General features: G+C 44.5%; 2 protein-coding genes and 9 non-coding genes across 16 annotated transcripts in view; 7 read left to right on the forward strand and 4 right to left on the reverse strand.

Annotated features, from left to right (window-relative positions):
• LOC142101911 (protocadherin-20-like) overlaps window positions 1-2637 on the forward strand; it is a 15098-nt gene extending 12461 nt beyond the window's left edge. For both annotated transcript variants that reach the window (XM_075186348.1, XM_075186347.1), the window contains exon 2: window positions 1-2637. This exon is cut by the window's left edge and continues 1414 nt beyond it. In XM_075186348.1, coding sequence (XP_075042449.1) covers window positions 1-1187 — 1187 coding nt within the window. In that variant the 3' untranslated portion in view covers window positions 1188-2637.
• A 26677-nt stretch (window positions 2638-29314) lies between these two features.
• TRNAN-GUU (transfer RNA asparagine (anticodon GUU)) lies at window positions 29315-29388 on the reverse strand. Its single transcript has one exon. It is a non-coding gene; the product is annotated as a tRNA-Asn (tRNA).
• A 2511-nt stretch (window positions 29389-31899) lies between these two features.
• TRNAA-AGC (transfer RNA alanine (anticodon AGC)) lies at window positions 31900-31972 on the forward strand. Its single transcript has one exon. It is a non-coding gene; the product is annotated as a tRNA-Ala (tRNA).
• Window positions 31973-33476: 1504 nt separating this feature from the next.
• Window positions 33477-33550, reverse strand: TRNAN-GUU (transfer RNA asparagine (anticodon GUU)). The gene has a single exon. It is a non-coding gene; the product is annotated as a tRNA-Asn (tRNA).
• Window positions 33551-35512: 1962 nt separating this feature from the next.
• TRNAA-AGC (transfer RNA alanine (anticodon AGC)) lies at window positions 35513-35585 on the forward strand. The gene has a single exon. It is a non-coding gene; the product is annotated as a tRNA-Ala (tRNA).
• A 1077-nt stretch (window positions 35586-36662) lies between these two features.
• On the reverse strand, window positions 36663-36736 carry TRNAN-GUU (transfer RNA asparagine (anticodon GUU)). Its single transcript has one exon. It is a non-coding gene; the product is annotated as a tRNA-Asn (tRNA).
• A 1087-nt stretch (window positions 36737-37823) lies between these two features.
• TRNAA-AGC (transfer RNA alanine (anticodon AGC)) lies at window positions 37824-37896 on the forward strand. Its single transcript has one exon. It is a non-coding gene; the product is annotated as a tRNA-Ala (tRNA).
• Window positions 37897-48109: 10213 nt separating this feature from the next.
• On the reverse strand, window positions 48110-106573 carry BCORL1 (BCL6 corepressor like 1). 5 transcript variants are annotated; one of them, XM_075186352.1, is made up of 15 exons: window positions 106499-106573; window positions 93803-93913; window positions 69975-70145; window positions 69684-69774; window positions 65113-67752; window positions 60000-60144; window positions 57228-57308; window positions 56100-56486; window positions 55455-55645; window positions 53896-54123; window positions 52776-52942; window positions 51372-51517; window positions 50867-50944; window positions 50473-50629; window positions 48110-49721 (listed from the first exon to the last, which is right to left on the reverse strand). In XM_075186352.1, the coding sequence occupies exons 3-15, from the start codon at window positions 70058-70060 to the stop codon at window positions 49451-49453; spliced, it is 4668 nt and encodes a 1555-aa protein (XP_075042453.1). In that variant the 5' UTR covers window positions 70061-70145; window positions 93803-93913; window positions 106499-106573; the 3' UTR covers window positions 48110-49450. The 5 variants fall into 5 exon arrangements, with proteins under 5 accessions (XP_075042453.1, XP_075042454.1, XP_075042451.1 ...); XM_075186353.1 differs by lacking the exon at window positions 106499-106573 and adding an exon at window positions 99247-99278; XM_075186350.1 differs by lacking the exons at window positions 93803-93913; window positions 106499-106573 and adding an exon at window positions 80399-80726 and having other exon boundaries at window positions 69975-70142.
• Window positions 106574-140813: 34240 nt separating this feature from the next.
• TRNAA-AGC (transfer RNA alanine (anticodon AGC)) lies at window positions 140814-140886 on the forward strand. The gene has a single exon. It is a non-coding gene; the product is annotated as a tRNA-Ala (tRNA).
• A 481-nt stretch (window positions 140887-141367) lies between these two features.
• TRNAA-AGC (transfer RNA alanine (anticodon AGC)) lies at window positions 141368-141440 on the forward strand. The gene has a single exon. It is a non-coding gene; the product is annotated as a tRNA-Ala (tRNA).
• A 2080-nt stretch (window positions 141441-143520) lies between these two features.
• TRNAV-UAC (transfer RNA valine (anticodon UAC)) lies at window positions 143521-143593 on the forward strand. The gene has a single exon. It is a non-coding gene; the product is annotated as a tRNA-Val (tRNA).
• The last annotated feature ends 586 nt before the right edge of the window (window positions 143594-144179 follow it).

The raw sequence follows: 144179 nt of genomic DNA on the forward strand, positions 1-144179 counted from the left end.
ACAGTGGATCTAATGGAGATATAAGCTACTACTTGGGAGATGGGTATCCCGAAGGGTTTTCGGTGGACAGATCCAGTGGGGTTCTCACAGCAACCGTGCCTTTCGACAGGGAAAAAGAAGACTCTTATTCTGTGTGGATTGTAGCAAGTGACAATGGTTCACCATCAAAAAATGAGTCTTGCCTAGTTGTTATAAAGATCTTAGATCAAAATGACAACATACCAACATTTGCTTCTAAGGAGTTTACATTTTTTATCCCTGAAAATCTTCTCCAACGAAGAGAGGTTGGAATCATAAATGTGACCGATGCAGATATTGGGTTTAATGGTGACTTTTCTGTGTTCCTGTTAAACGCCACCACAATGTTCTCAATTGACCAAGATTCCATACTAAGGTCTGAGGGCCCCTTCGATTATGAAAGAGAATTCATGTACGAACTTTGGGTGGAAGCTAGAGACAAGGGAAGTCCACCCTTGTTCTCTAGAGCCAAAGTTTTTGTCTTTATCTTGGATGTGAATGACAATGCTCCTTTGATAGTTCTACCAGAGTCAAACTTTTCTTATGTGTTAGTGCCACCGGATTCCTCAAAGGGTTCTTCGGTTACTAAAGTCCATGCAGTTGATTACGATGCAGGCATGAATGGAGTCATAACATACAGTGAATTTGGTGAAGTGAGTCCTACTGCTGATCTCTTTATGATTGACACCTACACCGGTAATATTACATTGAAAGAAAGTACCAGTGGTCATCACTGTGGACTTTATCAACTCTTAGTAAAAGCTAGTGACCAAGGGTATCCTGAAGCTCTTTCTACTATTGTAAGGGTTAATATCCTTCTCAATCACAGCATAAGCAACAGGAGTTACCTGGAATCCTTGATCATGAGCAAGACAACCATGACCCAGGAGAACCAAGTCATCATGTTGGATCCATGCCCGGAGTACCAGCAAAAAATGGCCACATTTTCCTGGTCTCTGACGGCCCCATTTACTCTCGCCGTAGTGTCAGTTTCTGCATTGTGCTGCATGTCGGGGACCTTCTTATTTTTGTGTGCAAGGAGAAGAAACTCCAAAAAGAAGAAGAGTCCAGATGTACAAATTCCATTACAGCAAGTTGATGATCACTGTGAAAAAGACTGGGATGAGGTGAAGTACTGTAAATCTCCCGAAAGTCCCTTGACCCATTAAGGAACCCCAGGAAAGGATATTGCTGTATTCGAATGCTAGCAATGGATTATTTCTTTAAAAAGCTGATTTGTTGTAAAAATCACATCATTATTTGCCCTATTTAAGGGTCTCTTCTTTGTTTCTGTATAAAGATTCCTTCTCCTATTTATGGACTTTCCTAATGTGTTTTCATGTTTTTTTTCATATTTTATGGGCATAAAGTGTAGCAAAGTAAAGTAATTGCTTTTCCAAACTGAATTGGTTGCTACGGCTTGCTGGCCATAGCAACCAACATTCACCGTTACAAGTAGATGACCTACCCCGTTCAGAGGGCATGACCAGTATTCATGGGGTCGTGTCTATAATTTTAGACAGTGCTGGGCTGCTCTCCAACTCTTTCTATCCCCATCATATACACAGGACAAGCCACCTCAAGCATACAGTTCCCCAGGCTGAGAGGGGGGGGGGGGTTTCCAGGCACCAGTAAACCCCCTTGATTGTTATGATTTTGTCAATGCACGTTTCACGGAATACATGATAAGAAGTTACCCATACTAAGGTGATATGTAAAGTGTGGTCAATGCTACCTATTGTTGTTACTACCTAAATGCACAGACTGGTTATATATATATATATATATATATATATATAAATATATGAATGTTGGCTAAAGCGCTGGTCTGGCACTACCACCGCAAGCACCGCTCTGTACAATACTTATAAGACTGCTTTTAATTTAAAATATAAAGCCACATGGTTTAATGCTTCAATAATTTTCTATTATGTCATTTTTAATTAATTCAAATAAGTTCCGTCAATATTAACTGACCTTTACCACTGAAAAGAGGAGCAACAGAGGTGCTATACGCACTTCCTGCGCAGCGCTCAATGGGCCTGATGCAGAGATGGGCGCAATACGGGCGTCAGTTAAGGTGCACACAAAAATAGTGTATCACCCCTCAAATGCAGATCTGTACACATCTCGAGATGCAGTGTATGTGCGTGGTTTAAACCAAGTCATCATCATCATGTTTTTGCACCTATCCTATAGCAGGTGTAAAATATACGCCTCTTCTTAACATGCGTATACGCCTATTTCTGCAGGTCTGTATGATCCGCATTTGCGTGCACTGTACTCGGCCTGCATTTGCACTCCCCTTACCCTCCCCAGTTCCATTCATCCAGTCGCTAGGAGACTGCATTGCTGCATATGGCTGCATTGACGTTGCGCGCATGCACTATTTGTACAATTAACACTACACAAACTGGTGTACATTCAACTCTGCATCAGACCCAATGTATGTAAATATATATAACAACTTATTGCTGTTAAAACTGAAATAATATGTAAAAAAAACAATGCAATTATGGTAGAGAACAGAAAGCTTTAATTTGTTGACCATGATATTAAGCATAACCTTTAAAATATATAAAATGTTTTGATATCCAATTATTATTATTATTATTATTATTATTATTATTATTATTAAAAACAACACAATAAAAATGACTGAGCCATTAAACTTGTGTTTTTAAGTCAATATTCTTATTTATTGCAATGTAGGTGAAATGGTTCCAGGGAGGGGCATCTGTTGAAGTTCACCCAAGCGGGAGGCTTTCTTATGGGGGAAAGTCCATATTGAGTTTATCCAAGTAACAGTATGGAGGCCTTTGAGAAATTCAGGGGCCCAAATAGCGAGTTTGGATGATGATTGCAGACATGGTCACGTCGTTCATTGTTCATCTGCATTCTCAGCAATTCACAATTCGCTTCTCATTTGCCCTTCTGCTCCACGGGAGGTTTCTGTCCTCCCTGAGCTCGCATGAGATGTTGATTATGGCTAGAGGTCATGTGGGCCAACAAACGAGGCAAATTCAGCTATTTTGGTCTAAAATGGCCATTGTAAGTTCAGGGCCGTTCCTGGTCCTTACGCCACCTAAGATATCCCTTTCTTTCTCTCTTTTTTGCTGAAAAATCTATCCCCCTCTCTCCGCATGAGTTATTCCCGATCACTATTGTGATTCTCAATACACAGAGTCCTTGTGCGTCTCTTCCTGAATCAGCATTGTCAGCAGCGTATCATGACGAATGTGAGGTCCAGCTGACTTTCCCAGCAAAAACATTCCTCTTATCTAGTACCTTGCACTAACAAGGGCGCACTCCTCAATAAATTAATGCAGGAGAAGGAACACAGTAATCACTTCTCTTGGTGAACAATCGAGGTTCCTTTCCTTCTACAGGATAATTTACATCAGTTATACATTGGTTTGTGTCAGGGTGTCTCCAAGGGTCAGTGTGTTGAAACCACACTGGGATACCCTCAGCTGAACTCAGCTGTGCTTGTATTACATTAATTAATGCTGTAAGCTGAAACATTATCGAAGCTAAGTAAATATTTTTCTTAAAACACTTAACATGGGACCAGCCCGGAGGACGATTGCCACCCTGCCATGGGCAGGGCAGCAATCTCCCTCTGGGCTGGTCCCATGATGGGCTACCTTGAGCTGGGTCACTGGCCCACCTGCATTTTTTTTTCCTTTAAAATGTTCCTAATATGCTGCTGAGTCAAGTCTTGCCCCTATGGCTAAAATTTGCCAGTCCTCCCAGAGCCCTGCATCCAACCAAATTTTCACGGGACAACCCTCATTTGCAGGGGCCAGTGTTGGCTGTCTGAGGATCTATTTTTGGCAAATATGTGCTTGGCAGGGGTGGATCAGGGATAGGTTGAGTCAGGGATAGGTTGATCGCTATTACAGGATTCAGAAATGTATTACTTTGATTATTCAGAATTTGTAGTTATGGTAGGAACCAAATGAAAACACAAATACATTAAGTTTTCTAAGAAAAATATTTACTTAGCTTCGATAATGTTTCAGCTTACAGCATTAATTAATGTAATACAAGCACAGCTGAGTTCAGCTGAGGGTATCCTAGTGTGGTTTCAACACACGGACCCTTGGAGACAACCTGACACAAACCAATGTACAAGAAGATCTAATAAGGTGTAAGTACGGATTTTAGAGAAATAATTTCTTACTGCAAAATTACTTGTATCCTATCAACCTAAAAGGTGGGACAATGACATCCTACTTATTGTTACCTCATTAAGACAAATATGACAAAATAATCAGGTCAATGCAGCCTCCTCCTACAGGTGGATTATGGGCATCGTGGGGCAAATCATGGACATGTCAACATTCTCATGATTCTTATTTACTTGCAAAGTTAATATAAATAATATTATTATTATTATTATTAATAATAATAATATTAATAATGATAATGTTATACGTTATAAATTTGACTGTTTTCTGTTTTCTTCTTTTAATAAAACACGTAGGGGGTATATTTACTAAACTGCAGGTTTTAAAAAGTGGAGATGCTGCCTATAGCAAATAGTCAGATTCTAGCTGTCATTTTCTAGAGTGTACTAAGTAAATGATAACTAGAATCTGATTGGTTGCTATAGGCAACACCTCCAGTTTTTCAAATCCGCAGTTTAGTAAATATACCCCCATAGGGTTTCATGTGGAAGCATATCAAAGTAAATAATTTTTTTATATGTACATTATACCAGAATTTTTTTTAGCAAATATAAGAAATAATCCACTCTTTAATTAATATTACCAAGTTACCTCAATAATTAATCAGCTCCTAATTATAATGATTAAAATAGTCTCTGTAAAGCAATGCATAATATGTAAGAGCTTTATGATAAAACTGTTTATAAATAAGTATTTAAGTTGACACTTGTCCTGTAGATTACAGGTGACGGCTGCTGGGTGTTGCAGGTCGCTGCCTGCTCCTGCTCCTGCTCCTGCTCCTGCTCCTGCTCTCGGTCCTGCCTGGGTTTTGCAGAGATCATCCTGATAGGAATCTGAATGGTTGCCGTAGTGACCGAAGCGTCTGACAAACACTAGAATGTCTGACAAGGTGTTACATGCTCCACTACCTGCAGCCATGTACAGATTACTGCGCAGAGAGGCTGGGAGCCCATTGACCTCGAGAAACATCATTTACTGATATGTTGCAACATGCTGGGGCTGCAGCCGAAATAATTACACCCATCACATTACTTGGAGTGTTATGAACACCTGTCTGCAGGTTATACTAAGTGCTGGTTCTTGGATCCGCTGTTTGCTTTGATAAACAAAAGAAATTCATCAACATTATTATTATTGTTGTATGACCAAAAATAGAAGAATATATATATATATATATATATATATATATATATATATATATATATATATTTATTTAAAAGCTTAAAGACCTTCTTTTGAAGGATACATGATGTCAAATGAAGCTACTACTGTTTATAAGTATTATGTTCTTTGTAACATACATTTTTATGTATTGTATTAAGGTGTAGCTCACATGGAGCCTGATTCATTAAGCAAAATTAACGCAATGTACATTTTATTAAAAATTAACTTATTGCCACCTGTTAATAATATAGGTATTAATGATAAAAACATTTAAAAAAAGGTTTTTTTTTCTTTTTTTCCCCTGAAACAATTGCCTATTGTACATAAAATGCAATTTTACAGAAGCACCTGATTACAAACACATGTTCTAGCACGGCATGCTATCACTCGGCACTTACAGCCGACCAGTAGCTGGTGCAAGTGATACAACAGAAAATGACGTACCTTAGAGTTGCCCAAAGCACATTGACTACGTGCACACGTCCATTACCCACCCTGCTCATCACATAAAATGTTAGGCTGTCGGAAGTGTCCTTTGTGTTCGCATATGAGTTGGATGTCCTTGCTTGCGGTGGCGCAGCACAATTTTACGCAAAGTGCGGCATTTACGTTCCTTAATGAAGCAGGCTCCTGGTGCAGTTATCTTCATCCTACCACCATCCCTAAAGTTGGGGATGTCTTTCCCGAGACCCTGCTTTTCCTCCTTTTCAGAATTTGGGTCTTTATTACGCACATGGTTTACACGGCTCGTCCACTGCAGGTCAGCGCAGACCAGGTCATTATCAGGTCCTAAAATCTGGGGTTGATCTCAGATCTGAACAGGAGATGGTGGATATAAGTGTGCGAGGCAGCCCTACGTGTGTTATCATTTACAGTTCAAGTTATTAGTGGAAAATGTACATTTACAAGTGAAAATCTGAGGTCATTGATCATTTGATTATGCTCCACTTGACCTCCACCCCCGACTGCTATATAAAGTGTGCCCCCGGGGTCTATGGCCATAAAGCACGGAGGCGTGGAGAGAGATTGATGGGGTTTTTTAACTAAAACATAAAAAAAGTTTTTCATTTTTGTTTTGTTTTTTAAACCAGCCCTTGGACACATTTTGTTCTCCCCTATTTCACAGATTCAGATTCAGTGACACGGACACAAATTCCTAAATTTGGCCTTTCCTACCTGTCATTGCGAGCAGGACAAGAATCACAGATTAATTTAACAAAGTTCCAATGGAAGCCTTAGGTAGTATGATAGCTCTGTGTTTACCTGTGGGCAGTGACAGCTGTACATTAGTACATACTAGTACATTACCTGTGATAGATCATGTGTAGAGGTCCTAATATATCACGCACCGTTTCTTGCCTTCTATAATGAACCTATATTGTCTGTTTTTTTCTAACCTGATAATATTGTCGGCTCATCTTCATTTTCCATGATTACTGTTTTCTTCCTGTTTAATTTCAATTCAGAAATGACTGCCTATGTCAATACCTACCAATGTCACCACTTATTCACCTAATACAAGGCATGCGTTATGATTATTATTATTATTATCATACTTTATAACATATTCAGCGGCACTAAACACGTGATAGGAACGTGGAATACTTAATAACAGGCGGATGTGAACAGACAGAATCGCTAAGTATTGCTGGCTCTGATCCCACAAAGCTTGCAATCTATCGGGAGGGGAATTACATACACAGAGTATGGGAACATGTAATGACTATTAGGACCTGTAAGATGCCATAGTGAGTAATCTGCTCGTAGCCACCACCTTGTACCCTTCGGTGGGGCTCCCCAGTACTCGGGGTCTCACCTGATGGGATACGCAATGGCTATAATAGGGAAACTATTATCATCATCATTTATTTATATAGCGCCAACATATTCCATAGCGCTTTACAGTTGGGGACAAATCCAGTAAGAAACAAACTGGGTAAAACAGACAAAGAGGTGAGAAGGCCCTGCTTGCAAGCTTACAATCTATGGGACAATGGGAGTTTGATACATGAGGTTAAGTCTACATTTCGCATTCCGGTCCAGGCAGACTGCAAAGGTAAAAGTGATTCGTAAGCTAAATGATCCTGACACACAACAATGTTGGTCAGGGGGAAGTTGTCTTGTGTGAAATTGTGTAACGGGTGGTAATAGAATAATCTAGTGAGGTTAAGAGGGTGGTTGAGGAATATTATAAGCTTGTCTGAAGAGGAGAGTCTTATTGTGCGAGGGAGTGAATTCCATAGAGTGGGTGCAGCCCAAAAAAGTCCTGTAACCGGGAATGTGAGGATGTAATGAGGGTGGATGAGAGACACAGATCTTGTGCAGAACGGAGTTGCCGAGTTGGGAGATATTTTGAGGCAAGAGAGGAGATGTATGTTGGTGCAGCTTTGTTGATGGCCTTGTAGGTTAGTAAAAGTATTTTATATTGGATTCGGTAGAAAACAGGCAGCCAGTGTAGAAACATACAAAATGATTCAGTAGAGGAATAACGATATGCATGGAAAATCAATCTTGCCGTTGTGTGCAAAATATATTGTAGGGGTTTTGGGGAAGACCAGTAAGGAGGGAATTGCAATAGTCAATATGATAAGTGCATGAATTAAGGTTTTTGCAGGGTCTTATGTGAGGTATGTGCGTATTCTGCAAATATTTTTTAGATGTACGTAACATGATTTTGATAAGAGTCGATGTCAGAAACAAAGGATAGTTCTGAGTCAAAGATCACACCTAGGCAGCCAGCTTGGGTTTATGGTCATATTATCAACAGAGATAGAAATGTCAGGTATGCTCTTGTTGGTGGGTGGGAATATTATTAACTCTGTTTTAGAAAGATTGAGTTTGAGTTGGCAAGAGGACATCCAAGATGAAATGGCAGAAAGACAGTCAGTACTATGGTTGTAGGCAATATTGGAGTTAAGTTGGCAGGGTCAATGACAAACAAGTAAAATATTTGGGTGGAATTCGGTCCCGTTGGTATAATTCGATATATAGAGTACGCTCGGGTGGTTTGAAATTAACTCCTAATACAAGTCCTTAAAGAAATAGTTTGCTTAGTGGTTCGCTGGGATAACTATCCCTATGTGCAGTCTAATCTGCCTTACTCTGTCTTTATATTTTTGCAAATTGAGTGGAGGTAATTGTTTTGTACTATTTGGCTGTACTTACCATTTTATGCCTTTTTTGGAATAAGAAGTTAGTTTAATTTGTGATTTTTATATGTTTTATGTTCTAAAAGAAACAATAAAAAAAAGTACACAATTCAAATAAAAATCTTTGGCTGGACTATAATGAGACAGAAGAAACACATATAATGTAACACACCTTATTACACTTGTGGAGACTTTCGGATTTATAACCTGAAGCTCACATGGTGTTTGAATGCTGTATCTCCCAAACTTGCATTGAAATTGTATAGCGCATATTATGCGGACAGTCATTGTACCATTCATTGTGCTTTGTATTTCTATTGACTTGCTTTGTTTGCATTGGTAGTCATCAAAACCTCCACAAATACACTTCGAACAAGTATTATTATTACTGGACTTTAAAGAGAAGCCTTTGAAAAGATTCAACGATTCTCTCTGCCTTCTCAATGGAAAACTCAAATACAATAATTGTCTCACTTTAGTTTCAGTTATTTTATCGATTTCAAAGACTATTCTAAGATACAGTATTTATTTAATTAGGCAATACATGTGAATACTTTCTAAGTGTGTAGGGATTAAGTACAGCTGAGAGGTAATAATATCTCTTCCAATCTGTGTGCTATCAGTTATTAAGTCTACTCCTTGCCTCGTCCCATGTTTAGAATCACTGCATAGAGGGAAAGCAAAACAATCAATTAGTGAAACAATGGATTGTAGCTGGTGACTGCGCCATGTAAAACTAACAGTTATACAGTTTTTCTTTCCTGTTGGTTTTTATATGTAAAGAAAAAAATTCTGGGTTTCCTGATGATAGTTGCCAAAGCACAAACTAACTATCTGTATCTTTTAATTCGTTTTTTTTTTTACCTACCTGTCATTTAAATAGCATTCTTTCTTCTCAAGGTTTGTTTTGAATGCCTAAAATGAAAGGGATTCTAGTTTTATCTTTTCAAAAATCTTCTTTTTAAAGTCTATTTATTATAGGCACCGATAATCCAAAAACGCATTACAAAGGAAGAAAGTGCGTCACAATTTTCTCATTTGAAATGAAACAATAGATGACAAAAGGCAGGAATGTGGAACAAACATTACATAATATTATTCCAGGAGAATCTTGGGAACCAGAAAATGTTGCAATAAAAACGTGATATCAGAAAACATGAAACCAATAAGCGAAAACAAGATAATCAGTTACACAAAGTTTAAATATTTAAATATTGTGGATAATGGGGGGGGGGGGTAACGAGGAGAGATATATGGTGGAAAGAATGATAGAGAAAGCACTGGGGCATCATGAAAGTACCATAACCCTTGGGGTGGGGGGATACAAATCAGAAGGTGGGCATTGTGTCATTATAGAAGGATGTCCAGGGGTCTCACATTCTGTAAAAGTAGTACATCACAATATTTGTCACTTACTCCATGTGTTAAGTTTTGTAACAAAAGGAGGCATTTAGCTGGCAATATGCAGAGAAAGCAGGGAAGTAGAGTAAAACATTGGCACAGTTATGTACCTAGGTGGAGATTAAACCAGGTAAAAGCATATGTGTAGTAAAAGTTGGTTTACTTACAAGATTTAAAAAGCTGCTTCCACTCAGCAAACAGACAGGGTGTATCTGAAAGTCTAAACAGAGCCAGGGATGGGCGTGTCCTTTTTAAAGAGAAGGTGGGTGTGTCACCTGTCCATCAAGCTAGGCCTGTGGGAGGAGTGTCAGGTATAAAACCCTGCTTGTTTCATTGTTCAGGGAGATCAACGCTGGGCTAGCTGGCTGATCTGGACAGAGAGCTGGACTATGTATAGTAAGCGTTGAGGGTCTCCATAATTGCTGTGCAATTATACGGTGTCAAACAATTATTACCATCCTGACAATAAAGAACCATAAAAAGGAAGAAGTTGTACGCGTGTGCTTCACCAGTAGCGGGCTCTTGCCACAGTTTCCAAAACATTTTGATAACCGATTAAAGGTATGGGGGGGATTGTGTTTTTACCGCGCTGCAGCAATCTGAGAATTGAGGATGTGGCAGATGGGTCGTTGATGTTGTTTAGAGATTTTGGACAATGAAAATAAAATGTATTTGGATCAGATGGGACTAAGAGAGTCAAAATCAAGGTTCTGATCTTCGACCACAGGGGTTGAAGATTGGAGCAGCCCCACCACGCATGCAAAAAAGACCCCTCCTGTCCACAGTTCCTCCAACAGAAATCCAAACAGTCCAGAAACTTGCTGTGTAGCTTGGTTGGGACATAATTCCATCTAAAAAGTAGTTTGTAAGAGTTTTCCTCTGATTCATAAATTATTGGGGGATTTTTCAACCCCCCCCCCCCCATCCTCCTCCGAGATATCAGCCCAATACTCTAGCACACCTCCAGGGGCAAACACAGGATTTGTAGAGGGGCGTTTCTACACCACGCCACCAGTGGGCATGTCCAGCATGCAAGGGGCCGTGGCTATAATTTTAGACAGTGCTTGGCTGCTCTCCAACTCTTCCTGTCCCCATAATGTACATGGGCAATGCTGCGTGCACTACTGTTAGGTGCACGCAGCTCTTCCTTTTCAAGCAGAGCCGTGTGAAACGGTAGCAGGGTTCAGCCACCTCAATTATACAGTGGAGGGGGGTTTCCATGCACTAGTAAACCCCCCCCCCCTCGATTTGCCTATGACCTCCCCAAGCTCTGTATTTCATTTAAGTTCACCACTCACATAGATAGTAGTGGAATCAGTAGTGTAGTAGCCTTGTGGCCCAGAGATGAGAGGGGCCCGGCCATGTCGTCTGTCTGCTCCTGAAAATCACACACTTGTCTGCTGAAAGGATCTGAAAACTCCCCAAACTCTCAGACCCATTGTGGACCTCAGCGATGCAACAAATGATTAACGGATGATTAATTTTGGGTGGCATTACCCCTTCAGCAAATTCAGCAGGTTTGCATGAGAATATTCCGGGCTCATGAAAGTTCCTGTCATATTCTCCATCTCACCCTATTGTCCTCCAACCTACAGGAGCTGTTCAAATTATGTATGGAATGCAAGTCTAATTATATATTGATACAGTAACAATACCATACCAACAATGATTTATTACGCTTCATACAAAAGTCACCACAAGCAGCTAAAATAAATATTATCTCTGCATCTTCATTGCTCACACATCCTTTCCAAACTTTAGTTTAAATGTCACAGACCAACTTATCACCATGTATAATCCCCAGACAGGACTTCCATATGTCAATCTTCGCAAGAAATCACTCACTAATATTTACCAACGCCTCACGCCAACTCGTTTCCTGATCAAACTGAAATATGTACCCTCAAACGAAATACATCAGGCCTTGAATAATCCCAGGAATTACACAATTAAAGTGCTGTTTGCCTCAATAAATACTTAAAGCAAATTGTCATTTTATTTATAATGATTTGATGATTTTTTTTAAAGTAAATATGAACTGAAAGAATCAAGTACAAAAGAGGATTAGTGCGTATTATAACAAGCATTAGAGACACAGGATAACTTAATGTAGGGAGGATTATACAATTGCAATCTTTGCTTGGGGGTGAGTTATGCGCTAGACCAGAACTGGAGTTGTTTGTGAATTCCGCACCCTTTGAAAGTAGGGATGAAAGACATATCCAAGTGTTGGTAGATCGTAGATGCCAAACAAACTTGCCATTTGCTAGTTATATTTCATATTAGTTACTGTGTGACCCCCAAACACACTATGATTAACAAGCTGTAGGTACTTTCGGCTGCTGTTGAAGGATGCAGCCTATTGCGTAATTAAGGTCATCTCTTCTTTTTCTATGCAACAAAAAAAAAAATCCTACATGCCTAGTTGTGATTAAAGGCTCGCAGACAATGTTTAATATGCGAGCACACAGTGTTTAACTATAATTACAGTGCTTTATTTTTAAACATGTGCTATTAAAAGTTCCTTCGATGGAGCGACCCGCTGCGTTCCATCCGAGCTTCTGTTGGGGTCCTGCATTGATTCCTGAGCTAGTCAAGAAATTATTGCTTAATTGTTGCTTGCTGCTGTGAGTCTGTTCATCAAAAAACTGTGTATAATTGTACAGTCTTGCAGCAAAGTGCATCTCAAGGCTATAATTAACTAGAACAGTGGAAGTACATGGGAATTTGGATTTCAGTGGGGCTCGGATGAAATGTAGTACTGATAAAGGCAAATATGGTGGATAGTTGGTAGCAATTAAGCCCACGAGAACACATTCAAATGATTCATTTTGTAAGACTAAAAACTGGAACTTATAGACTTGAGGGTAAAAAGTTCAGAGGTAATACGAGGAAGGACTGCAATGCAATTTGATGCGAGTGAGGATTGGGATGCTACCATATTTCTACGAAGGTGAGACGAAGACTGATTGCTGAGTTCAGTAGAGTGCCATTCTTTCTGTCTCTACCTCATACAGTAATCCATTTATCTCATCCTATAGAAGTCATTTCAGTCCTTTTAATGTGTAATAGAGTTCTATCATCTTAGAATATAACAGCGTTAGATGTGGTCTTGTAGGGAGGAACGAGTATGACATAACTGAGTGTGGCCAAGGTCCCATGGCCCGAATATATGACACAACTCCCTTCAATCGCTTAGGGGCACATTCATCAATATTCACATAAAGTGAAAAGTAGTTTTCAATCCTTATCGCAATGATAAGGATTGAACTACTTCTCACATTTATGTACAGCCCTGCACAGAAACAGCAGTTCCGAAAAACTGCTGTTTCAGTGATAAAAAAAATCATACTTACCCCCCTCTTCGGAAGCGCTGTCTTCGGGTCTTCTCTTCACTCTTCAATTGCGCATGTCCAGTTCCAAGAACTGGACATGCGCACACAGATCCCCTCTCTGTCTCTGCAACGATAGTTGCAGAGAGAGAGCGCTGAGTGACAGGGAGGGATCATGTGATCCCTCCACACATGCGCTGTCCAGCTCTGCTCTCCGGAGCAGAGATGACAGCATTAGATTTCCTCAAATCGGATGATGTACGCCAGCTTAACAAGTGACAAGTTCCCGAAAAAAATGTTTTTTCGGGACTTGTTAGATTGCGGCCAGGAGCAGTCACCATTCTGTTGAATGGTGACTGCTCCCAAAAACGAAGAGGAATGCAAAGCAGCAGATATCCATGATATCTGCTGTGATGCCCCCTTAATAAATTTGCGGAGGGCACTGTGGGACCTTAATGACCCGTTAAAAGCACTATCGTGCTTTATTAAATATGCCCCTAAGTCTGCACAGAGGGAGAGCATACAACTCTACATGCCATATCCATGACGTACACCAGGCACATATATGTAAAGGAAATCTCCAAGGAAAGGGAGCTTTAAATAATGGATGCAGTTCAATATCTAAACGAGAAAAAAAAAATTTGCAAACGTTAGGGAAGCACCATTCCGATGTGTTGATGCAGGATTGACCCTCAAAGTTTAACAAAATTTACCCCCCCCAAAGCTTCCATAAAACACTATTGAATGGGTGTAGATGGACTGGATTGGCTTCAGGTAATGGGGGGAGTGGGCTCTAAGGGGTAACCAACTGTTTGCACATTAGCTCAAGGTCTTTCCCTATATAACATGATTCGTACCTATTGTACATCATGCCTATAGGCTTTTCAAATTCACCATAAATGCAGATGATACTAATAATAAATATATATGTACAGACAATAAAGAAAAGCAGCGTTAACCCTTTCATCAAGATGCAAAATAATTGACTCGAGAAATAAATATAAAATAAACACATAGGTTATAATCAGTGGAGGAAAGTGACATCCCAGCAATGCAACGGTATGTTTTGGATTTTGTTTTTCCGGTACAGTTTTACTAGAGCAGATAAATCACAGTGTGAACAAATAATGCAGGAGATTATAATGATAATAAGGCATAATTGAGGCAGCTTCTGTTACCGTCTATGGGTAAAAAGTATACAATACATTCATGGGTTTTTTTTTTTAAAAAAAAAAAATGCTTGTTTCAGATTAGCTTTTCTGCACCATTTTTCTTCTTGAAAAGAATTGTGTGATGTTAAAAGCCAGGATCAGTCTAGAAATTTGTGACGAGCGGTTTAATTCAATGGCGAGGAGCACGGCATCTGTTTGGCGTGACCCCACCGGTCAAGTAGCGCTCTCAGGTGGGGTCGAAAATCGCTGTGTGAGGTTGGGGAGGGCGGGGCTATAAGTGACAGGACCAATCAGAATCAGAAGCTGAAACCATAGTGATTGTGGCTTCTGATTCAATATCCTTTGCACACTCCCACTCTGCAGCCATTTTGTTGAACTTAAAAGGTTTTCCAGATCAGTTTGTCGCTTCTTCTGATACAAACATCTTATTAAATAAAATGTGAGGAAATGTATCTTTAAATGATTTCCATCTGTGTCTAGTGACAGAAGTAGTTTATCAGTCTCTATCTATTTATGAGAGTAATTGAGAATCCATAATATTTGCAGATAAACTGACCATGTCTAAGCTCACACGTAGGTTGGACATTCAGGGATTGGCTGTGAGGATCTCCATAGGCAAACCGAGGGGGGAAGGGGTCCTAGTACCTGGAAACCCCCCTCCAAGCCTGGGGCACTGTATAATTGAGGTGGCTGGACCCTGCTCCCGCTTCACCCAGCACTGCATGAAAAGGGAGAGCTGCGTGCACCTAACAGTAGTGCATGTAGCATTGCCCATGTATATTATGGTGATAGGAAGAGTTGGAGAGCAGCCAAGCACTGTCTAAAATTATAGCTATGCCTCCATGCATGCTGGTCATGCCCACTAGTGGCGTGGTGTGAAAACCCCCCTCTACAAATCCTGCGTTTGCCCCTGATCTCTATATGGGTCATGGGGGTGTGCCATTATGCGTACTGGCAGAATGCAGGTTTGCCATCTGATCTATGATTGAAGAATTGGAGCTGAGTGGAGATTTGACGACCGACAGGCTTCACAGCTTTCTATTCAACAGAACCACCCCGCCCAAGGAATGCATTTCTACCACAGCAAAGTCACATTGATAGTTACTATTTAACACACAATGAAGTTCCTCTCCTGTCTGTGTTAGTAAAGATAAAATTAATGAGACATTGAGGGCAGGTACACAGTGGTGAATCTAATGTGCCCGCTGCTCAGCAGCGTTTATTGGGATGTGAGGATCTGCCACGGTTCAGCGCATAGTAATATAACTATAATCAGCCAATGGGTTCTTATTCCACAAAACAGGTTTAAACAGAAAATTGCTTCACACATATTTAAAAGGTTCCTCTGTTCAGTTTTGTATTTAGGTTGTTCCTCGATACGTTAATATGTATACGTTAATATGTATTTTAAACAAAAAGATTTAACAAGTTCACATTTTCAATAATTCGCCCCATGAACCAACATTCTGCTATCTGTTTTGCAAGTTTATCGGGGGCCTCAGAAATTAACAAAACCTGTTGAATTTGGAACTATTCAAACTTGTTGTGCTCATGTTTATTCACTGGTAAACTTACCTATGAGAGACTCCCTCGTTTGCATGTTGCTGCAGTCCACATCTACTGTGTGGAAACACAAATAGACAATTTTCTTAAAGCAGTAATACCATGGAAAAAATCAGGTGTTGGTTTTTTTTTAACATAAATTAAACTTGGCAAGTTGGCCTCCTGGAGCTCCAGGGGGTAGAATGGGCTTGGCTCAGTGAAGTGTGTCAAATGGCCCCGCCCCTAAACAATTTCTAGCCTATTACAGCAGGGGGCAGGGCCACAATGACGTGTGCATCACGTACTAGGCCCCACCCCCGCCAATTAACTACTGCAGTGACCAGGAACCGGGAGGGTGCCCTGCTCTTAGAAATTCGGGAGTCTCTCAGACATTCCGGGAGAGTAGGAAACTGACATAAATCACTGTGGTAGGCTATAAGAAGTTGATATCTACCAATTTCTCCCTTCTGCTGATATTAATGATATATGATTCTGAACTACCATGGCAACCACAGTCACATGACACACATCACATGACATGGTCCTCACACTCACCTACAAGGCCCTCGCCAACTCCACTGTGCCCTACATCTCCACCCTCCTCTCTATTCATGCTCCAACCCGCCCTCTCCGTTCTGCCTCTGACCGTCGCCTCTCTTCCCCCCTTATAACTCCTCCCACGCGCGTATCCAAGACTTCGCCCTGCGCTGGAACAAGCTCCCTCCCTCCATCAGAACTTCCCCTAATCTGTCCAGTTTCAAACGGGCCCTAAAAACCCACCTTTTTCTTAAAGCCTTTCTGTCTCCCACTTAACTTCCTACCTTATCTTCTACCTCCGTCCCCCTACTCTCCCTCTCTCCCCTGCGTCTCTCTGTCTGTCCACCCCTCCCCTTAGATTGTACGCTCCTCTGAGCAGGGCCATCTCTCCTCCTGTTTCCACACTTCTAACTCTGCTCTCCAGCTACTTAGCCCTCCTCCTCGAGGGTCCTCCACCCCCTGTCCCCTCTCGCTCCCTCCTCCCCCCCTCTGGGGGTCTCTCTGTCTTCTGCGCTCTCCTTCTTGGGCCCCGTCATTTGCGGATCCTCCCTCCCCCTTCCCCACCCTCTCTAGCTGTGCATTGAGCTTACTGAGTTACTGTGCTTACTGTTTACTGTACTGTGCTGTCTCCCATTGTATTGTAATTTGTTTGTCCCTGTACGGTGCTACGGACACCTTGTGGCGCCTTATAAATAAAAATTAATAATAATAATGGTGTGAGCCTGTGTCTGTGGAGCAGACTGACTGTCATTTTTGTTTACAAACCAGAGAGCTTTTAAAAATGATCCAGTGAGTTAAAAGAGAATGACTGTCATATGCATGCTTGAAATGTACTTATCTAGCTATTTAAAAAGAAAAATACATCTTCTATGTTGGATTGCTGCTTTAACCGTATCTCATTGCGTTTACAATGAACCACCGCGAAGATGAAAGTTAGTTTTCAGCTGTGTCGACTCTCAGAGTTGGAACACAAAGCGTTAAGAAAATCACACACAAGCAATGCAAGTTAGTCGCGTGTTAAAATACAAATGAGCTGATCGCAGGAATGATTGATCTATATGGGAATCACAACGTCTGCACCACGCTGGCTGGACATAAATAGTACAACTGGCGTAGCTGAATGGAGAACTGTAATGGATGCATACCCTAAGTCTAACATGGGGACCGAATTGAGACCTACGAGAATGAATGAAAGGTGAAACGTCTGGAAACACTGAAGCATCTGTCAGCTAAAGTCTGAAACTGACTCACAGGATAGAACCTGCACCCAGAACATGTCAATCAGGACGGAATCACGGATCTGAGCCAATCTTTCATCTGGGAACAACTGCATCGTGCAAGGAGAGGATTAAGTCTGATCACCTCTACCTGCTAAACTCACAGAAGAATTACCTTAATGATTATTCCCCAAGAAAGAAGCAGTTTCGCTAAATGTAATCACATAAAAAAAACCTGTATCCATCACCCCATTAAGCTTCCTTGCTTCCCCCTGTGTCGCAGAATGTCTTTATTTGGCTAAAATTTCCACTTGGCTTTTTTCTGATGGTAGTTTATAAAAGAGAGATGCAAATGGGTTGAAAAATGATAATAGGAAAGGTCATCAATTGTAACAACTGTGATGTATTCTAAGTGCCCAGCACATTGCTGTCTGCAGCCGAGCGGCGCTGAGCTCCTCGCACGGCGAATAGAGCATTAACTGTGCTAATTATCAGGCTCATTAATCCCTATAATAAAACTGACCGTCCGCGCACAAGGAAATTGGAATAAAATGGAGGACAAAGCATCAAGAGAAAATAATTGTACATACTGGGGCTCAATTATAATTATAAGTACGTATTTTTTTAATGTAAGATCCACACTTCCGTATTATGTCCGTATAGAAATGTTTGCATATCTTTGACTTGAGGTTCTCTACAACTGGAGCAGAGGAACGGGGGCGCGAGCGAAGGCGGGCAAGATAGGTGGAGTACAGCAATTGCTCATACAATTGCGACACAATTAGACGTAGTCACAAGCGCATCCGGTGCAAGTGCTGGAGAGCAGCTATAACGGGACCTAATGAGGATCGTGAGGATTCGCATCACCAGCTGGTTGCTTCAGACAGCTGATCGCATCTAAATCTCTCTAGCCAATCAATTGATCATAAGTATATAAGTATGGCGGCTGTGGTATAATATGAAGTCTCGCCGTCTAATCCAGGGGTCAGGGAACTTTTTTACCTTTTACCCCAAAATGTATTTAGATACGCCGACGTTACCCCCTTGATTTGAAAGGAAGGAAATCATATATTATTAATTACTGGAATTCAAAATTTTATTGAATCTATTCAAAATTTCTTTCAAAGCTTCAACTTCAAAACTTCAGGTTTTGGAGAAATGATGTTGCTTCATTTTTTATATGAGAGCATCAATATTGGGGCATTTTGATGTCAGAGTAATTTGGATACAGTCTTCAGTGTCCAATCGATTTTTCTGCTTTGTTTTTATGTTTGTTAGAGTGGAAAATCCTTGTTTGCAAAGGTAGATTGTTTCAAAAGGCAGCAGCTTTCGACTGCCTCCTCATGTGCAATTTTGATGCCTTTGCAGCTGTTGACATCCAAAAATATGACAGATCTGCTTTGTTTTCAAATGCAATACGTGCTTCATTATTGCATCGAAGCTCAAGAAGTGCCTCTGCCAACCCTTGAGGCTCTTCTGGTACAACAGCAAATTCACATTTAAAGGGGTCTACAATCCAACTGACAGCATGTGAATCGGCAGCATTACCCCCAAGAATTTTATTTTTACCCCATTTGGGGTAATCTACCCCTGTTCCCTGACAACTGGTCTAATCGCATTAATTAATTGACATTTCCATTTGGATTACTGCAGGGAAGAAGATTCAAATCTGATTATTTTAAAGGAAAGGGGAAACAACAGATGTTATTTAATTTAACTTAATTTTAAATTAGTGTATTTTTTTTTGATTACATTTTATATTGAAAATGTGACTTTCACATTGAATAATAACTCAATAAACAAGACATATTCTCTCTTCTGTATATGACACTTTATTACATTATTTTATTGTGTACAAATAGGGTACTGTGACTTAAGCATTTGCTATTAATAATATCAAGCAGCATCTCTAAGCTTTCTCTGCACTATGGTGACATTTGAGCTGGAGATAACTTCAGAAGTGTCCGACTGAACGTATATATGGAAGTGTTTGCACGCGTAGTTTTCCAGCGCATATTCTAAGCGCACATGCATCCATCTTTAAATGAGTCTCACAGTGTCCATTGTCTCTTACACTTGGGCAATGGGCACTTATATGTCAAATCTGTATTTTTAATGGTGCCAGCCAGACAGCAAAATTGCACTGTAAAAGATTCAAAAAAAGGAGAAAGGGCCAGTGCATATCTGTATAGGTCTGCCAGAATTAAAAATCAGGTATTGGTTTCGTATTTTGTCCAAAACATGCAAGCCCCCAACCTAACGTCAAGATTCAGCATTTATTACCAATCACAGTTCATCTAACGTTCCTCTATCCATGCGCTGAATGAGTGTCGCTCAGACACAGGCAATAATGACTGAGCGGTCTATTTATACCCACAGCAAAATTGGCACGTAAATTATCATTGGGATCAATTTATCAAAGTCACGCAGGGCAGCCCATCCAATAAGAGACTGTACGAGCGATGACTTAATTTTACTTACAACTCTGGGTTCTTTACAGAGTTAGTTCCGTTATATAACAGAGGGGGACGAGCACGAAGTCTGCTGGAGAGGGATCTGAAGATCCTCCTACCGCGATGCTCTCCACATAGGATAGATTAGCTAATACCATCATCAGATCGCGTTAAGCTATTGGGGGGGGGGGGGGGAGGTCTGAAAAGCTAAGCTTTCCAGAGCTTGATAAATTGGCCCATACCGCTGTCCCCCATTGAGAATAATGGGGATTACAGTATTGTGCGGTAGTTTGCCTAATACAGGAGAAATCTCTGCTATCTCCTGGGTTAGGCTAATGTTAAATAGCCCCACACTCTAATTTTGCCTAACCCATACAGAAACTGACCTTTACACATGATTTTAGGCTTCACAAATACCCTGGTGTGTTAAAACCCTACATCTGTTGAAAATTGCATTTGAGTTGCATGGATTTCCTTAGGGAACAGGAAATGTCCCAGCAGGGAATGCTGGTACCTGTAGTCCCATACCAGCTGAAAAACTGTATATCGCTTATCTTTTGGCTATGAAGCATTGCAACGTGTTATAGATAAAGAAAAATAATATCATTACATTATCGATTATCTACAAATATAGATCTAACAGACAGCATCCATCCACAGAAGACAAGTACAAAGCATCGTCACACTGCAGGACCGAAAGACAGAGCTTTTCCAGTATATAAATTCCTTTTAAATAATGAGAAAATCTAATTTCCAGTGGCATAATGTAAAGTCAATTCTGTTGATTGGCGACAGTAGAGATTACACTTGGCATTGATGAATACAGATTGGAGTTTTTACACACTGACAAATCAATGAATAAATATTAACTGTGAAATAAATGAATGTTAATTTTAAATAATGTGATGTCTGGTAGACAGATCGATCAAGAGGAATGTGGGAGAGATAAAATGGGATATGACACGAGGCGGCTGATTGAAAATTCCAACTAAGAAACTAGCTGGGAGTAATTTAGTTTGTGACATCACAGGTTGTGTCATTTATTATAAGAAATGTTTTCCCCATATCAATACGGCCTGCCGCTACACAGTACGCCGTTATTTCTATAGCGGGACATTCTGACCACGGGCCTGATTCATGTTTGGATGCAACCTGCACGCAAGTTGCGTTTTAAAAACAAACGCGGAACCTGAGCACAATTTCAACTGTATTCAAATCAAAGTGGATGTCAAGATACATTTCCATTTGAATCTGGGGAGGTAAATGTATCAAGCTGCGAGTTTCTGGCAGGTTTAAAAAGTGGAGATGTTGCCTATAGCAACCAATCAGATTCTAGCTGTCATTTTGTAGAATGTACTAAATAAATGATCACTAGACTTTGATTGGTTGCTAGAGGCAACATCTACACTTTTCAAACCCCTGGGTGTAAATACCCCCTGACTAAATGTTATTTGCTGTCTATAAACAGACAGAACAGACTGCAGGATAGACACAAGCAGAAGTGTAATAAAAGGTCACATCAGTAAAAATGAAAAATATATATTTTGTAATAATTTTTTCCCAATTAAATACATGTGAAAATGCATTTAATGCGTGCTGTAAATACACTGAGTTTTTATTAGAGATGTTCGGGCTCGGTTTTCTGAAAACCGAGCCCACCCGAAGTTAGGGAACGAGCCTGTATTTTTGAGCGTCCTCGGATCTGAATCAAGGCACAATGTCAATGTTGCGTTGTTGGATCTCGAGGGTTTTGGATTCCATAAGTACCTCCCTCCCCAGGAGATCCAGCGCCATTGCTCACACAGAAACAGGGGTAGCAGTGTTCTTGTCACTCTCCAGTCTCCAGTGACATTGCTCAGTGCCATTGCTCACACAGAAACAGGGGTAGCAGTGTTCTTGTCACTCTCCAGTCTCCAGTGACATTGCTCAGAGCCATTGCACACACAGAAACAGGGAAAGCAGTGTTCTTGACACTCTCCAGAGATATTGCTCAGTGCCATTGCTCACACAGAAACAGAAGGGGTAGCAGTGTTCTTGTCACTCTCCAGTCTCCAGTGACATTGCTCAGAGCCATTGCTCACAAACAGGGGAAGCAGTGTTCTTGTCACTCTCCAGTCTCCAGTGACATTGCTCAGAGCCATTGCTCACAAACAGGGGAAGCAGTGTTCTTGACACTCTCCAGAGATATTGCTCAGTGCCATTGCTCACACAGAAACAGGAGGGGTAGCAGTGTTCTTGTCACTCTCCAGTCTCGAGTGACATTGCTCACACAGAAACAAGAGGGGTAGCAGTGTTCTTGTCACTTGACAATTATTGACTGGAAATTAATGTTATTGTGGTTAATAATAATGTAGGAACAAAAAAGAGCCAAATTATGTGATTTTAGAAAAAAATGGGGACCCAAAAAAAAACATGCGAGGGCGGTTTTGCCAAAACCAAAACACGAAGTTAATCCAGATCCAAAGCCAAAACCAAAACACGGGGATCAGTGAACATCTCTAGTTTTTACATTCAATCTTACTTGCTTGCACATGTTCTGTGTAAGCTATGTGTAGTTTTTAAAACAAAGACAATGCCGTTTCAGTCGGCACTGACACCTGCCCTGTAGCTGGTGTAAGTGATACGGCTGAAAACAAACGTACTTACGAGAAACACAGGATCTGAATCGACATTACTGCACATGGCCTATGTGGATCCGCGCCCTTCCCACCCTCGTTCCACCGCTCAACTCGTAGGCACTCGTGTCATTTGCGTTTAGACATGAATTGTCTGCAATTGTATTCGTTGGTGTAAGGTCCATTTCTGACACGTGTGGAACTATTTCACACAAGATACGATACTGTATGTGTGTTATATATCCCCTGAATGTGCACGAAGCAGCCACCAAACAGTGGTATTAACTTCTGAGCCTCAGTCAGGGTCCTCCTGTTGGTTACGTAGTGAATCTGGCCCGTAGGCGAGGGGGTCCCAGTATTGTTGGTTACCCTCCTCACAGGGTCCAAAAGAGCACAGCGGAGCCTTCTGCTATGGATGTGCAGACACCCCTTAACTCTGAGAGCAGGACGGGGGTCCAGAAGGATAGGGCAGCAATTTTGTCCAGATTTTCTATGGAGCCACGCCCTGTCCCGCCCCTGAAGAGCGGTATGTTGGCACTTCACAGTATTGGGCTTTTGAGTTTCAATCTAAACAGGGAGCTGTATGTTCTCCTCGTGTTCACATAAGTTTCCTCCAGAAAATCCCAAAACATCCCATTTAATAATTGGCTTCAGTATAAATTGGCCCCAGGGTGTGGTTGCATAGCTGTGGTAAGGAAATTAGATTGTAAGCTCCACTGGGGTAGAGACTGATGTGAAGGAATAAACATTCTCTGATTGTACAGCAATGCATAATACATTGATACGTAATTATAAGATAATAATAATAGAGGCTGGAACTCTCACCTAGCTCAACAACATCTGTATAAAAAGTGAGTTATGATGTCATCACCTATAATCAGAGAGTTCTGATGTCATTACCTATAATCAGGGAGTTCTGATGTCATCACCTATAATCGGAGTGTTCTGATGTCATCACCTATAATCAGAGAGTTCTGATGTAATCCCCTATAATCAGAGAGTTCTGATGTCATTACTTATAATCGGAGTGTTCTTATGTCATCACCTATAGCCAGAGTTCTGATGTCATCACCTATAAGCAGAGTTCTGATGTCATCACCTATAATCAGAGTGCTCTGATGTCATCATCTATAATCAAAGAGTTCTGATCTCATCACTTATAATCGGAGTATTCTGATATTAGACTGGCAGACTAAAGACTCAAGTAGATCCTATATGGGACCTATGCACATTTGTATATGTCATGGGTATTAATGCAAGTTGATGACTTTGCTTATCCAGATGATTTGAAACTATTCTGGATGACATAGTGGAGGACTCGAGGACCCCAGGTTTCTCCTTCCATGTTCCTGGTCTCTGTCAAAAACGACCAAACAGCAGCTACAGGGACACCAGGTAAATGACAACATCCCCTATATAAGATGCTTCCAAATCTCAGCAGAGTAGCTGAACCTTACGTACCTCAAAGCCGGAGAACCAGATACCTGTACTCCGTACCGCCGTATCTAAGGCCAGCTGTCTTTTCAAAGACATTAACTTAAGATTTGCACCGTGGCTGTGTGAGATGAACCCTGTGTGATCTTCCAGAGATTTAATCTGCAGCCACTTTACAGATCTCTACCCCACAGTCTGCACATCAGAAGCTTTTTGAGTAGATCATTTCCTTGCCATCCACGTCTTTTTTCTGTAAATTTATTTCTGGATATTGCGGGCCTACTGCATACAGTTAGAGCAAAAATATTTTAAGCCCTTAAAGCAACAGCGACATATTTTCATCCCTTTGTTAATCGTACGCTTGACCCTTATAATCTCTCTCTATAGAAAAAGTCAAACCAGTTCCCCAAGTCTGTGAGCCTAAGGAGGCTTACAGGTGATTTGCTTTGAACCTGGACAATGGCTCCACAGGAAACAAAGACAAAGAGGGCACTTTATAAATAGACTCCACAATCACGGATATTGTGCGTTACAGAATAGGATGATTTTAACAGTTATCTCCGTCTTCAAGTATTGTCATGTGAATAGGTCTCCAAACTACGGACTTAAGTTCCCATGATGAGGATGAGACCATAGAAAAAATACATTTAACTCTAATTTTCAAGCACTTCATTGTAAGAATTTGTAGCTGGTGTAATTCAATCTGTAAACCATTAGACACCAGTGACCAAGCAGGATTTAATGCTGGGTGCACTTGTGTAATTACATGGGACAGCCTGTAGAGGGAGTAAGTCAATGGTTTTACATGCACCTGGGCATCGCCATTTCTTTCCCTTGTGCATTTCTATGAGAGACTGGGTGGTGTGGTCCTGGGAGCTATAACAGAGGTGGGTTGGCAGCAGAATGGGGCCACACAAAGCACAGTTCATCCTATGACCCCTGACAAATATTTATATTAATGCAATAAGGAATATATTGACATGACTCCCGGTGCTGAATGAATCCCTGACAGATTTGTAAAACTGCCCATACTGTAGCAGACCAGCACTGGTTGAGCCAAACTAAATGTAATAATAGGAACCAACAGAAGCTGAATTAGCGCTCTAGTGTAGACTGAATTTAAACGAAGCAGAAACAAGTATTATGCATTAAAGGTTTTTTTTGGTGGGGAAAATAAGGACTGCTCTGGAAAAAGCGGGACATGTGGTAGCCCTGGTTAAGGCCAACACTGAGCACAACCCTGCTCAGTCTGTGCAGCCTATGGGGTATATTTACTAAATGGCGGGTTTGAAAAGTGGAGATGTTGCCTATAGCAACCAATCAGATTCTAGTTATCATTTATTTAGTACATTCTACAAAATGACAGCTAGAATCCGATTGGTTGCTATAGGCAAATGAGCCACCCTAAGTAATGTCTCTCAGTTAAACATTAGGTTACACATGAGCATTACTTAAGATGACAAGCAAAGCAGCGCCGTTACATAACCTCATGTACAGAACTGAAGCCGTCTCCTTTCTAGCGAGCGCTGTGGGAGGAGGGATGTGATGTCCAGGTTACTGCAGAGAACTTAGCTCTCTACTGTGCCCACTGACGTCACGTGGTATTCCAACGTCCCAGAATGCCTTGTCCCAGCAACAGTTCCAGTGTTAGCTCTGCCGCTCCTAGTCTGCTGCGCTGGGGAGAGACACACCACAAGGCAGAAAGCCCAGATTAATGATTTCAGTTGAATTTTTAAACAACAAAATATAAACATATAACTGCGTCGCAAATTCTATATATTATATATAACGTTGTTTTTAAAAAATAAAAAAACATATACAGTCAAGTCCATAAATATTGGGACATCGACACAATTCTTATATGTTGGGCTCTATACACCACCACAATGAATTTGAAATGAAATAAACAAGATGTGCTTTAACTGCAGATTTCCAGCTTTTATTTCAGGGTATTTACATCCAAATCAGGTGAACAGTGTAGGAATTACAACGGTTTCTATATGTGCCTCCCACTTTTTAAGGGACCAAAAGTAATGGGACAAACTAAACAATCCTACATCAAACTTTCACTTTTTAATACTTTGTTGCAAATCCTTTGCAGTCAATTTCAGCCTGAGGTCTGGAAGGCATAGACATCACCAGACGCTGGGTTTCATCCCTGGTGATGCTCTGCCAGGCCTCTACTGCAAATGTCTTCAGTTCCTGCTTGTTCTTGGGGCATTTTTCCTTCAGTTTTGTCTTTATCAAGTGAAATGCATGCTCATTCGGATTCAGGTCACGTTTTTGGCCATTGCATAACATTCCACTTGTTAGCCTTAAAAAACTCTTTGGTTGCTCTTCATTGGCAGCCATACATGCCCACGCCATGGCACTACCACCACCATGCTTCACTGATGAGGTGGTATGTTTTGGATCATGAGCAGTTCCTTTCCTTCTCCATAATCTTCTCTTCCCATCACTCTGGTACAAGTTGATCTTTGTCTCATCTGTCCATAGGATGTTGTTCTGTCATCCACCACAGTTGTTTTCCGTGGTCTTACGGGTCTTTTGGTGTTGCTGAGCTCTCCGGAGCATTCTTTCTTTTTAAGAATGTTCCAAACAGTTGATTTGGCCACACTTAATGTTTTTGCCATCTCTCTGATCCTAATGATGGCTTGCTTCACTGATAGTGACCGCTCTTTGGATCTCAAATTGAGAGTCGACAACAACAGATTCCAAATGCAAATGTCACACCTAGAATCAACTCCAGAACTTTTACCTGCTTAATTGATGATGAAATAACGAGGGAATAGCCCACACATGTCCATGAAATAGCTTTTGAGTCGATTGTCCCATTACTTTTGGTCCCTTAAAAAAGTGGGAGGCACATATAGAAACCTTTGTAATTCCTACACCGTTCACCTGATATGGAATTAAAGCTGAAAGTCTGCAGTTAAAGCACATATTGTTTGTTTCATTTCAAATCCATTGTCGTGGTTTATAGAGGCCAAAATATGAGAATTGTGTCGATGTCCCAATATTTATGGACTTTACTGTATATATACTGTCCATCCAGACACAAACACATACATATAAATACATACACACATATTTTATACCTCTTTTACTAAAAGATTTATGAATTGATTTATTAAAGACATAACCGGTTGCCAGAGATTGCGAGAATCGGCGGGTTGTTGGAACCGCCGCTTAGTATATATACCCCCTTGAGTATAAATCACGGATGTCTGTTCATGTCTTATGCTAAAGCATACAATTAAATTATGCAGCAACCTTCACTATCTCATGCCAAATATATTTAAATATCATTCACTACTAGGTGACATTTGTTAACAAAGGAAAAATGTATTTTACCACTTTTTTTGATAGAAATGTTAAACGTTGGAAGAAAATGGAAAGTGAACTTGTTGCTCTTTGCTGCCCTCTAGTGTACATGAATCACTACAGCAAAAAGTAAAACAATAAAATGATATGTGCAGTTAAACGCAGATTCTACAGCCGTGGAAATATATTAAGGGGTCTACTAATTATCCTGGCTACCACAGGACTTCATGCAATTTATGAGAGGGTTAACCTATTTACCGAAGCTTACCGCCGTCCTTACACTTCTATGGGGATGACGGGATTAGGCAATTTATCTAGCGTCGAAAAGCAAAGATTTTCTCCGCAAGTAACGCCTCCCCAAGATGTCCTGTTAAGACTCATTTCATTATTTTAGCCTCTCAGACTCCTCATAACTTCCTTGTCTCGACTGTCTCCCCCAATCGATACCACCCTATTTGTGTCTCCCCCTTTGCTTTAAGGTGTAAGCTCTCAGGAGCAGGACCCTCTTTCCATGTGTTCTCCTTATACTATTCCATCACCCTCTGTACCTCTAGGCTGCTACCCTAACCCTGTTTTCTTCAGCCCAGACCTACGTCCCATTACCATTACTCTCATCCACTGTCCCATAAATAACCGGATCTGCATTACCGACTTGTCTGTGTGTAATGTGTACATGTCTGGTCTTTGCATAAATTTGCCTTTTATGCATTACTGCGATATGGACCGCTGCTGTCTGTGTATTGTATAATACTGTATATGTCATGTACCGCTTGTGACACGTAATAAATTAAAAATAATAAAAGTAATATTTTTGATGGAAGCGACAGTTGTTATAAGGGAAACTGTTGTAATAAATAGACACAGCTCCAAACAGAGGAGAATTAAACAGCAGGTAAAGCTAAGAGACTAAATACACCATATAATAAGAAGTATCTCGCTAGCTTACAATCTAGATTGCAATGGGGAAAAAGTGATTACTGGGGATCCAGTCACGCAGCAATATAGGTTTGTGGGGTCAGAGGGTTGTTCTATTATAGGAAGAGATTAAGGGATGGATTTACTAAAGCTGAAGGTGTTGCCCACAGCAACCAATCATAGTCTAGCTATCATTTTATAGAATGTAGTAGATAACTGATAGGTAGAATGTGATTGGTTGCTATGGGCAACATCTCCACTTTTCCTTTAAGAAGATTTAGTAAATCTACCACTAAATGTAAGTTGAACAGGAACTGGTTGGAAATCGTACAGAGTAGCCTAAGGGGGGAAAGAGCGCAGATTGGAAATTCATAACTCTTGACCAAAGGGTTGAGTTTTCCAGAAGTGCACAAAAGGTTTAGAACCTGTTGTATGCAGGGCTGCCAAGAGGAATTCAGGGCCCCGGTACAACAAATTCATGCCCCCCCCCCCCCTTATAGTTGAGCATGCTAAAAAAAATTGCGCCGCCTTACGGAAAGAAAGAAAAAAAAAGTTTTAGAAAAAAAAAAAAATCGGCAGCGCAAGGGCCCGGGCCGGACCCCCTGACATGCCCGGGCCCAGGTAATTAGTACCCGCTCCCCCCCCTCTCTCGGCGGCCCTGGTTGTATGAGGGGGGGAAATCGACAGAATGGATGCAGTCGGAATAAAATGGAAATCGGAGCAAGTAATGGGAACGGGAGATATACCAATACTTCTGTTATTTTCAAAGCTTTTAGTCATGACTGTACTATACATGATGATGTTTGTTACTGGACAATCCTGTAGCCAGAGAAGGAAAAAATCTTCAACGTCCCTGGGTGGGCTTGAACCACCAACCTTTCGGTTAACAGCCGAACGCGCTAACCGATTGCGCCACAGAGACACAATATCCAGTAGAAGGATTACATCTTTAGATAGGAAAGTTCTATGAGGAAAACGCAGCTGTATTTTGGGGTGGAAGACCAGGGGGCATACTATTTACCAGGGGCAATAATTATATTTTTATGATGTAGCAACACTTAATATTTCCAGATGGCGCCACCATTTAAAGTACATAGTTGTAGTAATTTACTGTTTCACAGCATTGGCTAAAGGAAGGGGAATTAGCTCAAATGGTAGAGCGCTTGCTTAGCATGCAAGAGGTAGCGCAATCGATGCCCACATTCTCCAAGAAGCTTCTTGGAAACAATGTTTCTTTCAAATCTACTACAGCACATTGCTGAGGCACATAAGCCTGACCTCATTATTTATTAATGGCTTTCATTCTTCTTTCTATGATGCTAAATTGCTCCTTATTTTTCAAAATAATTTGCCAGCATCCAAAATTAATCCAGAGAGTCCCTGAATCTGTCCTTGATATATTCTTCTGGTAGAATTGTCAGCTGCATTTTATACGCTCTCAGGTTTTACATTTTAAAAGCTCTTTCTAGCAGTATCTGAAACTATTTGCAAACCATTGGACCAGCCCATAGGCATCTTGCTTTGCACAAAAAGGGCTTCACAGGCAAGGATATTGCTGCTAGTAAGATTGCACCTAAATCCACCATTTATCAGATCATCAAGAACTTCAAGAAGAGAGGTTCAATAGATGTGAAGAAGGCTTCAGGGCGCCCAAGAATGTCAAGGAAACGCCAGGATGTCTCCTAAAAAGTTGATGCAGCTGCAGGATCGGGGCACCACCAGTGCAGAGCTTGCTAAGGAATGGCAGCAGGCAGGTGTGAGTGCATCTGCACGCAAAGTGAGGCAAAGACTTTTGGAGGATGACCTGGTGTCAAGAAGGCCAGCAAAGTAGCCACTTCTCTCCAGGAAAAACATCAGGGACAGACTGATATTCTGCAAAGGTACAGGGATTGGACTGCTGAGGACTGGGGTTAAGTCATTTTCTCTGATGAATCCCCTTTCAGGTTGTTTGGGGCATCCGTAAAAACGCTTGTCCGGAGAAGGAAAGGTGAGCGCTACCATCAGTCCTGTGTCACGCCAACAGTAAAACAGTAAAACAACCTGAGACCATTCATGTGTGGGGTTGTTTCTCAGCCAAGGGAGTGGGCTCAATCGCAATTTTGCCTAAGAACACAGCCATGAATAAAGAATGGTACCAAGACATCCTCTAAGAGCAACTTCTCCCAAACATCCAAGAACAGTTTGGTGATGAACAATGCCTTTTCCAGCATGATGGAGCACCTTGCCATAAGGCAAAAGTAATAACTAAGTGGCTCAGGGATCAAAACATCGAAATATTGGGTCCATGGCCAGGAATCTTCCCAGATCTTAATCCCATTGAGAACTTGTGGTCAATCCACAAGAGACGGGTGGACAAACTAAAACCCACAAATTCTGACAAACTCCAAGCATTGATTAGACAAGAATGGGCGACCATCAGTCAGTATGTGGCCCAGAAGTTGATTGACACAATGCCAGGGCGAATTGCAGAGGTCTTCAAAAAGAAGGGTCATCACTGCAAATATTGACTCTTTGCATAAACTTAATGTAATTGTCAATAAAAGCCTTTGACACTTATGAAATGCTGGTAATGTTACCTCAGTATAACATAGCAACATCTGACAAAAAGGTCTAAAAACACTGAAGCAGCAAACATTGTGAAAACCAATACTTGTGTCATTGTCAAAAATTTTAGCCTTGACTGTACTATAGATGATGCTGTAAGTTACTGGACAATCGTGTAGCTGGAGGAGGAAAATGTATTAAACGTCCTGGGGTGCGCTTGAACCACCAACCTTTCGGTTAATAGCCGAATGCGCTAACCGATTGCGCCACAGAGACACAAGGTGAGGTGAAGGATTATATCTTTAGAAAGGAAACTTCAAAGTTCTATAAGAAAAACGCAGCTGTATTTTGGGGTGGAAAACCTAGGGGCATACTATTTACCAGTGTGGCAGTAATTATATTTTTATAACACAAGGGCCACAATACAGGAAAGATATCACTGCCATCCAGGGGCGGATCTAGAAAACTGTTGTACCCGGGGCGATTTAGGGGGGGTGATTTAGGCCCAGCCCCCTTTCTAACATCTTAGGCTGCCGACGGCTACACACTATGTGCAGGTCCGTCCAGCCGTGACAGGCAGGGACAGTGTGCTGCCCGGCTGCTCTGATTGTGTTTTAAACACAATCAGAGCAGCCGGGCAGCACACTGTCCCTGCCTGTCACGGCTGAACGGACCTGCACATACTGTGCAGCCGTCGGCAGCAAGTGTCTGCTAGGGGGAATAATTGCCCCGACTGCCCCCCCCTGGATCCGCCACTGCTGCCATCAATTTTTGAGGTATCACAATTAGGAGTATACAAATTTGCATGCTACACAGTGCCTAATACATAAGTATATCTGGACTCAAAGCTCTTTTCTGTTTCATATCGTCAGCGTATCACCTTAAGGAAGGGGAATTAGCTCAAATGGTAGAGCGCTCGCTTAGCATGCGAGAGGTAGCGGGATCGATGCCCGCATTCTCCAAGAAACTTTTTGGAAACAATATTTCTTTCAAATCCACTACAATATATCGCTGAGGCACATAAGCCTGACCCAGTGCCGTAACTAGACATTTTGGTGCCCTGGGCGAGACAGGGCACCGGCGCCCCCCATCTAAGTGGGAGTGGCATTTGACAAGTGGGTGTGGCCAACCTGTGTGGGTGTGGCTAGCTTTTTACAGAGAGAGAGAGACACAACATTCACCTCTCTTTAACTAGTGCTTTTGGCATCAAACCAAATGTTAGCTTTAGTTTAGTAAGTTAGACATTCAGGCAGCCTAAAACCTCTCCATGTGGTACTAGCCGAGCAAAGAACTAACATGTACACAATGAGCAGATTGACTTTTATGTGATTATGGGGGAAATCAAGCTAATTTTGGGGTCACACACATGACTATATCAGGGCATATTGCAGTTATTGCTGCTATTTTAACCAACCAACCTAAGCTACGTGACCATCTCCATCTATAAACTGAGACCAATTGCCATTTTGTTAAAAGTAACTATGCCATCAAAAAGATACTGAAATAATCCTGTAGGTGTCATATAAAAAATTTGCCAATCGTCAGTAATTTAATTCTACTATAATGTATTTAAAGGGATTAATTAAATAATTTAAAGCGGGTCATTATGTCTCAGACAATGAGGCTCCTGTATCTCTGGACCGCAGTGAAGTATAACTATCTCTGGGGTAGGAGAGATACAAAGGAGGGCTAAATACAACTGTGATACATATTATATTCTCCAGAGGGGGGGGGGGTCATCACACAGGGGGGGTGCTACGTGTTTATTTGGGCACAAGACATGGCACAAGTCATTATATTAACAGATGTTACTGACAATCGATTCCTCAATACCTGGAATAGCTTCGTGCTTCTGCCCTCAGTGGAACAAGCAGGAAGTTCGGGATTCAAATGCCGGACTTCCTGTCAGTGGAATGCATGTGCGTTCCACTGACAGGAAGTCCGGCATTTGAATGCCGAACTTCCTGCTTTCGGTGCGTTCCACTGCAGGCAGAAGCGCCAAGCTATTCCAGGTATTGAGGAATCGATTGTTGCTTGGGTATCGGGCGGCTGCGCCCACTTGGGCTTGCGCCCGGGGAGGTCGCACCGCCCGCACCACCGTCGTTACGGCTCTGGCCTGACCACATTATTTAATAGGCTTTAGGTTTCCTTCTATAATAGTAAATTGCTTATTGTTTTTTAAAATAATGTGCGAGCATCCAGAATGTCCCTGAATCTGTCCTTGATATATTCTTCCGGTAGATTTGTCAGCTGCATTTTATACACAGCCTTTTCTAGCAGTATCTGAAACTATTTGCAAACCATTGGATCAGCACGTAGGTATGTTGTATGTTCATGTATTATGTTGTAAGTTTGTGCATTGAGGAAATGTGAAGAAAGCAGTCTGGTAAATGTACACATATATACTATACATGATGCTGTATGTTACTGGACAATCCTGTAGCCGGAGGAGGAAAAAATCTTAAACGTCCCTGGGTGGGCTTGAACCACCAACCTTTCGGTTAACAGCCGAACGCGCTAACCGATTGCGCCACAGAGACACAAGGATGAATTGAAGGATTATATCTTTAGAAAGGAAAGTTCAAAGTTCTATGAGGAAAACGCAACTGTAGTTTGGGGGTGAAGACCTAGTGGTATACCATTTACCAGTGGAGTAATAAATATAATTTTATGATGTGGCAACACTTAATTTTGCTAGATGGCAACACCATTTAAAGTACATAGTTGTGGCACTAACAAACCGCATAGCTTCACAATACAAGATGAAGGTAGAGAAGATTCCATTGATGGCAAGGAACATACTTAGTCCACCTAACTCTGCCCAAATACAGAGTTGGCGCCAAGGATGCACTAACGTTTTGTTTTATATGGCTATAAAGTGGTAGGAGGGTGGACTAGGAATGTCCTAGACGGATTACATGAACAAGACAGTAAATGCAATTTAATGTTGTGGTTTCTCCAGTGACCTGAGATCTATTTAATCCAACACTTGTGGGATGACACAAACCCATTCCCTGCCCATAAAGACAAATACATATATACATACAGTGTCGGTCTGGGGCATGAAGGGCCCAACAGGGAAAACAATTACTGGGGCACACCTAATACCATGTAGCGCTGCAAAGCGGGTGCTGGGGGAGCTGGTGCAATTAAGACAGGGGGTTATCATTTTAGACAAATTTTAGACAAATACACAGGCACTACTGTTAGGTGCACACAGCTCTGCCTTCACAAGCAGTACGTTGAAGAGGGACATACCTCCCAACTGTCCTTGTAGTCAGACCAAATCCTGACTAAGCAAGAGTCACCCAAATTCGGGAATGCCCCACCAGATTCAGGACAGTTGGCAGAATGTCCTGGTCTCTCCTACCTGTTCTTGTCATTTTCACCACCTGTGGCTGCTGGTGTCTTTAGCTCAGTTCCTTCTTGTCTGGATCCTGGAATATTGGATGCTCTATTTTGAAAAAAAATGGGTACATGAAATTTTGAAAACTCCAACCCTCATCGGCATTAATAGCGCCCACATTTAATAATTAGGCCTCCCTCCAGCACCAACATTAAAGTAATAGTACTCACATATAAGAAAATAGATCTATTTCCCTCCAACCAACCCCAACATTAAATTAATAGTATTCCCATTTAATAAATAAACCTATTACCCCCTCTAAGCAGCCCCAGCAATAAATTAATAATAATTTACGTTTAATATAAGCATTTTCCACGACCATCCTCCCAAACTCAGCCTCACATTCAATAATAGACCCAATCCACCCTCAGCATTAAATTAAAGGTCTTTCACCCCATCTTAATTTAATAGGCCCCACCAATAAAATAAAAATGCCCCACTATCACCCCACAAATAAAATAGCATCCATTAAATAATTAGCCCCCATCTAAACTCCACCAATAAATTAATAGCCTAACTTCCACCCATGTACTATTAAGACACCACCCCCCATTCCCTCACACATTATAGCCTCCTTATAGTTTAGCATATGCAGCCCCCCCTATAATTTATTATAGGCAGCACCCTACCCCCCTCCCTATTAGTTTGTTAATAACATACTATAGTATCAGTATAATTACCTATTCATGGTTAGATTACTAGTTGAGTCTGAGCCCCATGTAAATTCATGTTAACTAGGAACTGAGACCTGATGATTGTTATTTACACAAGGGTCACAATACAGGAAAGATATCACTGCCATCATTTTTTGAGGTATCACAATTAGGAGTATACAAATTTGCATGCTACACACTGCCTAATACATAAGTATAGCTGGACTCAAAGCTCTTTTCTGTTTCATATCATCCCCCCTTCCCACGGGGGGAAGGGGGGATGATGGAAGTTAACTGACTTCACTATTATAATTAGATACATGTTGCTGTATGTTACTGGACAATCCTGTAGCCAGAGAAGGAAAAAATGTTAAACGTCCCTCGGTGGGCTTGAACCACCAACCTTTCGGTTAACAGCCGAACACGCTAATTGCCTCAAGGAAGGGGAATTAGCTCAAATGGTAGAGCGCTCGCTTAGCATGCGAGAGGTAGCGGGATCGATGCCCGCATTCTCCAAGAAACTTTTTGGAAACAATTTTTCTTTCAAATCCACTACAATATATATCGCTGAGGCACATAAGCCTGACCACATTATTTAATAGGCTTTAGGTTTCCTTCTATAATAGTAAATTGCTTATTGTTTTTGAAAATAATGTGCGAGCATCCAGAATTAATCCAGAGAGTTCCTGAATCTGTCCTTGATATATTCTTCAGGTAGATTTGTCAGCTGCATTTTATACGCTGTCAGATTTTCAATTTTAAAAGCCTTTTCTAGCAGTATCTAAAACTATTTGCAAACCTTTGGGTCAGCACGTAGGTATGTTGTATGTTCATGTATTATGTTGTAAGTTTGTGCATTGAGGAAATGTGAAGAAAGCAGTCTGGTAAATGTACACATATATACTACAAGTTAACCCGTGCATGATACTCATGCATTCTAGTCAAATCAAGCTACCTAAGGTGTTAAAAAGGTTCTTGTCATGCATTTGGGGCTAGCCCAGGCCTCCTCAGGGGAAGAGCGTTACTTCCCGACGTAAGCGCCCTTTTTTAACGTGGTTTTGTCCACATGTCACCACCTCATCATTCTTCTCCATCACCTCATCCTTCATCTTCATCGCCACATCCTTAACCTCCATCGTCTTACTGTTCTAAAACCTCTCGATACACAACGTTTCTGCTAAACACCTTATCGCTGTGCTCAATCAGTCTTCCTTGAAGGGCAGTATTCATAACCTGCACTTTCACATCACTGCTTCTCCGTACTCGTGAAAATGTGACATACAATTGTCCATGACCAAACACAGGCTCTGATAAATACCCACACGGTCAAGAGTTTGAGCCCTCAACTGGTAAATTTAGCCTTTACTACCCCTCCCACGGGGGGAAGGGGGGATGATGGAAGTTAACTGACTTCACTATTATAATTTTTTTGTCAAATAATGTCAGTATACCAAATTTCAGGTCAATTGGATGAGCCCTTTCTGAGAAAATAGTTTTTTCCACAAACACACACCGCTAGGCTTATATATATTAGATACATGTTGCTGTATGTTACTGGACAATCCTGTAGCCAGAGAAGGAAAAAATGTTAAACGTCCCTGGGTGGGCTTGAACCACCAACCTTTCGGTTAACAGCCGAACGCGCTAACCGATTGCGCCACAGAGACACATGGATGAATTGAAGGAGTATATCTTTAGAAAGGAAAGTTCAAAGTTCTATGAGGAAAACGCAACTGTAGTTTGGGGATGAAGCAGCACCCTACCCCCCTCCCTATTAATTTGGTAATAACATACCATAGTATCAGTATAATTACCTATTCATGGTTAGATTAGAAGTGGAGTCTGTACCCCATGTAAATTCATGTTAACTAGGAACTGAGACCTGATGATTGTTATTTACACAAGGGTCACAATACAGGAAAGATATCACTGCCATCATTTTTTGAGGTATCACAATTAGGAGTATACAAATTTGCATGCTACACACTGCCTAATACATAAGTATAGCTGGACTCAAAGCTCTTTTCTGTTTCATATCATCATAGCATTTCCTTAAGGAAGGGGAATTAGCTCAAATGGTAGAGCGCTCGCTTAGTGTTTGGATTTCCTCTACCCATGGCTTTAACAAGTTGACACGATAGACTTGCTCTTTTCACCCTCTACCAAGCTGCCGCACTCAGTAATTTACTTGCCCTATGGGATCTATTACCTCATAAGGGCCTTGCCAATGTGCATACAGCTTGCTTTCCTGAGTTGGTACTAGGACGAGCACCCTGTAACCTGCGTTAAAGGTGCATAGGGTGGCTCGGGTATCATAACCCTTCTTTTGCCGTCCCTGCGCTTTCGTCAGGTATTGTTTTACCAATGGGCCGATCTGTTGTAGTCAATCGTATTACTGGGCCACAAATTATACTATATTTGGTTCTTTGGGACCCTGCTGGTCCCACTCTTCTTTGAGGATATCCAGAACTCTGTGGGGTTGTCTCCCAAACAGGAGCTCAAAGGGACTAAACCCCATTGATGCTTGTGGCACCTCCCTTATCTCAAACATGATATAGGGTAACAGGGTGTCCGAATCTCTTTTATCCTGAGTCACAGCTCGTCTGATTGCTTTAGGGTCCTATTAAACCGCTCAACCAACCCGTCGGTTTGCGTATGATAAACCGAGGTCTGCAGTCTTTGCACCCCTAGCAAGTATATCTGGACTCAAAGCTCTTTTCTGTTTCATATCGTCAAGAGTATCACCTTAAGGAAGGGGAATTAGCTCAAATGGTAGAGCGCTCGCTTAGCATGCGAGAGGTAGCGGGATCAATGCCCGCATTCTCCAAGAAACTTTTTGGAAACAATATTTCTTTCAAATCCACTACAATATATCATCGAGGTCTGCAGTCTTTGCACCCCTAGCAATTTGCATAACTCCTTCATCAAACCTGACATGAAGGGGGTTCCCTGATCCATTAGGATCTCTTTCGGGATTCTCAGTCAAATGTACATTAACAGCAGCTCTTTGGCAATAGTGCTTGATTTAATATTCCTTAGTGGAATTGCCTCACGGTATTGTGTAGCGTAATCAAGGACTACTAATACATACTGAAGCCCTTGGGCAGACTTCTCCAAGGGACCCACTAAGTCCATAGCAATTCGCTCAAATGGAACTGGAATTATAGGAAGAGGTACCAGGGTAGCTCGATAGTCTGGTTTAGGGGCCGTCCGCTGGCACACTGGACAGGTTAACATTATCTCTTGACTGCCATACGGATCCCCAGCCAGTAAAACCTCAGGACCACTCGATTTAGAGTCTTCTTCTCTTCCAGATGCCCCCCCCAAAAGGTGTGTATGGGCTGTTGTTAGTACCAAAGGAACGTGTACCTGTGGCACCACAATAGTTGATAACTGTTTTCTCCTGTACCACTGCCATCCTATACAACAGATCCCCTTTAATTATAAAATAAGGTTCTCCCCTGGCTGGTCTCTCAGCCTTCCACACTCCATTCACTTCCACCACATATTTATAAGTATTTTTCAAAGCACTATCATTAAGTTGGTCTCTTGCAAAGTCCTGGAGTGACACAGTCCTGGATATTGGGGACCAATCTTCACCCTCTGGCAGGGCTTCTGTTCCCTCCTGACTTTCTCCAGCTAGGACTTTTCTCTCCCGTGTTCTAAAACATGACGGCAGCCTAGTTGCAGCCAAAGCCTGGCATTCAGGTTCCAAGTATTGCGGCTTCTTGGCCTTTATCTCTAGTTCCAGGTCTTGAAAGACAGGATCAAGTAAGGTCGGAGGTTCGGCTAGTGACTCAGTTGCCGGCATGTCCTGACCGATTTGGTCTGCTATAATTTCCCAGAACAGGGGAAAGTCTCACCCCAGAATAAGAGGCTATGGCAACCCTGGGGCTATTGTTGCTACCACATGCACTGTTCGCCCCATTACAGTAATGGGAAGATTGACGCAGTCATATTCCTCGGTGACCCCGTGAATGCACAGGACTTTCGCTGACGGTAGCCGGTTTCGACAGGCCTTCTGGAACCACAGTGCCGGATACCAAGGTGATTTCACTACCCAAGTCCACCAACGCTAACACCGCTTGTTGCCGTATCAGGACGGTCACTCGGAATAGCAGTGGATTCCCTGTGGACGAGGACATGGTGAAACAAGCAGGAAACCTGGGGTCTAGTTGAACCACCAAATAATTCATCGGTTCTGAACAATATCTCCAAACTCAAAACACTTCGCTGGGGTCACTTTGCGGTCTTCTCCCACCTCTGGTATTGGTTTTGGCCTAGTCTGGCTTGACAAATTTCTCAGCTGTCCGGGCCATATTTTCCACAGTGTAATACCGGTCAATAGCTGTCGCAAGCTCCTCAAACGCCTGAGGGGCGTCTGTAGCTCCAGACTCAGATTTCCTCAAAATGGTCAATAACCAGGATTTCTAACATTCTGACCAGTTTATTGCGGTCGGTCTCCAACCGTTTGTTAACTTTGCCAGGTCTGCCAGTTGGGCACGCGTTGCAGATCCCAATCTAAACTGCCAGGCATGGAATCGTTGTGCCTTCTTGGGCCTTGTCACCCCTATCCATGCCAAAATGGCGGCTTTTAGATTCTTAAAGTCTGCTGCCTGATCCTCGGACATATCCATATAGGCCTGCTGGGCTTCATCCGACAAGTAAGGAGCCAGTTTCTCTACTCATTCACCTGTTGGCCACTTAAGACGTGTCGTCGTCCTTTCAAACAATAACAAAAACGCCTCAACGTCGTCAGAGGAGGTTATCTTTTGTAACACAGCGGGTCCATGCTCCCACCACAGTCTGTTACTTTCCACCTGAGCCTCGGTGACGACTAGCATTTGGCCCTCCTGGGGCTACCGTGTGGCTGTCACATTAGTTAACGCTCGGAGGATTTCCTCCATCTTGCTACTTGATCTGGCGGGATAGTGAAACTGCGCTTCCCTTAACATACACTGACAAGCAAATGGGAAAAGCAACAACAAAAGAAAAAACCACTGTAAGGAAACAGTGAAAACAAACATACAAAACTTTTTTTTTCTGTAAATCAAACTTACCTTTTGTCGTCTGGATGGCTGGGTGGACAGCTGTGTTTTTGACTGCTCTTTTAAGATCCCACGATGACACCACTTTGCAGAAATGACCAAATAAGAGACTCCTCAGTCCAAGCTTCCTAAGCAGTAGCTGTTTTATTTCAGCAAAAAAACAGCATAAACAGAATAACAAACATAAAGAATCCATGGCTTCCTAACAAGCTAACTATGTCCACAGACCCTCACTATCGTCCGGCTGCTTGTCAGCATCGGAAGCCTCGTCCACCAGTTCCCACAATCCTTTTATACACACATACATCACACCAGTGTCGTGCACCTGTGTATGTGCTCCTTTCTCCACGTACCAGCAGGATCCTTAACCCTGGCTGTACTTTTCCCTGCTGGATAGGGACTATTGTGGTTGCCTTTTCCACCATATATACACGCACCCATACATATATATATATATCACATACATATATATACCATGCTGTTGTGGCCCCAGTCAGCCCCTATCTTGCTCTATAATAAAAAAGCACCAAATTTCTGCCCCTGAGTTCATCCTGCCCCACAAATACAGAATAACCCTTAACACATTAAGAAAATCAATGGGCAATCCGTTACCTTGTGCTATCCTTCACTCCACTGTATAAAAATAGAACGCAAAATGTGCAGATGGTGATTTGGGGGATACGAACTCATTTCAACTCCTTTCCTGTGATTTTCTATACAGTTCTAGGATAATACTATTCTTTCCTTTATATTATACCACTATTTATAGGGTCGGTGCTAATAGTACCAACAATGGCAACGCAAGGATAAAAAGGGTTAATCCAGTAAGAGCCGACGTGCTTCTATGAGAACAGCTTAACGTATTTAGCATAGACGTAATGCAGTAGAAATTAGAAACTTGTTTTAGATTTGATGGAGAACACCTGAGACAGAGCAAATGCATTTAAAATGGTCATATATCGCCACCTTGTGGACAAGCCAATATTATAAAAGAATATCATACAGCGGCGGTTTCCAAAGTGTGCGCCGCGGCTCCCAGGGGTGCCGCAGCGCTGTCACTGGGGTGCCGCGGGCCAGCCATAAAAAAAAAGAAGGAACACAGAAACTTACCAATCCGCCGGGCGCCGGGACCCAGCAGACTCCTCTCTCCCGCAGCTGTCACTGAATATCGACGTCAGTGACAAGCTGCTGCGGGAGAGAGGAGTCTGCTGGGTCCCGGCGCCCGGCGGATTGGTAAGTTTCTGTGTTCCTTCTTTTTTTTATGGCTAACGCCTGGCGTGGGGCAGAGTGAGGGGGACAGATGGCAGAGGAGAAGGACAGATGGCAGAGAACGGGGCAGAGGAGGACAACAGAGGGCACAGGAAGGGGACAGAGGAGGGGGGCAGAGGACACAGGAGGGGGGCAGAGGAGGACGACAGAGGGCAGAGGAGGGGGACAGCGTGACAGAGGGCAGAGGAGGACGACAGAGGGCAGAGGAGGGGGACAGCGTGACAGAGGGCAGAGGAGGGGGACAGAGGGCAGAGGGAGCAACGTGAGAGAGGGCAGTGTGCATGGATACAGAGGGGGCAGTGTGCCTGGATGCAGAGGGGGCAGAGTGTCTGGATGCAGAGGGGGCAGTGTGCCTGGATGCAGAGGGGGCAGTGTGCCTGGTTGCAGAGGGGGCAGAGTGTCTGGATGCAGAGGGGCATTTTTGCACACAACTAAATAAGTATTTCTGTCGTGACCTAAATACTTATTACAATTTTTTGACCCAACTAGTTCTAAAACAGGACTGCTCTGTAATTATTTTGGAGGGGTGCCTTGAAAAAAATTGGGAGACTCTAAGGGTGCCGCGAACTGCAAAAGTTTGGGAACCACTGTCATACAGCATATATCACCACCTTGTGGATAAATCCAGAATATAAAAGATCATCATGCAACATACAATCGCCACCTTGTGCACAAGCCCAGAATATAAGCTCATACTGCAGTGGTTCCCAAACTGTGCGCCTGGGCTCCCTGGGGTGCCTTGGAGATCTCAAAGGGGTGCCTCGCCCAGGGCCAGTGGTAAGCAAGGCGGGGGACTACTTGGTAATTATTTTGGCTTAGGGGTGCCTTGAAAAAAATTTGGAGACCCTAAGGGTGCCTTGAACTGAAAAAGTTTGGAATCCACTGTCATACAGCATCTATCGCCACCTTGTGGAAAGCATTACACAGGGTAACAGACGGGATAAAATCACAGCCCACAGACGACACACTCTCCATAATATCAGACATAACCAAATGTTGTCCTGTAGCCCAATTCACTCTACAGAAAATTAATGTTCAATTGAAAGTTAATAATTTTGAGTGTATCCAACCAAAAATACCCCTGAAAATCTTCTATAGTAGCACTGTTTTAAATAGTTGAATACTAAAGAGGATATCTGCACAATATATTGTGTTAGTTTGGTGACAGCAGTGTTATTACTCATTTTATTAGATCATTACTGTGATATTTTTTATGTTGGGACTATATTTTCATTAACCCTTTTTTTCCCCAACATGTGGGCATATTAGGTTTTATGTTAAATGAACAATAAACCTAATCTAGATTTATTAATTACATTCATAAAGGGCCTGATTCACGGTTGGACGCAAGTCCGTCTGCATGCCGCATCTTGCGTGAAACATCACTGCGCAGAAACAAACATTACGCCACTGAACGTAGTCTTTGTATTAAAAACTACACGTATGCGTTCCACAGAACATGTGTATATAAGGAAGATTGACTATATAAAACTGATTGTATGTACAGTACGCAATTAAAAACCTCTTGATTTATATATTTAATGTTAAAAAATTAAAAAAAAAAATAATCCATATTTTATTATGATTACATTGTTAAGAGTTGTTCATTTACTTTATAAAAAAAATAAATCTGTTCTGATGTGACCTTTTAGTGAACAGACACTTGTGCGTATACTGCTGTCTGTTCTATCGGTCTACATACAGCAAGTAACATCATCATCATTTATTTATATAGCGCCACCAATTCCGCAGCGCTGTACAGAGAACTCATTCACATCAGTCCCTGCCCCATTGGGGCTTTACAGTCTAAATTCCCTAATACACACACAGACAGACACAGACTAGGGTCAATTTGTTAGCAGCCAATTAACCTACCAGTATGTTTTTGGAGTGTGGGAGGAAACCGGAACACCCAGAGGACATACAAACTCCTTACAGATAAGGCCATGTTTGGAATTGAACTCATGACCCCAGTGCTGTAAGGCAGAGGTGCTAACCACTACACCACCATGCTGCCGCAGTAACACTTAGGCAGACCGTATGTGGACCCAGATTCAAACGGAAACGTATTTTGAGGCCATTTGGATTTGAACAGTCGGAACAACGTACAAGTTGCGCGCTCTTTTTTAGTACGCAAGTAGCGTCCTGACATGAATCAGGCCCACGGGTATGCTCTCATGCTTTGTTTGCCATTATACACTATATGGACAAAAGTATTGGGACGCTTGACCATTACACCAACAAGGGCTGTAATGACACTGTATTCAGATACCTATACTTTAATATGGAGTTGGTCCCCCTTTTGCAGTGATAACAGCTTCCACTCTTCTTGGAAGGCTTTCCACAATATGTTGGAGTGTTTCTGTGGGAATTTGTGCCCATTCATTCTGTAGAGTATTTATGAGGTCAGGCACTGATGTTGGACGAGAAGGCCTGGCTCACAATCTCCTTTCCAGTTCATCCCAAAGGTGTTCAATGGAATTGAGGTCAGAGCTCTGTGCGGACCAGTCAAGTTCTTCCACACCAAACTCATCAAACCATGTCTTTGTAGTCCTTGCTTTGTGCACTGGGCACAGTCATGTTGGAATAAATAAGGGCCTTCCCCAAACTGTTGTCACAAAGTTGGAAGCATAGCATTGTCCAAAATGACTTGGTATGCTGAAGTATTAAGATTGCCCTTCACTGGAGATAAGGGGCCTAGCCCAAACCCTGAAAAACAGCCCCATACCATTATCCCTCCTCCACCAAACTTCACAGTTGGCATAATGCAGTCAGGCAGGTAACGTTCTCCCAGCATCCGCCAAACCCAGACCCGCCCATCTGACTGCCAAACAGAGAAACGTGATTCATCACTTCACAGAACACATTTCCACTGCTCCACAGTCCAGTGTCGGTGTGCATTACACCACTCCATCCGACGCTTGGCATTGGTCTTGGTGATGTGAGGCTGTATGCAGCTGCTCGGCCATGGAAACCCATCCATTAAGCACCCGCCGCACAGTTTTTGTGCTTATATTAATGCCAGTGGACGTTCGGAACTCTTCAGCTATGGAATCAGCAGTGTTGGCGACTTTTACACATCATGCGCTTTAGAAGTCGATGACCCCGATCTGTGATTTTACGTTGTCTTCTGCTTCGTGACCGAGTTTCTGTTGTTCCTAAACGCTTCCACTTTCTAATAAAATCACTTACAGTTGACCGTGGAATATCCAGCAGGGTTGGAACTTCACAATCCATCTTATTGCATAGGTGGCATCCTATCACAGTACCACGCTTGAAGTCACTGAGCTCTTCAGAACAATCCATTTTTTTATCACAAATGTTTTCAAGTGGAGACTGCATGGCTAGGTGCTTGATTTTATACATTTCTGGCAACGGGTTGGATAGAAACACTTCAATTGAATAATTAACAGGTGTGGCCAAATACTTTTATCCATATAGTGTATTGACATTTCCTGAGCACTTAAATGAAAACTAATGTTCCAAGTAGCAGTCATTGACTGCAAAAGTTGGCTTAAAAAAAAATAGCTGGAGAGTCCTTCAACGGGATTCCGAACAGGAAATTTATTTTAGATACTTTTAGTTCTGATAAACATCTGGAACTTTTACCTATATGTTTGTGAAATGTTATTAGCAGCTCTTTAAATTCCAGTTTGATGGATTTACTCAAAGGATATTATTAACTGTCTTAATTAGACCAATTAAAAAAACCTTTGAACTCACAAGATAGTGTTGTCCAGAGAATTGAAAACGCAGTTACCCATCCACTATTCTGCTCATTGGGGGGGAAGGATTTAACTGGGGAAAACATGAATTAACCTTTAGTTAATAGTTCCCCTTGTGATATCACTTTTCGAGAAGGGATTTTATCACGGCTACTCTACAGATGGTAATATTGTTTGTTTGATAACTCTGCACTTTTCTGAGCAACAAGCTCATTGGGACGTCAGTTACCGCGCAGTGATCGCTCGTCGCCATCGTTACACCCGAAATGTTTTACATGTGAAGTCAGTTCGTTTAGAAATAGTTAGTAAAAATAAAAAAAATCCAAATTACATCTGTCAGTAAGCAAAATAAGTAAGAGGATAGCAAAAAGGGTGCAAATCCTTATTTAGAAGCCATGGGCTTCAGTCTTTAATTCTACTCCTCTTCTGGATATAGTTTGACATTGTATAATAATGCACCAGTAATAAAAATTACAAACTGTCAGAAAATGTTCGTAAAAAAACTCGGTCAGACGTTTGCAGTCCAATATCTGCCAGGGTAATACAACATCAGCTAATAGTATAGAAAAATGTGAAATGGGTACATAATTAGTAGCCTCTGGGCGGCTAATGCCCAAACTGAACTTTCTTTGAACCACCCAGAAAGTGGAATTTGGGTCAGGGGGGTAGGAGCAGAGATCAGGAAACAGCCAGAGAATTCTCTACATTCTGCAATGCTCCATTAGAAACCCCGACTCAGCCACAGAGGATAACAGGGCGGGAGCAAACACGGACAAGCGACCTCACTGGCTGCTGTCAAAATCCGAAGCTTTATTGTAACATGAACACAGACCCACAGGGAAAATCCTGAAACGTACGCTGGTAACAGCGATATACAACGGTGTGGGGTTCTCTCACCTAAAAGGAGCAAACAAGGGGGAGATCTGCTGCTCCTCTTCGTTTGTTGTAAAGAATAAAAATAAATTAAAAAGGGTGAAATAAGACCTACATCCCTAATAGGTCTGGTTTGCCTACATATAACTTTTACCGCATGTGCGTCAATCCTTATATCTCTATACTGTGTCTTTCCGTGTCTCTTACCCCCGAATCCACCTCTCCCAGGTGTTTGTCTGGCTCCCTTAGTTGTCCTGCTCGAATATATCCATTTAGCTGATATTTTCCAAAATTCCCTTCCACAATCTAACTTTTCTTATGTCAGTCTACAATACTCCTGCCATTCCCAAAGTTTATACTCAGCATGTTATTTTCTCTTCAGTATAAAATTGAGGTCTTCTGCTCCCTGCCCTGGTCCTCCTCTGCACAAAGCCCTGGGCTTCTGCTGCCCTGGGCCTCCCCCGCACCCTGCCCTGGTCCTCCTCTGCACCCAGCCCTGGGCCTCCCCCGCACCCTGCCCTGGTCCTCCTCTGCACCCAGCCCATGGCTTCTGCTGCCCTGGGCCTCCCCCGCACCCTGCCCTGGTCCTCCTCTGCACCCAGTCCTGGGCTTCTGCTGCCCTGGGCCCTCTCTTCTCCCTGCCCTGGGCCCTCCGCTCCCTGCCCTGGGCCCTCTCCGCTCCCCGCCCTGGGCCCTCTCCGCTCCCCGCCCTGGGCCCTCTCCGCTCCCTGCCCTGGGATTCTGCTGCTATGGGCCCTCTCTGCACCCAGTCCTGGGCCTCCCCCTGCACCATGCCCTGAGCTTCTGCTGCCATGGGCCTCCTCCGCTCCCTGCCCTCCTCTGCTCCCTGCCCTTCTGCTGCCCTATTCCTCTTTTGACACCTTCTTCTAGTTTTCTCATTCTTATTTTGTCTTCTCTGTCTCAGTAACTGGTGTTCACACTAGTTTGTCCCATCCGTTCCCCCCGATCCCGACCCCTCTCTCTGCCCCGACACTCCCATTTTCCCTGCGAGGCCGGCTCCCTACTTTACATCTCCACCTCCTTCAGTATCTGTTCCACCCTCTTACAGTTGTACTTTGCTCTCCCTTCCGTAAAGTCCAACTTACCTCATTCTCCCCCATCCCTTAGCTGCGGCTCCTGCTCAGACCTTCATCTCGTCCTCCCATTTTCTCATTCCTCCCTCTCCCTACTCTGACTCAATCAAAACTAAAACTCCCCTGCGTCATGCCCTAGCGCTTAGTCCACGGGTGGACGCAGCCCGAAGTCGCCACAATGAGAATGTTGGGACAGGCTGCAGGCGAGTTTTATTTTTACTGGGTTACTATAAAGGCGGCCCTGAAGAGTAATGGTGGAGTCTGAATGAAGGTTTGGGCTGAACTAGACTTGCAAATCCAACGGAGGGAGGGGTCGCCCCTTTAAGTAATTGACCAAGTTATGCATATTAAAAAACGGCATCATTACCAAAAAGGGGAGGAGTCAAATAATTAACTCTTCAGTGCTCAATGCCTCCCCCGAAGCTGGGCAACAGAACTATATTCTTTCCAAAGTCGTTTTTTAGCCAGAGGTTGGCAGGGAATGCTGGAAGTTGTAGTTCTTAGCCATCTATAGAGCTACACGTTGCCTAAGCTTGATGTAGTGAAATAAAGTTATCTCTGAACAAAACAATTATGGCAATTTATGCTGAACTTTTATTTCACAACAAAACAAACAAAAATAACACAAAAAAGAAAAGAAGAGAATATAAAAAAACACTATATAATAATATATATAATATATATAGAGAGATATTTATAATATATTATAAATATCCATTTTCATGTTAAGAACATTTGCAGAAATCACCCTTCACCCTCCTGGTCTATTCTGTAATAACCGTGTTACCCAGGTAATCACATGTAGATGGCAAAGAAGTGTTTTTCGGCTGTGTGTAAGCAGGTTAATGCCAGCAGCCCACTGCTTCCTGCATAAATTCTGCCCACGCCATTCACTGGACGTAATGCTGAAAACGTATAAAAAAAGCTTCAGTTCACCTAATACCACATCCATCAAAAATAGTCATTTATTACCCTAGCAAATTCCACAATAAATATATACCCTGAAATAATGGATTGTCCAAGCCGTCAAATGAATATTTTTTGTTGTATTTTTTTTTAGCACCCGTACAATAAAACTGTACCATTTACAATAAAAAGAAAAAATTCTCAGTTCACAAGAAGTTAAAGTGCCGTGCGGGTCTCGTGTAGCGGCGCACGACTGTCCCCGCACAGGAAGGGGTGGGGGTGGGGGGGGGGGGGGCTCTGTGATTTCATCGTGTCTCGTTTTCTCCGTTCCTTACAGGAAGCAGTCAAGCGCTTCTCCTTTCACTCCAAATTGCTTTAAAATTAGCATTTACTATAAAAAGTAAGAAGCATTGGATTAGTGGGAAGAAGACCCCTGAGCACATTCACACACATCTCCTCCTCCCCAGTCTATAGCCATGCTGTCTATGAATTTGCAGTGCCCACTGAAGACAGAGGGGCTAAAGCATCCTAGTGGTGTAGGCCAGGCCGCCTTGGCGCACTTATTCCAGAGCCTGCCTGTTCTTAGCTTGCTGCCGCGGGCCGTTACACCGTCCGTGGAAACCCCATACCATGTCTCGTTTGCGTGTTATCAGTAGACGAGCACATACAACGGCTTGGGCTTCTACATGTGGAGCGAGTCGAAGACCACACTTCTACAGGTTAGGTAGCTCCGTTTACTCCTGCCAGCCTGGTGGTCGGTCCTCCTCATCGTCACCGGTCTGCACGTATTCATTTAGAAAGCATCTTCTGAGTTTTTGAGGATGGACAGAAAAAAAAAGAAATCGAAAATTAAAATCGTTTACAGCGTCTAAATTCTGTCGACTCCTTGGCTGTGGTTGGCTTCGATCCCAAGCTTCTTCCGACAAACGAACCATGATTGTCTATCCTAGTTTTGGGCGCCGAGAGAGGGGTCAGTTGATCCTTACTGTCTTGTGGGCGAACCAGTGCATTATTTGAGCTTTTTCTCCAAAACACCATCTGGACACAAATTAATCAAACCCTCATGAAACAAAAAAAATAAAATAAAACCCAACAAAAAAACGTCCAACGGATGAGTCACGAAGACAATCGATAATTTGACGTGACGTAGAAAGGACATAGATGGTGGATGGATGAAGATAGTAAGTGATTCTGACAAGGAACGTGGGAACAGTCCGGTGGGGTTAACCACTGCCCTCCACAACGGTGTGCTGCCAATCTCATAACCATGGCGGTTGTGGAAAATACATAAGCGATGTAAGTTTGTATATAAAAGCCAGTCGGCACAGGAAGAATGGGAATGAAATGACACAAACCAAGACATCCATTCACCGGTTCTGACATTGCTAAGGCCGCCTCCACGCCCTGATCTGGGTTATTGCCTCCGTTGCGGCTGAAGGTACTTGCAGACGACTTCTGCTCGGCCGTCAGCTGTTGACGCTCTGGGATTCCACAGATGACCCCAAGAGCCGTAGCAGCTCCGGTTCATATTTTATCAATTCTACAGTTTCCCCGCTGTCCTGAGGCCACAGGTCCGTCCCCTCGGCCGGCGTGAGGATCTGGCTAGTGAACACCTGCCTGGTGAACTCTTTCTTCTGCACGCTGGCGATTTCAAAGTTCGGGAAGCGAGCTTGGAATATGCGGGAGGATAACTTCAGCTTCTTCAGGACGTCGGAGATGAGGAACCAGTTACTGGGTCTGGAAGGAAATGACAGAAATTAAATCGAGGATGGACGATGGTCATGATACAACATTAATAGTTCTTTGCTCTTTTGTTGTAACCACAGAGTGTAACATACAAAACAAACCTCAAGACATAACACACATTATAACACCCCGGATCCCTGCAAAGCATTTTTGCCTTGTCCCGCTCTTTCCAGTGCTCTATGGATTAAGAGAAGTTTCGCCAGACCTCATGTGACGGAAGGCGTCCAGCTAAATGCTGGAGATTATCAAAGGAAAGGACCTCACCAAAGCACTAAGGGGCTAGATTTACTAAGCTGCGGGTTTGAATAAGTGGGGATGTTGCCTATAGCAACCAATCAGATTCTAGCTGTTATTTTGTAGAAAGTGCTAAATAAATGAAAGATAGAATCTGATTGGTTGCTATAGGCAACATCCCCACTTTTTCAAACCCGCAGCTTAGTAAATCTAGCCCTAATAGTGAGAAATGATGTACTCTAGAGTACACAAGTAAGATGGAAGAGAAGAAAAAAATAATATTAAAAAAAAACTAACCAACACCTGCCTTAACTCGTATATCTTAACAAGCTCCAGAAACTTTATTACAAGTTCGTCTATAAAGGAATAAAAAAAAAAAAAAAAAAAAAAAAAAAAAAAAGTGCAATTCTGCCACTGGCCACAAGAGGGCAGTGTTACCCACAACTTGGTAAAGCTCTCGACACACGAGATATTGCATTAGACAGTCCCGTAGGAAGCAGCCACTCACCCGCTAGTTAGAGAGACGTGCAGGTTGTAACAGGAAATGAGTGGTGCATCCGAGAACTCAAACGTGAAGTGGTCTTCCTGGTCCTTCTCCCCTTCCTCCTCCTCAGGAGCCTCCGCAGGACCCAAGAGAATGTCATGGCCAATTTCATCCTTGGCACCTGCGGAAAGACGAACGTATCACATTGAGGGCAGGGACTACGGTGTAGGGACTGTTCTATAGAATTATTCCACCTGTCAATGTGTGGTCCCCTACACTCAGACCAACACGTCAAAAGGGAGCCGTACATACTGGTGCAGTTACACCGAGTCTCCAGTAGAGGTCCTCATCTTAAATGAGGACCTTACGAATGGTAAGACGATAAACATACAAAGTACGTAATTCGTAATACACTCACCTAACACGGAGCTACTGTAGAAGTCCCAGGATGCACGTGGGTCGCCGTCAGAGCGGCCTCGCAGGTCGGAGAGGTAATCTGCGGGAGGAACAGGCATAACGGTAAACTCTAAATTTTTCATTGACGGACTGGATACCTGCAAATAACTTTTACTAGTCGGCATTAGAGAGTTCTCCAAATCAATATAAAGGTACATTCAACTAGCTGGATTGTGGAGTTACATAGCAGCATTAATAATAAACACTCCCAATAACAAAGTATAGCGCTAGCATTTAAATCTGGGGCATTATACGGCTAATTATGAAGACACGGACCATCTGCAGCTCTCCAGCTGTTCCGGGAATGCTGGGGCTTGTAGTCCTGCCACTGCAGAGCGACAGGGTTACCTAAGCCTCAGACTGAGAGTTACATAGTGGAAGGAGCAGGGTCTCCAGCAGGCACAGGTATGCTGGGACTTGTAGTTGCACAAAAGCCGCAGGGGTAGGGTTAGGAACGTCAGACTTACCGCTGAGAAACGTCCTCATGGCCTCGCTGCTGGCCAGCTTCATGGCCGTCTGTCCGGAGTAGGTGGCCAGAGTGGGGTCCGCACCGTAAGACAGCAGGAGCCACACGGTTTCCAGGTTGTCGTTGACCACTGCGTCGTGTATGGGCCTGCGGAGGGGGGAATTAGCGTTAAACGCAAATTAATCATCAGAGAGCGATAGAAATGGTCAGAAAATAGGATTTTGTTATATTTTATAACACAAGGAAGATGTACAATTAGAGGCTCTGTCAGGAGACAATTTTCCCCTCGGAAAGGATGTTTCTCTCCATCCGCTCCCCCCCCCCCGTCCCCCCTGACCTCTAGAGAGCAATAAATTAGCAGATCCTACAGGCAATGTCACATCCTGTATTGCATCGTCGCTATGGAAACAGGGTGGACTGGGCAGGCGGCCATCATTTCCTGGGAGGCCCCCTGGTCGTCACGCTGCAAATCTTACATGGCTCAGCCTGACCATGATTCATGACGTGATCGTGTGTGATCAGGATTTCCATATACTTCACTTTATAGTTCTATTAATACACAGCGCTCTCTAAGGAACATTCCCGTGTTTTATACAGTCATTAAAAAAGTTACTTTCTAGCAGACAGTTTCCTGCATGTGACAGGGGCAGTCACAGACTGAGAGTTATATAGTGGAAGGAGCAGGGTCCCCCAGCAGCACAGAGTATATCAGGAGATGAGTGATGTGTTAGTGAGGACAGGGCTGCATGTGACAGGGGCAGTGACATGATGTGAGAAGGGGAATGGAGACAGCAGGAAGCCACAGACTGAGAGTTATATAGTGGAAGGAGCAGGGACCCCCAGCAGCACAGAGTATATCAGGAGATGAGTGATGTGTTAGTGAGAACAGGGCTGCATGTGACAGGGGCAGTGACATGATATTAGGAGGGGAGTGGAGGCAGCAGGAAGCCACAGACTGAGAGTTATATAGTGGGAGGAGCAGGGTCCCCCAGCAGCACAGAGTATATCAGGAGATGAGTGATGAGTTAGTGAGGACAGGGCTGCATGTGACAGGGGCAGTGACATGATATTAGGAGGGGAATGGAGGCAGCAGGAAGCCACAGACTGAGAGTTATATAGTGCATCATTTTAGCCTAAATTTGGTGATATATTTTTGAAGACAGCGGGTGTTAAGTTACACCCCCTCTGAGCCATGTTCGGTTATTCTGCAGATTTCTACCTTTGGGCAGCTCTGATACAAGTATTATTATGCTCCAGGATACAATCCCACAATCCTTCAGTTCTATGAGCGCAAGTGAGCTCTGATTTCTGATCACAGATACCCCAACCCCAATGCAGTTACTACACAGCTATAAAAGCAGAGGGTCAGAGATATATCAGAGGTGTCCCAGTCAGTCTCCATTACCTGGTGCCGTCCTGTGCGCTGCAGTTAACATTGGCGCCATTATCCAGGAGGATCTGTAGGATTTCGGTCCAGCCGCGCGCGCAGGCTTCGTGCAGAGCGGTGTATCCTGCGTTATCTCTGTGGTTGATGTCACCCAGATCCCGCTGCAGACAATACAGCACAACGTCCTGGGGAAACAGAACCAATTTAGGAGACCGTGAGGTGGTGGTAGGATGGGGCAGACAGGGCTAACCGGTCAATATACCACATTACGGGAGCTCATGTATCATAGTACAACAAAGCTATAAGTACAGTGTACCAGGGGCGGATCCAGAACTTAATTGTACCGGGGGCGATTTAGGGGGGCCCCGCCCCCTTTTTGACACCTAAGGCTGCACACTATGTGCCGGTCCGTTCAGCAGAGACAGTTATTGATTGTGTCAATCAGAGCAGTTGGGCAGGACTCTCTCCCTAACTCTCTCTGCCGAACGGACCTGCACATAGTGTGCAGCCGCCGGCAGCAAGCCCCTGCTAGGGGGGGGGCGATCCGCCACTGCAGTGTACTAAACTCATGTGTGTCTAGCTCAGAATGTGAATATATGGGGAAAAAACTGCTATGAAGTCTACCATCTTTGTCTGACCTAATCTGGCCATAGAAATAGATTTCAAAAATCAACATAAACAAGGAACTAAAAGCAGACTAGTGAAACTATTGGTGAGCAATAGGGGCGCCAAGTGCTGCATGTACTTGTAGTACTTCTCTGGCCTGCATTAACCTACTGCTGAGGCTGCACGGACACAGGACTCTTATACTGCGATGTAGTAATGTGGAGAATGTGTAGGGTGCAATCGCTCCTTAATAGAAGCCAATCCTTCCCTACGGCCTCACTGGGGTCCTCTCTGTCAGAGTGTGGACAGCAAGGGGGATACTGCCTCAAATTCCAGACCACAGCAGGGTGTACACATAAATGTGTCAGCTGTAGAAGATCTTGTTTTAGAAGCATTTCCTTCTCAATTACCAGTTTTACAGGTTCGGCGCAGCCTCCTGCTCAGCCTCACGGCAGGAAGCTGTTCAGAGACACAACAAGAGAGATCATGGCCGTCTAACTCCTCCTGTTCTGCGCACATGGAAGCCGCTCACCTTGTACCCCAGCCGAGCCGCCCGCTGCAACAAGGTCTCCCCTGCGTTTTTATTCACGATCAGTCTCCTGGCCTCGGGGGGGATGTGCTGTGCGCTGGGGGTGTCGCACGACCCAAGAGTGCTGGTACGCCGAGATCGGCAGGGGGTTCCGGGATCTGCGCCCTTCCGGGGAGACGGGGACTTGACGGGTGTGCCTTTGGGGGACTGGGTGCTTCGTCTTCCCTTACCCTAGATGAAGCCACAGAAGGACAAAGAACATTAACTAGGAGTCATCAAGTATAATAAGCTATTGTGCTAGAAATACAGATATAATGAGTCATTGACATATAAACGAACGACAGAATGGATCGTTCATACAAAATAATACAAATCTCTGGAATAATGGCCTTTCACACCTATATATAATAAATATAGAAATGATAGGTGTCTGGGTAAATCAGCTAATTGGGCGAACAAAGGAACACTGTTATTTACCTATTATTCCAGAGTTTAACGCAAAGTCTAATAACTAAGTGCAGTGTTGACATTTTCGATCTAAAGTTTCAGGGTTAGCCGATGCTGTCATTATGTTCTGGTAAGTACCAGTTTGTTTTATCCACCCCATGGTTGCCAGAAATTGTAGTTTTGGCCTTGATCGGTAAATGCTAAAGAGAACCGATGGCTTTTAGCCATGGGGAGATACAAAGTATATAGTTAAATTTGAAAAAACAAACAAAAAACACAAAAAAGTTAAATAAAAGTTAGATAATTTCTCTAAAACAAAACTGTATGTAGAACACAAATTGGAGTCATCCCTTTCGTGGTCCGTTGCTTCTGGTTTATGAGTGTTTCAATAGTGACAGCTCTAAACTCCAAAAATAAACAAACAAACAAACAAAACACATAACACCCATACACACGTATAAACTAAATTATGCATAAAAAGTCAACACACCGTCTACCTGTTTTACGGTTTAATTAAGGGAAGAGACCCACAATTGCCATGCAGGTTTATTAAAAGTCACTAAATATAAACACTACAAAAAAAACTTAGCTAACACAGATAGATTTCTGGTCTGGTCACACTGTAAGCTCCAATGAGGCAATCACTGATGAGAATGCTTAAATATTTGCTGTACAGCTCTGCATAACATGACTGATGCTATATAAACGATGATACATTTATTTACCAATGTTTTAGTCATTAATATAAAGCAACCAGCGTTACTGGCATTTAATGGGGAAGTCTGGGTTTTATATTTTCAGTATCTAAAGATTTTCGCTACGTGAATTAAACAGCTGCCTCATGTTTATCCACAAAGAAACATCACCCAGAATATAAGAATTAAAGCAAAAGTAATTTGTGGCGCTTAAAACGTAACAACAGGTACAGTCTGAAACACTTATTGTTGTGGAAGAAATGTTGAAATACTTTTTGCGTGAAGTGCAGCAATATCTTTAAATGGAACATCCGAGATAAAACAATACATTGAATAACCGAATTCACAGGTTCTATTCAGTTTAACGTTAATATTATTGCATAGTAGTGTGGGGGGGGGGGTCCTGCATTTGATTCCTACCTTCATTTCCTCATCGTTACCGCCCCCAAGATGTTTTGTTTTGCATTTGCGCTTTCCGGCAGGCTTCTCTGGAGTCTGCGCGGAGGGAGAGTCCCCGGGGCCACCTTTGGATGAGCCGTTTCGTCTCTGGGAGCGTTTGCCTTTTACGGTCTCGTCGGCCCTGTCTGGCGACAGTTTCCGTTTACCTAAATCTGGAATTAGAGAGAAGACAGCTGAAAACCGCGGTTATTTCTCCAGATGGTTCTCTGTACATAAGTCTCGTTAAGGCAAGACAGTGTTATCGTGGTCAGACTATGCACTTCCCATAACAGATGTACCCTTACCATGACATAATACTGCTACCTAACAGGATCAGACCGCATATTGTTTTCGTTAAGAGGTGGCTGACATAAGGTTTACTATGCAAGATTTCTAATGGATCATACCGCTGCCAGTAGACGATTAGTCCCAAGAGCTCACACACAGACAGGCCCGTCCTTTACCAAAATCACCCAATCACTGAACCTAAGGCCACAAATGCGCTGAATGTTCGCTGATGAGGATAAACAACAGGATATAAGTAATAACATATATTAAGGATTTATGGACCTACGCAGACTGGTTGTTCTGTATTTTATAATGTACGACATATATTTAATGACCCACCTGCCCTGGATCTTCTCCTGCGGCGGCACTGAGACACCTCCTCCTCCTCCTTCTCCGTCAGATATTCCCCGTTCTGGTATTTGCGGTTTTTCTGTCTCCTTCTCTTCCTCGGCCGCAGAAGGCCGTCCTCTTCCCCATCCTGCTCGGAGAGGACGGACGACTTCCCGTTGTACAGACCCCTGCTGGAGAGCTCCCAGGGGTCCTGCAGCGTGGGGCTGATTGGTTCTGGCTCCGGCTCCTCTTTCACAGCGGCGAACCTGCGCGGCCGGCGCGATTTATACGCCTTCCTCAGCTTCCGTCTTTTGCACAGCGGACCCGTCGCCTCCTCTTCCTCCTCATCCTCAGACTCTGCCCCGGTGTTGCCGAGGTCTGAGAATCCAATGGTACCTGCAGAGAGGATGAGCACAGATGTAAACATTTCATTCAAGGACTTTGCTGCGTCTAGAACATGTCCATTAGCCACAGTCACACGTTCCACTCACTGATTCTAGAACCCTACACTGGGATTAAAGGACCACTAAACTCCAAAACAGTTCACCTGACATTCTACTGCAGCTCTGTGTAAAAGTTGTGCCAGCTTTCTGCTCCACTACAGGCAGCCGATTCACCCCTCACATCCTTAGGGCAATATCTTAATCGACTCATAAAGCTGACTCAGTCCAGTGTATGAATTAACCAATTCATACAGTGCGTTTAAGCAAAGCAAGTCCTTGAAGATTGTCAGTCACTCTGTATCTGCTCTGTTACAGAAGCCCCTCCCTCCTAACATGGGAATTTGTTGCTGATAAGTGTCACAGAATGGTGGATATATTTAGGCTTGTAGCATATACAATCTTTGAGATGGGCTTTTTTATAGAACCCTAGATATCACACGATATAAGCTATTCATGTTATCCTTTATAAAGGCCAACTTACTAGATCACTGTACCCATCTTCTATTATAAAGAAAATTTCACCTTAAAAAAAACATTATTATCTACATTGTTTGCAGAGTGCAGTCAGTGCTTTTAAAAGGTGCTTAAATCTATGGGGCATTGATTGGTGCATTCTCCTTAAACGAGAAGAACACTAAATTATCCAATAACACAAAAACGGCCGATACTAGAGCTGGAGCCTTAATCTTTTTACCTGTCTGGCTGCGTGTTCTGCTCTTTAAGACAACAGGGATGAAGTCTCTGAAACTTTTCTTGGGTTTTCTCTCCGGCGTGGCTAGCAGAAAGAGAAAGCAGAGTGTTTCTGTGAGCATCATCTTATTGAACGCATGCGGTCTTACCCAAGAAAAAGCAGAGCAGATAGGGACCCCCACGCCATGTCTCATGTCTGCCGATTAAGGCACCGACAAAATAGCGGCTGTGCTTTGCTGTCAGCATTATGTAATGTATACAGGGAATTTGCAGCCTTGCAGAGCTCCTTAATGCACATATAGGAAGGCCAAATAAATACATTTCAACACTAAATATGCAGCCTAAAACGTTCCCAACCTGAATGAAAACACACAGAGCAATCCTAACAATCTAGTGTATTTGTTCACTAGGGAACGACATACAGATCAGTGCGTAGGTAGGAAGTCTACAAATATTACTAACCATAGAGGGGCGAATGCAGACAACGATATACATAGTTATATAATTATGTAAAAAGCTTTGCAGAAAAACCTTTTTTGGTCTGATAATTGTCTAAAGTCATTAACTTAAAGGTCTAAGCTGATTCCACAAGACAGACGAAGTCCAAATCTGTGCAACTCCTTAACCGAGAACTTTGAGACTGTCCCTACTTAATTCAATAAACCTGAAGCACAAGCCGGCTTATATGAGGGAGCTTCAAATAACATTAACAAAAACAAACGTAAAAGCTTCAGAAGCTCAACAGTACTTTCTCTTCCAATGCGGATGAGACTTCATGTCAATAATTGTACAACACAGCAGCCAGTCCATCTCTGGTCAATTTAAGCAGAATTTGGCTGATAACAGAGAACAATAGCTTGTACTCAACCACATAGTAATTGTAAATACAATGTCAAATTGGACAGCATGGGGCTCTGCAAGGACACGGAGCAGGCATGTAGGGCCGCCATCAAGTGGAAACAGTATATGAGGCCTAGGGGCTCAAAAGGTGGGTTAGCGGTCCAGAGAAGCAACGGGGCCCATTTTTGAGCCCCAGAATCCACTTGCTCCTCGCTAGAGGGAAGCACCTGCCGGGAGCTATTAACTAGTAGACATGCCTGTATAGATGCATTAAACATAAACAAAGAGTACAAAACAAAAATAAACAACAGTAACATGAATTAATAGGAGCCATTGTCTACAGGGGCCATAGCAGATAGGAGGAGCAGAGAACACAGCACAGAGACTCTGAATGTACATAAACAGTTGTATTTTTGTTAGGTCAATATAATTGGTAACCCCCTCCCTCCCTCCTAAACAATAGATCTAGCTTCCTCTGTGTCAAATAGCAAATTCTACTAAAGTATTGGAACTTTTACACATATAATTGTGAGCAATATTAGCAGCTCTTTAACATAAAGCAATTTCTATCTTAGGTTTAGTGGTCCTTTAAAATCAGTGTAACACAAAAGACAAACCAACGCCAAACAGGAACATACACGCTTTTAGAAAAAAAAACAAAATAGAAACAAAAAAACAAAATACAAACTCAAAGCACATTGCTTGCACAAACCTCTCCTTTTCTTATTTGAGATGGAACTACAAGTCCCAGCATCCTCCGCTGGCTAGCGATCCCTTTACTCCAGGTTAACGTGAGGTGGTGGAGTGAAAGGATCACAGAAAACGCCAGCAGGAAAGCTCTGCGCTGTACGTGTTATTAATAAACAGGCTGGTTGCACGGGATCACAGGACAAGACCGCCCCAAGTCTACGATAGGAAGTCTGAATGAGGACACAGGAAGGAGCTGCTAACTGCCGGCCACTGACTTTAGTTGGTTATGTAACATCCTCGTGTGACAAGGCCGCACTGAAATAGAATTCCTTTCTAACCAGGCCCAAATTAGCACGTTAGCAAACAGGCCGATATATATACTTATATCATGTGGAGGGATGGGGAGGGCTTCGGGACGGCTTTGTGTCTTATTAATATGCTCCCTATGACTTGCTGTCAGCTTAGTGACGGGGAGAACGAGCAGGATAAGTGCTTGGAGACACTACATTCTGCCTCTCTGCACAACCAACGGGGCAGAATCAAGGAGATTGCAGGGTCTGGAATTATTATACCAGACCTTGGAACAATAGTTGATAAAAATGAGTGGGCAAAGTGGCTAAACATCATCTGTGTGAAGACACAACAACAGATCAGGCTAAGCTACAACTGGAACGGTCAAGCTGGTGAGGAAGCCAGCAGCTAATTAGTAACCTGCCATATAAAATGGTGTGTCTAGCACACACACCCAGGGATGGGCATAAAAGACCCGTTAGAGGCCGCCAACTGCATACATATATCCATGTCCTTGTTGGATGGTTTAAAGGATAAAAGTAGGGTCCGTGCAGAAGGTGAGGATCTGACACAATTGTGCAATTGCTGCAGCTTTATACCTAGAGACTTAACCTGCCGTCACAGTATTACATTTAAATGGGAACTAAAAATCAGTTGACCCAGTAAGACAGATCACTTTATACAGAAACACAGTTATTCCAGAGGACCAGTCACTTCTGTCCTGTTCTGACAACCCCCCCCCCCCCTCACTCTGGGTGTCGGGGATTAGAATGATAATCAGTCTTTTTGGAATGCTAATCAATCTGTCTCATAGTATCTCTGTCTGTAACTAACAGACTCTGGTTGTTTTACCAGAATTTAATAATGGTAGAAGTGAATATATGGATTAAACGAATTTCAAATTTCCTTGTTTTTAGCTTTAACAAACAAAAAAAAACTCCGATTGTGTCCTTACCGAGCTCATATTCGGGGTCATACGGTTCTGCCTTTATGGTCATTCTCTTCCGCCTCTTAGTCCGGATGGGTACCGGCTCCTTCTTGGGCTTTGCCGCCTTGCGTTCCTTCTTCTCTGGGCTGGTGACGGCCGATTGCCTTTTCCACTGAAATAAAAACAGGACGCGGAGTGAACGCGGGGAAAGCGAGTCAGACACAGACGTGCACAACATTCAGAGCGCGGACTCCCGAGAACCTCTGTGCAACCAAAACAGAACATCCAACATTAGATGGCGTTCAATGGCTGAAAGTAAATCTGGTGGTCTATTAACCTGTGATGTGCCGGACTGTCAGATCGATACAGCCTCCAAGGGTCCCTGCGCTGCTTTAATATAAGCTGCTCCCACCTCCCAGATTTAAACTGGCTGAGCCACAGTCATTGGCCGTCCCCCTCCCCAATACACAACTTAACACTAGACTGCGTTTCAGGATGACATGCAAGGCAGGCTGGGAGATGTAGTTCAAGAATACCTGTAGTGTAAAGGTTTCTTCAGCTGTTAGACTTGTTTTATAGTTACCTGTACTGAGCTCTGTTCTACTAAAGCAGAGACCCCCACCCGTCCCCTGCTCACCTGTGTGAGAGCACATCTACATAACAATACAGAATGGGTGTAACTACAACATGCAGACATTGGAGGGTGTGTCTGTGCTATAGGACCTGTGATAGAACAATGACGGGTTTCTATCATCTAAGAGAAGCAAAACAATTACACTGGATACTATGAAACACTGACCGCGGCCGCTGATTGGTCTTCCACTGAGAGCGACACAATTCAGTTAAATCTCTAGTATTTCACCAATTATATCAAATTAACCAACATATAAGTGCATTTTTACCATTGTAGCCCCTTTTTGCCCCTGTGAAATACACTTTACGATAAAAAGGTAATTTATTTCACTGTGCTATCAATAGAAGTCCAAAACAACTGACCAGGGTACAAAAAGCAGTTTTTTTAAAAAAAAGGATTCTCGTTGTAAAATGACAAAAACTGCAGCGGTCCCGTTATGCAATAGGTGTCAGCTTCCACCGATCAGGAAGGGGTTAATGTAGAAGAATATTTTAAAATAAAAATACTTATTTCAACATCATCAGCTACGAAATGTCAGCGTTCTGGGTACCTCACATCAATGCTCTACAACAGAAGGGCTTCCAGAATGCCTTTCATACATCTCCAGGGGGGCTTACTCATTTAACCGCGGAGTGGCTCCGGATCAGGTGTAACATCGCAGATTACTTTCCGCTCATCGGGGCGCGAGGAGAAATCGGCGATGTTGAGGTACCGCAGTGCCAGGAAACACGCGCGCAGATGCCACGTTCAGAGAAACACCGTGGCTAACTTGAATATGCCCCTAGGTTACCCCTGTAAACCTCCCATACAACAAATAGACGGAAAAATAAAACCATCTAATAACCCATGCTATAAATAGGCCGACATAAACTTTGGTGCCATGTTACACGGTTTACAAATACCTCTGCAAGCAAAGTTTCCACGTCTTGCAGAAATATTTTATTTGAAAAACGTGGGGATTGATAGCTCAAGAGACTACCCTAAGGGTGGCGTCAGATGGGCCCCTTGAACGCTAGAGTTTATCGCTTAAAATCGCTCCATGCTGACAAAGGAACACTCCTTGCCTGTGACGCGGGTGACAATGAATACTACGAACGCAAGCTCTGTTCAAGCGTAAGCGTGCTAGCGTCCAAAGCGCCTGTCTGATGCCACCGGAGGAGCTCCCTGCTGTGTCTTACAATATCAGGCTATATAAACAGACCACTAAACCTAAAAACAGAAGTAGACATATATAAAACAGCTACTAATAAACAATCACAAATAATGTGTATAATAATAAATAAGTTTCAGGAGCATGTCAGAATGAAATATACCGGAGACAACGTCGTGGTTGTCTATTGAAAGCCCCAGACTGGTGGCCTCTCTTACAATGACTGATAGCAGAGAGCATTAGCTTGCTCTCAGCTGCATAGCAAACGTGAATACAATAGCAGACGTCTCACTTCCTGTCAAGGTCTGGGAATCTTTATTTCTAAATACGAGGAAGATGTGAAATGCTAAACGCATGCAGACTGGATATAGAGCAGGGAGCGCACCTCCCCCGCCTCCGTAACAGTGCACAGTAATCCAGCAGCACGTAGCAGTCCTGGCGCAGTTACTGCACAGTACCTTGTGTATGTCTGCGGTGCACCAGCACAGAGATAATCATCCCTGCTGTATCTGCAGTGCACAGCGCATAAACCTATATACGTTAGCAGCTGGTTCATACAGGGTATTGGGTTACGTGGTCCTTTAAAGACATTTGTGCAAAGAAACATTCTGAACAGAGAAGAAACTAGTTACACCTCCTGGAACACTGGGAATATTATTCCAAGAACAAGGGGGTTTAAAAAGGTTTTGTCCTCTCTACAACATCCCGAGTAACAATCCCTCTAAGGTAATATCACCATTGATGACAATACTGACGATGTGTCATAGAGGTATAACCAAATAGTCCATCTAATAGTCAACATTTAAACGCTTACATAGAAAACACTTCTCTATCATACCATCATTTTTCTTGGGGTTTGAGCCCCAATTATATAACAAAGATTACGTCAAACTGTTTGTTCTTTTTTAACCAACCCTCACTGTACATATTAGCGCTGTTATCTACATGTTGCTGCTGAGTGCGACCTTCATAAGATGAGCTCGTTCCCTTTCAGACCAGGATAAAGCTCCTTAATTAGATCCCTTTTTCTACCACTTCTAATGCCATGCATGCAGCCAATGTAATACGGTAACCAATCACTGGATGGTAAGGGCTTCTCGTCTTTAACCGGCCAATCTAGGATTACCTTATCGTAAACAGCTAACAAAAATAGTTGTCTAACTTATTATAGTGTAATGTAATGGCCTAATTAAATGACAACCACCACATCCTAGATCCGTTTTAAGTTACAGATAAGTACCCGTAAAAGGTCTAAACGACTTCAAAAGTTCTTCCCAACTTTCAAAAAAATAACACAACACCCTAATCAAAAACACCCCACAGCACGCTATCACACCGAGAACTCAAGTCCTCCAAGGCCGGTAGTGCTGGGTTCAGGGCTTCTTGCTCATAACAGCCGGCAAAATGACGGCAGATAATGTAGACCCTAGGTTCCCAAAGTGTGTGCCGCGGCGCTGTCACAGGGGTGCCGCGGCCAGGAGGAGGAAAAAAAAAAAACAAAAAAAAAAAAACTCACCAATTCGGCGGCACCCGGGGATCCAGCATCCTCCCTCCTCGCTTCTCACTGAATGTCGGGCGTGACGTCATCACTCCCGACATTCAGTGACAAGCGGCAGGAGAGAGGAGGATGCTGGGACCCAGGTGCCGCCGAATTGGTAAGACAGAAGAAATAGAAGAAAGAAGATCAAGTATGGTAAGTAAAGAAATGGAGGGGAAGGTGAAAGGAAACAGCAATGGAGGGGAAAAAGAATGAAAGAGGGGGCAGAGTGAAGAGGCAGAGTGAGTGAATGCAGAGGCACAGAGCGTGTGGAGACGAAGGAGGGCACAGGGCGTGTGGGGAGATGAAGGAGGGCACACGGCGTGCCGGGAGATGAAGGAGGGCACAGGGCGTGCCGGGAGATGAAGGAGGGCACAGGGCGTGCCGGGAGATGAAGGAGGGCACACGGCGTGCCGGGAGATGAAGGAGGGCACACGGCGTGCCGGGAGATGAAGGAGGGCACACGGCGTGCCGGGAGATGAAGGAGGGCACAGGGCGTGCGGGGAGAAGAAGGAGGGCACAGGGCGTGCGGGGAGAAGAAGGAGGGCACACGGCGTGCCGGGAGATGAAGGAGGGCACACGGCGTGCCGGGAGATGAAGGAGGGCACACGGCGTGCCGGGAGACGAAGGAGGGCACACTGCGTGCCGGGAGATGAAGGAGGGCACACAGCGTGCCGGGAGATGAAGGAGGGCACACAGCGTGCCGGGAGATGAAGGAGGGCACACAGCGTGCCGGGAGATGAAGGAGGGCACACTGCGCGCCGGGAGATGAAGGAGGGCACACGGCGTGCCGGGAGATGAAGGAGGGCACAGGGCGTGCCGGGAGATGAAGGAGGGCACACTGCGCGCCGGGAGATGAAGGAGGGCACACAGCGTGCCGGGAGATGAAGGAGGGCACACTGCGCGCCGGGAGATGAAGGAGGGCACACAGCGTGCCGGGAGATGAAGGAGGGCACAGGGCGTGCGGGGAGAAGAAGGAGGGCACAGGGCGTGCGGGGAGAAGAAGGAGGGCACACGGCGTGCCGGGAGATGAAGGAGGGCACACAGCGTGCCGGGAGATGAAGGAGGGCACACAGCGTGCCGGGAGATGAAGGAGGGCACACTGCGCGCCGGGAGATGAAGGAGGGCACACTGCGCGCCGGGAGATGAAGGAGGGCACACTGCGCGCCGGGAGATGAAGGAGGGCACACTGCGCGCCGGGAGATGAAGGAGGGCACACAGCGTGCCGGGAGATGAAGGAGGGCAGAGAGTGTGCGTGGAGATGAAGGAGGGCACACGGCGTGCGTGGAGATGAAGGAGGGCACAGGGTGTGCAGGGAGATGAAGGAGGGCAGAGAGTGTGCGTGGAGATGAAGGAGGGCAGAGAGTGTGTGTGGATGCAGGGGGCACAGAGTGTGTGTGGATGCAGGGGGCACAGAGTGTGTTAACTGTAAATTATTCTTTGACAGAAATATAATTGAAAAAAAATATATAAAAATATTATTTTCCCTTGGATCTATGTATATTATTTTTGAATACAACTAAATAAGTATTTCTGTCCTGACCTAAATACTTATTACGTTTTTTTGACCCAACTACTTATAAAACAGGACTGCAAGGTAATTATTTTGGAGGGGTGCCTTGAAAAAATTATGGAGACTCTAAGGGTGCCGCAAACTGCAAAAGTTTGGGAACCACTGGTGTAGACTGTTATAGGTCTATGTAACTTGAGAAGTAAAAGGTAGAAGGTGTATGTTGGGGGTGGAGGGGTCTATACGTAGTTAGGTCAGAGATATGTCAGGCATGAAACCACATACATTATACGTCACAATACCACTCACCTTCCTTTGCTGCGGTTCTTGCAAGTTCTTGTCCACGTCCTGCTGTTTCCTTTTACATTTGGGCTTCGGTTGTGCTGGCCTGATGGGGGTGACCTCCTCCAAACGCTTATAACGACCTCTTAATCCTGGTTCTTTTTTAACCCTGGCCTTGACTTTGGTAATTGGTGGCATATCCACAGGTGACCACGATGAGTTGTTATAAGATGGCAAACAGCCAAAGTTCTCATCGTCATCCACCCTCTCGATTTTGACCTTGCTCAAGTCTACCTCCTGCACGCAATGCAGCGCGTCTACAGGGGGCGTCTTTTTGTGGCTGCGTTTCCGATGCGCAGGCTGATCCTGCGACACATCTGTATTAGAGTCCTTTTTGCTGCAGTCCTGCACTCCCAACAACGGAAAGCCATGACCAGCGTCTTTTGGTTGACTGGCCGTAAGTTGGTCGCTGGTCATGTAAGAGGCCAAAACTTTGTTTTTCGGCTTTGTGTCCCCGAATGTCTTTCGACTGCAAGTCAACTTTGGTCGAATTTTGTCGTCTTTGCAGTTCTGTTTGTCGGGGACTTTATTTAAAGTGGTGCTCCCTTCGACCTCTCGCTGACCATCCACCGCACCTGGCTGAAGGTATAAAACGGGGTTTCCTGCGGCAGGTTTTGGTGCAAGCAAAGCTTTATTTGCACGAGGCTTGCGTGGCTTAGAAAGAGACTCGCATGTCCGTGACTTTCCTCGTACGTCATGCTCAGCGGCTGCGGCCGTCGGAGCGGCATTTTGCTGCTGAGCGGTAAACGGGGAATCACTGACGCTTTTTTGAGGCGTCACGTTGGACTCGGCTGGAAGAATGCTGGAAAATAAGGTGTACTCGCCTATGGGAAGTCTGTGAGGTGGACCTTGGCTTGAACGGAGTGTGCCGATGGACAGCAACGATGGCTGACGGTAATGAGACCAACTAACTGGCAGAACCTGAGAATTGCTGGGTTTCCCATTTAAGGGACACTTTGGGTGTACTGTCCCATGTCCAGATAAGGTCCAGTCCTTCGACGGACACAAAGAGTTCACCGTAGAAGCACGTCCGTGAAGATGCCGCTTCTCCGTGGACTCCTTGCCATCTACACTGGCCTGGATACTTTTCTTGCCACACGACCCTGAGTTCTTTGGCTCTCCCTGGTCAATTATTGAAATCGGCTCCTGCTTTGCCAAAAGTTGTGAGTCCGTGCTAAGGCTCAAGTTAGAGTCTTTGTTCAACAACACAGAGGCAGGCACTGGGTTTGCCACCCCAACGTAAGTACCCGGTATAGTACTAATGAGAGCAGCAGAATTTTTAATCCAAGACCCTGAAGCTCCCACCAACTGTGATGAGACTGGATCTCCGTTCCTCAAAAACTCTGGGAACATGACCAAAGGGGGGCCGCCTTGGACACTCTGGCTAACACTGCTGCTGGTGAAGCTGTTTTGCGCGGGACGCTGAGAACTGCAGTCAGACCTGGACACCACAGTAGACAGAGAGGCTCTCCCGCTGGTGTGCACTGGGGTTAACACTGGCATAGGCGGAGTTTTCCGCTGGTTGGATGGGGCGTGTTTATGGCGGTGAGATTTGGAGGACAAGTCCAAAGGCATTTCATAAGAGTCCGGGGGAGAGACCATCTCTCTTTCAAGTTGTGGAGGGGACTTCAATGGGGAAACGGATGAAGAATCGTTCTGCAGTTCTACATTAGGCGTCCGGGAATAGGTCGTTAGGGTGACGGGGCTCATACTGACCATCGGGAGGGTGGGATGTGTGGACAAAGTCTGTAAAGCAGATAGGGTGGAGGAGGATGGTTCGGTGCAGACAGATGAACCATCCACTGAAGATGTGATAATGCTATTGCTGTTGGTGAGAGAAACGGAAGGGGCTGTGCTAACTGGTTTATTCAATTCTTTTGAAATCACTTTAGGGTCCGTGTTTAAGGGTCTTCCCAGAGAAGAAGCAAAAGCATGTGTATGCAGTTCTGAAGACGCTTGAAGTAGGCATCGGTCCTGCAAACAGGAGGGCATTATGGGAAGAGTCAGCGTGGACGTAACCCCAAATGTGGTCGGTAAGGTAGTTACGCTGAGGGGCTGTACACAGTTTGAAGGTGGGATGTAAACTAGGGGCTGGGTGGGTGTTATGACTGTACCAGATGTAAAGGACAAAGGAAGCTTCTGCATATTAGGGACCTGAGTGGCGGAGAAGCAGATTCTGCTCATAGTAAAGGGAGTCAGCGTGCCAAAACTGGAGGACACGACGGCGTGCGATGCCTCCACTGGTTGACCTGCAATTTGTAATCCAGGGCCCATGACAGTCTTCTGCTTTACAGACGGATCCGAAGCGGCGGGCTGAAGAGCGGGGTGTTCTTTCTCTTGCGCTGGAGTCCTGGCATACTCCATCTTTTTACCGTGTTTACTCGAAGCGGCTTGGATGGACGCATCCAGTAACATGCTTGCGGCCTGCTTGCCGTCCGGCGGCGAGACGTTGTCGCAGGCTTTGAATGACAACGCCGCCCCTGCCGGCCTGGACGAAGTCGGATCTGGTGGTTTCTCCTCTAGTTGTTGTCCAGTTTCCACCTCCGCGCCTCCACCTTCCTGGAGCATCAGGGCATCACTTTGGTTGGTTGCTGGTATGAAATCCACCTGAAACCAAAAACACAGATCAGCGGAAGCTCACGGTAAAGAAATATCAAGAACATAAGCATTAAGATGTAGGTAAAACGAACACCGGTAGTCAGAGAACCGTTGCTTTTTGACAAATTACAAACTCCGCTGGGGACATTTAAGAAGGTTCTGTATCCCGTAGCAACGAATCATACTAACTTGCGCTAATACAGGAAAGCTAGAATCTGATTGGCTGCTATGAAGAACATTTTATACAATCAGTATCCTATGTTATTATTAATTAAATGCTTCCATCTAGGACAGGGTTTCTCAACATGAGGTATGTGTACCCAAAGGGATATTTCAGACTATTTACTAAACTGCTGGTTTGAAAAAGTGGAGATGTTGCCTATAGCAACCAATCAGATTCTAGTTATCATTTATTTAGTACATTCTACAAAATGACAGCTAGAATTTGATTGGTTGCTATAGGCAACATCTCCACTTTTTCAAACCTGCAGTTTAGTAAATATACCCCTAGGTCTGGTAAACTGAACTGAAAAAAACGAGTTCAGTATATAAATGGATTTTCACCAGTACATTAATTAGGGGTATTGATATGAGATATGGGGTTCACTGATGGAAACCTACACGAATTAGGGAGTATTTGGTACAAATTTATATATATCAACAGGTACTTGATAAATCTACATCATTAAATTTTTTTAGAAAAAGTTGAGAAAATACATGTTGTAATTGTCTCCCACCAGTAAGTTCATCATCATCATCATTTATTTATATAGCGCCACTGATTCCGCAGTGCTGTACAGAGAACTCACTCACATCAGTCCCTGCCCCATTGGAGCTTACAGTCTAAATTCAGAGAGAGAGCGCGAGAGCGAGACTAGGGTCAATTTTTGATGGCAGCCAATTACCCTACCAGTATGTTTTTGGAGTGTGGGAAACCCAGCGCTGTGAGGCAGAAGTGCTAACCACTATGCTGCCCATAAGTTGCGCTTCATTCCTAATGGCAGGTAAGTGGCTGTGTGTTAGGGCATATTTAATAGAAGACAATATTTTACAAGAATTTTCAATAAAACTTTCCACAAACTAATATTAGCGCTGCATAAAGAATAATGTTGCTAAAGGAGAAGTATTTGAGATCAGTTATTCTCTTTTGAGTCCATTTAAAATGTACCTGTTGGAACACGGCGACACAGGTTAACGAGACACGCAGCCTATTAATTCACTAGCGTCATTACTGAGGCATCAACTACGGCTTTTGTCCCCTGTTAAAGTGTTAATGTGTTTCGCAGTAATTAGGTTTATTGGATAATACCATTTTATTTTTAGCCAGGTTTTAAGAACAGTGCTCTAACATACAAGTAGTAGGAGCTCCATTCACAGACCTTTGGTAAATCTTAAGGCCCTGTTTAACCACCTACAATTTCTTGATTAAATTACTGCAACACGGCTTTGTGAGACAATTCCATCGATTGTTTACTGTGCACAAAAAAGGGGTTTCCGATGACACCAACCGGTCTGACAATCACCTCTTACACGATGCCGATAAAACAGATTTCCTCTAGAATGACTAAAAATGGCATTTAAAAAGGTCTCTTATCACTGATGCTTTTGTATTGTAGCGATATTGTGCTAGGCAATTATTCTACAATTTGATTTGTTTTGAGTTTTAAATCATCACGTAACGGAGGCAGGGGCGGCTCTACAAAATAATTTTACCCCCTTTTTGACAGCTAAGGCTGCACACTATGTGCAGCTCCGTTCGGCAGAGACAGGCAGGGAGAGTGTGCTGGTCGGCTGCTCTGATTGTTTTTAAAACACAATCAAACCTGTAGGTGGCGCTCTGTTCCCAGTGGCAGATAAGTGACATATATATGGAATTGGGACGGGGGAGCCAGAGACGGATAGAAGCCACGTTGCGTTGCCGTTTTGCAGGTTAAGCTCACCTTGGAAAGAACACTGTTCACACAACGATCTTCGGACCCCAGGAGATGGGTACCACCGGATTTTGACTTCTCATCAGACACCGGTGTCCTCCTGTCCAAAAAACAAGGCAAGAGATTACAGTCTGGGTGTAGGCTGAGTGACCCGGACACACATAACTACCAGAACACAAGTCACTCTCTGCAAACCTACAATTAATAAGGGTGCAGTACAACCACGCAATTGGAAAACAATCTAAATCATAGATACTATTAACATTTTACTACAGCGTAGCGCCCGGGACTCGCCCTCACCTGTCGTCGTTGATGCCGCACATGCGCACACGGTCGGTACTGCTCCAGTTGTGCACACCACTGTAGAGCGGGGCGGCCGTTATCATGGCAGGTGATTGCGGCTCTGGAGCTGCCGAACGAGTCTGCAGCTCCTCCGCCCCCCTCTCCTCCGCCCTATGCAGATTCCACCTGCTGGGGGGACACACAAACAAGAAAAAGCGCAATTAGGAAAACGCACACACGCGGTCTCTTGACTCTGCCATAGCAGACTGCAATATTGGTGAAGAACAAAATATATTCACGCACACAAAAAAGAAGAAGAGGTCAATTATCATTACAGGAGAACTCAAACAGTTGTCAATGCACAACCCCTATAAAATTCAGATTAAAGTGAAGTTCATGGGGGAGGGTCACCGACAACTGATGGACTTGCTTCAAGCTGCCCAGGTGGAGGAGTGCGGCTGGGGACCAATTTGAATTATATGGGACCCCGTCTTATTTCATCAAGCGGTGGTCTACCAGGATATCTAACACGTACGTTTACGGCTATGTGGTCCAGTGTTTGGATGCAGATAAGGATTCTGGGTAATATGTTATGTTTATTCCCCAAACACAAGGTGTGTAAACTGTATATATTGCAGTGCGTATACAAATTCCATCTGAAAAGACTTCATACAACAGTCACTTTTAACCAATTCTAAGGGGGGAGATTCAATACAGCGCTGTGTGTCTGGTACAGGGCGTGGAGACACAGACACCATGTTGAGGCTGAAATATCCGCTAATTGTCCCCCGACCTGCCGTAGAGATGCGCAGAAAAATGCCCGGAGTACCCTTATTGTAATAGATGGAAGTCAGCGCATCTGAACATTGATGGGATGTTGGACAGCACCTCAGGCTGAACTGGATCCCCCCCTATCTTCCCATTCTATTAGGAACCCCCCCAACCCGCGTTACCTGAAGCCGAGAGCGGCTCACAGCACAGGAGGGCTTAATCCATCCATACAGCTCTATGGAAGAACTATAGTCGGTTTGTAGTACTTATGTCTATCACGCTGTGGCCCAATCTGGCTCCTGGTCTCAGGTAAAGAGGAGCTGCAGGAGATCTCACCAAAATGTGTTATACGGAGCTAAGAAGGGGTGGATGGAAAATGATACTGATACAGGAATAGGGGGCGATACAAAGAAAAATTTAAATCTTTTTAAACTTAAGTAAAAATAATTACTAAAAAAAAACAAAAGCCGTTATACAGAAGTACAGATTATCCAAGGCCTGAATAAGGAACTTCACTAAAAACCAGACAATAATGTGGAACTAAACTGAAATAAAGAAAAAACAAAAAAAACTTAGAATCACATAAGAGGCATCCACCTATCCACAGTGATGGATCTGATCGCTCCCATTGCCCGGGATAGTGACTGCTATGGTGATGCGTCAGAATGGTTGGAACGTAAGACCGCGCGATTCATCCTCATCCACAGCACATCTAAAGCTGGTATTTTTCATGATGCAGACGGTAAACAAGCCCAACAGTCTTACGTCTCAAGCTGTGTTCTTCACTTATCATCAAAAGTCTTCTGTACTACTACGAAGGGAGGCAACCAGCTGGTGTGGAACTACAGGTCTCAGCACGTCCTGCCAGACAAGGAGGGCCGCACGTTGCGTACAGAGGTATGTAGGATTTATTTCGCTTTTTTAACCTCTTCAACTCCACCCAAAACAAACTTTTCCGTTTTGGGTGGGGTCATTCTGTAAGCAAAGCTCCTGAAAATACATAACAAAGTGCCAATATCTCTGGAGCTTACTAGGGCAGTGGGTTATTCTTAAGGGAGGTAACAGAGGAGGTTTTTTGTCAGTGAAATCCGAGCTATTTAAACCTCACCCCCCTCCCCAAGAATGACAGGAGACGGTGCCCCGGAGCGACCGGGTCAGTACACTTCCTGTGAGAAGTCGCAGGGTTTTACATCGACCCTCCACAAAACACTTCCCTGATTCTACTGCGGACTGAAAGCTCAGGGAGTGATATTTATATACACAGCCGCACCATTCAGAGCGCGGGCTCCGGTAATATGGAAAATGAGTTTATATTTCCAGCTACACTCCTAAAACAGAGCGGGGTTCCCTGTGGAAAACATAACACGTACTTAGGACGGCTACACGGCACAGCGTATCCACTTACACATGAAAGGCTACAACACGCTAATCACACATTTCCTTTAAGTCTTCTTCGTGCAGTCCGTTAAGTTAGTGCCAGAACACCAAATAAACCAGAGGTAGGTATGCCGATACTTGTAGTTCCCCAACAGCTAGAGAAGCACAATTCAGCTAAACCTTCCGTTGCTACACACTTCCAGCTTTGACTCTTAAACGGTCACTAAACTTACTTCTCAATAAGCACCGGGAGGCATGGGCCGATACATATGTAATTGTAGAATACCGTCATTAAGATGTTTAAAATTTTATATAACCTATCTATGAACCCCGGTGCCAGCTATCATTCTCGGCTACAGGGCATTGTAGGCTACAAAAATTTCCATTAAGAAATAAATAAACAAATAAGAAAACGGGCTCATGTCTCCGTGAAGTCACCGGTTCCTGGTGAATGGAGTCTATATCATACTTGCCTACTCTCCCGGAATCTCCGGGAGGTTCCCGAATTTTGAGGGGAGTCCTCCCGGACTAGTAGGTAACGTCCCGGACACTTGTGGAGGCGGGGCTTAATGACACGATTGCGCCATTAAGCCCCACTCCCATTCAATGCTGTGCATTTCGGCTTTTCCCCAGTAGGAGACGTCACCACGACCAACTCCTCCTACACCTGTCACATGACCTGTCCTCCAGGATCTCCCAAAAGACGGATTTTAAAAGTTAGCAAGTGTGGTCTATATTGAATTATATTTTGGCCAGGTCTGACATATACTATAGCAGTGTTGGCTAACCTGTGACACTCCGGGTGTTGTGAAACTACAAATCCCAGCATGCTTTGCCAATATATAGCAGCTTATTGCTGGAAGGGTTTGCTGGGACTTGTAGTTTCACAAACACCTGGAGTGTCACAGGTTAGCCAACACTGTACTATAGCAACTTGGCTTTCCATCAATTTCTCTGTGTGTCTATGTATAGAATCTAAGCTTCCGATACGTTAAACTCTCTGACAATACCCCGGAGAGTCACGTTACACTGAGCTGTTCACCATCAGTGCCCGATGGAGGCAACATCCCATGAAACCTTCTATCGCCTCCACTGGGCCTGCGGCACCATAGTGAATAGACGCTGCTGTGCGCTGAGCCAGGCTCGGCGCTTTCGGGATCAATGCAGAGCTAGCAGGAAGCTTTCACTCATCTGACTGTACGTCACACCCCAAAGTGACCCTGTGACACCCGCAGACCTGACCCTGGTGTACGTTACCGACGCAGTCCCACAGAACGGCCGCCTGCTTCCAGCACACGGATAGATAATACGATGGCACGTCATCTGCAACAATTCGTATGGCTTCCAGCAGGAAGCACATGTCAGGGGCCCGGAATATAATACTATATAACAATGCAATGTATAAAGCATCCCTTGTTCTCCTTCTGACTGTAACACAGACAATACATTATAGCACTAAGATAAATACAAGTAAACAAAACAATGTGCTGCTGGTGACGGCATTTACTAACAACCCCTGGAAACCAGGGAGGAGATTCTTATACGTAAATATTAATTATCAACAGAACTGGTTGCAGTCATTTTATTTTCCCAGTGAGCGAACGCTCATACAAGCAGAGAAAATAAATTTAGTAGGTGAAAACCACTGAACATCCTGATTGGACAGCTGGAGGGTGACACGTAGGTGAACAGCGCAAATTCAGATTAATTGACCGCACACAGCAGCTAAGGGCCAAATGTGCAGTAATCCAAAGCGACCGGACATTTGTTGCTTGGTTCCTATGGGCTACTGCTTATTAGCAACGCTTGGTTGCTATGGGCTATTGCCCATCGGCAATGCTTGGTTGCTATGGGCTACCCCCCATCGGCAATGCTTGGTTGCTATGGGCTACTACTGCCCATTGGCAATGCTTGGTTGCTATGGGCTACTACTGCCCATTGGCAATGCTTGGTTGCCTTGGGCTACTACTGCCCATTGGCAATGCTTGGTTGCTATGGGCTACTACTGCCTATTGGCAATGCTTGGTTGCTATGGGCTACTGCTGCCTATTGGCAATGCTTGGTTGCTATGGGCTACTGCCTACCAGCAATGTTTTGTTGCTATGGGCTACTGCCCACCGGCAATGCTTGGTTGCTATGGTCCCAATATGGGGTCAGTAGAAGTGTCAAACGCAACGATGAAACCAAAAACTTTGTGACATTCATGGCTGCCAAAATAAATGAACAGCTTGGCAGGAACGGTGCAGCTATGTCATGTATCCTCATCCACTGCTCGTTCCTCCATTACAGATGGGCATTTTGCTGTCTGGCCATTGAAACCCATTAATCAAATGGAGAAACTGACAAACATCCTACATACAAAAATATAGGATAAGCCAAACTGAAAACGCACCAGCTGAAATCACACCGGTCACCTACGTGCATTGACGGAGGCCATTTTGTTGGTTTGACAACTATGCAAGAATGATTGAAAGGCTGCCATCTCATGGACATTGGTTCAGCACACAAAATGGCTGCCTCTATCGTGTGTAGACGATATTGTGTGTCACACTTATCCTGTATGGGCCCTGTAGTATTTGTGCACTAATCTGTATCACCCAAAAAAATCCACTTTCCAAATTACGACTGGGAAGTACATAGTATTAATTAAAAGAACAGGCTGAATGTAATAAAGTTTGCTCGGTCTATAACCGTTATCCCGTCCGTTGCTCTTGGTGCCCAATGCAGTAATATAGTTCTAGGATCAGATTTTTACCATTAGTTTTGATCTATACACATCAGGTGACATCTATGAAAATAATCACTAAACGTTTAACCAGTTCAGGACTGCCAGGCACCCGCCGCGTACAGAAGGTGGTGTTCCCATGACAACCAGGTATTGTCATTTCTAGCACAAGTTAGGAAATAAAAGAACTTGGAATCTGATTGAAAAGAGGTGGAGTTGCCCATAGCAACAAACTGTTTCCTTAATTCTCTGATGTTCTAACAAGATGCCAGGCCTATGATTTGGTTCCCGGGCACCTAATAACTGCAGCATAATACAATTACGTCCATCATAAGGATTTTTTGGGAGGGGATGGGGGGGGGGGGGGGGGGGGTCGGGGGGTTGCTTTTAAAACTAAAAATGTTTTTTTTCCCTGGACCCTATGTTTGTTTCAGGTCCAAAATAAATCAGACATGTCGTGATACATTGTAGGGTAAGTTTCTGATGTCACTAATTGCCCGAAAGTAACTGAACCACTGATGTAGAAGTATATTTTCCCTCGTTTAACCCTATATAATGCTAATACACATACATACTAATTATATATATATATATAGTATGTATCAGGGAATTCTTCAACCTATGCCCATGGATTCCAGAAGTTGCTAAGAAAAATACTTGCAGAACCCTTTTATATAGACACTTCTTTGTAAAATAAAGCTCAATAGAATCTGTGCGCCATTTCGTCATGACAATTACAAGGCGCCCCTGGGAGACTGCAGGAGGGCAATGCCAGGCTGTTTGCATAAAAGCACTATCAGTACCTAAACCAAGGGCTAGATTTACTAAGCTGCGGGTTTGAAAAAGTGGGGATGTTGCCTATAGCAACCAATCAGATTCTAGCTGTAATTTTGTAGAAAGCACTAAATAAATGAAAGCTAGAATCCGATTGGTTGCTATAGGCAACATCCCCACTTTTTCAAACCCGCAGCTTAGTAAATCTAGCCCCAAGTCTTACAGCCTGGAAAAGCGGCCGATTAACGAATGTGAGTTTGCGGCAGCTTTACCGACCCCTAAGTCACCCCGGGACAGAACGGAGCTTAGTGACTCTCCCTGGAATCAGTCTGGAAGTGTCAGCAGCCACTAACAGCAAGTGCAATTTCAGTACATAGCCCCCAGGGGGAGAATGAGCACTGCTGGCATACGGTGGGCACCAGAAGTGGGCATTGTTGCTGGGTGTTACAGGAACATAATGGGTAGATAAGTTGGGCATTGCTGCTACACTCTGCAAAAATGCATTGACCCCTGTTGGCACAAGTTGGGTACATGTGTCGGGTATTGCTGACACATTCTTGGTACCAGTTAGGCAAACCTACACCTTATAATTTTGCACACCTTGTTCTGCACGCCAAAGTTTTTTTGTTTGCAAAATTCCTGTCTCCTAACCTCTGGAGAAATTTGTCTGGGTCTTTTGCTTACAATATAAAATAAATAACGTTGTTCCACCTTAAATCGCCACAGCCCAAAAATTGCTCTGGTCAGTAAGGGGTGAAAGACATGGCCTTGAAGTGGTTAAGATTTCTGTAAACTAACAAGACTGCCCTAGGAAAGTCAGGATAAATGGGATCCCTGATAATGACAGCCACTGTTCCTGTATTGAGCAAATGTTATCCAATAAACATCTGGGTGGTTCACTGCACACGCTGCCATATCCCAACACGAATGCAGCTCCCATGCACACTGATCCTCTAGAGATTGCAATGAGCTCTGGTCCAATAGGTTGTTATGCAGAAGCAATAAACAGAGTAAAGTACACAGCCAGCAGAGGATTTCGAGGAGACGAGTGTGCTGCATTATACACAGTGAACATGTGCGTCGTGCTTTCCTCTCGCTGGTGTGATATCATTTCATCCTCCGCAGGAGAACTTCCACCTCCTCTCCCTCGCTGCTTATCTCACTCACACAACAACGCTCGTCTGAACCCACCTCCTGCTCACAAACTGAAAGCAAATTTCATCCTTGCCTAATAAAAGCAAAGGACAAATCTTTGCAGCAAGTACAATCGCACGGAGCTGCCGACGTATCTACAGATTGAAGTGCGACTCTCCGCGCTCAGACCGGGAGGTTGAGCTGGGCTCTCGAAGGAACATTTTGGAGACTTTCCCGCAATCAGGACAATTCGCAAACCCATTACCACGCACAAAGCCATTTTCTTGGCTCGACCAATAGGCCTGAATGAGGTCGCTAGTCCCTAATAAATGAAGAGGCCGCATCTTCGTGAAGACCGGTCCCTCCCACAGGATGGCAGCCACCAGCTTTCTAAGACCACCGGTCCGTAGTCAGTCATCCACACAGCAATTTACGAGACCCCCAAGGCTGACGGTTACTTTATTTGGGTGTTACCGGCCCTCAGCTAGGAGACAAGGTCACACTATAGTTACAATAAGCAGGTCGGGAGCTTCCTACGTAACAGAGTGATACACACTAGTAGATCAGCAATTAGAACAGAACACACATAGTCCAAGCGACAGAACTTGACTAACAAGTTATCGGGAACAGGGATGGATGGAACCCATGCGTTCCTCTGCAGATTTCATCCGTCAAACAAGTTGGTTACTTTATTCATAACGACACCGTACTACATTAAGGAACAGATAGAGGGTCCTGCACGGCGTTAACCCCCCGAGTGCATACTATTAATAGAACGGAAAGATCATCGCAACAGGCAACATTTGTTATTAAGGAACAATAATGACCATAGCCGCTACATTAATATAACTTGTCATTAGGCTACAGCCAACGAGTCCTAAGCTACACAATGAATCAATTTCCACAACAGCAATGTGTCCAGTAAGTGGTGACATAGCTCAGATCCCAAGCCCCCTCGCGACACCTCCGGTCAATGACCTGTCACTCAGGGAACGTCAATGTCCCGAGACTTGTGGACAAGCCGGAGGAAGATGAGCACAGCACTGGCGGGATTAATGTTACACCAGGCAATTAGACCTGTGGCCATCAGCTTTAAGTTATCTACAACCCTCGCCAGCAGGTGGCAAAGAATTTTGGAAGTTGATGCCCTAAAACAGCCACAGAGGCACAGAACGACCTCTTCTGAATCTCCGCCACACCTACTGCAAAGTTCAATCTGCAAAGAGAGGGAAGCGGACGGTTGCTTAATAAAAGGAAAAGGAGATTTTTTTATTATTTTTTTTATGCCATAAATGAAGTCTTGTATATTAGGGTCTCCAAGGAGATGATCACTACAAACCGACGGCTCAGGGAGTCCTAACTTTGACCTAAGCAGCCCAATGCCTAATAACCTCCAAAATCAATATACAGTCAACAAGTTGTAATTCACGCAGCATCCAGTCCCCCGGGCTCGTCTCCACGCAGTCCGTCACCGACCCCATCCCCTTTCATACGTCACACTAACCAGGAGAAATGGAATTGTGCATCTAATTTAAGGTATAGAGGTCACCGGGTCAGGCCGTCGTGACTCAAGCCTACTGCTATTTTTAAAGTCCGGCCTTTTACTCTGAAAATACATATCGTAAGGTGTCCCTAGAAAGCCGACCTTTTAATGTAAACTTTGCAGACAGAAGGAAAGAGTTAAAAGTATAAAACAATACAAATAAAACGGCACCGCAGAGGGTTCAACAACACGTGGGAAACAGAATTACAGCTCTCGTCGGAAGGATTGGAGCACATAGGATTTCAGATGAAATATATGAAGGTGCATTAACGATCAGCTGATGGATGGGGAGAGAAATCCTATTTTAAAGGATCAGGTAACGTGCAGGACAATCTGACATATATACGTAAAGTAAATTAAGTACAGAACACAAATAAATGAAATGCTAAAACAAGAATCTATGGTGTTAAGACGACAGAGGGAAATAAATCAGCAATCCCACTAAATTGGCAGATACATCACAAAAACGTCCCACAGAGATATGAACGTTAAATATAAATAAGAATGTAAAAGCATATTCAACTACAGAGGTAACAATAGACAAACAAATAAAAAGAAATGATACAAAAAAAAAAAACAACAAAAGTTGATATTCCACAACCAGGTAGGAAAAAATCTCAAGAGGAAAAGTAAATAAATAAACAGACACCTTTCAAACGTTTAGGAACAGAACATTACGCTGTTTACCATATACTCCGAAAGCTGGAACATTAAAAAACAAAAAACAAAAGTGAGAGAACCAGACACAGCAGCAGCGATGCCTCGGTGGCTGCGAGATCCCACGTTTAGTTACTGTAGTGAGGTCACCCATCTAGATTATCCTGTATAACCGTCCTCCCCGTCCCTGGCTCTGCTCGGAATACAGATTCATCTCGGTGTGTTTAATATCCCCGGCTCCTAGAGAGGGCTCAGTGTGAGCATCATAGATCACCTGTACGGTCATATATCCTGCATCACAGGCACCTGTACAGTCATATATCCTGCATCACAGGCACCTGTACAGTCATATATCCTGCATCACAGGCACCTGCAGAACATGACAGCGGCATTCACCCAAGCACACCTACAGCGGTATAAAGAGCATTAAACTGTGCCACCTACGTCAATCCATAACCTACTTATTATATATATATATATATATGCATCATTCACTTACCTGTCTGCATGCAAAACCATCATCCTCCTACCTGCAAGGCCAGCCTGTCCTCTATATACCCCATTGCCCCCCCCCCCCCAATGGGAGGATGAATCCCCCCAACCACACACCCTATCAGCATCGCCCTGGGTCTGTGGTTGTCATAGAAGTGTATAGAAACCCCAATTACACAACATCCTGCCCCTAGTGTGGTGCACACAGGCTGCACTATGTGTACACAACTCGTGAGTGGCCTGGGAGCTGGGTAACTGAGAATGGGAGAGGCGCAAAATATGCATTATTAATATATATATGTGTGCTGGGCATCAGTATATATATATATATATATATATATATATATATATAAATATATATAGTGCTCCCAGGTGGTGTCCGAGGTGCCTGGGCCGTGCATCCCACTGGTGGTGCTGAATATTTGCACCCACTCTCGTCCTGGTGACCCGATCTCCTCTGGGTGGATGACCCGTCGGGTGTCACTGCAGGAGTTGGGTGATCTCCCCCGTCCCTCCCGTCACAAGATCTCAGAGTGACCCAAACTCCAGCAAGTGACACACGGGGGTGCAGACACCCGACAGCTCGCCCCATGAACATCCCCAGCGGGTGTGCGCAGCGCCCCCCGGACCCACACAGGTAAATAAGAAGTTGGTGGGATGATGCTCTCACCCCAGGACACTCAGCTCGGGCTCCTGCACACCCTGCGGTTACCATAGTAATCCACGCCCCGAAACCCGGGCTCGGGGCGCACAGCTACACCCGCAGTCACCCGGTTTGTGTTATGGGGTGTCGGGGAGAAGGGTGAGGACGGGGGAGGAATCAGCCGGACACCTCTGGCCCATGTCTGTGTGGGGAGGAGAAGTGTGGCCCGAATCGGGTGAGGGGGCGGCCGATGTGCAGCCCGGTGGGGGGTTTAAATGTCCGGAGCGCCGGGGACATACGGGGACATACGGGGGGAGAGGTCGCACCTGTTCCGTGACTCCTCTCCAGGATCCAGGGCCGGGGTGGGCTCTCTCGGGTGAGCCGGGTGTCGCCGGGTGTTTCTGCGCCCGGACAAGAAGAAGAAGGTTCGGCGGAGACACTGGCAGCCAGCGAGCGAGAGCAGCGAGCCAGGCCGCGCGGGGCGTGACGGGAAGTGTAGTCCGGGCACCGCGCCGCCCACCACTGCCGCCAATGGGGGCCGGAGCGTCTGAGAACTACAACTCCCATCATGCACCGCGGGCGGCCGGGGGGAGAGAGCGAGAAACCAGCGCACACACATCTATCCCAGGGAGACACAGGGAGGAGGACATCAGTGTGACACTACACAACTGTGTCACACTACACAACTGTGTCACACTACACAACTGGGCATCAGTGTGACATTACACAACTACACAACTGGGCATCAGTGTGACATTACACAACTGGGCATCAATGTGACACTACACAACTGGGCATCAGTGTGCCATTACACAACTGGGCATCAGTGTGACATTACACAACTACACAACTGGGCATCAGTGTGACATTACACAACTGGGCATCAATGTGACACTACACAACTGGGCATCAGTGTGCCATTACACAACTGGGCATCAGTGTGCCATTACACAACTACACAACTGGGCATCAGTGACATTGCACAACTGGGCATCAGTGTGACATTACACAACTACACAACAGGGCATCAGTGTGACATTACACAACAGGGCATCAGTGTGCCATTACACAACTACACAACTGGGCATCAGTGTGCCATTACACAACTACACAACTGGGCATCAGTGTGACATTACACAACTACACAACAGGGCATCAGTGTGACATTACACAACTGGGCATCAGTGTGACATTACACAACTACACAACTGGGCATCAGTGTGCCATTACACAACTGGGCATCAGTGTGACATTACACAACTACACAACTGGGCATCAGTGTGACATTACACAACTGGGCATCAATGTGACACTACACAACTGGGCATCAGTGTGCCATTACACAACTGGGCATCAGTGTGCCATTACACAACTACACAACTGGGCATCAGTGACATTGCACAACTGGGCATCAGTGTGACATTACACAACTACACAACAGGGCATCAGTGTGACATTACACAACAGGGCATCAGTGTGCCATTACACAACTACACAACTGGGCATCAGTGTGCCATTACACAACTACACAACTGGGCATCAGTGTGACATTACACAACTACACAACAGGGCATCAGTGTGACATTACACAACTGGGCATCAGTGTGACATTACACAACTACACAACTGGGCATCAGTGTGACATTACACAACTACACAACTGGGCATCAATGTGACACTACACAACTGGGCATCAGTGTGACATTACACAACTGGGCATCAGTGTGACATTACACAACTGGGCATCAGTGTGACATTACACAACTGGGCATCAGTGTGACATTACACAACTACACAACTGGGCATCAATGTGACACTACACAACTGGGCATCAATGTGACACTACACAACTGGGCATCAGTGTGACATTACACAACTGGGCATCAGTGTGACATTACACAACTGGGCATCAGTGTGACATTACACAACTACACAACTGGGCATCAATGTGACACTACACAACTGGGCATCAATGTGACACTACACAACTGGGCATCAGTGTGACATTACACAACTACACAACTGGGCATCAATGTGACACTACACAACTGGGCATCAATGTGACACTACACAACTGGGCATCAGTGTGACATTACACAACTACACAACAGGGCATCAGTGTGACACTACACAACTGGGCATCAGTGTGACATTACACACATCCCTGGGAGGCCCCACATGACATGTGACACAACTACACACAAGTGTGCAACACACACATCCCACAGTCACAATGTCTCAGCCCCTCATTATAGTGTTGGGGGGTCACTGAATAACACCCACAGTGGGGTGTTAGAGGAGCCGGGTGAGAGGGCTGTGTGGGGTCACCGGACAGTCGGGGGAGGGGGTCGGTGACCCCTCATATAATGTCTCCCGGGTCACCTCAGGATCTCCGGGGGGGATCCCTCGCCAGACTCCCACTCGCGGAGTGACGTGTTCCGTGGGCACCTCCTGTCACACAGACTCCATCACACCCTGCACGGAGACCCCGCGCTGCACCGGGCTCCATTACACATCACTGCAGGGAGTACACCCGCGGGCATCACAAGGAGACCCCGCAGCTCGGGGCATGTATCCGCCATACACCCCTCACTGTGCGGAGACCCGTGGTTACATATAGCGCCCGGTACACGGATCCCTCCAGCGCTGATCTGTCACTGGGGGCGGCCACAGACACGGTCCCGGCACTGCAGCCGCCTGTATTATACACACATGTACCATACACACATGTATCATACATACATATCATACACACATGTACAATACACACATATCATACACACATGTATAATACACACATATCATACACACATGTATCATACACATGTATTATACACACATATCATACACACATGTACCATACACACATATCATACACACATGTACAATACACACATATCATACACACATGTACAATACACACATATCATACACACATGTACAATACACACATATCATACACACATGTATAATACACACATATCATACACACATGTATCATACACATGTATTATACACACATATCATACACACATGTATTATACACACATATCATACACACATGTACCATACACACATGTATCATACACACATGTACAATACATACATATCATACACACATGTACAATACACACATATCATACACACATGTACCATACACACATATCATACACACATGTACCATACACACATATACCATACACACATATACCATACACACACATGTACCATACATACATGTATTATACACACATGTAAGAGCCGTCGGTTACTGGCACTGCCCGGATCGCCCACAGCCTCCCGGACATGACAAGTATATTTCAGGCAGACAAACAATCATTCACTAAAAGTAGATCCTCTCACTGCACTGAGCCCCATTACACCTCCTCTCACCGCAAGGTGTTCCCGGTGCAAGTACAGCCCCCACTGCACGATCCATCATTTGCTCAAATTATCTACAATGCCGACCAGCTTAGTGTAGAGATCCCTCACTGCACATAGTGTACAGAGATCCCTCACTGCACATAGTGCGCTGAGATCCCTCACTGCACATAGTGCGCAGAGACCCCTCACTGCACATAGTGCGCAGAGACCCCTCACTGCTCATAGTGCGCAGAGATCCCTCACTGCACATAGTGTACAGAGATCCCTCACTGCTCATAGTGAACAGAGATCCCTCACTGCACATATTGCGCAGAGACCCCTCACTGCACATAGTGTACAGAGATCCCTCACTGCTCATAGTGAACAGAGATCCCTCACTGCACATATTGCGCAGAGACCCCTCACTGCTCATAGTGCGCAGAGACCCCTCACTGCACATAGTGTACAGAGATCCCTCACTGCTCATAGTGAACAGAGACCCCTCACTGCACATAGTGCGCAGAGACCCCTCACTGCTCATAGTGCGCAGAGATCCCTCACTGCACATAGTGTACAGAAATCCCTCACTGCTCATAGTGAACAGAGATCCCTCACTGCACATATTGCGCAGAGACCCCTCACTGCACATAGTGCGCAGAGACCCCTCACTGCTCATAGTGCGCAGAGATCCCTCACTGCTCATAGTGTACAGAGATCCCTCACTGCACATAGTGTACAGAGATCCCTCACTGCTCATAGTGTACAGAGATCCTTCACTGCACATAGTGCGCAGAGACCCCTCACTGCACATAGTGCTCAGAGACCCCTCACTGCTCATAGTGCGCAGAGATCCCTCACTGCACATAGTGCGCAGAGATCCCTCACTGCACATAGTGCGCCGAGACCCCTCACTGCATATAGTGCGCAGAGACCCCTCACTGCACATAGTGCGCAGAGACCCCTCACTGCACATAGTGTACAGAGATCCCTCACTGCACATAGTGCGCAGAGATCCCTCACTGCACATAGTGCGCAGAGATCCCTCACTGCACATAGTGTACAGAGATCCCTCACTGCACATAGTGTACAGAGATCCCTCACTGCACATAGTGTACAGAGATCCCTCACTGCACATAGTGCGCAGAGATCCCTCACTGCACATAGTGTACAGAGATCCCTCACTGCTCATAGTGTACAGAGATCCCTCACTGCACAGTTTCCAGAGATCCCTCACTGCACACAGTTACCAGCCTCTCCTTTCACCTCAAGTGTCCCTTATACATTGCACATATTATGCATAAAGCCCATTAGTGTAGAGTATCTCTTACACAAACCCCACAACTAGTACTTGTTTCACAACATGCTCTGCAAGATCATTTACTGCAAATAAAGACCGTTCTTACAAACAGCTCCCTTGTTGCAGAAGGGTCTATAATACAATCTATAATACAAGGGTCTATAATACAATGCTTTACTAGAAATGCCCTTTATGACGTTTAAATCTGCAGTGTAATATCTCTTACTGCAATCAACATTTCTTCTAACCTAAAGTAACACTAATATCACTGCTAAGAATATATTCCATATCACAGAGCACCTGTGGGAGAGCCCAAAAAATGTCAAAAGGGGCCGTACAGTGTTAAAAAAATTGACAGAACCTTGTCTACACTTTAACAAACCGAGCGCGTTAATTAACGAGTCTCATAGCTTCCTTGCAGTATAGTGAGCTATGTGTACTTAATGAGCGTTCCCAGAGAAATCCATTGTATTTTATCTTGTGTTACTTCCCAATTGTAAAGCGCCACGGAATTTGCTGGCGCTATATAAATAAATGTTGATGATGGTGACTGCTGCAGGCGATGTCGAAATCAACGCAACATGAACGTTTGTCAGAAAGTGCGCGTGTAGCGTTCCATTCATTTATCCCCTGGATTATTGCCATCAAAATGCGCTTACTAGGCTTTAAGAACGTGCGCTAACACTTAAACTTAACGGCTGTAGGTGTCTTCATGACCCGGAACAAGGGCAAAGGACTACTTGTCAGCCAAGGCACACACAGGAGTACGGCCGCATTCTGATTTTGACGTTCTGCTACACAGAAGCTTTACGTGACATTTTGCAGATTTTCAGTCAGTTCTGCGTATTCACTAGCATTTCATTTAGGTGCAAAATTTGCACTGAACAACAGCAAGCAATCAGCAATTAGGTTTTATCCGTCGCCTGCAAGTTCGCCAATTAAAGTGTCTGATTGGTTGCTCCAGTCTAGTGACAATTCTGAATGCAGTGTTAGGTAGTGAGCCCCAGTGACAGAAGTGCAAAGGTAGAAATATCTACTTATATTTCTATAAATATATATATACACACACACACACACACAACGGCAAGGGGATTTCAGGGTCACCTGTATTTCAAGAGTCACAACTTTCTATATTGATCCTTTACTTTGGTTTAGATGTATGCTTTGCTATGAAGCACGTAGAGGACACAAAAACTGTTCCAATGAAGGTCGTTAGCACAACATTCCCGGGACACTAGTGCGGATACACTCTATGGGGCCAATTAAATTTGGCCACGTTTTTCTAGGAACGTAGTAACGGTAATAGTGCGCAGGCCACGTTACTTTCGGCAGTTATGCGGCCAAATGAACTCCCCCCCCCCCTCCACCATTGAACGCGGCAGACATTTTCAGAAGTGTTAAATAATGACTGAAACTATCATCATCATCATCATTTATATAGCGCCAACATATTCCGTAGCGCTTTACAATTGGGGAAAAACATAGTAAACTAATAAACAAACTGGGTAAAACAGACAAAGAGGTGAGAAGGCCCTGCTCGCAAGCTTACAATCTATGGGACAATGGGAGTTTGACACATGAGGTTAAGTCTACATTTGCAGTCGGCCCAGCCAGACTGCAAAGGTAAAAGTGACTCATGAGCTAAATGATCCCTTCACACAACAATGTTGGTCAGGGGGTAGTTGTCTTGTGTGAAATTGTGTAACGGGTGGTAATGTAGTGAAGTTAAGAGGGTGGTTGAGGAATATTATAAGCTTGTCTGAAGAGGTGGGTTTTCAGAGAACGCTTGAAAGCTTGTAGACCAGAGGAGAGTCTTATTGTGCGAGGGAGAGAATTCCATAGAGTGGGTGCAGCCCGAAAAAAGTTCTGTAACCGGGAATGGGAGGATGTAATGAGGGTGGATGAGAGACGCAGATCTTGTGCAGATCCAACTATTGTTACTCTCTTCATTTATTGCAAAATAAAAGCTAGATAAACATTGATAGTTTCTCTTCCTGCAAAGCAAAATGTCTTCAAGCAGATTCCTGCATTCCACACTCTGCATTATAGTCCCGTGTCGGAACAGCATTGCCCAACAAAAGTAGTGACAATTTTCTCCTCATGCCGCAGTCAATTTTGCAGCCAATAAAGGGTGCATGACGTCACAAATCAGGAAATAACAGCTTTCATGCTGCACCGTCGCATCTCTTTCCCCCATATGAACCCTTAAGATTCCTAAATGTAAGGAAATCCTGCCGTGTCCATAACACTTAATGCATCTTATCAAGCGAAGGAGAATCCAAGTCGACACAGGTAGTGCCCATTACACTCGGAGGTCTTGAATAAACAATTACTCAGGCAATCCTCTTCATTCGTGTACAGTCTGATGGTGCTCAGGGAGAGGAGAGCCTAGTACACACACACATAATAGAGACACACATCAAGGGTATTACAGCAACCAGGGGGCACATGTTCTACACAAATTCTCCACAAACCGAGAGAAACATCGTTTTAATGCAGAGGACTTCGACAAAATGGCAGCCGGTTACAGCACACAGCATTAACCATACTTGCCAACATTTGTGTTTCTGGCTTCCGGGAGATGCCGGCTGGGACGTGGGCGTACAGGGGGCGGGGCGCCGAGATCGCATCATTTTGGCCCCGCCCCCTTGACGTGATGACGCAAATCGCGTTATTTTACAGCAGGGGCCAAACACCGCGATTCCGGGTGAATCGCGGCGTTTAAACCAAATTTTGCCGATCAGGGAGATTGCCACACTCGCCCGGGTGTCAGGGAGACTCGCAAAATGCGGGAGTCTCCCGGACATTTCGGGAGAGTTGGCAAGTATGGCATTAACAGAGCTATAAGACCCACCTAGGACAGTGATCCCTTGCAGCATATAGGCGGATTATATTCACTTTGGATTTTACCTACAAAATCATTATTGAATTAGACATTCAGGGCTTGTCTTAGAAAAAAGGACGATTGCCCAATTTTATGCCTATCTGGTGTGATAAGGCTGGATGGTGGCACAGTGGTCAACACTGCTTATTCACAGCATTGGGGTCATACGTTCCAATTTGGACGTTCTTCCCGTGTTTGCGTGGGTTTCCTCTGGGTGCTCCAGTTTCCTCCCACACACTCTAAAGACATACCGGTAGGTGAATTGGCTTCTGACAAAATGGACACTAATCAGTATGTGTGTGGTTGGGAATTAGAATGTAAGCTCCTATGGGGCAGGGAACGATGTGAATGATTGCTTATCCTCTGTACAGCATCTTGTAATATGATTGCTGCTATACAAACAAAAATATAAATTTAGGAGTCGTTCCTACAAATGTTTTTCTAATATTACATCAACATAACGTCTAGATTTGATAAGAGTTCCTCGGCTCCATCTTATGACTTTTACGAGTTCTCCTGACTCACAATAATCTTCTATATTGTAGTACATTGTGCTATTACAGCATAGTATGTGATGTCAGTGGAACCTCATATCTGCCAAATGTCCCGATTTCAGTGGGGCAGCCCCGATTTTAGGGCTCTGTCCCGCCCATAGACATGTTTCTCCCGCGGGTGGGAATCTTGGGGTATGGGAGTTATGTACTGGGCAGCCTAGCACATTACAACACTAAGCAGCCCCCTGGGAATGCAGCCTTACCCCCGTTGTACGTGGACATGCCTCCATTTTACCGTGGCCATGCCTCCATTTTACCGTGGCCACGTTGGTGGGGACAGACATGTTGAGAGGTATGGAACCCAGAATCATGGACAAATCTGTCAGCCAGGTAATGCTGCAGTCACCATCCAGGAGGAAGGACCCAGGGCTTCCGTACTGCACTCACTATCCATCTATCCATCCATCACATCCAGCGACTATATTACCGACTGTACACTGTTTACCACAGCAAAGATTCTCAGCCTCGCAGCCTCCTTCCTGCAGGAGCAACTAAACCACTCTGCATTGACATAATACCCCACTCCTGGGAGCAAATCATCATCATCATCACCATTTATTTATATAGCGCCACTGATTCTGCAGTGCTGTACAGAGAACTCACTCACATCAGTCCCTGCCCCATTGGAGCTTACAGTCTAAATTCCCTAACATACACAGAGAGAGAGAGAGAGAGAGAGACTAGGGTCAATATTGTTAGCAGCCAATTAACCTACCAGTATGTTTTTGGAGTGTGGGAGGAAACCGCAGCACCCGGAGGAAACCCACGCAAACACGGGGAGAACATACAAACTTCACACAGATAAGGTCATGGTCGGGAATGGAACTCATGACCCCAGCGCTGTGAGGCAGAGCGCCCCCCCAAATACAGAACCCACAGATTATCCTGACATTTATACACATTTGACTACTTTGTACCTAGCCAGGAAAAATACTGTTTAATTATAATGATCGCTGATGACCTTGAATACCTAGCACTGGCTAATCCTGGCCTTGTGTTACACCAATTCTAGAAAGAGGGAAAAAAATTGTTTCTCCAAACTTAACCTGTGTAGCCTAAAAGGACACCCTGAAATCTTTAATTGAATGTCGTTTTGTGACACCGTGCATCTGAAGGCGTGTATTAGACATTTGCTTTCATCGCACTAGCGACACATAAACACTAACTGCTGGTTGGTGAATCACCTGAATACAATGTTAGTATATGAGCTGTACGTTCCTGTACAATTTGTCAGGGTACATGACGGAATTAATTGGGAAATATGAGGGAATGACAAAGAATTTTCCAGCAACACCCCCCTCGGATTCTTCTATGCTTTGGCTGTGATCTGCTAGAACCAACACCCCCCACCACCAAAAGAGTACCCTAAGTGACGTACAGGCTCACTTATAAGTCTCCAAAAACACAGTTCCGCACATCTTTCTTTTTTGACGAAGATTGCGGCTTCTTGTCTGCAAGGGACATTTTAGGGTGCGAGTATAGGGGTGAGATATCGAGACCTCGGAGGTGCCAAAGAATTGAAGTCCTTTTGCAGGGAGAAAGGGCTGTGTTCCTGCATTAAAGCGGGAAACACCCTCTGACCTTGGCCTTTGAAACAGCGGCAAAATTAGTCCTGTGACATCACAAAACAGCATTTCGCTGTTTTTATCACTTTCACAAACAAGCCTTACTGTCTACAAAAGACATATTAAATCCTCTATAATACGAGCGGCACTGTGCCTCGACAATAGTACCAAGTCCTTCTGGATCCACTTCAGAACAACCTTCTATTATAATCCTTGTATTTCTACATCGCCAACATTTGCTATAGCGCGGTTGCGTTTTATTCAGGCAACGAATACAATTTCCCAGTGGAGCTTGCAATCTAATTTGCCAACCACAGACACACGCCGCAGGGCCAAATTTAAATTAAAAGTCAATTAATCTACCCGTAGGTCTCTGGGTTGCAAGCTAAGCCACGGCTCAGTACTTTGGGGTGTCCTCCCCCCTGCCCCAACTTCCTACTGCAAAATTGGTGCAAAATCGGCACCAATGCTGCAATATGCTTAACCCAACAACTATACAAGTGGTCAATAATAACAATCCGATAAAAATGCCAGGGAGCGATCCTGAGATTCACGATTTACATGTACATCTCCGGGTTCCCAGACCTTGAGCCAAAACCTCAGGATGACGGAGCTCTCGTCCTCCTACTGAATAGTTTTCACCGACTTTATCCTACGAAGGTCACTCCGTCGGATGTACAAGTACTGGTTAGCGGCTTTTATATAAGAAGCACAAAAGAAATACTAGTTTAAATGGCTTGTTTGACATTTTGTTTGTGAGTGTAATGTGTAATGTATTTGCTTTCCTTGTAGAACACTTTGGAATTTATATATTAAAGCTTGAATGTGTTAATTTATAATGTTAAGATCACAAGTTCAAGAAAACATTGCTCAGTCCCTGAACAATGGCTTTGCAGGATTCATGCCGTAGACGTTGTCTTTATTTAGAATCTGTCCAGCTACGTAGACCATATAACACTACTCGTATGCACTGCCTGCTTCAGGCCATTACGCAGCCCCTAGCACGCTCACTACACTGCCCTGGACTGTAACCAGCACCCACCCTCACTACGAGTTCCACATACTGCACACAGTCCTCTCCCAGCACACCCTCGCACTGTAATAGACAACACGCACAGCCCTGTCACTACACGTAGCACCTGTCACACGCAGCCCTAACGTTGCACCACCTGTCATGTACACAGCCGTAAGACTGCAATTAGCATCCATCACAGACTCAGGCCCCTCATCCATCCCTTGCAGGCAGTCGACGGCCACGGATCTCCGAACTTTAATACTGACCAGTCACATGCAGTGGTGCCACTCGTACACAGATCCCCCCCCTCCTCACTGCGGGCTGCAAAAAGTACGCACCTCTGGCCCCAGAACTAGGAGTGTGTGTAATACTGTACACGTAGGACGTAATAACTTGTTACAACCCGACACCTTGTCAATATCAGGTCCCAACGCAGTACAGGGGACGTTTAATCTCCGGTACGTTCCTCCAAGAGGCCTACTGCTTAACGCTCCCCGATCCCGTATCTGCTCTGAGCTATCAGTGCCAACGACTGTTCACTAGACTTTTAGGACACTTCAGACGTGCCCCTTGTTTGGGGAACAACCTCTCACTTCCTCGTCTGCTTCCTCTCTCTGCTACTAACTGCGGCTGCACCAAAACCTGCGTTGCCAGACCAAGAATCTGCCACTATGCCCAGAAAGCTGCCTGTCACTTGCCCCCCCCCCCCCCCCCGGGCTACTGGCTCTCTTCTCCCTCTGCCAAAGACCTGCAACAGTCACCAGGGACTCCTCCCCCCCCCCCTCCTGCAGCTCTCCCCCCCCATCCCCCTCATCCCTCGGCTGTGGACTCCCAGCAGTTTCCCGAGAGCTGCCCCAGGCTGCAGAGAGGGAAGGAGAAGCAGCTGAGAAGGAGGAGGTGCTGGGACTTGCAGCAATGTCACCTCCCTGGAAGGGGCCGGCATCTGTCTGTTATCTGTCAGGGTTTAGGTCCGTTCCGTCTGTTCCTTGTACATAGTACAGTGTAGCAGACTCACCACAGTGCACTGTCCCTAACACTGCAGCAAGAGTGCAACGAGCCAACGCTGAAAGGGAAACTTTAGTGTTTTGTAACAGAAACAGATGCAAAATTAAAATGACCGAGTATAAACATAAGCATTAGAGTGGATACAATTAGTAAAGCTGTGTGACATTCAGTCATCATAAGTACTAACCAGAATTGTTTTTATACTTGTTTTCAGTAGCGTTGCACTAAGTTGTCGATACCTATTGTAATTGTTCTTAGGTTACTGATGTCTGGGTGTCCCCCACAAATTGATGTAGAATTCAGGACCCAAATCTAGAAGCCTTTAGTAAATTTGAAGGTTCTTTGGATTAGGTTTGTCATCCATTATGACCCCAGTTCTGAAGTATTTGTGAATAGAACAACCTGCAGCCAATCAGATCATCAGAAGGGTCACAGCAGCACATGACATTCCGGGAGCTGGGTGTGCTTGATTGTGCAAGGGAAGACAGGGCTGCATGTGACATGGTGTGAGGAGGGGAATGGAGGCAGCAGGAAGCCACAGACTGAGAGTTATATAGTGGAAGGAGCAGAGTCCCCCAGCAGCACAGAGTATATCAGGAGATGAGTGATGTGTTAGTGAGGACAGGGCTGCATGTGACTGGGGCAGTGACATGATGTGAGGAGGAGAATGGAGGCAGCAGGAAGCCACAGACTGAGAGTTATATAGTGGAAGGAGCAGAGTCCCCCAGCAGCACAGAGTATATCAGGAGATGAGTGATGTGTTAGTGAGGACAGGGTTGTATGTGACAGGGGCAGTGACATGATGTGAGGAGGGGAATGGAGGCAGCAGGAAGCCACAGACTGTGAGTTATATAGTGGAAGGAGCAGAGTCCCAGCAGCACAGAGTATATCAGGAGATGAGTGATGTATTAGTGAGGGCAGGGCTGCATGTGACAGGGGCAGTGACATGATGTGAGGAGGGGAATAGAGGTAGCCAGAAGCTACAGACTGAGAGTTATATAGTGGAAGGAGCAGGGTCCCCCAGCAGCACAGAGTATATCAGGAGATGAGTGATGTGTTAGTGAGGACAGGGCTGCATGATACAGGGGCAGTAACATGATGTGAGGAGGGGAATGGAGGCAGCAGGAAGCCACAGACAGAGTTCTATAGTGGAAGGAGCAGGTTCCTCAAAACTACAAAGTAAAAAAGTGAGTCTCCTGTAACACCGATGCAGAAAGATTGTGGTGTCAAATGCACCTCTTTATAAAACAAAGGTCATATACCCAGTTTGTTCACAAGGCAGGAACAAGTGGCACCACTAACTTTCATAGAAGGGTCTCCAAATTCGGCACCTGGTTTGGAGAATTCTTCCAGCCTATTTTTGCGACATAAACCCCTGTATTACATTGTGCCCTTGCTATATTACATTTATCCTACATAAATGATTGGACTCTGGCTTATAGGCTCTGAGATCACCTTCTGCTGTGGAGTCCTGCACTTACCGGGCTTCCATTTTCTGTGTGACATCTTTGTTTCCCAGCTTTGGGAGTGATTTTCAGTGTCTGTCAGTATGTTCTGTGCTGGTTACTCCAGGGCAAAGTAGACAGAACATTCCTGAGCTGATCTTTCAGCAAAAGAGATGGGGAATTTCCTTGCTGACGGCCTTTCAAGCCTCAGTGCTGCCCCTGTCATCATTCCTTGAACGTCAATGCACAGACTCACTAATAAGACGCCGTATGCAACATCGTTTTACAGAGCCCAATTTCTACGGGCACAATAGCGACGGACAGGCAGCATCGATATCAATGAGATATGTGGAAATGTCCAGGGGAACCTTCATACATAAACAGAACATGGCCACAGAGCATAATACAACCAATCAGATTCTAGCTATCATTTTGTAGAATGTACGAGACAAATTATAGCTAGAATCTGATTGGTTGCTATGGGCAACAATGGTAAATACAGTCAGAAAGCAGTTCAGGTAATCTGCTCTGATGACAACAGCTGGAGCTGCAGGTCACCGCGCCTTGTATTACTGAGCCATAATACGTAGCGGAGCGCTCACCTTTATATTACTTCACCGTCTGTTCCTCTGGAAGCGGCGCTTTCAGCAAATCAGCGAGGAGTATGGCAGCGTTTCTGGATGATGTGGAAGTCCTGGAGTAAGAGCACCAAGCTGGAAATATTAATGAACAAATATTTCAGTGTGTGTATATATATATATTTATAAGAAAATGTTCAGATACAAAGTTTATAATGAGGACTCCATATTATGAGGGGATATTTACTAAACTGCGGCTTTGCAAAAAGTGGAGATGTTGCCTATAGCAACCAATCAGATTCTAGCTGTCATTTTGTAGAACGCTTTAAATAAATGACAGCTAGAATCTGATTGGTTGCTATAGGCAACATCTCCACATTGACAAACCCGCAGCTTAGTAATTATACCCTTATGTGTATTGTATATAAAGTATTCACCGAGTCACCAGCTGCGCGATGATCATGGGAGGCGAAGAAACAGGGATAGGCATCTCGATACACTTCAGGGGCCCCATAGGTGGCCCTCTAACCTTCAAAATGGCCGTACATCACCCTCAATCTCAGCAATTAATATATTTTATCAAAGAAAGAGACGTCTATCTGTAATAACATATCAGCAGGCATTTTAAATAAGTGTTACAAGCTGCAACAAAAATAATCTGACAATAAAGCAGAAAAGAGCTGGGGGCCGCAGGCGAGATCTCATAGGGCCACAGGTGAAGGCTCAGAGGGGCCCTAGGCAGCCTGTTGCCCATCACCACTCTAATATGTAATCACTCTCGGGCAGGGTCCTCTCCTCCTTATGTCTCACGTCCGTCTCCCTCGTACGACCTTGTCATGTCTGAAGCTGAATTCTCCACTACCTCATTCTATTATCTATTGTGCTCATGTGCGTCATGTCTGTAGGATGCTGGTCCAGCGCTACGGAACCTGCGCTGACTGGGGCCGGTTAGTGAGGTGGTAGATGCCACCCATACGGTCACCTTCAGATTGTATATACCAGCATGTATGATGTGATAGGATTACCTGGTATTAGAAGATGGGAGAGAGTGAGAGAGCGAACGAGAGAGAGAGAGAGAGAGAGAGCAAACGAGAGAGAGAGAGAGAGCAAATGAGAGAGAGAGAGCGAGAAAGAACGAGAGAAAGAGAGAGAAAGAACGATAGAGAGAAAGAACAAGAGAGAGAGAGAGAGAGCAAACGAGAGAGAGAGCGAACGAGAGAACACGAGAGAGAAAGAGAGAGAAAGAACGATAGAAAGAACGAGAGAAAGAACGAGAGAGAGAAAGAACGAGAGAGAAAAACGAGAGCGAGAGAGAGAATGGGAGAATGAGAGAGAGAGAGAACGAGAGAGAGAGAACGAGAGCGAGAGAGAGAATGAGAGAGAGAGAGAACGAGAGAGAGAGAGAATGAGAGAGAGAGAGAGAACGAGAGAAAGAACGAGAGCGAGAGAGAGAACGAGAGAGAGAATGAGAGAGAGAGAGAGAGAATGAGAGAGAGAGAGAGAACGAGAGAAAGAACGAGAGCGAGAGAGAGAACGAGAGAGAGAATGAGAGAGAGAGAGAGAGAGAGAGAGAGAGAGAAAGAACGAGAGCAAGAACGAGAGAGAGAATGAGAGAGAGAGAGAGAACAAGAGAGAGAGAAAGAATGAGAGAGAGAGAGACACACACACACACAACAGTCTCTAGAGTTTAGAGATGAAGGGGGAGCAGTGAGGTGGTCTAAAGTGTCCTAAGACGAGGGGACGTAGCGAGACCTTGTTCAGCATAGGGGTGCTCAGTCCATCATTTATGGCGGAGAGAAGCAAACCAATAAAAACGAGATTGGGACGAGGGCCAAGAGATAGTGTGGAGATACCAAGCAGTTTGCCAACTTCCTCAGTTGATGTAGTGTGAAGGAGGAAAGGAGCAATTGTATCTGTAACACAGACCCGATTGCCCAATTCTGTGTTTTATACCGTTTTTCAGAAAATAACGTCCTCTATTCACTACTGTATGTCACTACTAGCGCTTCTGTTAGGCTCGGTTCTGAAATACCAGTAAGACGCCAACCTTAGTCCGAGAACCCGCTGGCACCAGGTACGGTGAAAGCACCGCCGGGAATTTGCAGTCTTCATTACCTATTACATATTGTTTTGTAAAAGATAAAAATATTCCAGGGTGATCGGTATTTTCTCCCATCTCACTTATCAATTCTTTGCCAGAAGCACTGTAATCAAATAAAGAGACAGCCCAGCTTTATTACGGAGTGAGGATTTCCTAGCAGCCTCCCCCAGGCTGGTCCTATTGTGCGTCTGTTAACGCAGAGCCCTCCGCCTGTTGCAGATCCTCTGACCTTTATCGTCTCCTGTAGGTCGGCACAACGCTCCGCTGTCTGCTGCCTGGGGATCTCATGTGGAAGATGATCCTGTCAATCTCTGACATCACCCACGAGCCCCCGTTCACTCTCCACCACCTCTAAACCAGGCACCGTGTGCAGGATATTCCCCAAACTTTATGTCATCCGCCAGATTATGACAGGTTTACAGTCACTGAATATACGACTATCAATCTCCGCTTTCTATAAAGCTTTGCGCTGCCCCATCAAATACATAATTTGTATTTATATGCACTCAGGCCACGGAACTCCTAGCCTTATATTTTCATGGCGGCCGGGGCAGCGACAATGTATTATTAGCAGGAAGAAAGACAAAACATTTGAGCCATTTTGTTACCGTTTTGTGTTGGTGCTCTTAATTTTTATTTTAATCCTATAGCATTGCTTTTTGTATTTTTGTTTAATAAATAACAGAGGGTGGACAGCGCTAGACCACGAGAGCGGGGCGATTTGTAGGGCTGCCTGGCGGTGCGCGGTGTACAGCTGGACGCAAGGGATTGTATCCACGCTGAGTCAGTAAATATCTGAAGAAATGTGAAATTGTTCATTATTTTCACAGTTGCGATGTCACGTGTGCCACAGATGAAGACATATTTTCATCACTCAGGCAATTACCGAGTTTGAGCGAGTAATTATACACCGAAATGCAATAAATGAGTTTTCGGATAAATTAGTGCGTGCAATCAAAGCAGAGGGCTGCAGCGCATGGTAGTAAGAGCACTGGTATCTGTATACATTAATTTAACGTCTTTTACCAGATTATGCAATGAATAAAGTAGATCAAAGGGTAAAAACATACACAGGATTGAGAGATTATACAGGACAGACAGACATACATAGATATCTCCATCCTGTACACCAAATAATCTCTTTTTGTGTTAACAACGCTTCCTCCTCTACATGAGTGGAGCTGACTGGACATAAGCTGATTGGAGCATCTCAATAAACAGCGTAATATATTCACAATAACACACCGGAGTGTACACATGAATGCAAAATTAGAATAGCTTTCTTCTGCAGTGACTGATCACTCAATAGGCAGCAGTCTTGGGTGCAATTTTGGGGGGGGCACCACCAGATTTTCAGTTTTTTTCCTGGTCTTTGCAGGCGGGTGTATTAGCTTAAGGCGGGGGGCCTCATCGTGGTCAGCTACGGCCTAAAAGGGGCGGACCCGGCTGTCACCATTACGCGATAGGCAGCAAATCAGATTGCGGTTATGCTGCCTACCGGTGCGGGCCATGTTCTTAGTCTGGTCTCACGAGGTAAGTATTACCCCATCTCAAGAGACCCGGACTACGAACCTCGGACCGTACTGACAGGCAGCTAGCAGCAATCTATCGGTCAAGTAACGGTGTCTGAGAAGGATGAAATGCCTTGGGGGGGAGCTGACAAAATGGCTGAGGGGTGATAAATTGGCTCAGGGGGGGATAATAAAATGGCTGAGGGTTGATAAATTGGCTCAGGGTTGATAATAAAATGGCTGTGGGGGTGATAAACGTAAACATTGGTGGTGGGTGGGGGCAATATTAGCCTAGGGTGGTTAGAACCCTTAATCAGGCCATGTTCAGGGGAGGAGATACTCTAACGAACTTCAAGGGATGGAAACTGTACAACTCTCCATGATAGGGTGGAGACCACAGAGCTTATCATCGCGCAACGAGATTCTTACACCACATCAGCGGTATCTATAATGATGTGTTGGTGTCACACAACCGGTATTTTAGGAGTACGGTAGGGTCATGACAGGAGGCAGCAGTTTGTGCGACGAGCGTTCTCCAACTTACGCGCATTATGGGACAATACAGACATTGCTGGAAAGGAAATGTGTCGTATCTTCACCAAACTTTGCTGGGTTATAAATGACGCCATCTTTGTAAGTAAATGGAAACACCTATGAAACACCAGGAAAGCAGGTTTTTACACAGACATAAATCATGCACTAAATCAGCAATTACCGTCACAGCACCATGTAAAGACGCTGTCGCGTGCCGGATCGCCCGTATAATTATAGCCATCACGGCTGAATGCTAGGACCCAGCTTCAGTCACCATGAAAGCTCAGCTTGCTGATGTTTCCCATAATGCAGTGCCAGACAGGTGACCCTAGCAATGAGGTTTGAGGGTACAATAAATAAATAAATAAAAATAATAATACGAGGGAAACATGAACTGAACTAGCTAGTATATACCAGAATAGTGCAAGAAAAATCAGTTGCGCAAACGCAAATCAACCGCCTGCATAATATTAATCTATGATGGGAGCAGCCATTTTTAAATTTTTTTAAATTAAGTTGATGTAAATTGCTGTTTGATGAATTCAGTTAAGTATCAGGCAACAGAAAATAATACAGAACGGAGAAGATTGAGCAAATAAAAATATATATCGTAGCCTCAGGAGTTATCCACTTTAAATTTAGAAGTTCAGCAGCCCCCCCTGCCTTCCATGTAAACGAGTAGTTTCCTGGAGGTCTCTTGTACTGCGTCATCCTTCTCCAATCATCAGACGGATTTTATTTACAGCAGCTGCGTCGTATCTCTCTTGCTCTACAGCGACCCGAAGTCGGCTATAAGTCAGAGCAACATAAGTAAATACAGCAAAAGACAGAGACCCCCACCAAACTACTTATATAGAGAAGGGAGGGGGGGTTGCTAAAATGTAACCGTAAAGTGGAAAATCCCTTTAAAAACATGAAACAAATAGTGGGACGCGGTACACATTCACAGTATGGATTGGCGTACATTTACATCTGACAAATTGACGCACGATATGAGGTTATTCTGTAAAAAAAAATAGCCCATGTTCTATCTCAAATTGTCAGTTAGATACACTCTCTAGCACAATGTATCTAACTGGTATGGGTTACTGTCAGGTCTCTATCTTCAGGGGGCCATCTAGTCCTTTGAATACACCAAGCCCCCAAAGCCACATCAGATATCCATCACAGTGGCTTGAAGTCACTAGCATGGATTGTACATTCCTTACAGCAAAATGAATAATAACATAACCTTTATTTCTGGTTATAAAATAGCAACACAAAGGGTGATGTTAAAAAAAAAGTTTAAAAAAATGGCATTTGTGCAGTGTAAAGGGACTTACTGTGGTATTTCCTGGTTTAGCAGATGAATAACGGAACTCTGAGCTTCCCAGGAATCTAGAACAGAATGCAGGATAGACACAGAGCTAATGAGTGCAACTGGGTAATGAAAGAGTTAGTAGGAGCGTGGTAGGGGTTTTTTTTTATGAATATGCACAATTAACAGACACTCCCCAGATCCCCAAGATTATCTCCTGTCAGGCAAATCCCACACACGGCTCCTATCTAGACAGCAGAGGGAAGCCCGCTACAACCTAATGTACTGCCTGCTAATCACACTTTTAAGGCTATTGACTTCCGGAACGGATCTACAACATATATCCCAATCTAGCTTTCAGGGATAACAGTGCATGATAGGAGGGTCTTTGCCTGTATTATAAATATAAGCTATATAATGAAAAAAAGTCTAGTTGCATTAATTCAGATTCTAGCAGGTGCAATTGTTATAAATGCCCTGACGGTAGAGAACAGTTATACTACAGCCCTTACACTGGATTATGGGTAATTCCCAGGAGCCCTAGAGCCACGTCTGTTATGCAGAATGTGATCAGGGTGGCATTGATCATTAAGCCCTTAACTACAGAGTGCATCACTCTAATGAGCCTTTTCAACGCATGGAAACCTCACTTCTCCCTGTGCCCTTTATGTAAAGCTTGCGGCTTTCCCTTCACTGTGGAACTACAAGTTCCAGAGTTCCCTGCCAGCCTCTCCTTTCGTGCTGCAAGGACAGGTGCACTCTGACGTGCAGTTTCCCAGGCTTTACGTGAACGGTGATGAATTCTGTGTCGATTTGTTTGACATGTAGGTCAGGCTTTGTGCTCACTAGTTAGCACTGCACCCCGGCAGACAAGGGGTTAATCCCAAGGCCATTGGAGGCAGGGTATTAACTGCAAACACAGAGGACACGAGAGAGAGAGAGAGAGAGAGAGAGAGAGAGAGAGAGAGAGAGAGAGAGAGAGAGAGAGAGAGATTGGACAGGCCTGGGTGTGCTGAAGCGTAATCTTAAATGCTCTGTGTAAAAGTGGTGATTACGGGAGCAGGGTTTATTCCTTGCGGGATTTACTCTAGCATCACACTGACGCTTCGAAGGGTCCCTTGCACGGACCACACTGCACGGACGTGCAGACCCTCCTTTGTGACCTGCACTGCCCCCCTCCCTTTGTATGTGACACGACAATCCCTCTTCCTACTTGACAATCTGCTGCGTACAGGCACAAACCCTGCACGGAGAGCAGATTGCCTTCATTTGCGATCAAGCTAGTTATCCAACGTGTATCGGGACACAAACGCATACAGCGTAACTCCCCAAGCCTTCCATAATACCCTGCTCCGGCTAACGCTCTGAAATAAAAATCACACCAATTACCAGACACCAGTAACACTGCCGCTTACGTCTTTCCAAACTCTCACATCCTGCCCCCAAAGCTGCACACTGCTCGTCTGCGTAGATCTCCCAGCGCTTATGCCGGGCGTTGTGTAACACACAGGCAGATAAGCAGCGTGCAGGCACGGACAGGGATCGTGTAACAACCTGGCACCAATTTATAAAAATACTCCAAGGAGAAAAAAATAGAAGATTAAAAGTCTGGTTTTATAAATGATTATTTATGAAGGGACCTAGCTGGGATCGCATCCCCTGCCTGGGCTGCTCTTCAGACACAACTCTCAACATGTTCAGTGGCAGATCATGGGAGTTGTAGTTTAATGGCAAATGGAGAAATATAGGCTTGCCTAACCCGGCCCCAGCTATTTAACGTTCCTCGTTAATGTCACAGTTGCCTACTTTATATACGTACCCCCACGGGCAACGCAGAGGTCAAGTTTACGAAGAAGCGGTGGACGTCACTTAACGCCATCAACTGCGCAATTGATGTCATTGCCCCCTTTGCAGACTGATAACCCCCCTCCCGGGAATTTAGACTGCTCTCCCTGTAGTCCAGAGGGTCTCCCAATAATCCGGAAGACTCCCAGACATTAAGCGAGAGCTGGAAACTAAGATTAATGAGTCATATACTTATTTTTCCTAATGACAATTAACCCTACATTGAACTAGCTGCCCAACAACAATGGTCAGATATAAAATATATTAAGTACAGACCGGTATCAGTGCCTCTTATAAATAACTGAAGGGATGTATAGATCAGGAGAGTCGGGAATAGACGGTAATAAGGGATACTGAATAGTGACATACGTACACACACATACGTATGTCACGTATGTTTTAACTCAATTACAGCAACACCCGGCCTACTGAAAATCAAAGTTCTGCAGTAAAAGTACCGGTTAGTACTCTCTGCTAGAGGACGTGTACGGCCAATGACACTTTGGCTGTATTTTGCACCTATCATTTAACACCTCTGCAGCCATTACGGTTTCTCTGATGGTGGAAGAAACGTATTCATGAATACTTGTTACTATATAGGTCTTGACTATAAGCTTCACTACACATCTCCAGGACAGACCAGTCAGGGTCAGGAATATCCAGGACGAAAAGAAACATTAACAATGTTCATTGAAAAGTTAACAATTTTCATTGTGGATGAAGTTATACGCAATAAATTCAATTTTAAAAAGTGATTTAGCCGCGCTCCCCCAATCCGGTGGGTCCTGTGATCCCTCTAATCGTCCAATCAGGGGATTCTCTCACCTGGTGGCGTTGGGATAATTTCAAACTGCTCGTCGCACTGTCAATGTCCCCTCCTGAGTGGGAAACTCATGGGGTAAGAGGCCTTCACAACACCACCAGGAGATTTTTACAAAAGGACATCTGAGTATCAGATCCTCATTAGGGGTATAGTTAGGTCCGTCAGATCGGACAAGTGCAGCCAGTCCAGTCAAATTTGCTAATTTTATTTATCTCACATAATTTCATCATTACTTATCCAAACTGTGACCTGCACAGGCTCCCTGGATATAACAGATTATATAATATGTGGTATACTATAATGTGACACCACAGTATTATCATTATCACCATCATCACCATTTATTTATATAGCGCCACTGATTCTGCAGCGCTGTACAGAGAACTCACTCACATCAGTCCCTTCCCCATTGGAGCTTGCAGTCTAAATTCCCTAACATACACAGGCTAGGGTCAATTTTGATAGCAGCCAATTAACCTACCAGTATGTTTTTGGAGTGTGGGAGGAAATCGGAGCACCTGAAGGAAACCCACGCAAACACAGGGAGAACATACAAACTCCACACAGGTCATGGTTGGGAATTGAACTCATGACCCCAGTGCTGTGAGACAGAAGTGCTAACCACTGAGCCACCGTGCTGCCCACAAGTATAGCACATAAGGCAGATATATCGGAGGGAACCAGAGCTGGGAGAAGAATATTAAGTTAAGCGCTCACACCCAACTTTTCAAATTACCAAAATGGTCACACATTGGCATCACATGGTCTGTGTCCAAGCCTGGATATATTCCTACAAAACTATATCACCCTACAGGTAATCAGACATCTAGGGGGCGATGTAGAGTCGGGTGTACGTAGAGGATGCCAGCGGAGCCCATGCATATTGTGCACTATGCCCAGTCGCACCTATCTTGCGGCTCAGAATACATATTAAACTACAGGAAGCAACTTAGGTTGGAGACATGAATTGCATGTTAATCTACAAAAGGCCTCTAATGTTCAAAGTGAACACGTCAGGCGAAATGGACATTTAAGCGACCGATTAAGATATAAGAACATCATGCGTCATCATTGCAATGGCCAGTCAGGGCAGCTTGGGTACGCGTTCAAGTGGCTGATTGGTTCATCCAATCAATGAAGACAACGTTGGGTTTATGTATTGTACAGAGTAAATTCAGTGACCAGGAAACCTTCCTGCTGAACGCTTTTACAACGGCTCAGAGGAACGTCAAGACACTATTTTATCGAAGTCTATGAGAACTGGTTTTATTATTATCTAACATCCAGATTACACAGGATCTATTAGTCCTGGCAAGAGTAGAGGCATCAGAGTGACCTACACCCCATTAGGACCCCAGTAAACAATAACATTTATAATAACGATATAAATAATAAATACTATATTATAGAATAAAGATCAGTACTGTTTCATGCATTCTGTGTGACACTAATTCAGGGCAAATTCACGCACTGAGTCTGTGGCATCCAAAATGCCTAAAAATGCATCTATTGCCCCCTCTCTACCACCCTAACAAACGGATAATTACACTTATCCATCAGACAAAATAAAACAATGTTGAAGACTGAAGGTATGTGTTTATTCCTCGCTGGTTCACGCCTGAGTAATCAAATATGTAATACCCTTTAATTAAGGAAAATTTGCTGGTTATATTTAATGGGGCAAATTTCTGAGGCTGTGTTAGATGAAACGTAAACTTTGGCAGAGTTATCAAAAATGGAAAAGAAAAGAAAAACAAACAAACACTTGTCTTATTTGTTGTACATAATCGAAATACAATTATTTATGTATTTTACAATATGTCACCAAAATAAAATATGTAACTAAGCTAACCAAACAGAAGGAGATCTAGGAGTTTAGAATAAGCACCTTGTATCCAAACCACACTTGGGAATTAAATTGTTCACGTGGGTACCTGGCAGCCAGGGACAAACTACGGGGTCACATGGGGGCCTATAAATGTAAATGACCATTATCGACGGACTGCATCCCCCCCACCCAAAAATAACATTCATTTGATTAGAGTTGAATTTTGATTGGGTCACCGTTCATTTGGGGCATAAATATGGTATCTGGAAAATTTGTTCACAGTGAAAAAAATTCCACTAACAACCGTTGGGTGCAGTCAATTTTTAACTGCATCGACCAGGCTGGTTATATCAGCTGTTTGGTCATTGCCCCAAAATGCCAGTTTTTGTCTAATTTGACAAACCCTTTTAATCAAATCGGAGGGTGACCATGTTCTCTATAGTTAAAGAAACTTTTGCACTTTTGTCCACGTTGCGCTAAGTGAGAGAGGTTGGTGACCACATGAATATTATCTCAGCTGCAAGCAGATAAGAATATCCTCAGAGACAGGCACAAAAAGAAGACTTAAAGATATGAAAATCTGATTAAATAAAATGACAAAACTGCTATCAGTTCCTTTGCTCCGGCTGCACCTGTTGTGGATAGGTTTGTGATACGGTATAAAACTGGTACTGCGTCCGTCTCGTATGATTTGCTGGTGGTATCAGGTCATTAAACTTGTATATAGTATCCTAATGTCCTGTCTAATATTGTGTTCATCATAGACACTAAATATCCAGCTGACTTTTGTAAAATGAGTATAAAATAGGGACAGCAGTGAGATCGTAAACAGGGCTGATGGGGAATAAACTATGGATCCATTACGGATTATTGAGTCTTGAGGTTGATTTAAGTTCACAGCAGTGTTAGTGACAAACAATCTACATAGAGAGTAGACGGTTCACAAGGGAAAGGGACTTGTCCTTTGTTAAGGCCCCAAAAGTTACCCATCTATAACTGCCCCCATAGTACTTGGTCCTTTGCTTTCTATGGTGCTGGGACGCCATTGTCCATGGCTTTAGTCTGGGCTTGGGCAACCTGTAGCTTTTCTAACTACAAGCCGCACTACAAGTCCCAGCGCACCACACCAGATCACAGCTGGTCTTCACAACTACAGATTTCGGTAGATAATACGGTCATTGAGGCGCATCAGTGAAGTGACCACATCTAGGTCACGATTCTCGCTGCCCACACAAACGCTACAGCTGAAAGTGACGCAACGGCGGTTCCTTGTCTGCACGGCTGCTTCATTGAAGGCGCAATTTACCTTTAATATAATGTGTATTATTCTAAATAGGGAATGCAAAGAATTGACCCCAAAACAATTACGGGGGTGAATATATATATTATTAAGAAAACATACAAGGTGTCTGGAAGAGGGGGGGACAAGTAAACATCTGTTGTAAGGACTGCGCCTGGATGATAAATGTCTGGTCATAGCGCTAACTATATGCGGAGTCCTAGCATGTATTATATGTATAGGGAGCTCAGAGGGGATAGATGGATAGATAGATAGATAGATAGATGGATAGATAGAGTCAGATCAGGGCCGTAACTAGGGCTGTGCAACAGGGGCGACCGACTAGGGTGCAACGCTGAGGGGGGGGGGCGCAATTTAGTAATATTTTAGGCTATTTTGGTTAAAATTGAGGGCTTGGGGGGTGGCATTTGTCCTATGTTACGGCTCTGAGTCAGATAGATAGATAGCTAGATATAGTCAGATAGTCAGATAGATAGATAGTCAGATAGATAGATAGATAGATAGATAGATAGATATAGTCAGATAGATAGATAGATAGATAGATAGATAGATAGATAGATAGAAAGATAGATAGAAAGATATAGTCAGATAGTCAGATAAATAGATAGATAGATATAGTCAGATAGATAGATAGATAGATATAGTCAGATAGATAGATAGATAGATAGAGTCAGATAGATAGAAAGATAGATATAGTCCGATAGATAGATAGATAGAGTCAGATAGATAGTCCAATAGATAGATATAGTTAGTTAGATAGAGATAGTCAGATAGATAGATAGATAGAGTCACATAGATAGATAGATAGATAGATAGAGTCACATACATAGATAGATAGATAGATAGATAGATAGATAGAGTCACATAGATAGATAGATAGATAGATAGATAGAGAGTCACATAGATAGATAGATAGATAGAGTCACATAGATAGATAGATAGATAGATAGATAGATAGATAGAGTCACATAGATAGATAGATAGATAGATAGAGTCACATAGATAGATAGATAGATAGAGTCACATAGATAGATAGATAGATAGAGTCACATAGATAGATAGATAGAGATAGATAGAGTCACATAGATAGATAGATAGAGATAGATAGAGTCACATAGATAGATAGATAGATAGATAGATAGAGTCACATAGATAGATAGATAGATAGAGTCACATAAATAGATATATAGATAGAGTCACATAGATAGATAGATCCAGGAATCTGGAGCGCTGACCTCAGTTTGGGGGGGGTCTGTACAGACCATCATACAGGGTAATGGGTGGGAGCCCCCCACTCACAACGTGACGTACGGCCAGTCCCAGCATTACACACCTCCCCAGCTGTTCCGGGACTACAAGTCCCAGCAGGCTGCCCCCTGCCAGGTCCACGGCAGCAACACGCGTCCCCCCATCCTGCCCTGCAGCCCCCGATCTGCCCCCAGTGCCCCCGATCTGCCCCCTCCCCAGCACCCGGCACTGACCTAACAGCGATGATCTCCGCATCCAGCTTCCCGGAACCCGGCTCAGACACCTTTATTCCACAGCCCGCCCCCAGACCACACCCAGGGGCCCGGAGATCCCCCCCCCTGGCCCTCTGATGGGTCCCCTGCACACACATTCCTCCGCTGCCATCCCGCTGTCTGATTGGCTCCCAAATTTATTATAGCTGCCCCTGTATATGACATGTGTGGTATCTGGTCTCACTAGTAATGCTGATGTCTGTCCATAGTGCCCAGGAGCACAGAAACAGGTCTAATATAGTTATAATTAGTAAGTCTGCCTCTTGTTTTAGATTATAATCATTATTATTATTTATTATATACAGTACATTATTTACATGTATTTATATAGCACCGCTGCTGTGCAATTGGGAGCAAACGACAGATAAAGAGGGTCCTGCTCGCTATATACAGTGTCAGGAGTTTTCATAAAGGGGTATTTACTTTTTTCCCCCCATATTGCTTGAATTGGGCAATATTTATGAAAACCAGATCCACAGGGGAAGGATAGTTGGTGTTACCCATAGCAACCATTGTGTTTCCACAGTTACCTGCGGAATAGTTTTTATGAAGGTCCCCCCAATAAGTCTTTATAAATTCCACGCTGAATATATGTTGTTTTTTTTCCACACAGATCATTGAAGCCGATGAGTGAGGCAAACAGGTACGTTTTTGGAGTTTACATAGTACGGATCTGTATAATGGTAAATATATATATATATATATATATATATATATATGTATATATATAGAGAGAGAGAGATCTTACGCTCTGCCATTGCTTCCTGACTAGGCCTCATTATGGCTGCATTGTCAACACTGGTAATTTTAAAATTGTTACCAAAATGAATGTATATAGTAGTAATGTTTTGTTTTTGGTCTAAAAGATGACACGGTCACCAATGTTAACTACTGCGCCATTACAGAAATTTCAGTAGTACAAGTTTGCTGTGGAAATTCTCGTGTTTCTCTGACAGAATTTTGCAGTGTTCCCTATGGAATTCCCCCTCTCATTTTTGTCCTGCCCCTAATTTAAACCCCACCACAGAGCAGAATTAAATCACTGTAAATTTCCCAGGAATATCTATAGACCTTAGATTCTGTGAAGCGTAAATTTACAAATACAGTGCGGAATGAAGAAGCAAAAGCGGAACTGGAAGATTCCATCAACGGAACCTCGCTCTCTGCGAGCCGATCGTTCCATCGTGAAAGTTTATTTGCGCAACATCGCTAATCCGGGCTGCAAGTTACTGGACGGAGGACCACTGCAGGGATTCCACAAGTAAGTGGCCAAAATAAATCAATGTTTGGATTTTTCGCTTCCCTGGTTTCCATGGGAAAGTTTGTGTAGCGGCCCCGCGATGCCAATGTATCGTCCTGGGCCCCCGCTCTGCTCTGAAAAGTTCAGGGGGTGTGATGACGTGATATGTGTTGTGTGGGGACGGGATATGATGACACAATTCGTATCAAACTGCGTCATCTCGGAGGGTGGTCTACTCACCCAGGAGTCCGGGAGAACTCTCCAAAATTCGGGAATCTCCAATAGAGTAGACAAGTATGAGAAGGCTTTATTGTTAAATATCTCCCCTGGATATTTGATGCTGATGTCCTTGCGATAAGCTTCACCGGATTAATCAGCAGCGACAAATCATTAATGACAATGGTCCGTATGGCGCTGGATGTCAGGTGACTGCTTTTTGTTTTATAATCAGAGTCTGTCGCCATTGATGCATCTTTTGCCAGATTGCACCACTAGAGCTAAAAGTGCAAAAATGCAAATCTGAACTGTTTTATTATTTGTACAAGTGGCCTAGGTGGCCAACCTACCTGTCCTTGTTACATGGGTCACTGTTGTGCGTTTGGAATCCTTTATCGCAGTGGTGGAAGTGAGCTCAGAAATGCATTTTTTCGTGCAAAAGTACAACTGGAAGGTGCAAAAAACATCCCAATGAAGTATAGAATGAGGCCTTGCTTACACCACCCATGGGGAGGCAGAAACTCAGGTCCAGCTGTCATGAAGCCTTATTTATCTTTATAGGAGGTGCAACTTGTTGCACACCGCATGGAAGATAAATCCCTGGCCTTTTTTTTGCATGGAGTACAATTCACTGACAGCTGTATATATACATTTATAATTATTCTTTATTTATAAACTATCACCAGAAAGTATATCTTTTCATTACCTTCCTTCCCTAGCAAAATGTTGAGTATCCATCTCTAGGATGTCCACCATTCCCATGGTGCAGTCTGCAAAATGTTTTGTTTACTAGGCCTCGATGACGTCCCTCTCCTAACCGTTTCATTAGGGCCCAAGAGGGCGATTTGTTAAAGGGTGAAAAAACAATGCTTTGGAAATGAGCAAATAGATTCATCCTACGTTGAAATTTGGACAACCTGATTTAATTTGCAAATCAGACCAGGACCTGGCAACTTAAAATTAAATCTCCTGTTGCAGATTCAACCTCCCAATACATGTTGATTGTTTATAGTTTGCATGTTAAACTGTAAATAAATTCATGTAAAGCCCATGTATCTATGTGCTCCTCCAGCTCAACAACACCTGCCCAAAATATTTTGGTTGTGTGGTGTTTGTTTATAGGGTTAGTTTAACCAAACTTAGAAATATCATTCATATTGTTCGCTCAGAAACTCATTGCAGCTGTGATTCAAATTATCAGAGCATAATTTATACCAACTGCCCCCAAAAATGGTCTTATAAATGTCTCATTTTCACTCACATAACTATTACAGTATGTGTAGCTTTATATTATATTGTTATGCTTTATTCTAACTGAGACAGTTGAATTGTCTTGTAAAAGACTCTTTTCAGTCAGATTCTGCAGTAGCTGTAGTTCATTTACTTTTACTATACGTTACTCTGATGGTAACACTAAATTGTCTGTCTTATAAATGCCTCTCTGTCACTCTAACAAATACTGCGATATGTGTGACTTACTTAACGTGACAATAAATTACTGTCTTATAAATGCCATTTCCACGTACATATGTAGCGCTGTAGGTGTAGTTGAAATGAAGTGAATATCCTTTATACCAACTGTGCTAACAATTGTTTGTTTTATAAACGCTTGATTTTCATTGGACCCCACCTCTAGGATAGTGTCAAGAATAAAAGTGAAAAGCATCATAAGCAATTGCGATAGGAATGTTGTTGTTGACTCTCTTATTCCTTGCCGGCAAGGAAATGTCTAGCAGTTGCCAAACGGAAGTTTCCTGCTTCAATGCACGTAAGACCAATGTTGGCTTGTTGGTGGACTGAGAAAATAGGACTGGCGCAGCCGCAGCTGGCCTTGGTTCCTACAGCAGCGTCATTTCAGAGCAGTCTAGGCCTATGTGTACGAAGTTCTCCAAAGAGTGGCATGATTCTACAGCTGTTTGGATAACGGAGCAGAAGCCAAAGGAATTGGCAGACATCCTTGCTTTCAGGAGGAACAGTCGGCAGAGTGGGTAAATTAGACCCTACTTACGGCGCAGTGCTGGTATAGATGTTTTCTGTGGTGGTGGCAGTAGAACTATAAAAAAAAGAACCAGTGAGGCAGTGGAGTCGGTTTGGAATGTGATATGCATAGATCATGAAATTATGGCGTGCATTAATGGTACAAGGTTATAAGATGGACAAGCGTGTGCAGGCAAAGTAAATTACTTGGGTTAATGTTGTGCTGGCAAACTTCCTTGCCAGGTTCAAGTTCTGAGATTTCACTTATTGGCTTCAGAGGCAGATGCGGGCCATCACAATGCACTATCTCTGGGCGTTGACGATCACACGGAGGAGTTCATTTGGGCCTCGTTGGTTCGGAATATATACACCGCTCAATGCAGGCTCTGGGATGCCCGGGTAGCTTTCACACAGGCTAAGGGGCTGTGGTCCCAAGTGATGTGGAAGTAAGGGCTATAAAGCTATTTCTGTCGGATATAAGAGAGCCAGGATTGCGGCCAGCTTAGCGGGAAAAGTATTAGTAGGTGTCTCATTCTTCTTGCCGTCATTGGGCTGGCTGGTATATCGCAGTGGTTTAATGCAAGTGTCAGGCGCCGTCCCCGCTGTTCTTCCGCTTGGCGGGGACGTTACGCCTGTGAAAGCCGCTCAGGGCGCCCTGTTGCCTAACAACAGGGATGCCGCGCCCCCAGATCCGTCGGATGCATTCTGCGTGCCTGAATCAGCCTCCTCCAATCGCTGCTTTCCTGCTCCTATTTAAACCTGGCTCTGGCGCCATTAGGGTGCCAGAGTAACAGGTTTTTGCCTCTAGCTATCCTGTGAGTGTTTCACTGTTGTGACCCGGCTTCCTTGACCATCCTCCTGTGTATCTGCTCTCCTGTTGTAACCCGGCTTGTTGACCATTCTCCTATCTGCGTGCCCCACTTTGTTCCTGCGACCTTGGCTTGTTTGACTACTCTCCTGGATTCTCCTTTTGTACCTTGCATCCCGATTGGCTTGACCCGGACCGTCTGATGCTCCTTTCACTACACCGGCAACTGGCTAATAGGACTGCAACCTGCGTGCCCTGTGCAGCGAAGTCCAAACCTCCTTGCGGGGGTCCCTGGCGAATACCAGGGGTACGTTAGACTCCGCACCTACTAGCTCGGTAGTGCTAATACTAGTTAGTGTTCTCCTCTATTCAGGCCTGACAGTAAGAAGGACGGTGGTCGGCTGGAAGAGAGTGATTTCAGCTCCAGATAGTAGATGCACTATTGCACTTATGGTTTTGGAATTCATTATAAATAGTCTTGTTAAAGTGAGCTGGTCGCGTTTAGAGGTAACATTGTTTAAGACTTTGTTCGGAGCTATAAGCGAGATGAAAGGGAATGAAGGCCATGCGGCTGTATGATACAAAGTACTGGCTGGGTCACTGCTTGGCGGTATTACATTGTTTATTGTTGAATTTTTGGGGGATTCTTACCTACAGCGGGCAGGAAGAGGGGCACCAGTGCTGCATTTGGGACACAATCTGGGAATTGATGGCAGCTGGGAGATGCCACATTGGTTCGGACTGAGAGGGATTCAGTGGGCCCACGTGGCATAATTCATCAAATGAGAACAGTAATTGCATGTGTTAATTATATATGTCGGGGGTTCTGACATGGGAGTTGAACTTTTGTTCAGCTATTGTGCTAATTACCAAAATGTTAGATGGGTGCTTGGTTGTTTGCTCCAAAATGATACGGCGGCTGAAATGGAGACTGGTCATTAACGCTAAGACATTGAACAGAAGCCTCAAGAATGAACAGAAAGGTGTTTTGTCTTAATGGCTTGATGAGCTCATTCTCAGTCAGACAGGGGGATTGAAGAAACGCCCAACCAGGCTTTTTAAATATTATTTATTGGATATTCAGCTACGCCCGGGAAGCAGTATAGAGGGCTACTGATATGATTGGGAGCAGAGGCCAATTCAAGGTGTGAAATGGTAAAGGGGTGGGGGCTTCTTGGTCGTCAGAAAAGTCGGGACTGTATGGTTAGGTAACGGGGGGGGGGGGTCTCCCTGGGTGGCAGTTATTAACGGTTCCTGTCCCTTGGGTTATTACACTCTGATTTATGGTTTTTACCAGGACAGGTCAGGTGGCCAGTTGGATGGACACAGCAGTCATGACCCTGGGTTCCATTAGTTGTACATGGTTTTGTGAGGGAGATAGAGAGGGAAAGAGAGAGAGGAACAATACTGCCCTAAGTCAACCTGACATTCAAACCTCAGACCTGCCCTAAACTACGTACCACCCAGGAGAGAGTACTGTGCTTAAATCACTCCAGAACACTATGGATTGTACTTGCAATGTTCAAATACTACCACACAGCCCTTTTACTCTCAAAACTTAGTATTTGCAGTGAAGTGGAGTTCTGTAATCTGCCACCAATAGTAAAACGTGGAAGATAGACTACATTGTTCTCTTCCTGGGTGACTCCTGAGAGTGTTACTTGCCGGTTGTGTGGTTGTTATCCACCAAGGTATCACGTAGCACCTGCAAAACAAAGAGGTTATCCAACCAAGGTCTAACCTTTTTCCCCTCTATAAACCCCTGAATCCAATCCCATATCGCCATTTTCTTGCTACGCTGGAGACACCCTCTACTAACGCCTCCTCTGTTACAGCATGGTTAGAGGAACACCGGGGACTAGGAACAAACCGTCCCGTTCTTTCCTCACACACATGCGCTGTCCCTTGTCTCCCTAAGCACTAACATTGTAAGATCAACATCTTCACAATACACTTCATTCTCCCTTTATCTTCTCTGAGCTGCCAAAGTGTGTTAAACCAGATAAGACGGAGAGCGCCTGATCCATATTTATTTTGGACACTCGCCGTCATTTCAAATTATCTCTTTTTTTCCTTACTTGCTTCAGTCTCTGCAACTCCAATGTACACTGGTGACTATGACATCTTCCTGGAAGTTCAGGTGTGGTCTAAGTACCATCAAAAAGAATGCAAAAAAACCACAACGTAGATGCCCCTCTTGTAACCTCTGCAGGGTGCAGGCCACCCGAAATACGAGGACAACAGTGCAGCCCACAGTACAGGGTTACTCATGTAGAAGTAATCTGCTACTTATATCAATAAAACAGATCATCGGACTAAGGCAATCTGTTGTGAAACTACAAATCCCAGCATGCACTCCCTGCCAACGAGAAATTAGTGAAATAGTGAGTGTTTTGTTGTGAAACAGACCATTTGGCGGTAGTTTTAGTGGTGCAATCTTCGTCTTCTGCTTTGGCCTCGTTAGTATGCAGAAAGCCATTCTCCGCTGTTTTGGTAATTACGCATTTTGCAGAATTTTTAATCTATGAAAAGAGCTGAAATGATGACGATCAATTCATCCTGCCGGCAGAGGTAAGCCCAAATCCCACAGATGAAACATACAAAATATTGTGGTAAAATGCAGAATGAGGCAAATGTTTCATACAGGGGGTTTAAAAAATCTCCTCAACGCTTCTTCCAAACTAAGACACGTATAATAGGTGTTTGGTTCATTGGGCAGGAAGAACGTTCTGGAGGAACTGTAACTGCACAGAACGAAGAGCAATGATTTGATTGGCCGCCCGTACATAATGCCCTTCACCTGTCCGTTGTTTTGTTTGTTCTGCGTAATCCATGAAAGAGATTTTCCCTGGGGATCCAATGTTGCTGTTATATAGTATATTCAGATGTATTTATCAGAAAGAAATAGAACAGTCACTTCTCGTATTCAAGTATGTCCTGGATACATCATATACAGACAATAGGTGTTCAGCATTACAATTACAAACATGTTTATAGAGCTGAACAAGAGAAGTTTTATGTGGAATTTATAGTCTATGAATAGTGCTGTGATGACGGCAGGAAGGTCGTTCTGGATGGGGGAGGACTGGGGACTCTTAAGGCCAAATTATGCTGATTAGACATGAGTAATTCCACAGCGAAAAAGAGGAACAAGACAAATGTTTTGAACATTTCCCTCATGGATTTTTGCCATACCTATGTCGTTGTCGCTGCTCGGACCAATAGGAAACTGCAAGCTCTCTGTGTGGACCAATAGGAAACTGCAAGCTCTCTGTGTGGACCAATAGGAAGCTGCAAGCTCTCTGTGCGGGCCAGTAGAAAACTGCAAGCTCTCTGTGCGGACCAATAGGAAACTGCAAGCTCTCTGTGCGGACCAATAGGAAACTGCAAGCTCTCTGTGTGGACCAATAGGAAACTGCAAGCTCTCTGTGTGGACCAATAGGAAGCTGCAAGCTCTCTGTGCGGGCCAGTAGAAAACTGCAAGCTCTCTGTGCGGACCAATAGGAAACTGCAAGCTCTCTGTGCGGACCAATAGGAAACTGCAAGCTCTCTGCGCGGGTCTGTAGGAAGCTGCAAGCTCTCTGCGTGGACCAGTAGGAAGCTGCAAGCTCTCTGTGCGGACCAGTAGGAAGCTGCAAGCTCTCTGCGTGGACCAGCAGGAAGCTGCAAGCTCTCTGCGTGGATCAGTAGGAAGCTGCAAGCTCTCTGCGCGGGTCAGTAGGAAGCTGCAAGCTCTCTGCGCGGACCAGCAGGAAGCTGCAAGCTCTCTGCGCGGGTCAGTAGGAAGCTGCAATATCTCTGTGTGGACCAGTAGGAAGCTGCAAGCTCTCTGCGCGGACCAGTAGGAAACTGCAAGCTCTCTGTGTGGACCAGTAGGAAGCTGCAAGCTCTCTGTGTGGACCAGTAGGAAGCTGCAAGCTCACTGTGCGGGTCAGTAGGAAGCTGCAAGCTCTCTGCGTGGACCAGTAGGAAACTGCAAGCTCTCTCTACGCACCAATAGGAAGCTGCAATCAGAGAGCTTGCAGTTTCCTACTGGTCCAAGGGCTGGGAATATGACCACTCCTATTTTCCACCACGCTAATTGTGCCACCCCGTGTGCCTTTGCATACTGTGGCGCATATTGCCAACTCAGGGCCAATCCATAAATCCCTGTTGCACAATACCGTGTGGTTGCCAACATCAGAGTTAATCTGGGCACGGTGTAGCTGCCTCCCCCCTCCTCCGGCAGATAAGAGAACCAATACAGCAGCCGCTTACATGGACGAGCCGGAGAGGGAGGATAGACAAGAGGGGGCCCTGGTGTCGGTCCTAGTTGCCGAATAACTTACTTATGTAATGTAATATTGCACTTTTCTGACTGTCTGACTCGTGCTTCTCCAGTTATGCCTCTGACCCCCCACCCCCACCCCGTGACTTGTATTCACAAGTTCCTGAAAAGTTGAATATATGGGGCGGAAACAAACTGACACATTCACGTGGTTCCAAGTGTGTAAACAGAACCCCGGTGAGCGAGGAGAGGACTGAGCCGTCTATTGTCGGAAGGAGGCTCCTCCTAACAGATGTCTGTGCTGATTCACTGCTGTCAGCGTGGTTATGTGACACCAAGGATGACGTATAGATAGATAGATAGATACCGATCAGCCACAACATTAAAACCACTGACAAGTGAAGTGAATAACACTGATTATCTCGTTACAAGGGAACCTGTCAGGGGTTGGGATATATTAGGCAGCGAGTGAACAGTCAGTTCTTGAAGTTGATGTGTTGGAAGCAGGAAAAATGGGCGAGTGTAAGGATCTGACCGACGTTGACAAGGGCAAAATTGTGATGGCTAGACGACTGGGTCAGGGCAGGTGTTGTGGGGTGTTCCCGGTATGCAGTGGTTAGTACCTAACAAAGTGCTCCAAGGAAGGACAACCGGTGAACCGGCGTCAGGTTCATGGGCACCCAGGGCTCATTGATGCATGTGGGGGGTGAAGGCTAGTCCGTCCGGTGCAATCCCACAGAAGAGCTATCCCACTTCCAGTGGCAGAACACATGATCCTACCACAGGATGCTGCACTCACTGGTGGTTTTCAGGTCTACAGGGGAGCCAGTGGTACATTTCTATTACACTTTGCTTTTTATAGGTTCCAGGAACCTCTTTCTTCTTTGCTAAAGAAAGACAAAAAAAAAAAACCAGCCTAACGTGCTGTGTAGAGAAAGAGGAGCCCCTCAGCTCCTGGTGCCCCTAGGCACCGAACTAGAGTGCCTAATAATTGATCCAGACCTGACCAGGAGAGGTGCCAGCTACCCAGGGGCAATACACTTCAGGGGTATGTGCCGGGGAGATTTCTGTCCTTGAGGGAGGGGGGGGGGGGAATAAAACCTTCTCCAAGGGAATCCGTGCATTGGCCGCTTTGTGTGTGTGTTTTATACTAATGTGAGTGATTAAACATTATCTGTAAACGCACCGTGTAATGTGTTAGTACTATATAATAAAAGGTTAACAATTATAATAATTTAGAGACATGCATACCCCTGGATGACCCCAAAACACAGTGGGCCTGAGTCGTTAATGAGAGTAAGGCAAAAAAGGAGTAAATTTGATCCTGGGCAAACCCTGTTACAATACAAGGGGTGCTAATTAGTTTATAATTTTGCACATAAGGTAAATGTAGGCTGTTTTTTCATGTAGCACACACATACTTAATAGCTTTATTTTTACACTGAAATTTAAAGTTGATCTAGGACATGCCCTACCCCAAATATAAATCTGTCCCCATATTTTAAATTTACCTCCCCCTCCAATGCAACATGGTTTTGTCAAGGTGCAAAGTTACTTCTATTTTTTTTGCTTTGCTCTCCTTAATGACTCAGTTCCGGAGACATCACTAGAACTCGGGTAAGTGAGAAGGGGGAGAGGGACCCTGGCAAGGAAAGGATCTCTGTGCAATAGATGGCCGGTAATTATGGGGGGATCTCAATATCTTTGCAATATATGGCTGGTTATTGGGCTTTATCTCTGTGCAATATAAAGCAGGAGAGAATCACCGAACAGAGAAGGGGGTGAACCCCTCCTGCACACTTTTTGTCCTACAGCACGCATATTCACTATTGTACTATAATAAGTACATTTCTCCCCTAAACCGTGCTTGTCAGGTATATAGTACTTTCCTGTAGCTATAGTATCGCCATGATAGCTAAGTATCGCTCACAAGCCCCACAGCAAAGGGTTTTTTTTGTTAAATTAAGTAGATAAGTATTTTATCTCCTTGATCAGGAGATAAATGTTCCCCTTACAACCCCTTTCATATCACATATCCTACAAACCAGTGCTTGTTATTGAGCGAGAGCTCCGGTGCTGCAGCCTCAGAGGAGAAAACGAGGAACAGATCCCTGACGATGTTACAGAGTTAGGTAATGCTTTGCAGCGCACACAGTCACAAACATTGTGTGTGTATAGAAATGAGTCAGATTTTCTACGCACTCTGCCTCACAGCCCCCAGCACGGATAAAGCTTACGTGAGGCCACTGCCCCTGATCTGCAAGATGTCATTTAGAAACACTGCTTTCTGCAGAGCGAAATCCCAATGCGTGTCACAGAGTTCATAGCACAATAAAGCTTTTATAGATAATAATAATGTGACCACACCTCCGTGTAACAGAGAACGTGTAGGATGATGGCTCACCTGCTTAGTACTAGCCCTAATCACACACCTACAGCTGGCAGAATCAGAGTCTCCAAGAGAGCATCTGTCATCTACACATGCAGGACGTGCGCTACAACCAGGCGGTGGGACTCCAGGGTTTCGGGGGCGCCTAAAACACCGAATGAGTGATGTAATCAGTAATCAGGGACACGGAGCAGCAGCCGGCAGATTCTAACCATGCATCTCCATGATGTCACGAGCTGCATAGGCAAACCAAGGGGGGTTTATAGTGCCTGGAAACCCCCATACAGCCTGGGACACTGTATAATTGAGGTGGCTGGACCCTGCTCCTGCTTCACCCAGCTCTGCTTGAAAAGGGAGTGCTGCGTGCACCTAAAAGTAGTGCACGCAGCATTGCCCATGTATATTATGGGAATAGGAAGAGTTGGAGAGCAGCCAAGCACTGTCTAAAATTATAGCCACACCCCCAGCCATGCATGCTGGTCACGCCCACTGGTGGCGTAGTGTGGAAACCCCCCTCTACACCTCCTGCATTTGCCCCTGAGCTGGGAGTGTGGCGCTGGAAAATGATGTCACAGTCCTGCGCCGCACTCCAGAGATGATGTCACAGTCCCACACCACACAAGGTAAGTGAGGGGGGGCAGCGCAGATAGGAGGGTCTCCCTATGGGAGAGGAGCGCCTAGGATACACGAGCCGATCTTACACACATAATACAAACTTCCCAATTTTTGCGGAACTGTCCTGGTTGGTGGACTCCAGCGCTCAAGTGGATCGAGGTGGTGCTTATTTTGTGCCGATTTTGGTTTTGTTTTGTTTTTTAATATCAGGGTGTATGGAAACAGTTTGTGGACTGTACCAATATTTATGGAAACGCAGCCTATCAATTCCTGGGAGGAACACACACCAAGGTGAGCGCTCAGGAGAAGCCGACGCAAGCGAGGGAGTGTTCCAAGGAGGGAGGATGCAAAACACTAACCTTACACCCCCCCCCCCCCCCCCACCCCCCAGAAGCACGTCCGGACTGTCTGTATTACATGTGTCACTTTCGTGTGTTTAAAGATTTGTTTTACACCTGGCAAAGTGCAACTTAGAAAATGCGGGGGGCAATCGCCAGCGAAACCCAGCGACTCTAATCGCCAGGCGGGGGTGATAAGTGTTAGTGCAGTAGTACCATATTGATGTATAGGGCATTTCACCCTTCGATAAATATGCCAAATCATATTTACTAAGGATGGGTATTTGAAAATTCAAAACAAACGAAAACCATTTACAGACTGCATGTCATGATGGCAGTTGTAGTGCACCAGGAGGGTTAGACCCGTCGTGGATAACGGGAACCACCAGCGTGTAGGGAGAATACTGTACAATAACACGGAGGTAACGTGATATAATTATTATTATTTGTAAAGGACATCTGTCACACCAGCATTTCCCCTTCTGTTGTGCAGCAGTATTTGCACAGGACACGCCTCTCCTTCTCCTGTCAAACTCCCGATACTCTCAGTAAACCCCCTTTCCTGATCCTCCTTAGCTGCTCATGTGACGTGTCTTAAAACGGGAACTCACAATGCACAGATTACAAGAGATAGGTGAGGACTGGTTCACCCGGGCGCTGGAATCAGATGCATATTAGCAAAGTCTAGAAAACGTTCTCTGCCAGCGGGGCTCCAAAATATATCATGTAAGCAAGTGGACCTGTACACACTCACTCCTTCTGACTCACGTCCATTTTGTCGTAGCCTGCGGTATTCACATTCATTAGTGTTCTGTAGAATCTAATGTAGTTCTGTAGTGCATTATGCTACAGAGCAGCTACGAGATGCATTAATGAACGTATTTCAATGCTCCCATAAAGCGAAGGTTGCAATAAGGTTGCTTTGATGGACGTTTTTCAATGCTGGTGTGTATACGGCCTTGTAGTGTATGCTGCATTCCACTAAAGACGCAGAAAAGCCATTTCTCCATTCACTGTCCTTCTTGCTACCAGACAGGTATTGCAAATGGAAAATGCAAGAAACTGTTGGGTTTAGTGTAATTTCCTGTGTATTCATTGCAAATCTGTTATCACTGACACGTCGTGTAAGGTCAGACAATATGTATATTGTCTGTACAGCGTTAATGTATCCATGGAAGATGTGATCGACAAACCACATTTTCAATAGTGACACCTGTCCCTGGGCTTCACACTGTGGAGGCGGCCATTTTGGGAAAGCCGCCTATTAATCTCATACTTGCCAACTTTTTCTCGTTGCCTTCAGGGAGATCCTGGGGGATGTGGGCATGCGGGGGGCGAATCACATCATTGGCCCCATCACTTAAACGATTGTCACAATTTTGGCCAATAGCAGCAGGGGGCGGGGCTAAGATGACACGATATTTGCGTCATTAAGCCCCAACCCCGCCACTTATCTATTGCGGGGGCGAGGGAGGGAGATTATCCTCCTCTTCCTGGAGCTCTCCCAGAAATGCGGGAGTCTCCCGGACATTCCTGGAAAGTTGGCAACTATGCGTTAAAGAAAAGCAGCTAATGAATCTCTAGAGACTGAAGTGTCTTTTACATTTCTGTCTCCATTACTGAAGTCATGTTGTCTTACCTGTCAGTCTATGATTAAATCTTGGTCTCCATGAAAATGGCCACCTCCATAGGCATCAATACATGGACATAGGACACAATTTCTGAACTGTGTCATCATGCCACAGATGGCGAAGCCAACCACGTCTTGTACTGGCTCAGCATCAGGGAGAATGCCAGACTCTTCAGGGAGTGCGGGAGATCACCCCTATTTCAGGGAGTCTCCCTGACATTCAGGGAGAGTTGGCAAGTAAGATTAATCCACTAGGAACCAGTGATATCCCTGAGGCACGATAAACCAGGAAAAGGAAAGAAAAATAACATGAAGTCGTTTTCACGTCCCAGTTAACAGCTCTGCCGTAGACAGGTTCCTTCTTACAGCGAAGCTTTAAAGACTTTGCAAAATATTCGCCTTATTGTCGCATTCTTATTCAAAATGTGATGTTTTGCTGTAGGAATTAGGCTTTAAATTTACCGGGTGCTTCCTGAACTGCAGAGCAGAATGAGCACAGTCATCCCTGTTCTATGCACAAAATATATATATATATAATGTAAGTTTCTGGGGGGCTGTATGACATACCCCCTGTATACCCCCCACTTCCACCACTGATTTCACTACAATATCTCTATTGTCTACGGTGTGGAACTCAATTCGTCGTGAGGTCCGCAGAGACGCATCGCGGCGGAGTTTTTGTTCCAATCATCGCTGCATTTTCCTAGCGTCCCATAGAGATACGAGAAGAAAATTAGCAGAGATTCTGTACATGTAAAAGTCTTGTTCAATACAAGATCTGAAGATTGTGAGTGATGCTGATTGGAGGTGACAAAAGATTGCATATATATTGGGCAGCACGGTGGCTCAGTGGTTAGCACTTTTGCCTTCCAGCACTGGGGTCATGAGTTCAATTCCCAACCATGGTCTTATCTGTGTGGAGTTTGTATGGTCTCCTCAAGTTTGCATGGGTTTCCTCTGGGTGCTCCAGTTTCCTCCTAAACATACTAGTAGGTTAATTGGCTGCTAACAAATTGACCCTAGTGTGTGTGTTAGGGAATTTAGACTGTAAGCTCCAATGGGGCAGGGACTGATGTGAATGAGCACTGCAGGATCAGTGGTGCTATATAAATAAATGGTGATGATGATATGCCAGTTGGATGGTCACTTATTATAAATATCCCTAATTTTGATATACTTGTTAGTTAGCGCCATATATTTAGCTTTAGAAATAAACAAGATGCATAAACTCAGAGTTTCATATCATTTAATGAAACATATTTGAAAATGCCTAGCCATTAGTGAGATGTATTAGACGTATAATGTCAGTAGACACAGAAAGACCCAGTGCACAGCTGCAGCCATGAAGGAGCGACTGCAGAAGATCATTCTTGGAAGTCTTTGTCCCTGACGATCTTGCTTCTCTTTTAAAGGGGGATTCCGCCCCCACCTGTCTGGACGTTCTGCCGACATCACCACATTTGAAAGTCCCAAATCAAAAACTATCTGTGCTGGAACTTTTAAATCCTTTGTTGTTGTCATGAATCCATTGAGGGAAATAAACTAAATATAAAATTCCTTTCCTAGAACAAACAGCAGCGTACGGCAAATAGTCCGTTCAATTTCGCTAGGATTTGTGAATCGTCACTTGCAGCAGCTTTTATTTTTGTTTGTTTGTTTTTTTTTTAATTCCTCTTAATGCATTCATTGTCAAAGGAGGATTAGAGATGTGCGGAAGTTGCTGATTCCAACAATAAATAAATAAATACTGGTGTAATTAAATAAAAACAACACGAAACGTGATGCTTTCTTCTGCTGAATATTGCATATGATGTATATACTTTAGAACAATTCTGAAATGAATCCTAACAATATTACTCTAACCTATTCCTATTATTCCATAAATGAAATGTTTGCCTGCGGTGCACTATTATTATCAATTATGCTCCGTTGAGCGTTTCCTCAGGAGTTGCCGCATGAATGGCCTTTGCAATGGTATTAGTGCCACAAGTGCGAAAGAAACAGAGAGCTATCTACTAGGGCAAGCCTGGCCAACCCGTGGCTCTCTAGGTGTTGTGAAACTACAAGTCCCAGCATGGTGGCTAAGTGGTTAGCACTTCTGCCTCACAGCACTGGGGTCATGAGTTTAATTCCCGACCATGGCCTTATCTGTGTGGAGTTTGTATGTTCTCCCCGTGTTTGCGTGGGTTTCTTCCGGGTGCTCCGGTTTCCTCCCACACTCCAAAAACATACTGGTAGGTTAATTGTCTGCTATCAAAATTGACCCTAGTCTGTGTGTGTATGTTAGGGAATTTAGACTGTAAGCTCCAATGGGGCAGGGACTGATGTGAGTGAGTTCTCTGTACAGCGCTGCGGAATCAGTAAATAAATGATAATGATACCTTGCCAGTTATCGGCTTGCAAAGCATGCTGGGGCTTGTAGTTTCACAACACCTGGAGAGCCAGTCCTGTACTATATCCTTTCAAACCCCATGCGGTTATCATACCATACAACATTCCTCAATAAAAAATAATGATGCTATCACCACCCAGAGCTGTGATAATCGCAGCCATGTCTCCTATTCACTGTGACCTCACTGCAAAACAGGCTGTGTCTATTTTGCTCATGGGAAATTGTGAATGTCAAGTCAAGAAGGAGGACTGTTGGGGGTATGAGTAACTGAGGGCTGTGGGACCAGGCACACTGACGAGTGCCTCTGTCTTATGATCACTATGGAGAGACGACAGAGCAGCACACACCCGTCGTTCCAAAGCAGATGACAGTGGTGGGGACGGAGGAACGATGTTAAATTGTGGCTCGTCCTTCCTCTGTCAACCACCTTTATAAGACACCGTTCTACACGGCTCCAGCGTCTCTCCATAAAGATCAATTATCTCTATGAGATTCCGTCTCTCCTCGTAAAATTACATGGAGGAGAGACAGAGATGATTAACGCCCCCTCACCACCTACCCATGAAGAATAGACAGAGAATTACCTAAGGTAGTTTAATCCTAGGCTGATCTTTAGCTTGATTTTATATTATATACTGTAAATGGAAGTCTGACACCCTTGAGCTGCCTTAGTAACACCTAACAGCTTAGGCTGGGTACTCACTACAGAAAATGTCTCCTGATGCCATATCATTAACGATTTTACCAGCGAGAAAGTCCCGATCAGCATTCATGTGTACACACTCCATAGAGATCTATGGGCACTGCCGGTCGTGAGTGCGTGCGCACTGCAGGATTGAAACAACATCGTTCCATCGTTTATAGAGATTTTTAGTCCGTTTATGAAATAAAATAATACGATGTAAACATGATCGTTACTCTTGCTGCAGACATTGGAGCGATGATGATGTGGTAGTGGGGGCCAGGTGTAGACAGAGAACTGTATACACCTGGCCCTTGAATTGTGAATTGTCTGCAGAAAAAGGATAATGTTAGATACACTGTGCCAGACACTGTATCTAGCAAGTAGAGATGCTCAGGCTCGGTTCCTTGGAAACCAAACACACCCGAACTTAGGGGGTCCGAGTACCGAGTCGGCTCGGTACTTTCCCACTTTTTCGGAATCGAAAACGAGGCAAAACGTCATCGTGACTTCGTCGGATCTCTGGAGTTTTGGCATCTATAAATACCACCCTCCACGACGATCTAGCGCCATTTGAGAGAGGAATACAGAAGGGGTAGCACAGAGTGTAGAGCAGTTGGGCAGCCAAAGTTAGAGAATTGAAAGAGGAGGGGGTAGCAGTGTTCAACAAAGTAATCAGTGACATTCAGGAGAGCTCCAAAGCTCCAGCGTTAAATCTCATTGCAGAAAAATACAAATAATAGTGCTTACAGGGTAGATGTAATTCCGCAGTCCAATTCTACAGTGTTATATAGGTAACATACAAAAAGGAGAGCTGCTGGTAATTCTCATTGCAGAACTACAACTACTAGTCCTTGCAGGCTTTTCTTCTAAATTTGCACAAAAAACAGTGTACGGTGTTATATACACCTAAAGAGAAGAGCTTCATTGCTCCATTGCTAATTGTCATTGGTGAAATACAAATACTAGGCCTTGCAGGCTTTTATTCTGACTTTTCTTTTCTGCCACTGCTGTGTCCCAATGTGTCCTAGATGTGCCAGGAACTGCCGTGTTTTTGTGTCATTGCTCTGTCGCTTACCATCCAGCCAGGTCGCTGCAGTATTTGTCCGAAAGTGTATGAAAATAATATTGTGACCTGTGAGGTGGTCAAAATTGACTGCAAATGACTTGAAATTAGTGTTGTTGAGGTTAATAATAATGTAGGATCAAAAAAGAGCAAAATTATGTGATTTTAGCATATTTTAGCAATTTTTCTTAAAAAAAATAGAAAACCAAAACCAAAACACACGAGGGCGGTTTTACCAAAACACAAAGCTAATCCAGATCTAAAACCACCTCACGGGGGTCAGTGAGCATCTCTACTAACAAGTGATTACACATAATTTAGGGGTTATATTTGCAAAATAGCCCTTTAACTCCTCAAAAAAATGTTTTATGTTATCAGTTTTAAAGATAAGATAGTTAGTTACTGATAACATTCAGACATATATATGTAACAGTTTCTACACCTGGACACAACTGGAGATATTTTACACTGTATTTAAATTTGCTGTGCATCTTAACACAAGGGACTGCTCTCTGTTATCAGCAACAAGTACCCTAAATAGGCTGATCTCAGTGTCCTCCAATGAGACAGAAAGTCACCTGTGTGTAGGATAATATTTACCTATAAGTCTGTATGCGCTATTGCAGGTAAATTGAATCTAAGAGATGTCCACGATACAAGGGCCAGGATCTGCAGCAATTATGCCAGAATATGTTTGAAACCTATGAGCTCCAACAATCATATGGTGCAAATGCAGTTATTGCACTTCAACTTATTACATAGGGTTAAATAGAAGAGGTCCTTTGAGTTTAACCCTTCATAAACTGTAATAATGTTGATCCAGAGAAAGGCAAAACAACCCCCCCCCCCCCAGTAGTGAGTCGATGACAACAAAAATTCCTTCCTTAACCCAGAAATAACTTTATTTTTCTTAGTGGCCCAGCACGTATCAACGTACGATGCCCTAAATTGGGATGTCAGACAGCAGTGAAAGGGTTCAGTGCCAGCCCACATGACTGGAACATCAGGCTTAGGATACACTCACAAATCCTCATTCTAGCTCTCTTGCCCCACCTATTGGTTTACTTGTGAAGTGCAGCAGGCATGACAGCCCTTCCATGTCTGCTCCAAACTACACGCGGACGTCGATCTCAGCGTGAGACTAGACCGACGGCTTGTTTTTCCTATAAGTGTCATGTCCAGAAGCATGGAAAATAAGACAGTCTTGACCCCCCCCCTCCCCCCATGTCCCTGGCATGTTAAAAAAAAATTAATGCTCATAAGTGTTCTGATTTTTGCTTATTTTATTTACAATTCCATTTAAACAGAGGTCGTTTCAGGTACACTGAAAGTCCCTCTGGATGCACCCAAAAATCATAATCCGCGGGTATTCTGATCAGACCTATCGTTATTGCCAAACGCCTATGGCAGACTTGCAAAATAATATGTTCATATTGTAACCTGTATCAGATATCTGTGCAGCCAGTGAGGCTCAGTGCTGTGCATGCTCCTGTTAGCATTAGTCCCGGCTCCTGAAGCGATATCTCCTAGGCTGGATTGTATTAGTGGCAGGAGCACAATTAGCCATCTGCTGTATATCCCCGATCCCAGGCTGGCTGGTGAACATTCAGGCCTCTTCCTGTATGAGTCACTATTCTGCCTGTAATGGGAAGGAACAGAAGAGCCAGTCAGGGGAGAGAGACACATGGGACAGAGACAATGTACAATGGGGGAATAGGAGGAAGTGTCACTACATGCAGAGACAGTCACTGAGTCATGGTCAGGTCTTACCGCTACCACCCCGTCTATTAATGCACCTTAAGCTATCACAAGGATTTCATTTAGGTCTGTGTCCGTCTCTGTGCCAAGTATAGGCTCATTAAAGCACAATGATCCTACACTTCTATTTACGCCCCCCTCCCCGATCCAAAAACACCAGCCCCTCCTTGTTCCCCGCCGCCGTGCAGGTCGACGCCAAGATGGCAGGTGTGGATGGCAAGGGAGCGCTCTCACGTTCGGGTGTGATGCCTGAACCCTCTTGATATTCGAAACAAGAGGGGATATGGGGAGGGGGGGGGGGTATCAGTCTTCTGATCTGGTCCTTCAACATTAAACACAGCCCCAAGCTTTGGTTGTTGTTATAATGTCTGGGGGCCCCATCGAAATAGTTCTGGAGCATTGCGGACGTGCTCCGTGCTGCCCCAGGGGCGAAAGCAGGATTTCTAGAGGGGGGTTTCCAAATGCTTTATGGAGGAACAAAGCAAAAAGAAAGCTACAGCAATAAGCTTGCAACAGACACTTGGGACCGTACAGCGAGCGCCCAACTAAGCCCTTCCTCATGGCTTTATGCCGGGCCTTTGATAAAGAGGGTTTTTCCAGCAGCAGCAGACACGGAGCAGGAGGAGGATAGAGACAGGGTCATGGGAGAGAGGACACGGCACTGACATAACGCCTGCACTCATCAGTGAGGGAAGGCATCGTACGTAATAAAACACAACATTACGCATTTCTGTCCGCTAGTTTGGCACACCTTACACATCAGCGCTCAGACTGACGCAGCCTGAGCTTCTATGTTATTGATACACATTACACACAAGCACACGTAAGGATCTACACGGACAGCTATGTAGAAATGCTCCCGTGGTGGGACATGGAGACAGTATCTCTGTGAACAGATGTTACAGAGGCTGCACTAACACCCTGCTGTCCGCGGTGCTCTCCTAGATATCTAGTTGTGTTATCTAGTCCTCATCGTGCAGCAGAGGGATTGTTGTGGTCCTAAGAGACCTGGGGCTCAAGACCCAGACGATCTTAAACACATAAATGTTCATTAACACAGCCTGCCAGAAGTGTGCAACACATGCCAGCACTAATGCTGTACATGCCCGACTGTGCCCCTACATGCCAGGCTGTGCCCCTACATGCCAGGCTGTGCCCCTACATGCCCGGCTGTGCCCCTACATGTCAGACTGCCCCTACATGTCAGGCTGTGCCCCTACATGCCCAGTTGTGCCCCTACATGCCAGGCTGTGCCCCTACATGTCAGACTGTGCCCCTATATGCCAGGCTGTGCCCCTACATGCCCAGTTGTGCCCCTACATGTCAGGCTGTGCCCCTACATGTCAGACTGAGCCCCTACATGGCCGACTGTGCCCCTACATGTCAGACTGTGCCCCTACATGTCAGACTGTGCCCCTACATGGCCGACTGTGCCCCTACATGTCAGACTGTGCCCCTACATGTCAGACTGTGCCCCTACATGTCAGACTGTGTCCCTACATGTCAGACTGTGCCCCTACATGGCCGACTGTGCCCCTACATGTCAGACTGTGCCCCTACATGTCAGACTGTGTCCCTACATGTCAGGCTGTGCCCCTACATGGCCGACTGTGCCCCTACATGTCAGACTGTGCCCCTACATGCCCGATTGTGCCCCTACATGTCAGACTGTGTCCCTACATGCCCCACTGTGCCCCTGCATGCCAGGCTGTGCCCCTTCATGCCAGGCTGTGCCCCTACATGCCAGGCTGTGTCCCTACATGCCCACTTGTGCCCCTACATGCCCGGCTGTGCCCCTACATGCCAGGCTGTGTCCCTACATGCCCACTTGTGCCCCTACATGCCCGGCTGTGCCCCTACATGCCAGGTTGTGCCCGTACATGCCAGGTTGTGCCCCTACATGCCTTCACTCACTGTATCCCTATATGCTTATTGCTGTGCTCCAACTTCACTCTGCCCCTCCACATTACATACACCGACTAAGTGCCCCTTAAACTATTTCGCCTTCCGATCCTGCAAAACCAGTACTGTGCCCCAAAGGCACCTACTAGTGTTGTGCAGCTTATTCTTGTGCTCCGCAAGGTGGTGGTGGCTGGAGCCCATAGTCACTCTACAAAGCATTATAGCTGCTAGCTCTGGCCCAGTAATCAGACGGTCCAGTGACTCTGCAGGGCATATATGGAGGAGATCATATGGTTGTCCCATCAGCCCCTGCTCTCTCCCTATAACAGCCAGAGGAACCAGCGCAGAGCAGTCACAAGTGCAGCTTCACGCTCCATAGACGCTGTTGTCTGCCCAAGGAGTAATACCAGATCTGTGTGCTAGCAGGACAGACATGAATAATTAAAAATCAGGATACCTAGGTGCAGACTTATCAAACCTCAAAAGGAAAATAGAGGTGTTGCCCATAGCAACCAATCAGCTTCTAGCTACCATTCATATAGTACATTCTACAAAAAGATAGCTAGAATCTGATTGGTTGCTATGGGCAACACCTCCAATTTTCCTCTTTAGAAGGTATGATATATTTACCCCATGGACTACATAAAATCACCCCCCTCCTTCTCCAGTTCACCCCGTTACCCTCTGTGATCGCACAGACTAGCCGCGGGTCAGCTCGACTACACTCACAATCTACCCAGCAATGTGCAGACCTTGTGCCTCCCCCTTCGCCCACTGAGCAGGAATCAGGCCAGACAAGTAAAATTGGCGGCTTATTAATAAATGGTATTTTAGAAAACCCTCAATGATAAAAGGCTTTACATACTGTTATGTATATCACAAGATTGCAAGCTCCGCTGTGACAGGGATTGGTGTAAATGAATAAACATTACCTCATCTATCATTGTCCCATAGATTGTAAGCCTGTGAGCAGGGTCCTCTTACCTCTCTGTCTGTATCACCCAGTATTGTTTCATTAGTTTGTTCCCAATTGTAAAGCGCTACGGAATTTGCTAGCGCTATATAAATAAGATGATGATGATGAAACTTTTCTCAGGTTGAACAGCGCTACGTAATATGTTAGCACTATAGCAACAAAAGATAACGATAATAATGTTTTGTTATTGGATCAGTACACATTATGTGAGCTTTAAATATCTGCAAATCTATCCGCTGGTATATTGCAGATTGCCCGTGTGCTTCAGCTTACTGTAGGTGAACCTTTCATTCTCCTGCTCTCCCCCCCACACGTTCATGTGGGGGTGGGAGACCCCTGTGGGGAGCTGCTTTACATTTCTACGTCTGCCGTTCAGCAAGTGGATTCAGGGAGAGGATGAAAATACAGAGTGTGATGTAAATACTGACACAGACTCAGATGAACAGGGAGCTCGCTGCATGAGAAGGAGACTGGGTTCAATTAGCGTTTTACAGATGCTTCATCTACCCCCGTTCCTTATGATAAGTTATATATCCCTATTTATATGCTGGATAACTGGAGCAGCATCCAGCAAATGAGTTTTTTATCAATCCGGCCATTCACACGATAAACGACTGTTGGGTTCAATATCACATTAGTGCGTACGCTGCAACGATCATGTTTTATTGTTCCAAAGCTCACCGTATCGTTTGTTTTGATCGTTTATCTCCTTTGCGTTCAGGATATCCTTACTGTGGCACGTCTGCTACACGCACCCATTCTGCCAAAGAAAGTAGAGTGACATTAAGGGGGTTGGATGACCCCTGATTAATAAAGATGATTCCTGTGTGACAACAGCCCCTGATTCCTTAGCCCAAGAGCTGACTCTCACAGCAGCTCACGATATTGTAAGATTCGACCTGTAAGAAGCTCTTCTACAGAACGTAGTCCTTCTGCTTTGGATGATTGTATTACTCCTGCTTTTCAGGACAAATGAGCACTCTGCAATGAGATCCAGGCTTCAGTTAACAGGGGCACGCACGATAGAGCAGGCGGTGTCCAAAAGGAAACAACCCCTTTAACTGTAAGTGGGAAGAACATTTAAGAGATCGATTGATGAAGCCAAACTCACAGTAGACGGCTGTCAAATACAGAAAATAAATGGAGTGATCTTCTGTTCTACACAGCTGTTTGGAGCCTGAGCGGGCACTTGCTTTACGCAGGGTGGCGCAGGGCACAGCGGCGAGTACTGTTTTACTATGTTTTACCCATCATCGGCGCATAGTTCAAAGTGGGCTTTGGGAAAGACAAGCAGGAAGATCCAGTCTGGATAATCCTCATGATGACAGATCGACAAACGTTGACAGTGGCCAAAGCAGATCTCTGGGTACACGGTATGCATGCAGCCACAATAGAGCCCAATTTAGACCCCACGTGGCCCTTGGCAAGATGCTGGTTTGAGCACTCTGCCTTCCTCCTTTTGTAAAAAGAAACATACGTAAAAACTGGATAGTATAATCCTGGCGCCTCGGTGCCTAATGGATGGTCCTGCTCTGAACCACAATCACATAGCTGCCAACTGTCCCTACTTTCCAGGGAAAGTCCAAACTGTTAAAGATTTGTCCCTAGAAATGTCCCAGATTTTCAGTATTGACCGGCTGCACAATGCAATGAATGTTTTTCTGAATGTTTGGTGCAATTCTTACTATAAGTTCTTATTCTCTAGGCCTGTAAGATAATACTTATTGTCCAGGAGTGCTGATAATTTTAAAAAGTGCATTGTACTAGACATCAGGAAACACAACATGATGGGATTTGTAGTCCTTCATGGCGCGTTAAGTATTGGCTGTTATGTGCTTATTTGTGTGCAGGGGCGGATTGGGAATTTAAAGTGGCCCTGGAAAAAAGTCTTAAAGTGGCCTCATGTGGGCGGTGCCAAATAAATGGTAGGCGGGGCCCAGTATGTGTGTGTACCCTCTGTGTCTGTCCCTGTATGTGTGTGCGCTCACTGTGTCTGTGCACCCACTGTATGTACCCGAGTATGTGTGTTCTGTTCTTGTCGCTTTCCCTACCTGTGACTGCTGGTGTCTTTAGCTCAGTTGCTGCTTGTCTGGATCCTGGAATGTTGAGAGTCCTATCTGGAAAAAAAATGGTTACATTAAATTAAGAAAATTAAGAAAACTCCAACGAGCCCCGGCGCTAAATCAGCCCCATTAAATTAATAATATTCCTATTTAATAAATTAACCAATTTCCCTACCTCCAAACAGGCTCAGCAATAATAGCATTTACGTTTAATAAGTATAACCATTTTCCAAAACCATCCCTGCCATTAAATTATTTGTATTCACATTTAATAAATAGCCCTCCTCACCAAACTCAACCCCACATTTAATAGCCCCAAACTAGCATTGAATTAAAAGTCCTGCCTCCTCATCTTAAATTAACAGGTCCACTATTAAACTAAATTGCCCCACCATCACCCATTAGTCACCACCTACCTCACTCCCCCATTTCATTGCCATAAGCCCCCTGCCCTCAACTCCTTTAGAGTGACATAAGCCCCCTGCCCACACACACTATATTGACATAAGCTCCCCTGCCCACACACACTATACTGACATAAGCCCCCCTGCCCACACACACTATACTGACATAAGCCCCCTGCCCTCAACTCCGTTAGAGTGACATAAGCCCCCCTGCCCACACACACTATATTGACATAAGCTCCCCTGCCCACACACACTATACTGACATAAGCCCCCCTGCCTATACACACTATACTGACATAAGCCCCCCTGCCTATACACATATACTGGCATAAGCCCCCCTGCCCACACACACTATACTGACATAAGCCCCCCTGCCCACACACACTATACTGACATAAGCCCCCCTGCCCACACACACTATACTGACATAAACCCCACTGCCCACACACATTACACTGACATAAGCCCTACTGCCCTCACCCCCATTACAGTGACATAAGCCCCCCTGCTCACCCACACACACACACACTACATTAACACACACTATATTGACAAAAGGTCCCCTGTCCTCACCCCCATTACATTGCATTACATTGCCATAACACTGACACACGCTACATTGAAATAAAACACCCTAACACTTACCTTATTTGAGCCGCACTTCCTGCATTGTACACACGGGACGGCACCTGTCACATGGTGCGCGTCCCATGTGATCTCTGCTTTTGACTGAAAAAATATGTAGAAAAAGGTAGGCGGAAAAAATTAATATGTTAAAATAATGAAGCATTTTTTTTCTTACCTATAGACCTCATTAAAGGGCTTCTACACGCTCCCACTATGTAAATGCCGACCAATGCTAGGCAGGGTCTTAACAAAGGGGAGGGGCCAAGCATTGCCATAGAAGGTGGCATCTGGCTGTGAGGGACTCAACGTTTGTATTCCTGGAAGATTTCGGCCCTGGGACTACACCGATTTTCCGGCAGCGGCTAAATGAACCTTATCATTCCTCCTATTCTGAATATAAAATGTGATTCTCCATTTAAAAAAAATGATTGCTATTCTTATGTGGTTTATGAGTTAATATTTAATAAAGAAGAACATAACATAAACACGTGCAGTGAAAATGTCGCTGTGGATATCGTAGACCACCAGGGTCTGCCTAGACTTGTGAGGGGCTTAGATACAAATGTTGGCAATAGTCATTGACAAGTTTTGTGACCATACCAGGACCAACGTAACTTGTGAGCACAGAAGGAACGAGAGTACCAGTGCCATCCAGTGTTGTCACCTATACACACCATAGCAGTAATACAATTTACATGAGTTTACACATATTAATGAAGGCACAGATGGACCTGCCAAGCATCAAAGTGAACATTAGAATTTTAATGATATTTTGGCAAGGACACAACTTTAATTAAAAGCAACTGTTTCCTGTTCACGTCGTTCGGAGTCGACGCAGATAAAATTGTTGTCTGTCATAAAAAAATAAAAAAAAAGACCTGGGCTGATTATCTCTTGGATAAATCAAATCACGGAATGCCTTTTGCCAGGCATGCCAACTACGCCCAGGCTGATAGAGTAGGCATGTCTGTGGCTGAGGGCAAGAGTGACTGTTTGTCACGGTGCTGGCTGGGGAAGAACCACTTGGCTGGGGTATCGATCAGAGATACACCACGGCCGGCCGAGCTGCTTAGCCCTGAGGGGACTGGTAGTGAGGTACAAGCTGAAGTCAAGGGATTGGAGAAGATAGAATCGTGATGTACAGTCCTACAAAACTGAAGTCTTCTTTAAAGCACAAGCAGATAAATCCAAAACAAAACTCTGCTCCTGCAAAGGTTTGGTAGAACTCAAAGACTTTATAAAGACTACAAACAGGTGAGATTGTTCTGACGTGACCTTATCACTGAAGGGCTGATTGCAGAGCAAGAAAAGCTGTGCTGTAGTCCAGGTGAGGAGATTAGCTAGATTACTGTTCTTAGCAGAGTGCTGATCACAGGAATTGAGAGAAGGCGTGTGTAGCTATCATTGTGAGCTGTTATCTGACAGCTGTCACCCGGAGCTAGTGTTGTGAATCCTCACAGTCATTGTTTTCTAACAGCGGTCACCTGGAGCTAGTGTTGTGAATCCTCACAGTAATTGTTTTCTGACAGCTGTCATCTTGAGCTAGTGTTGTGAATCCTCACAGTAATTGTTTTCTGACAGCTGTCATCTTGAGCTAGTGTTGTGAATCCTCACAGTCACTGTTTTCTGACAGTTGTCATCTGGAGCTAGTGTTGTGAATCCTCACACTGTTCCTGCTGTAGTGGATGACCTGGGTAAGGAACAGAGTTAAATGTGAGATTTCTTCTGTCTTTTGTAAATCTTAACAAATAATCTTCTGAAAATAGGGACTTCCTTGAATCCCCATTACCTTGGAGTAGGTGGATTTGCCAATCATAGCCTTCCCCAATGGAAAGGCATGATAGATGTTTTGCCGATTGAGCTGTAGTTAGATATTATGTTCCCAAGATTCTTGAGAACGTTAATCAATAGCACATGAGGGGTCACTCCCCACATCCATGTTCGAAAGGCGTTATTATAATTGTCCTCCCTAAGTCTGGTAAAGTGTATTTGAAGACATGGTGTTCATGTCCTATTGCTGGTCTCCCAAATATGTATATTGGGTTAGGGATTGGGTAGCACTTGTTAATGAGACAATTTGACATGAGAGATTTGTATATACCAGCACCAATGGTGAAATTAGGTATGGACGCATTGAAACAAAATGGACCAAATAGAATTTGCCCACCCTCCAGGGCACTTCTGGGCGCCCAGCCCTTAGTTAATGATTATAATGTGTAACATTTTCTGTCTGATAACCTTATCGGTATATCTGCATTTTTATCCATCTGATGTGACTTCATAGCTATGTGATATTATAGGACCTCTAAGAGATATTAAGAACAACAACATTAATATATACATGTTAGGTACTATGGGATAGATTTATCAAAATTCTAAAAAGGAACAGTGGAGGCGTTGCCCGTAGCAACCAATCAGATTCTAACTATCATTTATCTAGTACATTCTATAAAATTATAGCTAGAATTTAATCCTTTACTCTGGACAACGCCTCCACTTTTCTCTTTGTGTTTGGCTAGAATTAATCTCTGATATGTTCTTCCCACGGAGAGTTCATGTATATCTTTGTATTTAAGGCGTGGTAAATCTGCCCCTATGTGATTTAAGCCTCGGGTACGTTGTCTGTCTGTACTGGCTATTCTGTATTGGACAGAACATGTCTCAATTTATGTTCTTTAATTAATGTATAAAACAAACTTGACTGTATCCTTTATGAAAAAAATAAATATTTGGCTGAATCTTAAAGCCACCTTTTGCAAATCATTGCTGGCTAGCAGTGCTAAGTCTCTAATGACAGACGTTTTAGGTATCAAATTCCCTGCTACATTTCAGCGGCCCCCAGCCCTCTATCTTCCTCTATTCTGTGAGGGGGGGGGGGGGGGTGCCGAGTGACAGCCTGTGATCCTGCATTTGCATTTTGAGATTGGGCGTTGACAGTCCAGCAGTGACATCACGGAACAGTGCAACCTGGCGTCAACCTACTCTCTTTATCCATGCACATCGACATCTCCAACGGCTCCTTTACACAGAGCCCCTCGCTCAGCAGCTTAATAACCTTGCTTTTCCCACACACACTGCACAGCTATCCACCAACTGCTTAAAATATGCCAAATAACAGCTCCTAGTAGAGAAACAAAGTGCCTAATGGTGAGCTCTGTCTCCAGACTATGATTGGTTTTTGGTTGCTGTGTTTCTGTATTGATGTAACCTAGTTTCCTATCAGCGCCGGCAGTTAAAGGATTACTTACATGAGGACACAGAATGTGACGGCAGCTAACGAGTGCCTCCCCCACCACCCAGTTCCTGCCCTTTGCCCCACCAGCTGTACAATTTGCGATCCTTGGCCTCCTGATATATTTAGCTTTGTGTTTAGCACATGGATGTAGCCCCGGTTTGTCACTGTCCCACATTCTGCAGAAATCTGTGTGTGGCCCCGAGGCACTAAGCACCCCAAGCCTGAGCTGCAACTTAAAATTTTAGCGCCTTCGTGCCGAGAGGGAAAACTGCCCCCACCCCAGCCCTCAATTTTATCCAAATGAACCTAAAATATACATAAACTGCGACCACCTTCCACTTCAGCATTGCACCCTGGGCGGTCGCCCTTCTCACACAGCCCAAGTTACGGTCCTGCCAGAAACAACAATAAACCCACAATCCTTTAGGGATACCCACCCACTGTGGTTTATGGTCACCCCTGACAAGAGTCTCCAGTGGGCATATGTCCAGGGGTAGGACTATGCCTAGTTCCAGGACTGTACTACTAATGGGTACATTTCCAGTGCTTAGCATTGTAACCATCAGTCAATGTGTCCACAATGTGTCCGCCTCTTTTACACTTGGCGCAGAATGATCCTTCCCTGGACAGTCTCCATCTCCGAGCGATGCCGTCTCTAGTCTACAGCAGACTACAAAATTACTATTAAACAATGGATTTTTCCCTACACTCACTAGAGGGTACTGTCCCTGAGCTGTATACTGGAAGAGGGCACTGTCTCTGAGCTGTGTACTGGAAGAGGGTACTGTCCCTGAACTGTATACTGGAAGAGGGCACAGTCCCTGAACTGTATACTGGAAGAGGGCACAGTCCCTGAGCTGTATATTGGAAGAGGGCACTGTCCCTGAGCTGTGTACTGGAAGAGGGCGCTGTCCCTGAGCTGTGTACTGGAAGAGGGCGCTGTCCTTGAGCTGTGCACTGGAAGAGGGCACTGTCCTTGAGCTGTGTACTGGAAGAGGGCGCTGTCCCTGAGCTGTATATTGGAAGAGGGCGCTGTCCTTGAGCTGTGCACTGGAAGAGGGCACTGTCCCTGAGCTGTGTACTGGAAGAGGGCACTGTCCCTGAGCTGTATATTGGAAGAGGGCGCTGTCCTTGAGCTGTGCACTGGAAGAGGGCACTGTCCTTGAGCTGTGTACTGGAAGAGGGCACTGTCCTTGAGCTGTATACTGGAAGAGGGCGCTGTCCTTGAGCTGTGTACTGGAAGAGGGCGCTGTACCTGAGCTGTGCACTGGAAGAGGGCACTGTACCTGAGCTGTGCACTGGAAGAGGGCACTGTCCCTGAGCTGTGTACTGGAAGAGGGCACTGTACCTGACCTGTGTACTGGAAGAGGGCGCTGTCCCTGAGCTGTGTACTGGAAGAGGGCACTGTACCTGAGCTGTGTACTGGAAGAGGGCACTGTACCTGAGCTGTGTACTGGAAGAGGGCACTGTACCTGAGCTGTGTACTGGAAGAGGGCACTGTACCTGAGCTGTGCACTGGAAGAGGGCACTGTACCTGAGCTGTGTACTGGAAGAGGGCACTGTCCCTGAGCTGTGTACTGGAAGAGGGCACTGTCCCTGAGCTGTGTACTGGAAGAGGGCACTGTCCCTGAGCTGTGTACTGGAAGAGGGCGCTGTCCCTGAGCTGTGTACTGGAAGAGGGCACTGTCCCTGAGCTGTGTACTGGAAGAGGGCGCTGTCCTTGAGCTGTATACTGGAAGAGGGCGCTGTCCCTGAGCTGTGCACTGGAAGAGGGCACTGTCCTTGAGCTGTGTACTGGAAGAGGGCACTGTACCTGAGCTGTGTACTGGAAGAGGGCACTGTCCCTGAGCTGTGTACTGGAAGAGGGCACTGTCCCTGAGCTGTATACTGGAAGAGGGCACTGTACCTGAGCTGTGTACTGGAAGAGGGCGCTGTACCTGAGCTGTGCACTGGAAGAGGGCACTGTCCTTGAGCTGTGTACTGGAAGAGGGCACTGTACCTGAGCTGTGTACTGGAAGAGGGCGCTGTCCTTGAGCTGTGTACTGGAAGAGGGCACTGTACCTGAGCTGTGTACTGGAAGAGGGCGCTGTCCCTGAGCTGTGCACTGGAAGAGGGCACTGTACCTGAGCTGTGTACTGGAAGAGGGCACTGTCCCTGAGCTGTGTACTGGAAGAGGGCACTGTACCTGAGCTGTGTACTGGAAGAGGGCACTGTCCCTGAGCTGTGTACTGGAAGAGGGCATTGTACTTGAGCTGTATACTGGAAGAGGGCATTGTACCTGAGCTGTGTACTGGAAGAGGGCACTGTACCTGAGCTGTGTACTGGAAGAGGGCACTGTCCCTGAGCTGTGTACTGGAAGAGGGCATTGTACTTGAGCTGTATACTGGAAGAGGGCACTGTACCTGAGCTGTATACTGGAAGAGGGCACTGTCCCTGAGCTGTATACTGGAAGAGGGCACTGTCCCTGAGCTGTATACTGGAAGAGGGCACAGTCCCTGAGCTGTGTACTGGAAGAGGGCACTGTCCCTGAGCTGTGCACTGGAAGAGGGCACTGTACCTGAGCTGTGTACTGGAAGAGGGCACTGTCCCTGAGCTGTGTACTGGAAGAGGGCACTGTACCTGAGCTGTGTACTGGAAGAGGGCACTGTCCCTGAGCTGTGTACTGGAAGAGGGCATTGTACTTGAGCTGTATACTGGAAGAGGGCATTGTACCTGAGCTGTGTACTGGAAGAGGGCACTGTACCTGAGCTGTGTACTGGAAGAGGGCACTGTCCCTGAGCTGTGTACTGGAAGAGGGCATTGTACTTGAGCTGTATACTGGAAGAGGGCACTGTACCTGAGCTGTATACTGGAAGAGGGCACTGTCCCTGAGCTGTATACTGGAAGAGGGCACTGTCCCTGAGCTGTATACTGGAAGAGGGCACAGTCCCTGAGCTGTGTACTGGAAGAGGGCACTGTCCCTGAGCTGTGTACTGGAAGAGGGCACTGTCCCTGAGCTGTGTACTGGAAGAGGGCGCTGTCCCTGAGCTGTGTACTGGAAGAGGGCACTGTCCCTGAGCTATATGCTGAATAGGTAACCTGGCTATATCCTAGCATTGAAATAGTCTAAAATCCAGAGCCATCCTGGGCTTTTCAGTGCCCCCCCCCCCCCCCCTGTCCTTCGCGGTGCATGCACAGATTCCCTGAACCCCTGCGCTTGTTCCCTCTCTGGGCTGCACAAACCCCTTTCCTTTAAAAACGCCCTTGAATTACCACTCACACCAGAGGCATCTGCTCCTGGTGCTTGTTGTGGAACCCTCTCATTATGGTCCCTATATACTGGGAATAGACAGGGGAAATCCCATATACTGTGAAAGACTAAGGGGAAATCCTATATACAGTGCATAGACTAAGGGGAAATCCTATATACAGTGCATAGACTAAGGGGAAATCCTATATACAGTGCATAGACTAAGGGGAAATCCTATATACAGTGCATAGACTAAGGGGAAATCCTGTCTCCATAGCGATAGCAGTTGGACTCGCTGTATGTAAACAAGCCTTTGGGCTGTTTTGCAGGAGAGGAGAAGCTCAGCTCCCTCCACCTGTCCTGCCAGGAAATCCAGGGAGAAAAAACCTGTTTCTGACTTGTCCTATTTATGGATTCTGTGTGGGAGTTTTATATGCAGAGTGCGGGGCCTGATGATTTATCAGGTGACGCTGTCGGCCATCTTGTGAAGGTCAGCAGCCAGCAGCTTCTGTCTCTCCTTTCCAGGTCATTCACTGGGACTCGTAGATTATTATTATTTATCAACAATTACTTATATAGAGCCATCCTATTCTGCAGCACTTTGGGAACAAGCTCAGTAATAAATCAAGGCTGGGAATTAAACAGGCAGACAAAGCGGTAAGAGGGCGCTGCTCACAAGCTTACAATCTATAGATCCCTATATACCTTGATAAACAGGACATATTATATATAAGTACTTATTGATAATTATTCATAAAAGAAACAGAGGGTCTGCCTGATGTATAATGGGTGGGCGGGAACATGCTCATTACTCCATTATAGATCACATGTTAAGTAAATGAGGTGACACAATTGAGGGCTTGTTTTGACGTCACTCAAGTGAGCAACTTTCAAATGTGCAAATTTAAAGCGGCAATAGTACCAGTCCCAGCGTAACCCTAACCCCTAACCCTTACATTAAAATGCCGCTTTGAACATTGACGTTGTTCACTTGCGCCAACGTCAATTTCAAGCGTCGGCATCCGGTATCTTCGGAATTAGCACCAGTCACGTAGCAGTGTTTGTGGAGATCTGCTCTGTGTGGAGATGAGTCTACATTTAATTGATGTCGTTATTACAGTCATCGTGGTTTATTTGTTGCTATAGTGGGCGTCGGTATTCCAAGCGTCGGAAAACCAATTACCACCGGCTGGATCTTTAGTGGCTCCAGATAGACCATATACGACGCTCGTTGTATTATTGATTAATCTTGATTTTGCTAAAAACATTAACTATTTATCATAGTGATCATTATTTTTAACAAAAATATAACTCCCACAGTCCTGATTTTCAGGGACTAAAATGGGTGTGGACCACTGGGAAGGTGGACTCGCTTCACCCTAAAAGGGTGAATCAGGGTGTGGCATGTTTCGTCCTGATTTTCCATTGAAGAATGTTGGCAGGTGTGGGGACGTTAGTGCAATGCATGATGGGAGAATGTACAACTCCCAGCGAATACAAAGCCTAAGCGTGAACACTGGTAGTACAGACCCCCCCCCGGGGTACGACTATCACCTATTTTTTGGTAATTATAAGCCGCTAAAAGCCGCTGTCCACAGGACATTATACCCTGTTTTTCATCTTGCAGACTTATCCCTTAATTGCAGCTAATATAAAATGCAGGGCTGCTTCATTTTGCTAAATTAATTTTTCATAACTTCCATTCATTAAAGGAAAACTCTGATCCCTGCTTGTATTTTCTGCTGGCGTTGCCCGAATCTTGGTATTTGGCTGTGGTTCTCCTCCAGACAAGGCCACAGATGCACACAGGCCATGTGCTCACACATCAGGGGGTAAATGTATCAAGCTGAGAGTTTTTCGGCGGGTTTGAAAATCCAATCAGATTCTAGCTATCATTTATTTAGTACATTCTACAAAATGACAGCTAGAATCTGATTGGTTGCTATAGGCAACATCTCCAGTTTTCAAACCCTCCGGAAAACTCTCAGCTTGATACATCTACCCCCAGGACTGAATATTTCTAAAAATTACAAATGAAGATTCTGCTCCTGCTTCGCAAATTATATTACAATTAGGGACAATGAACAGTAATAACGGGAGAAAAAATATTAATTTATTAAACACAATTAACATTGATTCATTTTGGTTGCTGGGACCTGTAGTTCCACAGAAGCTGTATAGCCTACCCATGCCTTTTTTTCAAATATCCCCCTTTTTTTCATAGATCTGTCCCCACCCTGCACCCGATGGGACCAGGGAGGGTGGTTGCTTGGATGACTATTAGCTTTCCTCATACTTGCCTGAATGTCAGGGAGACTCCCTGAAATAGGGGTGATCTCCCTCACTCCCTGAAGAGTCTGGCATTCAAAAGATATGTTATTAATGATTGATTAAATGAACGCTAAACCCCCAACAGACACTTTTGTGTCACAAATTGTGTAAGACATGCAAGGGAATCAGGGGAATTAGCTCAGATGGTAGAGTGCTCGCTTAGCATGCGAGAGGTAGCGGGATCGATGCCCGCATTCTCCAGACAGTTTTTTTTTTTCCCTAAACATGCTTTTACTCAACTTCTTCCATTAAGTGATTTGTGTCCATTTCTACATTTCCCTCCACCGCTAAACACCCAGAACACTGATATGATTCATGTCGCTGTTCCAGGCTGTGATGTCACAATTGATTACATATATCATGAAAGAAATGTTAAGTGTAAAGTGAACAACATAAGAATGGATTACCTCCTAATTGTCCTGATTTAGGCAAGACAGTCCCGTTCTGAGATCAGGACAGCTGCGAGCCGTGGATGGGAAATTTGGGAGGTATGGTATTCATATATACCTGATTTGGGTGACTTTATGGCCCCCATGTCTCTGGGCGTGGTCACTGTCTGTCATGTTGGGTGCCCATTGATCTGTGTGCTGAGGTCGTATCAAACCTCCATCTCACCCAAATGGATTTCCAGCGCTCCAGACATGTTTCAGTTTCAAAATGTGGAAATAGCTCAATGCAAGCAGGGGAATTAGCTCAAATGGTAGAGCGCTCGCTTAGCATGCGAGAGGTAGCGGGATCGATGCCCGCATTCTCCAGATATATTTTGCAGCCATTACAATTTTTGTAATCAATGTTTATTTGAATTGTGTCTCAGTATATTGCTGCAGAAAACACCACATTATTTCACTGTTTATTAGGCTACATGCAGCAGCAGTCCCAGACAAGCATCTAACATTCTGCACTTCGATGGAGTTAGCATGCTGGCCCCTCCTCCTCCTGATTCATCTGCCTGAAATTGACTCCTTAAAACACAGAAACATACAATTGCTGCTATTTGACAGATAGCTTGTTAAAGAATGACACTCTTTAGCAACATCTGTAACCATTTAAATTAAAAAAATGTTGACCGCTTTGATTGTTTCCACGTCTGCAGGGACTTCTAAAGAAGCTCTTTACTCTTTTTGTCTTGTTTTATTAAAGTTGCTACCTTTATAAAGCGCTGTGGAATATGCTGGCGCTATACAAATATATGTGAATACACAAATATAGATTATTCACAAGCTGTCAAATGGCAGCAACAGTGGGTTTCCGCATCTTATGTAGGTGATTTCAGACAGAAGTCCTATTTGAGTAGCAGAAGTTATTCAGCATAATGAGTTATCAATACAATTTTTATAGGGACACATCACTTTCAGGGGAACCATTTCACTGTGTTACTGCATACTTGCCAACTCTTCCTGAATGTCAGGGAGACTCCCTGAAATAGGGGTGATCTCCCTCACTCCCTGAAGAGTCTGGCATTCTCCATGATGCTGAGCCAGTACAAGACGTGGTTGGCTTCGCCACCTGTGACATGATGACACAGTTCAGAAATTGTGTCCTATGTCCATGTATTGATGACTATGGAGGTGGCCATTTTCATGGAGACCAAGATTTAATCAAAGACTGACAGGTAAGACAACATGACTTCAGTAATGGAGACAGAAATGTAAAAGACACTTCAGTCTCTAGAGATTCATTAGCTGCTTTTCTTTAACGCACAGTTGCCTACTCTCCTGGAATGTCCAGGAGACTCCCGCATTTCTTGGAGACCTCCCGGGAGAGCAGGGCAGCCTCCTGGTTCTCGCCCCCATAATATATGTGTCCGGGGACGGGACTTAATTACGCAAATATCGCGTCATCTTAGCCCCGCCCCCTGCTGTAATTGATCTAAATTGTGACAATTGTTCAGGGGGTGGGGCCAAAATGATGCAATTCATAAAGCCCCGCCCCCACACGCCCACCTCCCCCGGGATCTCCCTGAAGCTAATGAGGAAAAGTTGGCAACTGTGGCTTTCCTTACCCCAAATTGCCTCCAGAGGGGCAGGAAGACTCCCCCCAATGGCATGCGAGTCAATTATTTACATTCCCTTGCCCCCCACCCCTGCACAGCACCCCTGGTGCCTCATTCACATGCCTAGTCCATGGGGCACAAAGGAAAAAGTACTTTTGTACAAAGGTGATGGATTCCCTTTAAAATCTCTGAATATTTTTCGGTAGGAAGAGGCGACCTTTGAACCTGGAAAGACTGTGCGGAATGTGAAATATCTAACTGATCGCAGTGATTTATAGTTCGGTCTCAGGCACCAGGATCTGACTGTCCTTAGGTGACATTTGCAGGAAAAAGGAATTATCAACTATTTATAATATTAAACAGAGACATGCAAGGGAAAAAATATGGTAGCGGTTTTATTAATAATGCAGGAAACAAAGAGGGATATGTACACTGTGTCTAAATGTACATATTTAGTTGAAGACATTATTAAATGTATAGATTTGCATGTCCCAATAAATATCATGATTTAGGATGCAGATGATGATTATTGTTATTTTTTTTATTTATTTTTTTTAAAACGATATATATATTTTTTACTTGCAAACCAACAGAAATCCAATATATGTATTTATTCAGTTATTTGTGCATCTGCATTATCCAGCAGTAATTTTGATCAGAAAAGCATGATTTACTGGGAGCCCTGGTAGACTTTTATTGTACCAACTGTGCAGCAAAGTGATTCGGGAGCATGAACTTAGCCCTTTAAATAAATCTATTTACATTATACGACATTTCTGAGTCGGACCGTCACACTGCTGTTAAAGTGACATAACACAGAATTTCCTTCAGCATTGTCAGCTGGTTCCATAGTGTAGTGGTTATCACGTCTGCTTTACACGCAGAAGGTCCTGGGTTCGAGCCCCAGTGGAACCAATTTTTTTTTTTCCTTTTTAAATAATTAAGAAGACTTTATTGTATTGTGTTTTTTTTTATTCTTAGACGGAAGCTGTTGTATGTAACGCCAGGACATTCCTATTACTGGCTCACAGCTTACATTGCTGATTACCACATGAAAAGGGAGATTTAGGTAAGTACCTGTACAGCTGTAATCTGTCCCTGGCCTCTAGGAGGGTTTTGTATGTATTTGTAAAAGTTTTATTTATTTATTATTATTTATGTTATGTAATTAGTTCACACCAGCTGGTCAGACTAATTAATTGGACAATGTTTAATCTGAAATATCAGATACAGGTTCAACTGAGGCAGGCTAGCAGGGGTCAGACGCGGGGGGGGTAACTTCTGAGACCCAGGAGCACTGCAGTTAGGGGCAGCCGATGTCATTAAGCAGCGTTAAGGAATAGAATGATGTCATCTTGACCATGGTTCTTAAGCCTAGTTGCCCTCTCTCCCGAAATGTCCAGGAGGTCTCCCAGAAATGGGGGAGTCTCCCGGACATTTTCGGGAGAGTAGGCAACTATGCGTAAAAGAAAAGCAGCTAATGAATCTCTAGAGACTGAAG

This window comes from Mixophyes fleayi, chromosome 9 (assembly GCF_038048845.1).
Source record: "Mixophyes fleayi isolate aMixFle1 chromosome 9, aMixFle1.hap1, whole genome shotgun sequence".
Taxonomy (NCBI): Eukaryota; Metazoa; Chordata; class Amphibia; order Anura; family Limnodynastidae; genus Mixophyes; species Mixophyes fleayi.

What these genes read in the sequence shown, in the direction of transcription:
- BCORL1 (XM_075186349.1), bottom strand. Translation starts at nt 80,691, where the DNA reads ATGTGTGTGCGCTGGTTTCTCGCTCTCTCCCCCCGGCCGCCCGCGGTG. An exon ending in GGAGAGGAGTCACGGAACAG is followed by an intron (nt 70,146 to 80,398) that starts GTGCGACCTCTC and finishes GTGTCCCCCCAG; the next exon opens with CAGGTGGAATCTGCATAGGG. An exon ending in CAGAACACGCAGCCAGACAG is followed by an intron (nt 56,487 to 57,227) that starts GTAAAAAGATTA and finishes TCCTCTCTGCAG; the next exon opens with GTACCATTGGATTCTCAGAC.